General features: G+C 40.7%; 3 protein-coding genes and 2 pseudogenes across 7 annotated transcripts; 3 read left to right on the plus strand and 2 right to left on the minus strand.

The window, feature by feature from the left end:
* Nucleotides 1-3,038: 3,038 nt before the first annotated feature.
* Nucleotides 3,039-14,784, plus strand: LOC119722946 (metal regulatory transcription factor 1-like). Of its 4 annotated transcripts, none has more exons than XM_038193366.1 (7): nucleotides 3,039-3,817; nucleotides 8,090-8,221; nucleotides 9,505-9,572; nucleotides 10,283-10,431; nucleotides 11,742-11,864; nucleotides 12,539-12,659; nucleotides 13,174-14,784. In XM_038193366.1, the coding sequence occupies exons 1-7, from the start codon at nucleotides 3,075-3,077 to the stop codon at nucleotides 14,262-14,264; spliced, it is 2,427 nt and encodes an 808-aa protein (XP_038049294.1). In that variant the 5' UTR covers nucleotides 3,039-3,074; the 3' UTR covers nucleotides 14,265-14,784. The 4 variants fall into 4 exon arrangements, with proteins under 4 accessions (XP_038049294.1, XP_038049292.1, XP_038049295.1 ...); XM_038193364.1 differs by having other exon boundaries at nucleotides 3,040-3,817; nucleotides 13,168-14,784; XM_038193367.1 differs by having other exon boundaries at nucleotides 3,040-3,817; nucleotides 12,542-12,659.
* Nucleotides 14,785-26,612: 11,828 nt separating this feature from the next.
* Nucleotides 26,613-44,463, minus strand: LOC119722949 (annotated as a pseudogene).
* A 25-nt stretch (nucleotides 44,464-44,488) lies between these two features.
* On the plus strand, nucleotides 44,489-61,029 carry LOC119722947 (centrosomal protein of 57 kDa-like). Of its 2 annotated transcripts, none has more exons than XM_038193368.1 (9): nucleotides 44,489-44,586; nucleotides 46,793-46,971; nucleotides 47,546-47,725; nucleotides 48,218-48,459; nucleotides 49,471-49,548; nucleotides 50,510-50,704; nucleotides 51,775-51,998; nucleotides 56,928-57,072; nucleotides 58,408-61,029. In XM_038193368.1, the coding sequence occupies exons 2-9, from the start codon at nucleotides 46,833-46,835 to the stop codon at nucleotides 58,636-58,638; spliced, it is 1,434 nt and encodes a 477-aa protein (XP_038049296.1). In that variant the 5' UTR covers nucleotides 44,489-44,586; nucleotides 46,793-46,832; the 3' UTR covers nucleotides 58,639-61,029. The 2 variants fall into 2 exon arrangements, with proteins under 2 accessions (XP_038049296.1, XP_038049297.1); XM_038193369.1 differs by having other exon boundaries at nucleotides 44,549-44,672.
* Nucleotides 61,030-67,659: 6,630 nt separating this feature from the next.
* On the minus strand, nucleotides 67,660-74,856 carry LOC119722950 (beta-1,3-galactosyltransferase 1-like). Its single transcript, XM_038193370.1, has 2 exons — nucleotides 74,546-74,856; nucleotides 67,660-69,042 (listed from the first exon to the last, which is right to left on the minus strand). The coding sequence occupies exon 2, from the start codon at nucleotides 68,805-68,807 to the stop codon at nucleotides 67,818-67,820; it is 990 nt and encodes a 329-aa protein (XP_038049298.1). The 5' UTR covers nucleotides 68,808-69,042; nucleotides 74,546-74,856; the 3' UTR covers nucleotides 67,660-67,817.
* Nucleotides 74,857-93,806: 18,950 nt separating this feature from the next.
* On the plus strand, nucleotides 93,807-118,557 carry LOC119722951 (annotated as a pseudogene).
* The last annotated feature ends 15,314 nt before the right edge of the window (nucleotides 118,558-133,871 follow it).

Genomic DNA, 133,871 nt, shown 5'->3' on the forward strand with positions numbered 1-133,871 from the left:
TAGTTGTGTAACTGGGTATGAAGAAATTGTTTCGGTCTCATTAGCAGACAGCCATGTTTCGGTGACGCAAACGATGTCCGTAGGATTAAGTTCTATGAATGATTATAGTTCCTGTTGTTTTTTACGTATGCTGCGAGCGTTGAGAAGTAACCCGGAGCTAGAGTTCTTGGGGCGTGCATGCATGGAGGTTGGGCTCGGGTGTTGGGTCATGAGGATCAATTAACTTGTCATCAGCCGTGTTTCCGGTTACATCCTGGTGTCACCACATGGCGTGAGTTACGAAAACACGATTTATTCAATTAAACTGTTACGATTTTATCGAAACAACATGCAATATCACATTTCATATTAATATGAACAAATTGGAAAGGAAATGAGTATTTTTGAGAAGGCGTGGACGAATGATCGCGAAAACACGTACTGCACGTTTTGAATAACAACACCAAGTACACGATAAAATCCATTTCTAGCCAATTGAGGTATCGAATCAGGATACAGGAAGAAAGTTTCCTATCCAGGGTTTACTATTGGAAACGCGGTTGGAAATAAAGTAAGCACTGGGGACGAGGTTGCTTTAAACACGGTCTTCGTGAGAAAAAAAAAGGACAAAAAAACGTGACAAAGAAAAGGCACTTCGGAAAAAGGCCGCTGGTACGGTGTCCCCATCGTACGGCCGGCAACCGACGGACTGTCGAGTTGTCTGAGGGTGCACACCGGTAAATAGGCCTAAATCCATCAGCCGAGCTCATGAATAAAAGTTATATTCTCAAAATATTCTATATTAGAGAGTTCTGAGCGCCGTAAAATTGGGGAATGGAAGAGATATGGTAATGAACCTCTGGCCCGGACTTGGGGCTTCCAAAAGTTAATGGTCAACCCACCAAAAAATGAAAAGAAAACGAAAGATGACATGTTGATCATCATTTTTCTGTGCAGCTTGAATACCTGTGAGAGTTCTGAGTATTTTTAAAAGAATTTTGAAGTATGGGCATTTAGCACTAGTGTCTATGGAATTTATTTGCAGGGTAGCATCCCTGAGCACTGACGGTCGAGTCGGTACAGTGTCCGAGCGAATGTCAGACAAGTCGACCGTTGAGACAACTCGACTCGGGACAAGTCGACCGTTGAGACAACTCGACCGTTGAGACAAGTCGACCGTTGAGACAACTCGACTCGGGACAACTCGACCGTTGAGACAGCTCGACTTAATGGAAATGTATACACGTGGAGCGGAAAAAGTTGCAATAATCTGTGGCAGGACCGGTCCCGGGCGCGGCGCAGGCATGATACTTGATGCACAGAGGGCGCTCCGATCCGGTGGCCGTCGCGTTGGGACGGCGCGCCCCCCGCCCCGCCCGCGAGGACCGGGCCCGGCCCGCGGCACGCGGGCACGTTGACCGGCGCGGTAAGTGGGCGCACAGGCCCGGTGTCACGGTCTCACTTCTCCGGCGTGCTAGCTTCTCCGGGTGGATTTGGCGGACAGTTGAGCACGTTACAGTGCACGTCACATGAGCACGATTCATGCTCATGTGTCCCCTGTGCTTACTTTTCCTCGGGCTGTATTATAGCTCCATGGTATCACCAAGCCTATTAATAACACAGTGAGGGGAGGGACATCCAAGAATGTGTTATGTAACACTTAATTCCCGCATGGTCTTGCAAGCATTCTGATTTGTGTTCCAAGCGTCATGCATGTGTGTGTGTTCATGGAGGAATAAATAAGAACGAACTCCTTGGTCCGTGTTCCTTGCTCGTTCGTGGTCCATTTGTCTTTATTTTTGCAACCATGCGGCTTAAAATAAATGTGTATCTCAAGTCTGTTTTGGTTACTGGGAGTTGTACGCGCCACGAAAATTCTGGATTCGACTGGTACCCTGTAACCATGCATACAACTATCCTATGATACTACGTGCACCAGTACAACCCCGAAGTTAACTCAGCACACAAATAAAGTTGACGAAAATGTACACCACTGCGCAATTTTGTGCATGCGTGTTGAAGCGAAATTTCCCTTTCGGAGAAGCTAGCACGCCGGAGAAGTGAGACCGTGACACCGGCACAAAAGATACCACCGTGCACGGTACGGACAAGTTGACTGGGGATGCGCGCACAGGCCCGGAAAAAACGAACGATGTGCACGGACAATCACGCTGCGCTATATCGGCTCTGTTATATATGCAACAAAAAAAACTCATGTGTCATCACTTCCAAATGGCGATCAGCCGCCGTCAAAAATCCCCGGTACTATCCCCAAAAACTAGGCCCAAAAACATGCGAGGCGACTTGTCTCACTGAACGGTCGACTTGTCTTTCCATTTATCGCACATACGGTCGAGTTGTCTCAACGGTCGAGTTGTCTCAACGGTCGACTCGTCCCGAGTCGAGTTGTCTCAACGGTCGACTTGTCTGACCCCCGTCCGAGCTGCGCTTTACAATCTATATAAACATTGTTAGACTGGTTCCTGCCAATATCCCTATCCAAAAGTAAGTATCTCCAGATTACGCGAGCGAGCGGCAGGAACCAGCTCAATCACCACCAGCGTAATGACCGTTTTAGCCGATTTTTGGCTAACTTTGACAGATTTTTTGTTAAAAAACGAATTTGACAGAAAATTTGACAGAATGTATTTTCTTGGCAGATTTTTGGTAGAATTCTGCAAAAATGGTTATTTGATAGAAAAACATAGCAAATTTGAAAAAAGGGTAGATTTGTTTAAAAAAAGCTTCAATCTTTTAAAACAAACCCTTACAAAATAGGACAGGCTGCTTTGTCTAAGCTATGTGCTGAGGTTCACTAGGAATCAGACTTCGTCGTGACGCAACCTTGTTTTGACTTAAATTTACGCAATTTCATAATACCTTTATTATAGTTTATATGACTATAAACTGTTTATAATGTGATTTGAACCTTAATTCAAACATCTGCATGTGAGTTTAAGTGTTTATAGTGTATTTTGAGTAATTCATGGCATTTGGCAGATTTTTGATAAATCTGACAGATGTTTGAAGTGCATTTAGCAGAATTTTTCCATGACCTTACGGTCACCCAGACCACCAGCAAAATTCGTTGCAAAATGGCCGACAGCAGCACTAGCAAGATGGACGTTGCCGACATCGCGGTTGAAATGGGTGTAGATCGGTTCATAGAAGATGAGGTAGAATCAGACGGAGTTGGGATGAAACAAAATGAAGAATGCGAAGGCACAGGAAATTATGAATTTGATCAGACTTTTGTTTACATAGAACACATTGGTGAAACAAGTGGGAGTAGTCATGTCAGTGAAAATGACGTAACGATAGGCCTGACTGGTCAGGAAGATGTTGCTCCATCATCATGCCCATCTCTTGATCAATACTCAGTGAATACCACATCATCCCTTCCGAGTCGTGATGCTCTGCAACAACGTGATCGTGACAACAATCGGGGTGATGGATTCATACATCACACAATATCAGCCGATCAAATTCAGACACAGATCAGTCATGTTGGGCCAGGATATCCTTTTGATGTGCCTGATGACATAGCAGGGGCAACCCTGACTATGGAAAGAACCAATCCTAAAACTCAGAAAAAGGAAATACAGAGATATAACTGTGAATTTGAACGTTGTAATCGCACGTATAGTACGCCAGGAAACTTGAAAACCCATTTGAAAACTCACACAGGGGACTTCAGTTTCGTTTGCAAAGAAAAGGGATGCGGTAAAGCTTTCTTGACAAGTTACAGCTTAAAGATTCACGTCCGTGTGCACACAAAGGAGCGTCCATATTCCTGTGTCTCAGAGGGTTGTCAAAAGTCCTTTAACACGTTATACAGGTGAGTTAAACAACCTTTGCGTTAAGGCATAGGCCTACTCCTAGAACTATGAGGCTCCACGTAGTGGAGCCTCATACTAGAGTCAGAACCCCGCAAAATTGTTGTCAGCACAAAACACTAATTAAGTACAAAAACGTCCATCCCAACCAAGCTTTTTCCCACAGAACCGCTGCACAGTTTGCCCTAGCCCGACTGCGTCTGGCCGTACAGTACTATCGCAAGCTCTGTAGTACGGCCAGACGCCCGATGCTTCCACAGAGACTGAATTTTTTTGGCCGCCGATGTAGCGATTTTGCTACATCTTTCGATCGCGATTATCTTTTCATCCAGGACACAAATTTCCAAAGTTAAGGTTCGTAGTCGTAGAGCAACTCATACCTTTTCGAAAAAACGTTCTTTGGTCTCAATATTTTCATCCATCTGGCCACAAGACGAATTTCAGTCATCAGATTCCACAAATATCGTCCCCCATGCGATCCCCCATGCGATTTCAAAATGGCGGCCGCGCTGTAATGTATGCATTATGCGAACGCATTATGCGAAGTTTATGACGTTTGTCGGACACTCAGCGCGGCTGGCCATACAAACAAGAGGTCATGAACTAAATAATGCATATTCATTATCTTGCCCAAGCGCGCTCGCATAATGCATACATTAAAGCGCGGCCGCCATTTTGAAATCGCATGGGGGATCGCATGGGGGACGATATTTGTGGAATCTGATGACTGAAATTCATCTTGTGGCCAGATGGATGAAAATATTGAGACCAAAGAACGTTTTTTCGAAAAGGTATGAGTTGCTCTACTACTACAAACCTTAACTTTGGAAATTTGTGTCCTGGATGAAAAGATAAAAGCGATCGAAAGATGTAGCAAAATCGCTACATCGGCGGCCAAAAAAATTCAGTCTCTGTGGAAGCATCGGGCGTCTGGCCGTACTACAGAGCTTGCGATAGTACTGTACGGCCAGACGCAGTCGGGCTAAGTTTGCCCCTAAACTCCGTACAATACCTCATGACATACATACGTTATGTGCACCCAACAAACATCGGTGGATTCTGTCTGTTTTCGGCAAAAATGATGAAAAATATGCCCTTTCCGCACTGAGCCAACCTGAAACTTGAAACGTGCACGCGCGCAGAATGATCGCAGTCATTTTCGGTTCGATCGCTCGGAGTATTACTCCTAGAACTATGAGGCTCCACGTAGTGGAGCCTCATAGGTTCAGAACCCCGCAAAATTGTTATCAGCACAAAACACTAATTAAGTACAAAAACGTCCATCCCAACCAAGCTTTTTCCCACAGAACCGCTGCACAGTTTGCCCCTAAACTCCGTACAATACCTCATGACATACTCACGTTATGTGCACCAACAAACATCGGTGGATTCTGTCTGTTTTTTGGCAAAAATGATGAAAAATATGCCCTTTCCGCACTGAGCCAACCTGACACTTGAAACGTGCACGCGCGCAGAATGATCGCAGTCATTTTCGGGTTCGATCGCTCGGAGCGCGCCGCGGGGGGTACGTACTTGCACTTGTACGCATGCGCATACTATCGTTCCGCTCCTACACCATACCCCCCGCGGCACGCTCCGAGCGATTGAACCGAAAATGACTGCGATCATTCTGCGCGCGTGCTCGTTTCAAGTGTTAGGTTGGCTTAGTGCGGAAAGGGCATATTTTTTATCATTTTGGCCTAAAAACAGACAGAATCCACTGATGTTTGTTGGGTGCACATAACATGAGTATGTCATGAGGTATTGTACGGAGTTTAGGGGCAAACTGTGCAGCGGTTCTGTGGGAAAAAGCTTGGTTGGGATGGACGTTTTTGTACTTAATTAGTGTTTTTTGCTGACAACAATTTTGCGGGGTTCTGACTCTATGAGGCTCCACTACGTGGAGCCTCATAGTTCTAGGAGTAGCATAGGCCTACTGCCATGACTGCTATGGCCTACTCAGAGGACAATGGTTTTGTATCACTTGGAAATGTTAGATCATGTGGATAGGCTTGCATGAGTAAACATTTTGTGTAGTGGGAGAAATCGAAGATTTCAAAATCATGTTAAAAAATTGTTATTCAAAAAAAATTTGAACTGAATAACAGTTATCCGATTTCATCTTAAGTTCCCATTCAGCTCACACTATCATGACTATAGTCACAGTCATGTCAACACAAAGTAAAGAGTGATGTGTCACATGCAATGCCCTCCCCATGATTGAGTACTGGGTTTGCAGAGATTCAGTGACCATTCTGCCTTTACAAAAACACATCATACCTGTAATGTTGACAAAATGGGTAGGAATCCTCTGATAAGTTGAATGGGCAGCAGGCTATTCATATACGAAGAAGACAACTAGCAAGTAACTGCAGTTACAATCAGAGACAACGGAGCAAATGAGAGGATGTTCCAGTTGTTTTTTTTTAGCCTGTGTCAAGAAAAAGGGAAGACCTAATTTTTTTTAAGGTTGGTTTGTAATATCCGGTTTACAAAATCGAAAAACGGGGTAGTAAAATTCAAACCAAATTAAAAAAACTGGATTTACATCCCACCACTACTTTTGTACGTACTTTGTTACTAAATTCCAATAACAACTAACACCTTCTAAGGCCAAAAAAAAGAATAGTTCTGCTTCCGGTTACCCGACCGACCCTATTTTTAGGCTGCGACCCTAAAAATTTTATCGGCAATTCCCAAAAAAAATATTTAAAAAAATGATTGAATAAATAAAAATAAAAACCTTATGTCTTGTCTGTCTTCACAAAATACCTCTCAACAACCCTTTTGCATCAAAAAATGCTTGTATTTATTGTTTTCTTACTTACATTCGCTATTTTTTCAAAAGAAACCTTCGTTATTTTTACAAATTCGCTGCGCGATTCAACTACTTCGCAATTCGATGTCTATAATCACGTGCGTAATAAGCGCAATGCGGCGACGACTGGTTCCCGCCGCGCCGCGCAGGGGCCAATTATGAAAATGCGGTAACTAGTCTGTGCACACACATGTACAGTGTACATGTACAGTGCATCACACACTTTGGAGTTTTGGCCAGCTCCCCTTCTTGACTAGCGTTGTGCCTATGGTGCGAACGACCTGAATTTCCCACAATTTTTTTTACGAATTATCGAACGTAAAATATATTGACAATAATTAAGGTAGGTTTTATTCACTTTTTGTGGCCATTTTGTGTATAGCTTTTGTAGTGCAATGGAAATAGTTCAGGCTAAAACTTCGCATATAATTGAATACCCCATTCAATCTGCATAAAAAAAATTGACCAAAAAAAAATAATTCCGACCGACCGACCCTATTTTTGAAAGGCATGTAATCGGAAGCAGAACTATTCTTTTTTTTGGCCTAAGACACCTGCAATACAAAGGGCCTATTTTGGTAGAAGTACATGTAGGTGTTTGTATAGGTGCGGGCGTTGTTGAAAAAAACAGCTGATGAAACCATAATCTTGAATTTGTAACGTCCCAACTTGGTAGTCGGTCCCAACATTATGTTGGGCCTGTCCCAGCTTTGACCAAAGTAGTTTGTGTAAGTTGTGCAGGCCTATTACTTGGGTTGGGCTTTGCAACTGACAAGTACGTACATTTGTACTTGTACGTAGGAAAGAAGGTGCTGCCCATGGTGGGCCTGCCCAACTTGATGTATGTTTAGACCAACAACCAAGTTGGGGCGTAACATATTCAGTTGTATGTAACTTTTAAGTCATTGGTTGCCATGTGCTACCATTCAGTGTTAAGAAAATGGGCCTGGAATAGCCCCATTCAATAGCCACACATCATACACATGGGAGTAAACTCTGTGCTCAAGGCCATACCCACATGAGCTCAAAATGTCATTGTAAATGTTTTATTTGTATTTGTCCTAATTCTGACCTTATGCACAGCAGGCATCTTATGATCTTGGAGGGCACTGCATGTGTTTTGCTGGGATATGCATGACTGGACCTTTTGTTCATTCATTGTTGCTGAATTAAGATACCAAAAGATGTCCTCTCAGATGGCTGCTATGCAAAAGGTCTATTTTTGTGTCACTTGTGCAATTGTGCCACTTTGAAGAAAAAATAATTCCAGGACTAAATCTACAGCAGAGAAAAAGTGTTCTTGCACCCCATCCTCCAGCCTTGAAACTTATTTGATTCAAAACAAAGCTCTTGGTATTAATTCGGATCCCCATCAGATCAGTACAATGTATCATATTTGTTTTGAAATCAAGTAATTTCTGGGTACTCAATTCTATAAATTGTTTAACTTGTCCAGATTGAAAGCTCATCAAAGACTCCACTCAGGATCCACCTTTAATTGTGATTCAGAGGGTTGCACCAAGTTCTTCACGACATTGAGTGATCTCCGCAAACATATCAGGACACACACTGGTGAAAAACCATTCAAGTAAGTTGGACTATTATTGCAGAGTGTGTAAGGCTCCATTAATTTAACCCTAACGTACCTAAATCCATCAAAATCCACCCCCCTGTTTCGGGGGATTTCGGCGGATTCAGGATACCTCCATATTGAACAAACTGGGGGATTTTGATGGACTCAGGATTCGAAGCCTAGCGGAACTGGCGGATTTTGATGGATTCAGGATACCTCCATTTTGAGCTATTGGGGGACTTTGATGGATTCAGGATCTCAACAGTTTAACTCTTTTGCAATGTTTGTGGTCAAGTAAATACTGCTGGCACTAGCCCTGCCAAGTCTGTCACATACCGTACAAACGTGTACACACATGTACTGGGTGGACTTCCATGGAGGGTCACGTGCTGGAGGAAAGATACAAATAATGCGCGAAAACGTGACGAACGCAATGCCGTTTACGCGCAAAGAACACCATGTGCATCGCTAATAATTATGTGTGCGCATCGCGTAAATACTCGGTACACATTTCTTGCTTCGCGCGTGTTGAGCTAGGTCACGTGCTGGAGGAAAGATACATTTAGCTCCATTACTTTACGTTAATTTGTTGCGCGTCTATGACAGACAACCAAAATGGCGGAGATTTATCGTACAGTGACTGGGCGCGTGTGGACGCGCTGCCGATCTAGTCTTTTCATTCTACATGTATATCTATGGTTTACGGGCTGAAACATGCGCTAATGTCTTTCACACAAATTTTGTGCGCGAGACGTATTCACTTCGGTACTGATCCATGCGGGAGTCGCGAAATTGGTGTATTTTGATGGATCCTATGCAACAACACACATTACAATTTTCATGCGAGCATGGTATCCTGAATCCGTCAAAATCCACCAGAAATTTAGGTGATGGATTTTGAAGACTCTATGGAAAAACATGCTGTATTTTTTTTTATGCCACCATGGTATCCTGAATCCGCCAGAATCCATCAAGACTTTTGCTGGTGGATTCTGGCGGATTCAGGATACCTCCAGAATCTACACTGGGGGATTCTGATGGATTCAGGATACCAGCAATTTTTGCATGACAAAATTGGTGGATTTTGGCGGATTCAGGATACTTTCTAGTAAAAGAGCCCCAGGAGTTAGGGTTAACACAATGTTTTACTTTGTCATTCCACTTGGACAGGACAGGATTTTGCAGTCACAATGTGATCGCTGTTATTTTGTTTAGTGCACAGTTCAGGGAATGGTTAAATGAGAATGTCAAATTAAGGAAGCGTCCAAGCATGTTGACTTTGTATATTGTTGCTGTAGGTGTGAGAGTTGTGGAAAGGCTTTTGCTGCAAGTCATCACCTCAAGACGCATGTCCGAACACACACAGGTACGTCCATACATATAGCAGTTTGAAATTATGTCAGGATATCTGGAGAAGAGGTCCATGCTAGATTGATATAAACAAGTCATCATCATAATAATACTACCTGAGTCTTATATAGCGCGTGAATCTACCATCAATTAGGTACTCAAAGCGCTAATTAATATAAAATTATTTGCGCTAATTAATATGAAATTATTTTAAAGACAGGTAAATGAAGTATTTTAAAACATAAGATCATTTTATGAAGCATCTCATAAAGGGTTTACAAGGTGCTACGGCGCATTAAGCAGCCACTGTCAGAAACATTGGGGCAAACCCCTTCCCTTAGCGATAAGTGTTGATGGGTTCTTTTATATGCATTACACAATGCACGGAACCTAACGCACAGCTTTACGTCCCATCGGAATGACGAATCAAAAATAGTTAAGTGTCTTGCTTAAAGACACAAGTGTCAAGACTGGGACTCAAACCCACACTCTGCTGATCAGACACACCAGAACTAGAGTCCGGTGCTCTTAACTGCTCGGCCATGACACGCCACATGCCACCTGACAAAGTCAAAACAAAGTCACCTGACAAACACACCATCTCTATCCACACCTTCAGATTTTCACTTTACTTTCACTTCAATAATAGATACATTGGTTCATAATGCTTACACAAGTGTTGTATATACTGGTGTGGATAGTTACTGTCTGTGTTGTTTTCCACAGGAGAGAAGCCCTATTCATGTCAGGAGGATGGTTGTGATCGTTCCTTCAATACTCAATACAGCCTGAAGAGTCATAAGAAGGGACACGATAAACACTCATCATCAACCTCTGTGCCAATGTCAGACTCATCAAATCTGGACAAACCACAGGTAGACCGTCTCAACACTGTCATCCACTGGTGTCAATAGACCTAAGACCTAATGATGTAGTGAATTTGTTTACATTATGTGCTTTCCTATGGGAGCGAAGTCGGGACGCAAGACGAAGTAGGGACTGTCTACCACACAGGAACGCGCACATGTAAACAAAGCGTGGCGTCATTAGGTCTCAGGCCTGCTGGATCATGTCAGATGATTTTTGTTCATCTAATATGCTTGTATTGAGCCTTCTTTTGTTTTTAATTGAAACTGATTGGGGATCAACCTAAGGCCACCAAAAAAAGTTTCCGGTTTCTGGTCTGCCGCACATCGCCATAGCCATGCACGTCGGCAAAATAAAAAAAATAAAAAATTTCAATGCAAGATGATGTCTCAAAACCACCAAACTCACTGGTTGTTGGAATCCTGCTGCTGCGCAATTTTAACGTGTTTTTAGTTAGGGTTACCACCGAGTATAAGCTTTTTGTGGCTTTTCTGGGCTCCCATATATTTTGCACTAAATTTAGTCGGGCACCATTTGCAGACGGTGTTGTAATTTTGTAATTGTGCGTCTGGAAGCCAGACTGAGGGAGCGATGGTAAACGCTTTTTAATCAGCGCAATATGTAAGGGAGCAGACTAATGACCAGCCTGGCAGCTCTTACTTGTTGATGTTGATGTCGCCGTATGGTCGTACGTTACCGTTTTCTCTGTTTTTTGTCTTGATTATCCAAATTTACCAAAGAATGTTCGTGTACGTCGGTTGAGATTGTAGGTGGTTGCAGAATTCTCAAGCCTTATGGCCTCACTGAGGTCACCTCAAGCTGTACTCTGAAGGATATTTTTTAGAGTTTTAAGGGGATCGAATCGTCATCTGCAACATCAGCAGACATTTGAAGAAGAAAGTTTAGTGGAAAAACAAAAGAAAAAAAAGTGTCACCCCACCACTTTTGGGGTAAGCTCCATACCAGAAACCGGAGACTTTGTTTTTTGGCCTAAAAGGAAAAGTGGCAACTTATGAGCATTATGATGTCATCCTGGCAACCAGTTTTATGATGGCGTCTGCAAAGTGTAATACGGTAGAATTTTGCTACTGTGCACACAATGGGGTCCCAATACATGGGCATAACAGTCATTTACTAGAGCGATTTTTGGCTGTAAATGCCTGGTATGATTGTACATATCACTTGAGGGCAAAAAGGGGCAGTATGTCATGGCTGAATTGTCATTATAATAACGTTCATTATAGCAGAGTTTTGTTTGTAATTTCACATATATTTGATGTACAGTGTTTTGCCTTCCCGTTTACATTTGTCCATGCAGAGAGATGATGCTATGAGGCAAGGCATTGCAGCAAATTCAGCTTCCAGTAGTTTGGTCAATACAGGCTGCACTTGCACTTGTGGATCTAGAAATTCAAACGTGTCCGCAACAAAGACGACAGAGGTATGCATGTAATTTAATTAATTAAGTATTGTGTTTATTGTGATGTGGTTCATGGCGTTTTGGTAGAGTGAGGGTACTATTGCCACAAAAGTATACAAAGCCCATGAACCACATCACAGCTGTCATACGATTGCTTTGTTTTACAGATGCATAACCTATACAAAATAAGAGAATATGAACAGGTCCAAAAACACATGCTTTTTAGAACTTTGAATGACATGCTTGTTTAACCCTTGATGCCGGTATTATTCGGCCACGGACAGCTGCACATTGGGTGGAATGTGTACGTGCAGGAATTCAGCCGTTGTCTGTGAATGGATGTGCTATGTAGCAGGAATGTGGCAATAGCAGTCCCCCACTAGGCCCAGCTTGTCAGCTTTTATCGAGCTGTATCTAGAGTTGTCAGCCGGCGTTAACGGGTTAACATGATTTAATTAATAAAAGATTTTTGTTGAAAATTTGTGGGGAAAATTGTGAGTGGGAAATAAATCATAGTTATTGGCCCTTGTCTTTGTCTTTTTCTATGAATAAAGGCCACGCCCATCTGCAGTTGTATCCATTTAATAAAATGAGCTCAGATTCTTTCGCTTTCAAAGTATTACTGTGTCTTGAAGCATATTTTTGCCCAAAGATATAAGCCAAAGTTTGTTTTTTTCCGTTTCATTCCTTGCTAGCAGATGCCCATAACTGATATGGTAGCGACCCCTCCTGTCCAGCCGCTGAACACTGACAAGGTTGACATTGTGAATACTAGTGAGCTTCCAGTATCTGCACAGTCTGTCAACCAATCAACAGGTATGTAGTCCAGTAGACAAATCTGAAAACAGTACTGGAGTGCTTGATGGCACTTTTGTATTTATCCACCAGAAGATGAGGGATGTCCCTTTTAACTTCTTGAAATATTCTGTTAATAACCGGAACCCAAATTAGGATGGCCAGTAAAAGAGAATACTCAGCTCAGGAAGAAGCTGAGCTGTCTACAAATACTCCAATTCCTGTAAAATGATTCAAATTTGGAAGAAAACTGAGTCCTACGGGGATTCATGAATGCACCAAAGTCATGGATTAAATACATAAGTATCTTGCTGAATTTATCTTTGTACAGTATTGTATGGTATTTTAACCAGTAGTTCTGTAGTCCATACCACTGAGTAATGTGTGGCACTGTAATTCAACTAATAACTGAGCTGGCTTAATTGCACTTACTTCCATTTACATTTAACAAAGAACTAAAAAAAAAACTCTTCAGTTCCAAAACTTCACGCACACTTTAATTTAATTGTTGATCCCTTTTGTTTGACAGTTACAGAGCCCAAAGCACAACACGCTGGACAATCTGTGATCATTCACAGCATTCCATCTGGCCCAGCTGGTCAAAACCTGATCATTACAATCAATCAAGATTCCTCGGCACCTACACAGGTGGTCATTACACCGCAACACCAGGTACCTCAACAGATTTGTAATGCTACACAGGTTATGAGCATCAATCAAGCCAGCACCAGTCATAGGTCGTCAGGCCAGCAAACTGCTGAAACATGCGTACACCGTGCAGAAGCAGCCAAGTCACATGTTGATTGCAGCACGAAATCTTGTACATTAGAAGGCACAGGTAAAGCCACAGCATGTATCCCTGCAGTAGCGCCAGTAGGTTTAACCATCACTCAACCATGTCCACCTGCTGTAACAGCTAATTCATCAACCATAGTTCCTGTACCAGTTTTACTTACTATCGGTACACCTGATCACGCTGTCATGCATTCCCACTCTGGTGTTTCACAACAGACTCGGATCCAAGTCATAACAGATGAAAGTAAGTTACCCAAATCAGTACCAAGTTGCCAGTCAGAATGTAGGAGCTGCCTGCCTCCTGCAACTGCTGATCGAGTGGTTGCTAGGCAACATACAGGTGGATGCGGCGTCACTACTACAAGGCAACCTGTAGGACAGTCAACCATACAGACAGCGGTTGGTTCAACAAATCCAGTCAGTCAACCAATGCTGACAATTTCAGACACCTTCTCTCTGAATCCAACAGCTTCTACTCCAGCACCGTTAAATGAACAGACAACCGCATGGAGCACTAATTCCTATCCACATGCTTCCTCTAATTCTTCAGCTGTGTCATCCACAAAGTCATATACATGTGAGAATCAACAAGCAAGACGGACAGAAGATATGATTAAATCTTGGTTAAATGATAAGAATACCAGTATGTCACAGGCCAATGCTGATGTTGAATCCAATGCTAACAGCTCCAATGAAGTAGAGCGTCGGCCTTGTCTTCTGTGTAACTGCACATGTCCATGTGAATGTAAAGAACAACTAACCAAAGGGGATTTCCAAGATGGCATGTCGGTCATTTCATCATTTAGTCTGAGTAATTTCCCAGATTTTTAATTCATGTGTTCAAGGATGAACACGTGAACAATCTGCAATTGCTCATTTCTCCTCTACTCAATTGTATACAACTTATTCATACACAAGTTTGAGTGATGACATTGTGAGTTGCTGATTTGTCACACTTTCACAGGACTAACATACATGTATGATCTGCTGCTAGTGCTACCAAGATTTGAAACCAGCTGAACATAGGTGGAGTTCTGGAGGTGAAGTAGTTCACATGTCTACTGAGTAGTTTATGACGTCTTCTGAAAGACTATCAGATAATTAGGATGTTTAAAGCTATAGTCCATCATTGGTAATTAGTGCATTTTGTTCGTTTGAAGCAACAAAAGTGTTCAAAATCTCATGAAGGATACTGAACAACTTACTTGATGAAGTTTTCAGCTCAGCTTCAGCTTCATATTACGAGAAAACCAGCATTCGAGGATCTCAATTTAAAATCAAAAGTTGCTAAATCATGTTTCGAATTGTTTTGAATTGCAGCTATACGCGATTTTGCGCACTGATCCGACAAATTATAGCAACCGCGCGCGCCTGTGCGTCGTTCCAATGCTTGTGCGCGCTGCGCCGAATAACAAAACGAACAACAAATTTAAATTTTCCTACGGTGCTTCTTTCGTTGATTTCTTCAAAATGAGAGCTTACCAGAAAGGATAATTTCACAGGGAGTTTAGTCCCCTTACTATCTTTCAACCAGTATGTTTTTCAACAATAATTACGCCGGTTACTTTTTTGGATAGCTGCAAATGATGGACTCTGGCTTTAATGTAGTTAAGGTTTCTAAATGTAATGTATCGCTAGGCCAAAAAGAATTTGTGTGTTTACGGTGACACCCTAAAAACAATCCAGGTAGGTAGGAAGAAGAATTTGATTTTGTAACTTTTTTTATGTTTGTAAGTCTTTTATACTTAGTTTGTTTAGTTAAAAATACCTTGAACAATATTCTCTTTAAGTTACCCGTTTAATTTTTTCAGGTAGAGTAGATCATTTGCAGCTATCCAAAAAGTAACTGACCAAATTATTGTTAAAAAGCTTACTTGGTTTAACCCTAAAGGGGTGGGGGGGGGGGGGGGTGAAATCTGCCCCCACTCAATTTTTTCTGCAATAGCCTCGAAAAACAAAAATGTTATCGCGACCCATGTAGTGTACACAGAGCAGAATTACCATTCGTGCATACTGGTATGAATAATTACTTAGCCATAATTCCAAAATCTTTGACCTATAGTCATGAAATTTCTTGGGTATGTTCATGATAAGTTGCTCTTTGTATGAACCGATTTTTATAATTTTTTGTCACTCGATGGCCGAGATCTTGGGGGGGGGGGCGGAATCCGCCCCTTTCCCCTTGACACGACGCACATGCATGAGGTTGCTAGTTTTCGTTGGTTCAGTGCATGACATCGCGTAGCTGCAATCGGCTGAATGAGGACGTGTTGCAGATGCTGATATCGGGCACACTTCAAAATATGACTCTGAATTGAAATCAAGATCCTAGAATATTGTTTTCTCAGAATATAAGGCATTCAAAAGAGCAAAAAACTTAATCAGGTTAGTTGTTAATTACCTGTCTTTAGATTTGAGCAATTTTTTTGCTTCAAACAAAACAAATGCACAAACGTCAAATGATCTACTCTTCCTTGAACCAACAACACACACACAGACATTGTATAGGGAAAACATTTTTATATTTAAAGAGGTGGTGGAATGCTTGAAGACATTTCCGTCATTTTTCGGGTATATGTAGCTTAAGGTGTGATGAAATAAAAATGACTATTGTGTCTGTCATGAAATGAGTACAAAAGGTACTTTTGAGAGCTGTTTTTCAGGTCCTGTTTCGACCCGAACGTGCAATTTGTGTAAAAATCGTCATTGGGGGCAGCAAACAAAACAAAGTTTAAAATCGTGACGTAATAAACAGGACTCCCGATGCAGCGTAGTATAAACGAGTCCTGTTTATTACATCACGATTTACTATGTTTTGTTTGCTGCCCCCAATGACGACTTTTACGCAAATTGCATGTTCGGGTCGAAACAGGACCTGAAAAACAGCTCTCAAAAGTACCTTTTGTACTCATTTCATGACAGACAATAGTCATTTTTATTTCATCACACCTTAGGCTACATATACCACAAAAATGACGGAAATGTCTTCGAGCATTCCACAACCTCTTTAAAACATACTTATTTATATGTGGCCAAATATGGCAATTTAAAGTTTGAGGTCGGCAATTTGGCCTAAAATAATTCAGGTAGGTCGGGTTACTATAAACACACAAATGGTTTGTTGTACTAAATACCTATGACAGTTTACCCATGGGTGGCCTTGAACCAGCGTTTGAACACTGGTCAGCGCTATTTAAAGGGAATATACAACATTTGCAAACATCGAAAAATAAACTACCACGTTTTTACGAAATACCTTACTAGGATGTTGGTAAATGACAGTCTAAAGCATCCTGTAAAATTATGGCACCTGGTGTGAAGTCATTTTCAAGAACATGGTATTTTTTGTATACATTTCCAACAGTGGTCGGCCGACCACCGTTGCAAAAACCTAACTATTTTTCAACTTCTGCTCCAAATTTACCATTTTTGTTCAGTCCAAATATTTTGTTTGCTATTGGTTACATGTTCATGAACCGGTGCAGACCAGCTAGACTGGTTCCCTTACCTTACAATTTTCTATAAATTGATCCATTTTATCTTTAGTGGAGTCAGGGAATCAGACTACCTAGACATTTTTTTTGTTCTTGGTTTTTCCAGCATTTTCGAACACAAAACTTCAAACGTGTCAGTATAACAGTATTTGATCTATTATACTAACCCCTCAAATAGTTCATTTCTGAAAATTACAGCAAAAGCCAATAATGTACATTCCCTTTAAGACTGGTCTTAAACAGCGTGCATGACCCTGGGCTCTGTGCCACATACAAGCAGTATACATACATGTACATGGACCATGCACACCGGCTACAACTGGGTGTTTGAAAAGCACTTGTGTGATCTGCACCGTGCGTATGACGCGCACTATAAAAGTTGCCTGAATGTGGATTAAAATGGTTGAACAAAATTATTGGAAGTTTGTCAACTCTTCAACTTTTATGGCTTTTGAACAGAGAGGTATTTACAAATGTATGAATGGGGATAATATTGTGATGGGGCAGTTGTAAACGTGATGTTTAAAGCCAGGGCTTGGTTGCTGATAATGGCCTTCACCCTCAGATCAGGCCATTATAGGCAGTCGGGCCCCTAACTGGTTTACACCGTATGTTTATAATTGTCCCTCCCACTATTATCCCCATGGTATAGCTATATTAGAAGTCAGAGATCATTTACCTGTACACCTGAATGTGCGGCAGCTTTTGAATATTTGTTTCACATGAATGCTATGCATTTTAAAAGGAATATATGTTTCTTATGAAACTTTGTACATATGTAACATTTCCTGATATGAAAACATGAAAATATAGCTTCAAAGAAAGTATACCATTTGAAATATTTCTAAAAAATATAACACGATCTTCTAATAAGAGTAAATGTAAACAGGTTGAAATAACGAGTGTACAAACTAAATACACAGACGTGTATCTGGATAAATGCATCAACAAATTGGTTAAATTATTTGATTTCGCAACATTCATTGGTTAAGTTAAATATTTATGTATCTTTGGAAAACAGAAATGAACATGTTAAATATGCATGTGACCAAATCTTTAATGTGCTTTGAATACAGAAAAATGTTTGTGTTGAACGTTGAAAAGTGAAATGTGTGTGTAAAGAATTGCAACTGTAGCAACTTTGACTTCCTTAGGCAGACATAGGCATCAAGTGCATTGGAATATTTGAATGATTCAATTCAACTGCAGCATTTAATATCTCTAATGATTCACATTAAAATGAAGGTTCTAGAATCTCATGTGAATTGATGAGAAATGTATTGAAACAGTCATGCTTCTCATAAGAGATGCCATGACCCTTTCCATGTAGCAGTTAAAACAAATTTATTAGACTGTAGTAGTGCTTCCTTGATAAAGTTTGGTGGTTTCCAGATTGTACACACTTTGCCTGAACTGCCTTATTCATTGATTCCAGAATAAATGTCAGTCCATTAACAGTGTAACAGAAGCATTGCTTACTTTGTTTAAGGCGTGTTAGGAGTAAGTACAGTAGCCAATTAAATGGATCAATTCATTCAATTACTTTTGGATTTTGATGTGTAACACAGAAAATGTTCATGAAAACATAGTATCTGCTTCAAGCAATGTAAGGCAAGAAATTAGATGTACTTTGTTCTGTAGTAGAAGTGTCAATCCTGTACATGTTTCGGCCTGAAATGTGGCAGTTTAAAAAATACTTCCTAAAAGTTTGCACAAGGAACAGACAAACATCACCTTGTAACTGAATCATGGTGTACATATATTAAATGGAACTGCATAACATAAGTTAAACAAGACATGAATATTCGTTCTTTGTATGATTGCAGTTGCATTCACTAAAAGTTATCTCGCAGACTGCGTGTCAATTATTGCTGTTATACAACCGTTGCTTCTTTCCTTCGATACTGTGTGGCAAGGATTGAGTGATACCATGCAATAGATCACTTTTTCTTAAAAATGCTAAATTTCTAAATGTTCAAACCTTCACAAAGAAGGATATAGGACCATAATAAAATATCATATAAAAGTATGCAGTTGCAAAGAAAAACACTTGTCTTTATTTCTAACTTGTCCATATTTGCCCAAACAATGCATGGCAGTGCTGATCCATTTTAAAGTTAAATGTGAAGTTTTTCATAACCAAATTATGCAAAGATTCCACTTTCACCCTTACTTCCTTAAGGAGCGTTAATTATAGCCCTTTGTTTTTATTTTCCGTGTTTTTCCTGTGCATTGATACAAATACGAGTTATCTTTATTATTCCTAGTAAAACTAACCTGCCGAGGTGATCCATGAAGCATTCTATTTTTCCCCCGAGGCAAAGCCGAGGGAAAATAGAATGCTCCATGGATCACTGAGGGAGGCTATTTTTACTTCCACCTGGTTCCATACCCAGGTGGTATGTCCAGGTGTGCCATACCCTGCGAAAGCGCGCGTTCCGCACGTGCCTCGCGTATTTTCTTGGTGTCGAGACAAGACAGTTGTTTGAGTTTGCGGTCCATGCACAATTACGTGTCAGAAAGCTCTAAAATAAGTGTTTTTAGAGGCTCCATCCTTTTAGATTCGACATCCACATGTTTATATGCAAGTTGAGAATCATTACTTTGTTGTTATCTAGATCAAAGTCGCACATTTGCTGTGTCAAGAGACATCATGCGGGATGAATGCTATGTTTCTTAAGCCTTGTAAGTGTTAACTTGATTGCTGGAACAACTAACGTTGGCTCTTATTTATGTATACAGCCTTTGAGTAAAAGATTGTTGACTACTCCGTCTTGTATTTACCTTCACATTCTTTATGGGCTTACATGTATGGATTATTTTCACAGTTTAAGAACACGTGACAGATCTTTAGATGACGTTCTGATTATGACAGGAAGCCTGGAAGTGCACAAGTCTGTGAGTTGACTCGATTTAGATGACTGGACATGGTAAACATTCATGTAATCACTTTATTTTATGAAGTAGCCTTTGGGACTATACATGTACATTTTATTGAGATTTTGTGTAACATACCTTTCATTTTTCTGTGAAATGTGTTACATTGGGTTTTCATAAATGAGTCATTTTCACATGTGTGTTTATAATCTCTAAGGATGAGACTGTTTAATGTTCAGGGCCTTTTAAATATATTGACAAGAAGTTGAAGTTTTCATCATTTTGCCTCATTAACATGGAAGACTGATGTAAGTTTCTGTAATCTCTGTTTTACAGTTTTACCGCCAAGGCAAGAGCAAAGTAGTTCTTGGAATAAAGACAAGAGTGCAACTTCCAACTCTACGGTCTCCACGTTTACTTCCTGCCGCGTGGTTGGTTACTGGATAGGGGGGGGGGGGGGGGGGGGGGCGGCTTGCATGCTCTGAGACCAGTATAGTAAAAACAGTCAATATCTGTTTTATAACACCTCACCCACAGTTTCTGCTTGATTTTAAGTGATAAATGATTAGTTTATTAAATCTAAATACATTCAAAATGTATTTCAAATTTGAAAATGAAAACAGGTGAAAGTTTACTTGCACTTTTCCACTCTACCCCTTCACAAAATTTTTTGAACCCAGCTCTGTAGTGCTAGCGCTTGTGATCAATACACGCAATGCGCACACTCACACCCGTATGCATTTGCACAATACCAGTTCTCATCGCGTGTAGTATGTTTGGTTGCTACGAGTATAGTACTTTTTGCCGTGCACAGCAAGATAGCAAAAATAGCGAATACCATGTGACTCGCTCTCGGCCAATCATTATACAGAATCTGTGGGTGAGGTGTTATAAAAGGGATTATTTCCCTGCAACTTGGCAGGGATGTCATATTCTTAACAGCAATTTCTAGGAGTTACAGCTTCAGTGAACTTTTTCTGGTTACGTTATTGCTGGGAATGATTTATTTCACTGCTATTAATATTCATAAGCCTGGAGGTTAAGGAGGGGTGGTGTATTCATTGTTAATAAAAAAATACATACAACAATCAATTTGATATTTTTTTCCCAGAAAATTGTGTGCAAGTAAAATAGTGTATTTGTACACACACTTCAATTTTATTTCAAACTTGACCATCATCATCACACAATGCATCTCCAGACAGCAAAACCAAGAACAAAGGCCAGTCAGAGTTTGTGAAGAATAACTACTATACTTGATTTTTAATATACATGTACATATGCGACCAAGATGTCAGTATAAAAAAAACAATTTGTGACATCAGTTAGCTGAGCTAGCCTGGCTCATTATGTATTTGCCATAAGCAAAGAAGGTGGTATATTAACTCCACTTGGTGGATGTGTGCAAAGTCTAAAGGGAGCTAAAACCGCAAAAACAGTGTTAAAGCTCTGTCAAAATAAAGCTAGCACAAATTAATAATAACCAGTAATCTAATACCAACAATGTCTTTTGTTTTTTATCATTATCAGTCATGTGGTGTTAAAAGGATTTGGTTTGAAAATCACCGGAGAATGTTTCAACAGTAAGATTAACACAACGTAACGTGTTTTACAAGTTTGTGGTTCAAGATACAACTATAAAATGGAAGACTGACAGATGAACCTTTTATTAGAAAGTATTTGTATAAGAAAGGATTGCAGATTTGAGGACTAATGAGCAATTGAATTAATACGAAAATAATTGAAATCCCGAAACAGATATAAAAATTGGTAAAGCCGAGGCTCAAAAGCCCACTCTATAACCACGTACAATTTAAAAAAAATTTGTCATTACTGCTCCTGCACTGAATTAATGTTTTCAATTTTATAAACAAAATATTAACATAAGTTCTGGTAGGGGCCTAAGTCCGCCATCTTTGTTCTTGATGTTCTTCATCCACTCCCCACTCCCCAATAAGTGGGGAGTGAGAATTCTGTTCGCGAACGCCGTTCACGTGTTGGTTCCCTTCATTCGGAACCCTGTTCTCATGTTCATTCAACATGGGTTTGGAATATGCCCACTGTGTGCCTTGTTTGCACTGGTTGCAGTGTGTGTGCTGTGAATTGTTTTCATCTGAATGTGCACAAACCCATAAATCTTCGCTTGGGTACCGGGCATACCACGGCAATGAATTCAAGATTCCTCCCTAGTATCTTGCTTTGTAAATGTGGGAGGTTGCTTGTGCACTGAGTCTAGAGTGAATTTGTTAGCTAAGTTGGCTTCAATTTGCTTTTAATATAGACGCCATGCAAATGCAAAATATTGCTACTAATACAGGGCAATCAACAACAGGCTATGATGGTTCAAACAAATTAGTGTGGCAAGTGGTCTGCACCTCCTGACTGATTTATGCTCCTCTTATCAATGTCTGGAAGACGATGGAGGAGCAAGATGCCACTTTATCTCACTTCACTTTTGTTCATTTACACCTTGTCTTCCCTGCTTTACACTTTTATTGTCATACCTGTATGTAATAGATGAACATGGTTTGACACGATACACATTTAGTATCCTCTTGGGTTTCTGGATAAAATCCACAGAGCTATATTAAATTACTAGAGCACTGACTCGATGTACAAAGTAATGCCTGCTGGGCGCATCCATTTTTGTGCACAAACCTATGGAAAGTCAAAATTTTGTACGGCTTTTGTACGGCTATTTGCATATCCGCGTTTGTATTCTATACAGGTGTGTCATCAAAGCCGATACGCCCCAAAACCGAAACGCACGATCAGCAAATGAGCGTTTCATTTTGCTCTGCGTAAACAAAGTTAAGGTGCGCGTGTATCCGCTGCTGATGATTTTTGCCATGACGTTTTTTTAACCGTCATGATGTGCTTAAGTTGTTTACACGTGTTGTATTTGGGCATTGCATTTAGAGTAAACCTTTAGAAATTCACTCCATCTAATTTCATTGTGTTCTACAAAACACGCACATCAATTAATGTCTACGTGCAGGACGGCTTCAAAGTATCTCCATGCGTAAGAAGGAGGAGTTAGTGCTCTAGTAATTCAATATGGCCAAGTGAGAGGACTCAAAGAATCGAACGTCTGCAAGCAAAAGACCAATAAACTATGCCCCACCCTAAGTTGTTTTGACCAATCACAGCTGTGAGGCATTGGAGAGCTACACTTGTTCACTTGGGCTTCATAGATTGGTTTGATGACAAGACATGGTCTCTTTTCCTCAGTGCACAAGTAATTCCTCGGTGGAGATAGAGAGACATGACAGATATTAGAATACCATTTATGCCATGCACCCATTTGGCCAGATGGACATGCTACAGAACTGTAGGAACCCCTCCTTGCCGGCTGACGGCTAGCTGCAGCATGGAATGCTGAGGCAGCTGCTACTGTGCAGTGAGGCATTAGTCCCCGGCGGCAAGGGGTTAATATTCAAATGAAAACTGGTGTACAAAAACAGTGTGTAACAAAAAGTGGAGTTCTAGTGAGTAGCCACGGCCACCATCTCTCCTGTTCCTGCCTGGAGTCCTCAATTCAATACATGTAATTTAAACCATAACCAATGTCATGAAGTGATCATTGTCACCATAGCACCTGTTAATTTCAAGTGTGTATAAACTATTTTTATTTAAATTTATGACATATACATTTGTTTGTATCAAAAGTCATAAATATAATACCAATATGAAATTTAAGGGTATACAACTTTTATTTCTCAAAAGTTATGGAATCTATCCAATTGATTTCAAATACAGAAGGGAACAGCTATTGTCTTTTCCCTTCATATATTTACATATACACACATTATGTTGCAGGTCATTCGCTGACACTATTTTAGCATTAGACTATTTGGGGGTAAAATTCTGAAAGATGATGGTTACTTTCCAACTGTAAGCCCAGTGTAAACATCCCATAAAACTACTCTCTCGGTTACTATTTTTAAGTCTAATCATTTCTTACACCGGCCAACTTCTGCCCAGTGCCTGTGAGCAGGTCAATTTTCCCAAGACAATAAGCTGTACATCCAGGAACTACCTGAAGGTCATGCTGTACAGGGTGAGTCAAAAAGAAAGTGACCTGGATTAAGGTTTTTTCTTCTTTAAAAGCAATCAAACTTGATACATCAATTATATCTTAAAAGAGCATGTTCTTCCACTCATCAGAAATAAATGAATTTTACTGAAATTCATCCACGCTATCAGATGTTATGCAATGTTTTATGAAAATAACCTATTTTTATAGCTTTCCATGGAATGCCATTGGAAGCTGTTGAGCCGAGTGAGAAAATACAGGTTACACACAGACATTCAAATACAAATGAAATTTGAATCAATCGTATCAAATCATTTTGAATTACGACTGAAACATTTTTGCTATGATTTTGTGTTTTGAATATGAAGAACTAGTTAAGTATTTTTTCTTTTCTGAAATACAGTATTGATGGCGATTTTTGTCTGTTTTCCTTTGCAAGTTTTCGTTCATTCATGGACATGTATGCAAAAACGTCCATGTTTCATAATAATTAATGGGTATTCATCAGTTCGTAGAGCGGTAACTGATCAGTTTGGACAGCTGAATTTTGATATCTTTTTTTAAAATAGACATAACTTGGGAAAAGAGTACGCAAATTATGTAACATTTTCACAGTGACTAGTCAATAACATGTACTTTATTGTATCATAGTTTTATGAAATACAGGGTGTTTCAAAAAAAAGGAAACCGAGCTTATTTTGTTGATCACTCGGATATGACAAATTATTGAGGAAAATGGTAACCACCATCTGTTACATAACCATGTCTTCTTTTTCTTGACACCACGGACTCCATTTTACCGCCACGGATGACTGAGCACCAAGTGATGTAGCTGACAAGCCAGAAATGGCCTTGTACCACATGCACAATAAGACCAACTGACAGTTATCAGAGAGAGAGAGACGTTATCAGGAATGCGTTCACAGCAATGAGAACCAGGGCAGAGATTTGCGTTGACAGGAATGGGGGCATGTTGAAGGACAGTGGGGTTAACGGGGACAGTGATAAACCTTGATATGTTTTAGCAACTGAATAAATGACTTTGATAATGTACGTCCTGGATTTTGTTATTTTCGACATGCTCAAAACTGTCAATTAGTCTTATTGTGCATGTGGTACAAGGCCATTTCTGGCATGTCAGTTACATCACTTGGTGCTCAGTCATCCGTGGCGGTAAAATGGAGTTCGTGGTGTCAAGAAAAAGAAGACATGGTTATGTAACAGATGGTGGTTACCATTTTCCTCAATAATTAGTCATACCCGAGAAATCAACAAAAGAAGCTCGGTTTCCTTTTTTTTTAACACCCTGTAGAGCAAGGTACATATTTTGTAAATAATTGTTTCTAATTTGGTCACTTTCTTGTTGACTCACCATGTACAGGCACACTGTGCTATGCAAGCAGTTGGTTGCCTGCAGTTCTATCATTTCTGTTACCTTACTACATTAGTTTATATGTACATTGTGAATATCTTTGAATATTTGTATGATACACTGTACTTCATAGCAATGCATTAATCACTGTTAAATAACTGACATACAGGACCTTTAATTTCAATTCAATTGGTGGAACTCACATCACGTGCCATTCATTTTTGCTCTAATTCAGGCCGGGGCTCAGAAAGTCCCAATTGCCCATGGGCAGTGGGTTTAACTATTCAACAGTTAGGATCCTTCTTGTTCCATGGCGCAGTATTTGTGTGCAAATGCATGCTGGTGTGCGCGTATTGTTTGCAAGAGCCAGTAGCTACAAAGTTGGGTTCAAACATTTCCTGAAGGGGTGGTTTGGAAGAGAGAAATACATTTCCCACCAATTTTGTATTGAAATAAAAGTTCATTTTAACTGTAAATCAAATGACCAGGATGTCAGTTATATAAAACAAATATTGAGTGGCTTAAGATTGTGAAATGGGAGGAATATTATCACTTGGTAAAATCTGAATTTTTCCATTTCACTCTGCTTCGCCTCGTGAAATAGGAAAGTCAAGATTTTATCTTGCAATAATATTCCTCCCATTCCACTCTGAGCCACTCAATATTTGTATATTGGTGAATAACACTCCATGAGGTCGTAATGACGAAGAAGGATAAAGCTAGGTGGCTGATATGGATAACGCATGTGATTGCTTGATAACTGTAAACATGGTCTCAGTAAAATAAACAATTCTGAATCTAAAGTCCCAGTGAAGGTTTGCGGTAACACCATGTACAATGGAACTAGAACCTAAAGTCAAAGTGCAGACTGGTAAGATTTTATACACTGGAATTTTATTTAAATTTATTTTGCAAATCTAGTGTGAAGAGAGCTTTAGATATGGAATTGTGCTGTCTGAGGTTTCTGTATACATTGATTCTTGACCTCATCACAGAGCCATCATGTGACAGTGCAGCATGTACATGTGTACAACTATTCTTATAGGATATTGAGGATTCTCACAAAGGAATCACTTCGCTTGCAATAAGTGTGTTCAGTATTCCAACTGCACATGTGCACATCAAGAGTTGCCGATTATTCTTTCAGGATAAAACTTTCATGGTATGCATGCAGAAGCATAGTTGGGTACCAGCAAAATTGAAGAGATCATCATGTTCTGAAGAATAACATTTTGCAATAAACCTTTGGACAGCGAAGTGTTTTAAGGTGTCTTGCGTGTCAAGACTTTTGTGCCAACGAAAGTTCTATCTCTTTTGAATTGAACAAAAAAATTGCACAGAATGCAGATTTGGTTACCGCGTCCCCCATAGTCATGTGTGCATTTATCTGCAGCATTTATCCTGAAAAAAAAAAATCATTGAATCTTGCTTTGCACCACACTTTTTTGGAATACCGAACTCGCTTATTGTTCACTGTACATTTGGATGTTCATAGCAACTAGTCAATATCTTTGATAGAGCTACTAGGTTCATCCGTCGCCTCGTTACTACCTTCCTGACTGCATTCCTCAACGTTCTTCGTCTCTTTGTCAGGTTTGTCTTCTTGGCTTGCGCTAGTTGTCTCCACGCTACTGGGCTCAGCCTCTTTTTCTTCAACTTTTTGTTGACAAGATGTTTCTGGTGTGTTAGATTCTGTGATACAGAATTTGGGGAAAATGTGCCATGCTGTTAGCTACATGTGCATATATGTTAACAGCATACAAGTAATAGTATGTTCTCTTGCCTACTGTTGCCTGTACCACCCTAAAGCACCCTGCTTGTTACTCCTTATACTGCCCAGCACTCTATGGTCTTATGGATTCATCAAGGAGTAAATACAGTGTAGTGAACGTAATACAAGCGCTAATGGGTTTAGGAGGCAATCATATTTCTCTGACAGCGTGGCCTCAACATTTGTGAGATCATCAACATATAGAACCAGGATGGGGAGGGGGGGGGGGGGGTCATCAAGAGTGACTTAGGTCCATTTCTGCCCAAAGCAGACATGTGGATTTTGGGGTTTTAGTTCTCACTTGATTCCATGGGCTTCCCTGAATGTCATTCCCTAAAACAGTAATACCTCCCTCGAACTATCCGAACTGGAAATAAGGATTGCATGGGCTATCCTAGCCAAATGCCAACTCATAATGGTTATACTGGCACAAAAAGACAAGGACTGAAATCCTGCCTTTGTCAATGTTCTATTAAATTAATCTATCCAACTAAAATAAGTTTGCTGTGCAAATTTTCTATGAAAATATTGATTAATAAAAATTGAAAGAGACTTTACCTGTCCTGGCCTTTTCAAGTAGAGCATTCCGTTCACCTTGTAAAGCACGACATAACTTCTCTAAACGTACACATTTGTTGCGACTTTCTACCGCCTCACGCTCATGGTGTGTTTTCTACAAAGTGTAAACAAATTTTGCTTCAGTTCTCTTACTTCCAGTTTTTCTTTATTTAAGAATCAGATCATAAAATATTGGAAGCTGCAATTCTGATTGATGACAGTGTTTGTTTTTATCAATATTTATCATGTCACCAATATCTGACGAAACAAGGTATTGATGTGGAATGTGTGCGAAACAGCAAACATATGAAATTGACCGACAAGTTCTATTGTAATAATAATGTGTATTTATAAAGTGCGCATATCCACCAGTATTGGTGCTCAAGGCGCTACATCATTATTACCCTGCTCATTGGGCCCATGAAACATTCCAAATACCATCTCAGCTCCCTGGGGAGTATACAGCTCGATGCGGCCATTTCAGCGCAAAAGCAGCTTAAATCAATCACAATAACCATCTCTTCCCTCAGAGGTACCAATTTACTCCTGGGTGGAGAGAAGCAATGAGTGACATAGTGCCTTGCCCAAGGGCACACGTACCATAGCCCCAGACTGGACTTGAACCCACAACCTGCAGAATAACCCGCAGACCACAAATTCAATGGTTCAGACCACGAGGCCATGGCACTCCCAACCACAGCTTTTTGCACATCAGTTGAAAATTTACATCCACTAAAAGGACTGCCATGCAAAAACAATTAACAACAAAACCGTTCAGGGTGACAGTAAAGAAAGATCAAAGGTTGCAATTGTTGGGAGAGACCGCAGAGCATCTTGATTATAGATGTTGCTCTATGAATTGCATACAGTTCACCTGTCTGAAAGCAAGGTCTCTTTTGGGTTGACTGTGGCCTGAGTCTGGAACACCTGTCTGACATGGTGTTAGTTGTGTTCAACTCACATGTCACAGTACATGGGTTGAAACCCTGATGGGGACATGGCGCTTGTGTTCTTGGGCAGGACACTTTACTACATTTGCCTCTCTCCACCCAGGAGTATCAATGGGTACCTGTGAAGGTAGAGCCTAGAATGCGCTGATATCAAGCTGCTGCAAAAAAAGGTGACTTGATGAACAGGGTAATAATTGTGAAGCGCTTCGAGACCGTTGATATAACGCGCTATATAAGCACATTACTATCATTAATATAATTAGTTATTGGCACACTATGATGTACTCATGCTTGGCTCATACAAGTAGGCAATTGAAAGTGTCAATTGATAGACATTGTACACATACCTGTTCTGCCATTGCAAGCAATGATTGGTTGGTATTTTCCCAGCGAATACGCCACATGTTGGTTTCACTCTCCAGTTTCTTTATCTTCTTTGTCATCTACAAAAAAAAATATACGACCATTAAAATGTTATGTAGAGTAGATCATTTGTCATTGTGAATTTTTTTCCGTTTGAAGCCAACAAAAGTGCTCAAAATATGACCGACCGGACCGATCACGACCCGGACACCGACCCCGAACCGACTGACTGACCGACTGACAACACTGACTGACTGAACTCAATGAGTGCGTTCAATTACTTCCCCCAGCTTACTCACGCCTGGCTCCTCGCATAGTGGACAGTACTTGTGCAGTGGAGCTAAATAAACGAACGGTTTCGGGTAAAGTTTCGTGACAAGAGCTGGGAAAACATGGGCGGTCGCCAGGATTTTTTCTAGAGGGGGGGGCAAAACATGTTTTCCAAAAAAGTCCTGGTTTTCTCAAAACATATTCTCGATTTATCAGTTTTAGAGGGGGGTAGGGATATTTTCCCCCCTTTAAATAAAACACTAATACGACTTCGCCTCTTTTCTCTTTTTTTTTTCTCTTTTTTTTTTGCTTTTCCCGGGGGTGGGGGGGGGGCGGGAGAATGTTGCAACCTGACGCCACTTATTTTTTCATATATCATCACAATGAAGCTCATTTATTGCAAAAAATGATGAAAAGAACATGAATCTGGGACTGAGAAATATTTCCAATTTTGTTAGGAAAAAAGGTTTGAAAATTTTGTCCCAGGCTGCATTTTCCCGAACAATTAACTGTCTAGAGCACAGTCCACGCCAGTGAAAATATGCGGAACGCCGCGGTGACATTAATTCGTAGCCGTAGCTCCGTAATAGAGCTACATAGGGTTTGTAGCTCTATGCTCCATGGAAGCCCGTTTTCGGACATGGCCTGAGCTGAGGCGTCCGCCTGGACATTTCCTGGCCTTATGGGGACTTACCCAAGTAACCAGCTTGGCGAGTCGGTTAGTTGGACCAGGCTTAAGTAAGGCGCGAGAAGTCACGTGAGATTAAATAGAACGCTGTCGCGCTTGCACTAGTAAGTGCGGGGGAAGTAATCGAACGCACTGAAAGTTACTCTTGTAATAAAGTAGACTTGCTTAAGTCAAACCTTGGTTCCAAAGTTTGAAATTTGTTACCTTGTTAAGCCAATCAATGGGTTACATCCGGCCCAATGTGTAAGCAACATACAAAAGATTTGCATAAATAAATTGAACAGAATGTTGTGCACTCTCATGCCTTGTCTTGTTTTCTTGAGTTTTTGGTACACCTCTGAACTGATGTCAATAGTGGTGAATTCGAGGGACGCAGTTATGCTGAACTACACTTCATGAAACCCTGGAGTGTTTTTTAGCCTCTATATAGAATGTTGTATTATCATGGAAGCGAGTGACATTCAGCACACGCCTCCATACCATACATGTGCACAACTCACTGCTCACTGCATTGCCAATCCATTGTCTGATAATAAAGATGCAGTGATTATGATGTTCGGCAACATTCTGTCTTTATTCGTACTTAGTGTGAATTTCAAATCATTTCATACATGTATTTAAACCCATATTGTGTTTAGAATCTTAACATGTGAAGTTCAGCCAAATTCTATGAGTTTTAAGTTTATTTTTGTTTACACTTTCATTTTAGAACCAATACTTTTCTCAGCTGATGTGGTTTACCTGTCCATTTCATGCTTCAATGTCTGGAACACGTTCATTACTCTTTGTCAATGTGCCTGAAATTCCTCAAACTTCTCTGTGTACACAGTCAGCTTCAAAGACAAAGAAACACCACAATTTCAATAAGTGCACATAGAGCAATTAACACTCAGCATCCACATCAAAGAAAAACATCTTGGCACTTGTTTCGCTGCTGCTTGAATAGACAGCAGTCCAAAATGCAGACCAACAGACATACAGACAGCCTACAGATAGACAGACATGACACACAACCTGGGCTTTAATTCAGACTCTGGTTTAGAAAGAATGTCACACTCCTCTCATTATCAGCAACCTCTGCCAGTAACTAGGGGACAAAGAAGAAATAAACAAAAGAAAGAACTAACAAGGGCAGGTATTCATGCATAATGATTCGCTATGACTAGTATCAGATCTTAGTGATCACATCAAAATGAGTACTAGGGGGCATACTGTCCTAATTGTGTAGACAGTTGATAATAAATGGATAATAAAGAAAAATACAAAATACTTTGTAATATAATATTTGAGCAAAATGACTTTCATGTGGTGGGTTGGAGGGGCTTGGCTTCCATGTTCAAGCATCCCCCCTCCCCTAACCAATGGTTACAAAGAGAGGATCAGCAGACTCTTTGCTGCAGTGTGCAAGGCATGCATGTAAAGATGCTAAGGGTTTATGCACATTCAGATGAAAAAATCAAACTCGTGTTTTTGTCGGTGCACATGCCATGTGTCCTGCACATGGAGCTCTCGTAAGCGACTACAAAGCGCCATCTATTAGTCCATGCACAGGGTCCATAGTATTGACAGAAAGGGGGTGGCATCCATGAAATGTTTGGGGTTCATAAACCAAACGATGCTAGCTGAACAGAGTGAAATGCAATGCAGCACTCACCATAGCTTTTCACGCTGGTGTTGATCCTTCTCTTCAATAAGTGTGATGTTGGCCTGCTGTATTTTGGCATCATACAGCTGGGATTCCAACTCTTTGTGCTTGAATAAATTCTCTATATGCTGATAAAAGAACCCAACACATTCACCAAGCCATTGACTCATTTTGTAGATTACATGTATATATATTGAAACAATCTACAACATCGATAAACAAATAAGGGGAGTTCCAGCCGTAAAAAATATAAAAGTTAAAAGGCTGCTCTGTTCCCTCAGCTAAAAGCAAGAGTGCTCGGAATGGGAAAACTGCGTCAACGAGGGCAATTTTGTACGGTGCTAGTCTATGTAATACACCACTTGTGCAGCTTCAGCAATAAATTGTGTTAAAAAAGACTGCGTCTTGATTGACCTCGAGATTCTGACCATTCAGCGGGCACTTTCTATATCGGGTCTATAGTTACATACCTGTTGTCGCATCATAGACATGTATAAATATCACCTAGACACAACATTATTCTTTTATGTTGTGAATTGAGCTGCGGTCACGTGTTCTTGAACAATATGTTACGCAATACGCCAAGCTTAGAGCCAATGTTGTGTCTAGGTTTTATACATCTCTACGCGCTATGTTCAAACGTGTTGTATAACAAAAACACTGCATCTGAATGGACCAATCAACGACTTAGTTCAGATTTCTGAATGAAATGACGTCATGATTTAGTAAAGTCGACTCTGATTAGCTGGTGCGCAGGGTTGCATACATTTCCATGCTTAGATATATCAGATGTTGGTCCGGAGGGACAGGGCTCCGTGGACAATGGGTGATACTCGGACTAGTACGGCTTTTGCACTCCCCTAAAAATCAAAGCTGCTTGAGAAATGTGTGATATGCATTCACTATGCGATGTAGGAGAATGACACAAAACAGTTGTTTGATTGTAGAGCCGAACCTTGATGTCATCACAATAGGCTTGTAGCAGATGCTCTACATGGCTTTATTTACCTTCCTGACTATTAGCAGGGCTTTTTTTTACTGCTGAAATTCACCTTGTTTAACTTTCGATGTTGAAGATTGTTCAAATATACATAATCTTCGACATTATATTTGCCACATTAAAGTGACTGGTTGTTAACACTTTGTGTTTCGTTGGTCAAAATGTACAGCTACAATATAAACATTTTAGAGTAAAAGACAATGAAGGTCTTGAGTCACATCTTTTTTAGTAGTGTACAAGAGAAGCCACTACCAACCAAACACAAGAATGTATGAGTGTTGGTAGTCAGCCTTCACCTCTTCCCTGCGTTCATACTGCTCCACCAGACTCTTCAGTTTGGTTGCAAGATCCAAGTTTTCTTCCTTCAGTTTGAGGTTGCGTGTGTGGTTTTCCTGCATTTGACCTGTGATGTCATTTATTGTTTGCTGTGGAGGAACACAACAAAGCGTTCAAAATGCAATATCTATTCTCTACTGAGAAGGAATATAATGAATTCATACAAAATTCTGAATGTAAAGACAAATTCAAAAGAAATGTCCACATTACAGTCTCAATAAGAAGAACTAAGGTAAAAGGTAAAGGTCCCCATAGCCATTATTGGCCGTAGGGTAGTGGGATGTTAGAGGACGTATGTGACTTGCGCGCGGCATATGAGAGGCGGGGCCCAGTCCCCTCCTCTTGCTGTCTTACATTCCCTGAACAAATCAGGTAACCATTTTACTGTTGGGTCGTCAGAGAGAGTTTTCCAGTTTTTGGTCCGAAGAACTATACAGTCCTAAACGCAATAGTTTGCATACATACAGCACAAACTATGCAAGGCTACATTTATTTTGTATATGTACATTTGTACAAGCCTGTATTGTCTTCATGTGAGTGCCAGGCATATGCCAGCAGTGGGTTCAAGACTCCAATCAAACTATCTCTAAAGTTGTAATCATTGAAAGGGTACTTGTGCCTAGTGTCCAGCAATTCAATTCTGTCTCGCACTGTCAGTAATGTGTCTACAGAGCATTGAGTGCATGAACAAACTACAGCTAGATAATGAAAGCACAGTACATGTATCACTTCCACTTTATTTACTAAACTTAGAACCTTTAATGTGCAGCAGATTAGCCACTGTTGTTGATGATAGAGGAAGATTACAAATTAAGTTAACAAGCCACAAATCACCACTTACTTGAAATTTCGCTGAAACTTCTTTTCTTTTCTCTTCCTCTTCCTTGCTCCTCTGAAAACTCTCTTCCTGCAAAATTAACGAATATTGAATCCCAAAGTTCAAATACAAACCCACCAGGTTTTTGGAAATTTGAATTTTTTTGGGGGGTGGGGACGGACTATTTTGACATCGGTGGCGCCATTTACACCCTCATTGTACGGCGCTTTGTGACGTCTTTCTTACATGGAAAGCTTGTTTTAATTAATTAATATTATTTTTATTATTACACCCCTATTATACTACTCGAAAATAGGCCTAAAAATAGGGGGGGGGGAGGGCTCAAGCCCCCCCCCCCCCCCCCGGTGCGCCACTGAAGCCCACGTTCTAAAATGTTAGCTCAATTTTTGCATAACCTCCAATTGCTTTGTCAGTTTGTCAGTGACAATCACTCCAAAAACGCAAGGCAATGAGGTCCCACATCTGATTAGGATCTGCAAGACAGCAATCAGCTACAAGGAAGCAAATATAGGTAGGGTTGCCATTGGTGGGGTGGGTAGGAGGCAATGGATTTTACATATCTTTCATGTGTTTGTCTTTTTGAGACCTCTTTTTAATTTCCTTGTTGCTTTCTATTCAACCAGTTGCAGTGCAATGACCCCTCTCAATACTGGCTACTTCTTGCATCAACTATTTCAGGGAATTGAACTGGCTTTCACTTTCTACTCTTAGGAAGTATGAAGTGATCAACAAATAACTCGTAACAGTCCCATCCTTGATCAGGCCATAGTGACAGTACACACCCACCTTAATTGTCTTGTTATGACGTTGTAATCCCTGCACAAACTTTCTAATTTGCTCTTAGCCAGCACTGCCCGGCCGTGTTCACTCTGAAGATGGTCTCGTTCCCTCTGCAATGTAGAATGCTGCTTCTGCTGGACCTTGACATCTCTCTGTAATGCCTTGTGCTCAACCATCTGAAAAATGACATACAATTGTTCAGGTATTTAAAAGACAATAAAGTGGTTGTTCAACTTCAAAATACGTGAAAACCTAGAATTTACTGAAAGCATTGTATACATAGCAATGCCAGTCATTCACTGAAATGAGATTTCATCATTACATGAGGCTTTCCACGATGTTTTCAGTCTATTTTCAGTCTGGTGGGTAGTCTGACCTATATAGTACAATACCGGCCTAACTTCACAACAGACACAAACAGACTGAATACGCATTTATGGAAAGGTAGCGTAAATGGGCAAGCTAGTTCCCGGGAAGGAATCGCCGCCAACTATGAGCAATTATCAATATATTAACCCTAACTCCCAAGGATGTAACCTCAATCCTGCAAAATCCTCCCACTCCCTCCATGTTTAAATTGCATACAGCCTCAATCCTCCAAAATCATCCGTTATTTCTTGAATGTGGTCCTTGCTGGGCTGACCACTGCCTCAATCCTGCAATCACTGTCAATATGTTGAGGCAGAGCCTGTGACATCCTGCAGCAGTGCGGAGGATTTCAAGTATAATATACACTGAAATGTATGCACGGCTGAGCATAAACAACACAAGGTCCACCAAAGACCTTGACACAGTACATCCTCCAAAATCAACCATACATTTTTGCCATATATGCTCAATCCTGCACAATACAGGTTAGGGTTATTAAACTGACATTAAAGTACATTAGCTGCATTAAAACCCAGGCTGTTCCTATATGAATTGGGTAGGCCATCACGATAAAAGCAGTCACTTTAATTCTTGAATTGATACCCAGTTCAATGAAATTTAAGACACGATGCACAACAAATCACATAAATAACTGCACTATTGACAGGTTGATGTGTTGCTGGTATTTAGGATGTTTTCTTACCAGTTCAGCATACTTTTTACTCAGACATAGCATTTTCTCCTCAGGAGTGTGCAGGCCACTGAGTGTTTGCATGATGGCTCGATTCATGTGGTCGGCATCTTTAACTGAATGTACACATGATATACAAACAATTCATGACAAAATATAAAAAGTGTACATGAACATGTAGATCCAACAATAGATTTCAACATACACCTGGAAACAGAAATCAATGTAAACCAAATTTCATAAGAAAAAAACATCGCTTGGGCCACTGAACACACATCAACACTATACTATGAAGCGGAAAAAGTGTATGTGTGTGTTTTCAACAGTTGTGTGCATGGGCAGGCGTCTTGCCAAAGCAGGCCACTCTCCCTCCAAGCTGACTACAGGTGGTGAATGGGCCTTACCTTTCAAGTATTAGCGAAACCAAGCCTTCTTTATTCAATTCATCACTACACTGACCTTTGACCTATGTACCCCAAATCAATACCAACCTTCTATTGTAATTGTAACTCTTTGTGTTTCATGAAACATATGGTACAAGTTATGGTCTGTTCTCACAATAATGACCTTAAAATCTGACCTCAAACAACAAACAACTTTCACAAGTTTCTAATGGAAATAATTCTAGGTTGTCACTGAAAAAAGTAACTATACACCCCAAAACTCAGGACCTAAATTAACAAGTGTAAAACCATTACCACAATAACCTTGATCTTACCATCCCAAAGAGATGGCAAGTCAAGATATCATATGTAAAACAGAATAATTATTACTATTCACATGATATACACTTGTAACTATTTGACGCTCACCTTTTTTCCCTTTTTGACTTCTTTTTCACGACCTTTTTCCTTTGTTTCCACGGCCATTTCATCCATTTTTTCTACGATTGCCACTTCTGCCTGAGTCTGTGAATCATCAGTACTTTTATGACCACTGGATTCTTCCATCATGCCTAGGTATTAGGGGATGTATTGTCCTGGATATTCTCAAAACGTTGAGTCCCAAATCAAAACAGTCAACAGTCGTCAATAGTATCTCCTGTGATTGAGAACAATGTAAAACAAAAAGGAAAGGAACATAAAATACCATGGTACATATTTTTTTTCCATTACAAAATTACAAAGTTGGGGCAGTTGACACAGTTGGACATAACAAGTACAGAGTAAATCAGCAAAAAAGTGCAAAACACATCAGAGGCGCCTATTTTAAGCGAGTAATAATACTAATAATAAAAATGACATTTCTCATGCGCAAAATGAATAAAAAAAATTCTAATGGGCATAACAATACTAATTACATTATAATTAAAACCGTATGATTAAAACTTAAAACTACAAATACTATATTTATAAAGTAATACCATTATACAATCATAATTTACTGGACAAAAATCAAAACCTTGAACCATAACAATTTTCACCGAGTGCACAATTACATGTACTCATAAAAAGCCTTCTGAAATGAAAAGGTTTTCACTTCACTTTTAAAACTCCCCAGTGTTTCTGGTTCCAAAGCTGAGGACCAGCTACCATAAATGCTCTCTCCCCGAGTTTATTAGAAGTACAAGGGGGGACCTGTAATTTCAGCTGGCAAGATGATCTAAGAGAATATGAAGACTCCTTAAACTAAATACAATGTACATGTACAAGATAACAAATGAAAGTGGGTGAGATCTTATGGACAGATTTAAAGCAAAAAAGCAAACAAGAGAATCTTAACCCAGATGCGATATTTAACTGGCAGCCAGTGTAAATTCTGGAGGTCTGGAGTAATATGACAGTATTTTGATTCACAACACACTAGTCTCGCTGCTGGGTTCTGCACTCTCTGAAGTTTCATTAACCCTTACTCTCTGAGGGTAGTTTACTGCATGTCAGTTGGTTATGCCAATGCCCTCCAGCTGCAGTTTATTGGAGGATACTCTGATGTAGCAGTGAAGGCTCCAATTGGCAGGAGTTGGAGGCCCTGGAGGGTGCCTGATACTGACCAGCTGGGGGCACTCACTTTGTTATCAGAGGACTCTCATTGTTCTCTGTGGCATGTATTGGAGTGCCTGTCCAGTTACCCTTGAAATGACATGGCAGATATTGGAGGGCCATGCAAAAAACATAGGAGATTTTCTTGAGGCACATATTGGCATGCGTTGGAGGGTCTAGTAGGGTAAGGGTTAACCCTCACCGTGCCAGACGCAACACGGGGAATCAGGTGGAAAAGTCTAGTGCACTTTGATGCATTCAGCTATAACAGCCAGTTCTGAAACAATGAGAGCTAGTCCCATTGAACAATGCCACAGTTGCATCCTGCTGCATTCGTCGACCACAGACTCTGAGGCAATTTTGCCTTGAGACTATTGACCTGATGGATCTTGCTGTACTGGGCAAGCTTGTCATTTTGACAAGTGTTGCATGTTGCTGAGTTTGGCAGGGTTCTAGCAAAAATACCATGAAGGGTTAGGGTTAAATTGCACTGTGCTACACCACACATTAGACTATTACAATAATCAATACGGCTTGTAACGAGTGAGTGAACCAACACTTCAGTATTCCAAAGAGTAAGATATTTCCTAATATTGCAAATGTTATACATCTGATAAAAACAAGCATTACAAGTTTTGTTTACATGCACATTCATCTTAACATTTTCATCGAACCGAAAACCAAGATTCTTTACACAAAGAGACAGGAGTGATGCTATTACTTCAATATTCATCTTGTAGAGTTGTTTCTTTGTACCAATGACCAAAAAGAAGATAATAAAAAAGTGGTACTGTATTCCTAGTACTTTGGGCACATAGTAAGAGTCTTTTGGGCCATTTTAAACCACAATGGATCTGTTCGGCTTAGTGACGAGTAATGTAACCGTTTACCGGAGAGCAGGTTTGCTACACTAAACAGCAGCTTTGCTGCCAGCGCACTGTACACTGTGTTGATTTGCAGGGTCGCTACTGGAAAAATCAGGTGAGAAAGTAGCGCATTTTCTCCAAAAACACTGTTCATTTTTTTTCTAAACAGGGACAATATAATTTAGAGAAAAGTCGCCTAAAAACAATCTTTTTGGTGGAAACACTTTTTAACATTTCGTTTTTATTCCTTGAAAGAATCATCAAAGGTCTAATCTTTACTTCAGAGTCGTTTGACAAAATTGCTCAGTTCAACATGACTGTTTTTGGCCTAATTTATGAACATGACGAAAGAGAAAATGTTTTATCTGAAACGTTTTTTCTGCTGTGTCAAGAGTTGGGTGCCTGGCTCAACAAGTAAGCCATAGCGTTGTTCGTAACTAGGAACTTGACTGGCTCAGTGTGGCATGATGACTTACTGTGTGTGGGTCAACACACGTCCGTTGGGCGATTGTAATATATTGTGCTTTCCTAGCTAGCTAACTCTGTGTTATTGTATATGTTGTAGACAGGGCCTTGCAGCGAAGGGCTATTGCTACGCGCACCTAGTTCTAGTGTATGAGCTCCGAGCATGTGTTCAGACAGCGTTGTGTACAATACAAAGGGTTTGCTTTCCAGTGATTTGTGCGTGCTGCTGTCTTTGAAGGAACTGAGACACGTTCCAACGCCGGGGGCGCTAACCGCTCCGTCATGGCCTATGCAGTCCTAGCCCGACTGCATCTGGCCGTACAGTACTATCGCAAGCTCTGTAGTACGGCCAGACAACCAATGCTCCCCTAAATGCTTAACTCTGATGTGGCAATTTTGCTACTGATTTTGATCGAGATTTTCTTCTCATCCAGGACAGAAATTTTCAAAGTTAAGGTTCCTAATCATAGAGGGTGCGCTTGGGCAAGATTATGAATATGCATTGCAGTTCATGACGTTTGTCGGGCGCGCGGGTGGCTGGACATACAAACAAGAGGTCATGAACTGAACAATGCACTTACACTTACGATTTAATGGAAATAAGTATTAGGCTTTATAAGCCTTTATGACCCCATATCTCTTCCAGTACTCGTCGAGCTCATGTTTGAAAGAATTTGTGGTCTTGGCATTCACAACATAACTTGGTAGATCGTTCCAAGTGTTGACTACTCTCTGGGAGAAAAAGTCTTGCCTGCATCTCAGAGCTTTGTTCATCCCACTCTTAAAGATCTTCATGTTGTGTCCTCTTGTTTCTCTTGTGTTGGAGATTTTGAAGAATCTTGTTGGTTCTGTTTTGTCAAATCCGTTGAAAATCATGAACACTTCTATAAGGTCGCCTCTTGTTCTCCTTTGTTCTAGGCTGTACAAGTCGAGTGCCTCTAGCCTGTCTGGATAGCTAAGATGTCTTACAGCAGGAACCAGTTTGGTTGCTCTTCTTTGCACTTTCTCCAATGTGTGAATATCTTTCCGCAGCCCTGGGTTCCATGCTTGGACGCAGTATTAAAGATGAGGCCTTATGTATGTTTTGTACAATACAGCAAAACTATCCTTGGTTATGTGCTTGAAAGTTCTTTTGATAACATCCTTGAGGAACTCCGCTTGCAACGTCTGCATGACTTGATCCAGCATTCCTTACTGCTACTACCTGAGATCTGTCAACTAGAAATCCCTCAATCCACTTGGCTATCTTTCCTTCAATTCCATATGTAGACAGTTTTCCTAGCAGTCGTCTATGTAGGACTGAGCCGAAGGCTTTTTGGTAGTCCAAGAAGATGATGTCTACTCCGCTGCCCTCATCTAAGTCATGGGTAACCGTTTCTAGTGTTTCAAGCAGGTTTGTCAAACAAGATTTACCCTGGGTGAATTCGTGCTGCCTGTCAGATAATATCTCATGTTGTTGTACGAACTCAGGAAATGCATATTCATAATCTTGCCCAAGCGCGCCCGCATAATGCATACATTACAATGCGGTCGTCATTTTGAAATAGCATGGAGGAACATTTTCGAGACGATATTTGTGGCAGCTGAAAACTGATCGTCGTCGTTTGGCCAGATGGATGAAGATTTTTGGATAAAAGAACAGGTTTTTTTCGAAACGGTATGAGTTCCTCAATGTCTAGGAAACCTTAACTTTGGAAATTTCTGTCCTGGACGAGAAGACAATCTTGATCAAAATCGGTAGCAAAATCGCTACATCAGAGTTCTGTGAAGTGCCCGGATGCAATACGCGACTGCGGATGAAGAGCGCACACAAGAGGGCGCCCTTCACTGCAGAGGGCTTCAAAGATTTTGGAATGACAGGCAACAGCCGCAGTGCGCTTTGCCAAAGTTGACGCACGCTCAGTAGATGATCTCTTGTCTGGTTCCCTGACCCCTTTGGCCTCTTGACTATTATTAGGGTGGCCGGTCAGGTCTGGTAACAGTCTGGTAAATATCAGAGATGCCATGCTTGCTCAAAACCGTCTGCATTCTTTGACAACTTGATTTTTTGGATAACTAGACCTCTGAAGGTACCGAATTTAACGATTTGTGCTATTTAGCAGTCATACTATAGCTGGTTGATTTTCTGCTCACAAAATAATTTAGATCTTTAATTAATTTTCGGCTCCCCTAGCAACGGGACGCTCACAGGCCGTATGTGGCTCTGAGACTGATATACGGAGGTAGTCCAGTATTTCTGTCACATTTATCATGTGTTTATGGGAATAAGTCCAAACCAACTACCCTGTTGGCGGCTACGCGGATACGGAGTGGGAGTGCAGTAGAGCATGACGCATAGGACATAATACATGTAGCGCTGAGTAGGTTTATTGAGGGCAATCAACCGTGACTACGTAGCTAGCCAGGTACGAGGTGGTTAAAGTGGCGGGTATTCTGCAATTGTGCCGAATTGAGAAAAGTCTGCTGATTATAAAGGTGATTTTTGAGCAATAAAAAACATTTTTGACTCTAATTTGATCAAAACAAAACAGGGGCCCTACGGCTACACTTCACGATCGCCAAACTTTAAAACGTCAACATGAACATGTAGCTCTACTGAGTGGAGCGTTGAACTACGGTACCCTCCGTACAAACGCTCCACCGATTTGGCATACTTTGGTGACAGGTACACGGTCGTCATAACAGTATGCATTTTGTGCATGCCCTCGCGAAGAGAAAAGCCCCCAAAAAACTGATAAAGAGAATACAAATGAGAAAGACAGTAACCCTGGATAGATCCACACATTCATGACATTCCATAAGACCCCTTAAATTGTTCCAAACACCCGGTAATTTTGAAAAAAGAACAAAATAGTCTGAACTTACCGCTCATCTGTAATGTATGCATTATGGGGGCGCGCTTGGGCAAGATTATGAATATGCATTTCCTGAGTTCGTACAACAACATGAGATATTATCTGACAGGCAGCATGAATTCACCCAGGGTAAATCATGTTTGACAAACCTGCTTGAAACACTAGAAACGGTTATGCAAATTGCTTGTCGAGCGCGCGAGGGCGCGAGTTGCAAATGCGACGGCTGTTTCCTGTGCCGTAGATCCTGAATAGAGATCGGTGCACGTGGCCCCCTGACGATAAATGCATGGTACAGGAAACAGCCGTCGCATTTGCAACTCGCGCCCTCGCGCGCTCGACAAGCAATTTGCATAAACGCGACGTCACAGCTTGAGGTCATCTCTTGTCCCATTCAAAATGGCTGCCATCACCAGACGTTTCACGAGTGCATATGGGCTCCAGAAAGATTGAAGAATATCTCGGAAAATGGAACATCATTAGACCTAAGCATCCCAGAAGTGATAGGTGAGACATCATAGAATACAACCATAAGAAAGAAAGAAATTGAGAATGTAAGAAACGGACCGCAGATTTTATGAAACTTCGTCCTCAGTAGCGCGCGGTACCACGGTGTGTGGCCAGAGGTTCAGCGCAGCATACCGACGGCCACACTAGTGGGGCTGTTGTGCCCATTCTTGAAAATCACGCATTCTCGAGAATGGGCGCCCATTCTTAAGAATGAGCGCCCATTCTTAAGAACGAGCACGCGTTCTTAAGAATGAGCGCTCATTCTTAAGATTGGGTGGGAATATCACGTGCACAATTTATGAATTTTGCCCAATCTTAACAAACATTGCACGACATAATTATGTTAAATGAATTGTATAGCGGTTAAAAGGGAAACAATTCATATAAAGAGGAAAGAAAATGTTCTGTGCTTCTGTACTCGTATAACTACGATAATTTGAATCAAATTAAACTTGTTATTATTGCTTTTTTCTGCCACTATGGGAAGTTTTGTAATAACGGAGGACTGGGAACTAGTCTGGGAAGTGCTTTGTTTAGGCTAGACAAGTTACAAGTCCCTGCATGTATCATGTGCGTGCCACGAAAAAAAAACGATGTCCAGAAGCTGCCAAAATTGTTCTTTTGACTAGATAGAATCCAGCTCTGCGACGTTATGGTGGGGTGTGAACAATAAATTGGTGGCAGTTTAAATGGGTAATAGCATTAGCACTATGGGATGTCGCAGTATTCATTCTCATTCTTCACATTCTTCATTCTTACGTCCCCCCCCCCCCCCCCCCCCCCCCGCTTTTATTATCCCAAAAATCAGAATTCTTTGCACTATGCCACTAGTATTATTATGTCTCTTGTTTTTTCCCGGTCCCCCCCCCCTATCAATACGCCTTTACTTATCATATCCACTCTACTTTTCAGCGCCTTGCGTTGCAACAGTATAATTATTGAGAATCAGTGAACGAGGATTCAGCTAGACTTGCCAAGCGCAGCCGGTGCTCGTCATCGACAAGACCGTTATCTTGTCGCGCATTCTCAAGAATGTGCGCTCAATCTGGAAGAGTTATTTTTTGCCAAGATTGAGCAAGGATCCAGTTGCACATTCTCAAGAATGTGCATGCCCATTCTCGAGAATGCGTGATTTTTAAGAATGGGCACAACAGGGCTACGCTCCACTCAGCAGCTCAGTAGAGCTGTCACGCCCCAACTATCGCATCGGTCCCAACTATAGTTGGGACTGTCCCAACTATAGTGCGGCAGTTGGGTCGGCCCAACTATAGTTAGGACTGGAGTTGCGCCGGATGCTTCATGCTTGATAGATCTTGTTGGATTAAATGTTCCGCGGCGCTGGCACCGTGTATTCGTCGTGCATGCATGCCGCAAGGCTGGCCGGTCACGTGGTACTGCCTAGTTACAGCTGCTGGGTTTTATTATCCAGCAACATTTTGCAAAATTCAAAGATTGCCATGGCCGGCCAACTATAGATGGGCCCCACCCATAGCTAATGTCAAAGGTCCCAAGTCGGACATGTAAGCAGAGCTGTAGAGAATGTTTTATAGTCGTACATCAATGTAAACTATAGTTGGGACTGCCAAATAAAAATATTGCGGTGGCCCAACTACAGATGGTCCCCACCCATAGATCATTTCATTAATCCCCAGTAAAGTCAGATGTGTATTAGAGTTGTAGGGAATGTTTTATAATCGTACAACAATGTACACTTTAGTGGGACCGCAAAATAAAAAGATTGGGGTGGCCCAACTATAGATTCGCCCCATCAATAGCTAATTTCAGTGGTCCCCAGTAAAGTCAGACGTGTATCAGAGCTGTAGGGAACGTTTTATGGTTGTACATCAATGTAAACTATAGTTGGGACACCGCAAAATAAAAAGATCGGAGTGGCCCAACTATAGATGGGCCAGCGCAACAATGGAACTTACAGTTGGGACCGTCCCAACTATAGTTGGGACAGGCCCAACTATAGTTGGGCCAGCCCAACTGTGGAACTATAGTTGGGACAGGCCCAACTATAGTTGGGACAGGCCCAACTATAGTTGGGACCGATGCGATAGTTGGGGCGTGACAGAGCTACATGAACATGATGAACGAACTAAAGTTGGTTGGAAAAGTAAGAATTGAGAAAATATTTGAATACAATCTTTCCTACATGTGAAAATAAGGTTGTACTAGCTTCTAATACTCACGTCCAAAAGAATATTACTGAAATGCAAATGAACACATTTTTGACATTTTTTACCTTCGATACTTCACGTACTTTGCCTTCGGCGCCTATATCTATATCTGCACGCGGTATACGCAGTATGCGCTCATAAACAGTGGAGTCTGGGGGGCAAGACGACTGTTATGGTACCATGCTATCCTTCAGTGACATAGAGGGCGCTACCGTAAATTTTGTGCCGAGTTCAAAAAAGATCGCACTTCGCAGTTCATGGTAAAGTTGAGGAATTTGTATCAAAAATATATTTAATTGGCTGTGTAATTTTTTAAGTACAGAGGTACTGTGAGTGTGACAGACTGGTAGGTAGACTTACGATGGGAAAGAATGTTGCAACCCTACGTAGGATAGGAGCTGGAGTTACCCAGCATTTTCTCATTGGTTGTCATTTTTTATTTAGCTTAGGCCGAAAAAAAAAAGTCTCCGGTTTCTGGTATGGAGCTTGCCCCAAAAGTGGTGCGGCGACGCGGCTTTTTTTTTTTTTTTTTACTTGTTTTTTTTTTTTTTTTTGGCTTTAAATGTCGGCTGATGACTGCAAATGGTGCCTGACTAAACTTAGTGCAAATATATGGGAGTCCAAAGAGGCCACATAAAGCTTATTCTCGATCATAACCCCCATCTAAAAACACGTTAAAATTGTGCAGCAGCAGGATTCCAGTCAAACCAGTGAGTTTGGCGGTTTTGAGACATCATCTTGTATTGAAAAAAAAACTTTTTCATTTTGCCGACGCGCATGGCTACGGCGACGCGCGCGCATACCAGAAACCGGAGACTTTTTTTTTTGGCCTTAGCCTTAGGCTTAGGGACAATTAACCAACACCAATGACAAAATTTAGGGCTGGGACTGGGTAACTCCAGCTAAACCCGACGTTACCTTCAGCAGTTCAGTGGTTGTGTACGACTTAGCCAATTTACTGGACTACCTCTGTAAATAATGTTTATTTACAAGTAAACAAAACTGTATGTGTGTGAGTTTGTCTCTGCATTCAATAGGGGACGTTGGTTGAACAATAGAGGACAATAGGGTCCCAAATTCCCGAGAGTTCTCCAATTTGGCGATCATGTACAAAACATATGGGAGGTCTTCCTTAAAAGTACAAACAAAAGGGAGACAAGGGTGTCCACGATTGCAGGCAAATACACACACATGTCTGTGTGTGGGTAGGCCTGTTTACATGTTTTATGGCACACTGTAGGCCCTAGCCACAGTGCCTACTAACTACTGTGCCTATTGGGTAAACCAGGCCTGGTCAGGTTGCAACATTCTTTCCAACGTGGTAACCAAAACCACATTTTTCGATTTTGTTCAAACGAAGATGGAAATTTTGTTCGCGCAAAAATTGGAACATACAAGATAAAGAATGAGAAAACAAGAACATGTGTGATCGACTAAAAACTGGACAATAATGAGCAACACTAGAAATACTTAAATAACGAGCAACACTAGAAATAATTAAATATGGCCTATGTCATATCATCATGTTCAAGAACCATGAACATGGCATCAGTAACAAACGCTACGCGTAACTGTGTAGTAAAACCCTTCGACTTCGTCAAAATTTCAACATGGACGTCATTTGTCCAATAATATTAAGTATTTCCACGTGAAGAATACAGTGAATATTGGAATCAACGTAATAATCGGCATTCCAAATAAGTTTGAATTTTTGGAGAGAGAAATATGGAGGCGGGTCCGAACGTTTGTAACTTTTCATGATCACCTGGGTTGCTGCGCTGGTACCCCGACTAGCTGTACGCGCAAAATGATAGGAGCACGCCGAGTACCTGTTAGCTCTGCAAGTGAAATTATGATTTTCGTACGTGGTTTACAGTTGGTCCCGTGCAATTCAGTGTGCCTTGCGCATTTACAGTACATTGCAGTGATTAACCTATTCTCAAGAAGGTTTCCTCTGATTACCTGATGGGCCCTTTGATTACATCATATCAGCCATGTTAGTTTGCTAGAGTAATCAAAGATGACCTCCAACAAACCAAAAGAAAACCATATTAACCAATCATAAAAAGCCTCCACGCCACTGTGAATATAATGTTAACTAAAACTTTACAAGAAAAGCAACACCGACCAAATATCCACTTCCTTGTTAGGCCGGCTATATTCGACCAGACAAAGGGGAATTGGCACTGCCTAGTGTATTTATATTCCCCCATGGTGTTAATGAGAGTGTGAGATCTTAATCAAATATCAGACAAACTATCTTAAAATTGGCCCTGAAAATTACAGGATAACTAGTCGTCGAGAGGTAAAAAATTTGATATAGGTTTTCCTGTTTACCAACCAGGTAAAACAAGTTTTCAGGAAATTTTGCATGCATCGCTGTGTCGCTCTATAAAACAGAAAGTCAATCATTCTAGTATTAGAACCGGACAGATGATACCTCATGAATTTTTAATTTTGCACCAGATTTGAAGTTTCCTGAAGATCTGACATCAGCTAATAAAAGATGGCTTCGGCACGAATGCCGCAGGAGTCTACTTCTTCATATCAAGACTATCCAGCTAATCTGTCTTTGCTGAGTGATCAGTATCCAGTAGTGAAAACTCCAACGAGAGTGAATACTGCACCAGAAAGCAACAACAGAGGTAAGACCATGCCCCTCCACAAGACTTCCCTTCCCACAAAAACATACAATTCTGCTTCAATAATTAAGGCACAGAAAGGTAAATCTCTGAGTCAACTTATTCGGTATTTTCTTTGTTATGCAACAAATAAGAGTTTGAAATGAAAGTATTCAAAAATGGTGCTACTTATTGTTTTTCTCGGATAACCACCATAGGTATAATTTATTTTAGATTGGAAGGAGACCTGAAAATATCAAAAACAAGACCAAGACTATAAACGGTCATTCTGTAGGTGTCCAAATCTGGGCAATTTCAGTTACCGTGTGGTATCTACTATCAGTGTGACAGTTCAGGATCACTTTTTATACAAACCGATGTACACCCATTCATGTTCGGAGTTTCCATGTCCAAGTGATATCATTTCAAAGTAAAATGTCTCTTCAAGTTAAAACCAAATAAAATCTTGAAAACAAAGTTTGGTTACAATTAAATTAATATTTATGAAATATTGTGATTGTGAACTGTCAATGATCCGGAGCTGTCGCACTGATTGCACATGCATGTAAATAATAACGTTTTTGTTTAACCATCACAGCTGTGATATCAGCTTTATTAGGTCTTCAGGAAAAGATTCGTAGGCTTGAACAGGAACGCACTGAGGCTGAAGGTAACTTGAAATCACTGGCCAGTGAGACAGCTCAATACCGTGACTTGGTCAAGAGACAGCACACCGTCAAGCAAACTCCACATGTACCCAGCTCAAAGCAAACTCAAGGTAACATTGGATTTAACTCGCAAAAAACTAGTATTGCCCTTAATTTGCCTAGAAAATATATATCTTTTCATACCTGGTTTACCTGGGTTTCGTTGCTTCCCATTGATACCCTAATCTGCAACCGCAACTTTTAATCAATGTGGTTACAGATTGGATTTAGTTATAAAAGCAGACTTCCTTGGTCCTGACTAAGTACATTCCTGTCAGGAAAGAAATTTAAAAAGAACTGGGAAAATATGTCATTGCGAACATTTCTTCATACCAAGAAAGCACCAATTTCAAATTTGTTTGTACAAGTTCCCTCAGTGCTTATTGTCAAATTTCCAATGAGAATAGAGCTGGGGTTTGCTGTAACTTGGCCTTGGTGAAAACCCAGCTACTAATAGTACTATACATGTAGTAACATTAGGACTATTCTCATCGGAAATTTGACAGTTAGATTTGCCTCAAATGGCTTTTTACTTCAATGTTTTTCTTTCATTTATCCTCAAGAGTTACAAGGTCAACTTGCCTCTGCAGAGAGTCGTAGTCAGTTGTTGGAAAAGCAACTGGAGTATATGAGGAACATGGTACGTAGCGCTGAACAGGAAAGAGACAGTGCATTTAGACAACAAGAGCTTCAAAGTATGCAGCGGACGCAGAAAGCAAGTGAGCAAGTCCGAGCTGAGGAAGAGAAAATACGTGATTTGGAAAGAGAACACGCCAAATTAAAGGCCACACAAGCACTTGCGGAGGTATGTGTTTTGTAGCCAAAATGTGTTTGCAAGCTGGGAAAATCTTGCCTGCTGTAATGTGGTCTGTGACATTTTGTATGCTCACTCAATGGTTAGGCCAAAAGAAAAAATACTTCTGCTTCCGGTTACCCGACCGACCCTATTTTTAAGGCTGCGACCCTTAAAATTTTATCGACAATTCAAAACAAAACAAAAAAACAGATTGAAAAAATAAAAATAAAATCTTGTTGTCTTTTCTGTCTTCACAAAATACCTCTCAACAACCCTTTTGCGTCAAAAATGCTGGTATTTATTTGTTTTCTTACTTACATTTGCTATTTTTTTTTCAAAAGAAGCCTTCGTTATTTTTACAAATTCGCTTCGCGATATAACTACTTCGCAAATCGATGTCACGGTGACTATAATCACGTGCGTAAACCTAGCTCAAAGCAGCGAAGACTGGTTCCCGCCCCGCCGCGCAGGGGCCAATTTAGAAGACATGATGAAAATGCGGTAACCAGTCTGTGCATGGCTATGTGATCGATAGTGCATGTTAATTCACAGAATTGATATAGCTTGTCTATGTATGTATTTTCTGTGTTCAAGAGTTCATTTTGAGATCGCACTACTCGATGACAGGATAAAGGCAACTTATTTAATTGCTGCAACTATGTTTTATAGTGCTTTGTTTGGTAGAACTAAAATAAATAGGGAAAGGTACCATTAGTCGATGACTCACAGGTGAGGGTTCACTTAACGACAAAAAAATTCAACCACCCATTTGGCAAGTTGCGACTTAAACATCATTTAAGTTTCGTTGGACAGGTTGCATTTACAACAAAGGTTGAGTATTGTAGAGAATTGAATGATCACCTGATATAAATATCTTTATTATGTTCATACACGCTGTCTTCCATAGTGATTTATTTGTTGTTTTGTTTTGTTTTCCATTTTACCAAGGCTTCCCTGTCCATTTCCCAGTGCTTTCAGAGACTAACTTCTTTGTTCATGTGTAATGCTTTTGTTTTACAGAGTAAAATTCAAGACTTAGAGCACAAGGTTACAGAAGAGAAACACCAACGTGAAAGGCTGCAGTCCAGGGAAGTTCGGGTAATTACAGTCAGTGTGACAGTTCCCGATCATTAATTGTACTGTAACCAAACTTTTTTTTTTTTTTTTTACCAATTTGAAGGTCTATCATTGTGCAATTGTCGGGGAAAAGAAATTTTGGAAATCGCTCAAACATTACCTGCGATCCAGTTCGGCGAAATGTTCGCTTGTTTTTAAACTGGCCTTTGAAAGGAAGTGCATAAAGACAACATTCTGGTGTCCTGTGGAACGTAGCCAACATTTATCGTTTTTTCTTCACTGTCTTAGGTTTTCTTGTTGGGAAATTATCTTGAGTATCACTGAGTAAGAATGATTTTATTATTTGAATTAAATGAATTGCTGTATTCGCCAAAAGATTTTTATCCCCGCGTGCGACAGTTGCAGATCACCCATGCACACGATGCAGTTTTGTGTGCAGTTTACATGATGAAGGCGTGACACACAGCGCGCGCACTGAGTGCGCTGTGATTGGATGAATTTGTGCATGTAACAAGTAGCGCATGTGATCCGGAACTGTTGAAAGTGATTCGCAACTGTCGGGCTCAGTACTGTACAAAAGCCATGTCTGTGTGAACATATTTGGTTTTAACTTGAAGAGGAGTATTTTACTACGAAATGATGTCACTCGGACACGGAAACTCTGAACATGGACAGATGTACAGTGGTTTGGATAAAAAAGCGATCTGGAATTGTCGCACTGACTGTATTCTAATCAATGTTTGGGGCCTTTGCTGTTGTTTTACACCTGGAAATATTATAGACAAAGCTGTGTCATGACTGTAATATATAAATCCTAGTTTATCACTGCAAACCATACACTTTCCACCAGGATGTGTTCTGCACATACATCTAACTTCTATTCTGAAAGCTTGAGAAATTCCAAAAGAACAAACCAACTAAAGGTTAGACTTATTACATGCTTTCCAGAAACATGCATATTCTTTTTTTGATATTTGTCCAGCTTCAATCCTGGAATGAATCCAATAAGGTGTTGTCAGGCAAAGACACTGCACATAAGATGAAGAGAGCCAAGAAGAAGAAAGTGCCAGCCACCTGTGCACCTGTGTCCTCCAAGATACCTTGCCATAGCAAACAGCCCTGCACTTCAAGACATCTACGACTCAAAATGGAAAACGTTCCATTTGTTGCTGGCACGGTACGTGATTTAAAAATGGGAATCGTACGTAGCATATTATTACGTGTCCAACAAGCATTAGTGGAATCTGAACTAATGTAGTGCTGTGTATCCCATATGCAACATGGCCGAAAAAAAGTTTTGGAGACAGATGCACTACAATTTTCATGTTCCACCATTGAGCATGAGTTAGATAATGAGTCAGTCAAAAAAATAATCAGTCAAAATCAATCAAGTGACTGTTTTTAACAGTTAAGAGCTCACAGTCTACATAAAGCAGGATTGACTGGATATGCTATGCTTAGACTGTAGGTGATTGATAAGCCAGCTGTGCCTACCACTTGCCTGCTTATGTCTGTTAACTGAATTTGACTAGTCACAGTGCTTGCTTGAAATATGACCTGACTATTAGCGACTAGCCTGTGTATCTTTATACACAGACTATTCCCTCCCCCAATAACTTTGCATCATTCAAAATACGCAGTGGATGGACCGGGAACCAGTCTTGGTCCTCCCCCAACTCTCTGAAGGAGACTTGTGCACGGAGCCCATATAGCTCCATGGTTAAATAAAAAACTGAGGGGGGGGCTGAAGACCACATGACACTGGGGGCGCTGTTCATGATACAGGATGTATCAGCGCATTTCAAGCTTTTTGTACTTTTTCTCCCTTTCTCAGTACTTTTGAATACATTTCGGCGGTTGGAAAGTTTGAAAAATACCTCAAAAGATGCCTTTTTCTCTAAATACGAAATAATGGGGGGGGGGGGGAGTTTGATCCAATAGCCCAGACCCCCTCCCTGGTAAAAAAAGTGTTGCGGCATATATAGGACATAAAACAAAGTTTTTTACAAACATTTGTGTACACCTTTTCCCCATACTGATACATTATCGGTTGATTTTTGATACATTATCGGTTAATACGTCTATGCCCCCTCGGGCCTGTGAGCAACCAGAAAAAGTTCCTATTTCCCTCGCCGAAGAAATGGGACCCTCTTTCTGGTCACTCACAGTCCCTTGGGACGCATAGACGTGCACTAGTGTCCTCATTGCCAGTCTATATGTGCATAATATTTACCTTCAATTTTTCAGGCTATTACTCCCAGCCACAACGTCAACGTGAACATGCAGAATTTGATTGCTCTGATGAAGACTCATCATTCTGCTTGGTGTGGAAAGGCATCAATAAGGAATCAACCCAACAAAGTGAAATCAAAGACGAAGAAATCACGAGCATTAGCATCAGGCAACAGCAGTGACAGTGATCTCTCCGACTTGTTGCTGGGATTGCAAGATGAGTTTGGGCAGCTTGCATTGTGAGTATTGCTCATAAAATTGTAGTAATGGACTGTTCTGGATTTGGCTATAAATTGGCCCATTTTATATATGGGCAACATCATGTACGTCTGCCCTATGCCACAGTGCATGTTGTAGCTGCCTGCCTCATGTGTAAGTCAGGGGTAAGATTTGTCCAGATTTTTCCGGATTTCCGGACTTAAGTCAAACGTCTGCGGAATTTTTTACGGATTCCAGATTTCCAACGTTTTCTGTTTTCGTAATGTCGCCCGAAATCTTCTGGCAAAATATAGGCCCTAATTTAAGATAATGGATGGACTGGTGACAAGTCTAATAAGTAATGCGGTCAAGAACCTGAAAGACATAAATGCAGTGTGCACAGTGGAGTACTTGAGGACCAGACTAAAAATAATTTTCAATGCGTTTGCACCTTGTTTGTATATCACGTGTGGATGTGTGTGTGCATTGTGCATGCACTGTGCAGTGACGATCGTGAGCTAGTAATTCGTAAACACATTGGTGTCAATATTGCCGGGATGAGACCCATCAGCAGTGCGAGATTTTGATCAAGGAATTTAAGAGTGTGGTTGGAAGAACTGGTGATAAAGTGTCATTGTGGATGGAAATCAGTTTGAGCTGCAGTAGTGCTTTGAAAAATAGCCACCACCAACACAAACATGTTTTGGAAGCCTGGGAGTTTATAAGTAAGATTAGTAACTTAGCACCGTTAATATTTTTTGAGATTCGTTTCTTTCTCTCTGCAAACATGCAAAAGTAATAACATCACACACAGAAAAAGACATTATATTCAATGACCAGACACATAGCTGCCAACTATTACAAATTTTTTGTAATTATTACAAATTTTTTGATAGCCCTAACAGTCCTGAATCCTCCAATTTCAATACGATTTTGTACACCCCCTAGGGAGTTAGGGTTAAATAACGAAAATCTGATTGCCACTAAAAAATTATGAATTTCCCATTTTCTACCTAACGAAAGAAAAAACTTCAGTATCGTATTTGCTCAAAAACTTCTGCCGATATGTAGGCCCTAATTTACGATGAGACATGTTTTCCCTCAATCCCCCCCCCCCCATTTAATTTCTTTACTGAAGTGACAAAATTTGCATATATTACAGAAATTACGGTACATAAAATGTACATGCCCTATATACGGACATAAGTGCATGTACATATAAATTATACATGTACATCTAACATCAGTTGACATGTATACATACATGTATTATTATACATTTACATGTATACATGTCAACACCCTTTCTGAAAAGTTTTTAAAGAAGGGAAAGATTCCCCTAGGATTGAAAAATTGGTTCTTCTCCCCTTCCAATCAGACATTCCAATCAGCTTTCCAGTTTTATTTTACAAAGAATTAAGGATGCACCTTAGCACGGGATAACATTCTGGGATTTTGTAAGTTTTCGAACAGAAAAACTTAAAACTCAGAAGCCATGAAGTTTTACAATCTAATACCGTGGTGAAACAATTAAGAAATGATCACAAATGGTCATGAATGACCACAGGGATCAAGTAATGAATAGTAGCATTTAATGTTTTTGAATGATACTACAGTCGACTCTCATTAAAACGAGCACGGTTTAGACGAGATTTTGGTTAAGACGAGCATATTTTGTCAGTCCCGACGATTTGGGGAAACAATTTGTCAATCAACGAACCTATTCAGTTTTAATTGGCACCGTGATGAGGCTTGTCAACTTCAGCGCTGCAGTTTTTATACCAGAGCGCACAATTGTTTGCATTTTCACGTGTTGCATGAGGGGGCTAAAAGTGGACAACAAGCGTCTGCGGTTCCCGAGCTATCAGAAGGATTCTTTATGATGGTTCTCGTGCCGCCTGTACAAACAAGGCAGACAATAGGCCTTTGCGACTCCCGTGCCATCACAGGGTTTCTTTATGGTGCCGCCCGAAGGAAGAGGGCTGACAACGGGCGGTTGTTCCAGCCGGAACGCACGATCGCGGTTGTCACACAGTCACTTTTGGTGACTCCACAGGACAAATAGAATTTAGGAAGTTTGCCATACACTCCCATGAAATGAATGAAAACCAACTAGACACTTCTCAATATTCTATATACAATATACAATATGCAATTCTATTTACACAAAATCCCCAAATTTCACAAAATAGAAATTCACAAATCCAAATAATTTCTACAACTTGACTTGTTCAAATCCAGGTACAGATTTCCGATAAATTCTCAATATACAAACTTCTTCAAATTTGGTATTTCTCAACGCTTCAATAAATTAATAATCTCAAAAACAAATCACTTCCAAATTCAACTACGAGAATTTCCAATATCTATCAATTCTCAACTATTTCTCAATTTGCAAACTTCGGGTCTTAAACCATTGATCAATTACCAATCTCCAAAAACAAAATTATCTTGAAATGTGTTCAATAACCTTAAATTTCAAGTTTCACTGAGTTTCAGTATCTATATTTCTCAAACTTACGAAACTCACTTAAAATTCCAGAAAATTTACTGTCTTCAAAAATCACTTCCAAAATACAGTCTCAAAACTTCTACTGATTTCAAGATTTTCCAAATTCACCTACAATAACAATTTCAAATTCTGCAGTGTATCAATCCAATAAACTTCAACTCCAATATCTATATGTGAATTAAATTTCTGTTTTCAACTTCCAAATTTCAAGTCTAAATTTTCAATCGGTTTTCAATTCGGGTAAATCTCTTTCACATCAAAATTTTAATTTGACGTTTTTACAATCCACTGAAAATCTTCAATGCCAACCAGCCTTAATCAGTATTAAATTTAACCTCAATCCACTATCATAAACCTCAAACTGAATCTTCTGAAAACCTTCAACTTAAGTTACATATGCCATAAACCTTCTCCTGTTCTTAGCAAGTTTTACTTTTTCTACAAGTATTTTCAATATCTCCGGACCTCTAGATCAGGAAATCTTAATATTTACAGAATTTTTCCCGACACTTGATACATTATCAGTCCTAAATGTTCCGGGGACATCACAGTTGATAGGGGTAGGTGATGAAGTTGGCGATGCTAAGCTTGGTGATCACTGTAGTGCCACACCCCGATTCCCGTCCAACAGATCAGGTGGTACTGGTAGGGCAAGTACAGGTAGATCTCGGCACAACAGAGATGATGTAAAAGTGGATCAACTTCAAACCCTGGAATACGTGCCATCTACAGAATTAATATTATACCAAAATCCAGTTCACTAAATTGAAACCTTACATTTTTAGTCTTAAAGAAAAACAGAATTATTTTATCTTCATGTTTTCACAAAGCACCTTAATCTTACACTGTCTTGATGAACAATTTTGAGATTTAATACAATCACATAAAAGATCAATCAACTTGAAAATGGTGACAAATAATAAAATCAAAATTTGTGTAAACTTACGGTTAGGAGTTTCTTCATTCGTATATACTGAGAGAATCTGCTTGTCACACAAGGCTGTTGAAATATTCAGCACTTTTTAGGCAATGAACACACTGGATAGGTTTGGCAAAGCATAATTCTGCTCAAGAGTCCTGCAAAATATTGACTCTTCTGCTATCGGTCTCTGGTCTCAACTGACTAGGCCGCACCCCAAGAAACACTGACAAAAATTCCAAGCTCCACTAACCATGGCACTCAACAATAGTCACATTACAGCAACACACATACAATCAACCATACACCACATATCTGTCCTTATAGGGTACATTCACTCAACTGAGAAAAAGAAAAGCATGTGAGAGCAAAACCTGATTAAATATTCATTAGGCCTAAACTATTAGACAATCAGGGTATTTGGGGAATTAAACACACACAGAATGGTTCTTAAAGGAACTTTATTCATTTAAAGGAACAACTTGTACAAACTTACTGGTAAAATAAGAAAATTGCATATCAAACTAGGGAAATTACAGATCAAATGTTACAGCGGTAGGCCTTCCATGTTTATTATGTTTGAAAATAAAATCCCTGGAAACAATAAAATACCCCCCCCCCCCCCCGAACAAAAATGCACTTACCAAAAGTAGATGAATCAATTTCAGAAAGAAAAGTCCGAAAAATATTGAAATACCCTCCCAAAACCTCAGCTTAGTTTTGGAAAAAAAATAATGCGTGTTAAAAAAAAAACAAATCCCTGGCAAGTTTTAAAATACCCTCCCCCAAAAACGTATCCCAAAAGAATTAAAAATACGCAGTTTATTAATTTTTTTGGGAAAGTTCAAAACAAGAAAAACAGAAGAAGTCCCCCCCCCCCCCAACTTGACTCGAGATACGTAAAAATCCCATTTTTAAAAATGAAGTATTCTCCCACCCATGCTCTTAATCCTAATTAATTGTTGAACAAAAGTCACCCGCATTTCCCGCTAAAATTATTTAACATAACCGGGGCATTAACAATTCAACTCAAACCCATGCCCTCTACTGCCCACATTGAAAATAAATCGCTGGTATCCCCGTCTTCACGTAAACACTGAATGCAACTGTTCTGTTGGTCATCAACTAAAATGTTAATGTACTTACGTGAGTGCCTTCACGATCATGACAGGTAGGTGACATCGCATTGATACGGTACGCAGGTGGTGACGATTCCGCTTGCCCCGTTGTTGGGTTGAAAGTCAGTTTATTGGGGTTTTTTTTTTATTCTTTTCAATTACCATACAAGTTTTACTGTTACATACTGTCATGACTTCATTTTTTATACATCATAATTTCATGGAGAACATGATTTAACTTTTTAAAGGCAAATGGATTACAATTTCAACAAGAGCATGTGGCCTGTGCACGAAAAATGCTCCTAGCTTAAGACGAGGTTTCGGATATTACAAGGTATTGTCGGAAGTCCCATAGACCTCGTATTAACGAAAGTCGACTGTATTAATGTTTGACGCTATGAAACCATTACTCATGTTTCAGCGAGCATCAAGAACTCACCAAACACATCCAGGAGACCACTGAACTCAAGCTGCAAGACCAACTAGAACAGGAGCTAGAGCAAGTTTTCTCCAGAATGGAAGCTAAGGGTGAACAGATAAACAAACTGAAGAAACATAAGCAAAAGGTACAAACACCTTGTCCTAAAGACCTTATGTATCGCAGGCATCTCAGACGGTGTTCTTAATTTGAATTTAGTAACAAATGTTGGGGAGTGACGCGTAGTGGTTAGGGTTTGTGACTCACGATCAGAAGGTCAGGGGTTCAAATCCAGCTGCTGGTCATATGTTGTGTCCTAGGGCAAGTCACTTCATCCCCACTTGCCTCTCTCCACCCACTCCAGGAGTATGGTACCGGCATTAGCTGGGGAGTAATCTGCAATGGACTAGCATTCCATCTAGAGGGAATAGATATATTCTCAGTCATTTCATTCTACTGAACCGGAGATAAACGCAAAACGCCGGCCTGATTGGCCACATTGATTGGCCTCGTGACAGACTTGACTTTTTACTTTACTTAGTAACAACGAATGCATACAACCTTTACTCATACTTTTCAAGGCAATATAAACCGATGTCATCTAACTCCACCTAAAGCATAGCATCTATTGGCACACACTTAATGAACAAAACATTTTGTTTGCTCTTCTCTGATGTAATGTAATAAAGCGCTGTGTAGTCAGTGCTTTGAAAGTCTCTGATAACTGCCCACTTGATTAGTTTAATCAGGGAGTCTGTTACCTCAGTTCTAATCAGATGTCTTAGCTCTTGATCACTGGGCATCCAGGCTTGGTTGGCTGCTACAGATCTGATGAACTGTAGTGTAGTAGCAGAGGGAGGGGGGATGAGGTTGGCGAAAATCAAAGCTTGCCCAGACCTTGAAATTTGAAAAGTGGTTTGTTGTGGGGGGGGGGGGGGGAGAGTATTATTAGTTATCCCACAAGCGTGAGTTAAACACGGAATAATGTAGTCATCTGTGTTCCGTATGCCACAAGCATAAGTTGGTGAATTAATTCACTGTAATCTTCAATGTAGATGGTCGATGTTTGCTTATCATTTTCCCATTTTGTCGCACAGTACACTCATTGCCATCATACATCCAGTGTTGTACACTGGTGCTCTCCTATTCTCCCTCTTGATATTATCTTATAGTGCAGGTGCAGATCCAGTGTTGGCTCAAGGGGAGTGGGTAGCTTGGTGGGGGGGGGGGGGGGGTTAGCAGGCATGTGCTCCTTTTGTTCTGCATGATTTTCCTATTTTTGCGCCCAAGGGGGGTGTTAGACCCCCTAACCCCACCCCTCCTCCACCCACCACCCCCAATTTTCAAACTGTTCAATAGTTGAATAAAAACCATACAGTGATCAGCTATATTGGGAGAGGAACACAAAATAAATGAGTCCATACTTGTATCATTTCTGGGTGAACTTCTGTAAACGATAACTTAATTTTCCATTAAATTACAGATAGTGAAGAAGATGACAAACAATGTCACCAAATCCAAAATGAATGGACAAGTTGGGACTTCAAATGAAGGGGAAGTGAAAGTCATCACGACCGTCAGGACCAGAGGTACCGGAATAAAGACAAAGCCCATTCAGGTCATTAGTCCTGAGAGTAAAAGTAACAAACATATGCTTCATGACATGAAGACACTACAGACATCATTATGCAAAGATGATGTGAGTTGGGACTGACTGACTATAAATGTTGCCATCCACCAGGAGTGCCTGGGTGTCTCCATCCGTGTACATAGCAGTTATTGTGAATGTGGAAAATTATTTAATAATTGTTTTTACAAAATGACACTCTTCATGGAATCCCAGACCTTGGCGTTTCAGAGTTATGCTGAACTGTAGAACCCAAATATATTTCAATTCCAGATGGGCAAACTATATGTATTTTCCGTTGTACCCACTTTCAGTCATTCTAACAGACTGTACACCAGTCCTTCAGTATACTATGTCTCCAAACAAGTGTCCATCTCAGTATTTTCGAAATAACAGAAACACCACAAATTAAATTTTGAAAAGTTTTCCAAAATGATTTCAATCCCCAACCACAGCCCTTTTTCACAAAATGAAGGATTTTACTCAGCTTACATAACACAGTACATTTGCACTGAAAAAAAGGCAAGGAATTTGGTCACAGTGACCCAAAATATTGTACGGATCAATGGACCATTGTGCAGTGAGACATGAGGGAAATTAAATAGAACTCACAGGGGTTTAGGCCAAGGATTAGGAGTATCTGTACAGTTAAATATTTTCAAAATTTATTTTATGGTTTTGTTTGTTATTTGAAAACTATTTAGACGGACACATTTTTGGGGGACATACTGTAGTTACTCCTAACTGTTGCAAACACCCTACTCTCTGGAACACCTAGTGTAAATTAATAAGTGTCAGTAATATGTGCATGTATATAGATATTTATATATTTTATTATTGAGTTTAATCCAACACCGACATAAAAACGATATTGTTTGACAACACTGGGTGCTGTCCAAGAGATGACCAGCTGGCTTGGTACGGACTTGAACACATGATGTGTGGCGAGTCCCTCCACCACTAGCTTGCCAGGTAAGCTGGCCTAGTCACATTCAGTATAGCAGCAAGTACCACAATTAATGATGTTACATCCAGAAAAATTGTGCATATTGGATTCAAATTAAAAGCATTGATTGATGCACCTGCTACTACATTGGATTACACTTGGCCAGCCAATCCCACTAGCTCAGTGATTGAGTGGTTAAGATGTCTGCACTTGGTTGTGGGTTCACGCCCCACTAAGCAAGCTTTTGTGCATTGTTTTCTCACATGATTCTTGGCCATCACTTAATATACATAGCTTCCGAAGTTAAGTCAGTGAAGGGTAAAACCTGGCACGAAAATGTATCTCCCTGAAGCAAAATTCCATCAAAAATTATATAATTCGATCGCAGAAATGATTTTGAATTCAAACTAAGAATTGTTGTACATGTATGGTAAATTCTTTAATTGTTTTGGTTTTTAGAAAGTATTTCATTATGTGTGGATATTACATGTAGGGAGCTGAACTTGCAGTCTTCCTGACCTGTAGCATGTAGTATTTTGTTTGTGATCAATGTTAGTTGTTTGCATTGTTTATTGGATTAGAAACAGACAATACATACTAGTCAATATACACATGGATGTTTTCAGGTACTAGATAAATTACCTAGATTACATGTAGTAGATGATCTGCTAGAGCCTCCATCTGTTCTCATCTATGCAATCTTTGAAATTCAACAATGGACAGTATACATTTCTCTGCAATCTTTGAAATTCAACAATGGACAGTATACATTTCTCTGTGTAAGTTCAGACTTGTTTTGTATAACTGTTAACATGCAATTCAGAAACAAGATTACATATATCTATGCATTGCTATTTAATGTCAACTGAATATAATTATATTAGAAACAGACTCCTCTACATTATATTCATAATTATCAGACCTAGGAATCACTGATTGTCATGATGGTTCCAGAAAAAAAATGAAGTTTTAACTACCAAACTTGTCCTGGCAGTACTTCAAGGAATTTGTTCATGGTATACTCTATTCCACTTCAATATAAATGTGAATTTGGTGAGGTCACCACAAAATATTGAAAATTGATATCAAACTGTAAATCAAATTAGCCAAAATGAATGCTGGTTAATAGATGACAATCTTGCTGGTATACATGTATACCATTTTTGTTAGGCGCAAAACAATGTTTTCAATAAGAGGGATGAGTGATTTTACGTTAAAAAAAACATATACATGTACGTGTCTTTTTTTAGGAGGGGATCTGAAATCAGGGAAATAAAGTTGTATACAGCAATATCAATGAATGTACCTCGAATCGCTATCTTCTCAGTTGACATGAAATTGACAACAAAAAATTTACATCAACTTTAATCTCATTTTTATTTATTTGTATGTTTTCATCAGTTCCTTTTATTCTATTTAGTCTGCCCTAAAAATTTCCATTTACGCTTTGAATTTTCTCGGAAAAATTGACCTCCTAGCTCACTTTTCTAGTTTTATCGAAATAAAACCTTGCCCTTTGCGTTCACTGTAAACGGTCTCGATATTCGACTCTCCCTCCCTCAGGCCTACATCCCCGCCCACAAGAAGATCAATAAATCGGCATCCGTTGTGCCGCTGTACTGGTTGGCTCGATGAGAAGAATCACAAAAACAATCTGCGGTTGGTATCTTAGACGTGTATACAAGCATTACATTGTGGACTCCCGAACAAAAGATGACCACTTAAACCAGTTTTCAGATACAGGGTGAGTTAAAAAACAAACGAAACCCATATATCTGGACCATTGTTTTAGTAAGTTCTGCATGTGGCACTTTCCAAGTCTAGGATATGAAAGCCCAATTCACAAGCTTTCTTTTAGTACAAGAGGTATATAAATCACTATGTACTTTTCAAGTTTTTCAAGGAATTTTAAACACAACCGCCGTTTGAAAGTTCTGTCCACGGATCACAAAAAAGGTAAGTATTCTTTCAGCAAATACAAATCACATAGGGACGTGCGTGAGTCGTTTTCGTGTTGCTGAACGCACACCTTTTTTTGACCCGTGGACAGAAGTTTAAAACGGTGGCTGTGTTTAAAATTCCGTAACTTGAAAAGTACTTGAGTGATTTGAATTACTCTTGTACTAAAAGAAAGCTTATGAAATTGGGCTTTCATATCCTAGATTTTGATAGTGCTACATGCAGAACTTCACTAAGTCAATAGTCCCGACAATTGGGGGGGGGGTACTCACCCTGTATAGTGGACCAGCCAACGTGGAATACATGAATTGGACGACAGTTTTGGTAGCAGCAGGCAACCATGTCAGATCAGTCAAAGAATGCAGGAGAAAATGTAGGTGCATGCCACCCTTAATTTTGACCCAAATATACCTAATTTGCATAAATCTCTAATCCCTGCCGTATTGTATATTTATTCCCATATTTCGGTATATTCTGTATATATTTTTTTTAAAGTTTGTTTTGATGATTCTACTTACACACCCTTTTTAAGCATATAAGTGGCTGAATAATTATGAGGACATAGTAACATCCCGAATGGCTACTAGTACTACCTTCAAATTGCGCGCATTTACCTCGTGTCCAGAAATCATCGTGTACTCTTGCCAAACCTCAGCACCGATGAGCTTCAAATTCACCAAGTTGCTTACTGGCACAGTGACCCTATGAAAACTTTATGGAAAATCATGTGTACAATGAAACATTGTGATATTTAGCCCAGAAAAAGAAAACGGGAGAGAAAACGAGCTGGCTGTCCGTAAACTGGGCTTAAATAAGGCGAAGGGTCGCCTTTCTCGCCTTACGTGGGAAACTTAATAAAAGTAATAATAATGGGAATTTCTATAGCGCCGAATCCATTTTAAAGATGCTCCCTGGCGCTTTCAAACTATTCATATAAATAAAAGGATAAATGTGATTATGTAAAACTCAAAAATAGATAACATAACACTGTACTGTAATTAAAAAGTCTGAACCACATGTGGACACCCCCGGACAGAGCAGAAAACAGAGCAGAAAACAAACCCCTCCCCACAAACTAGACCAAATCAAGCAATTTATATATATAAAGTAGGAATATTAATTAAATTGAAATTAAAAATGTGAATTTTTAAAACTAAACACTGTAGGCCCCTCTAGTAATTCAAATTCAAATTCATCTCTAAAATTCTAACTTTATCAGATAAAAACTGACAGTTTGCAATGTTTTTACAATTCAGATTAGACATTTTTAAACAAACAGGCCTAACCTAGCATATCAGCATGCAGATTTGAGTTGTTTTTTTTTTTTTAAACAATAAGCTTTTTGTCCGGATCAAGTAATAATAATGTGTCAAATATGTAGCTCAAACTCAGTGGCCATAAAACACTTTCCTGAGGTTGGGAAAATGATATCAATGATAGTCAAGGTTCTTTATGCTAGGTTCACACATTCCCGATTTTTAGCCAAATCGCTGCGAATACTTAGCAATTCTTGAGTAAATCGGGGAATGGTTCTTGGCTGCCTCGGGATGATTCTGTTAGTTCGGTGAAAGATCGTTAAAGATCGTTAAAGATCCCCGAAAATTTTGGACATAGGCCTATTCAATTTTGTCGGGCTGATTCGGGAACCAATTTCAATTCTTGGTTTATGCTTGTTGTATTCGTAACTAATTCTAGTATTCTTACAGCATTTTTACACGTTTCGTAGAGTTATTTTTGGTGGTAACATACGAAAGCCCAATAGTGCCATCGAATGTATAAATTGCTCTTTTGCAAGTATAATTTTTATGTTTGTTGAATCTTGTTTTTTGGATGTATATTTTAGCGAGTCTTCTTTTTTGGACGTATATATTTGGCGAGTCTTGTTTTTTTACTCATATGCTTAGCACGTCTTGGTTTTTTTATGTATATGCTTAGCAAGTCTTGTTTTTTTGCAAGTATATGTTTGCCGAATCTTGTTTTTTTGCAAGTATAGCCTATGTTTCCCGAATCTTATTTTTTGCAAGTACATGTATATGTTTTGCGAATCTTGTTTTTTGCAAGTATATGTTTGGCAAATCTTGTTTTTTTTGCTAGTATAAATTTAGCAAGTCTTGTTTTTTGGATGTATATGTTTCCTGAGTCTTTTTTTTTTGCAAGTACATGTTTCCCGAGTCTGTGGGGGTGAGGGCGCTGTTGTTTGCGATGAAAGTAGCCATGCCGATAGCAGAAAGTGAAAGAGTAAAGCATCAAAGCTACAATGAACGGCGTACGTGAATCTTCTCTCGGCTTAAAAAACTAATATCATTGAAAAGAGGAACAGAAAAAGACTCTTCTATTTGAAAATCGTTACCTGCAGATCTGGAAGAGTCCACCATGTCCAATGCGCCCTCATGCGTTGTATCCTGCACCGACGCCAGCGCGGTGCAGGATATACTCTGGCTACTTGCAACAAGCAAGACTCGGGAAACATATTTGCAAAAAGCAAGAGTTGCCAAACATATACTCGCACAAAACAAGATTCGTCAAATATATACATTCAAAAAACAAGACTTTCTTAACAAATACATAAAAAAAAACAAGACTCGCCAAATATATACATCCAAAAAGCAAGACTTGCTAAACATAATCCAAAAACAAGATTCACCAAAAATTATACTTGCAAAAGAGCAATTTATACATTCGATGGCACTAACGGGCTTTAGTAGTAACAGTCCAGAATCATGCCGAATCATTACAAATGTAAAAATAACAGCGATCCTGTTGAAACCCCTCAGCCGGGGTCAAATATCATCCGGAAACCATAACCTTAAACTTACCACTGTGACCTTGACCTTTGACCTTTTGACCCCCAAACCAATCCCAACTTGCCTGTATCCAAGGGCAATCCCATTCTAAAGTTAGAAACCCAAATCACATTTCTAACTGAAGTTATCATGCGGGAACCATTTACCTATAACTCACCACTGTGACCCAAACCAATCCCTACCAAAGTTTGACACAAAAATCTCATTTCTAAGTCAACTTATCATCCGAGAACAATATTTAACTCACCACGGTGACCATGACCTTTGACCTTCTGACCTAAAACCAATCCCAACTTGCCTACTCCCAAGGGCAACCCCCTACCGAAGGTTTCTAACTTAAGTTACCATCCGGAAACTGAGCTGCCCGCACGGACGCCCGCCCATTCTGACGTCCGGACATTCTGACCATACCCCATTTGTGGGGCGTCCGGACGGACGGACGCCTCTCGGCTGAGGGGTTAAAAGAAATGTACGAATATTATATTAAGAATAACTTACGAATACACCAGGATTTTGTTTAGAATGGATCACGAATAACCAAGTTAAACAGAATTTAGTACGAATTGAGCCAGAATAGTGGAGATCTACGATGCTCAGCAAACTGGAACGGACGATGAGCGCTTGTCTGGATCGGTTTATATACCGGTATCGCCTGGATTCGGCCTCGTTCTGGGTGATTCTGGCTTGTTCTGACTGAAATTGGCTTAGTTCGGGATTGTTTGGGAACTTGTTTGCATTACGTTTAGCTTATTCAGTCTTTGTTCTTATTGGCATTCGTATTCATGAAATCGGCATAATTCTGGGTCATTCTGGATGATTCTTGAGTTATTCGTACATTAATCTTGACATAAGCTCGCTGACTATTTACAAACTGAGCTGAAACTTTGCTGAAACGAGCAATATAAATGAGCAGGTCGAAATGAGTAAAACTTGAGGAGCCAAAAAAACGCAAGAAATTAGCAAATGATTGAACTGAAATGGAATAGAATGCTCTGGTAGCGAAAATGAAACGCGTGTTCAGAGCGATTCTCAAATTCAGACGAAAACGAATGACCGATTTTCAGAAGTGAATGAACAATTGCCGGGAATTGGCCGGGAAAACCGATATATTATAATATTAGGCGACCCATAATATATATATCATGATCAAAGGTGACAAGAACAGTAAGGTACTAACCTTGTAAACTCTGATCCAATCCTGGTCAAGATTTCTCGCAATGATCAAAATACTCTGCTCAGACTTGTTTCTACGGCACCGCCATTCGTCGTCTTTTGATACTTCTAAACTTGTTTATACATGTATATATATATTTTTTATACATTAACTAATTGTATACACTCATTCACCTATCTAAAAATAAAAAGGTATAATTGCAATTTAGTTAACGGTCCCATCAACAACAGTGGAAATATGTCGCGAGATAAAATAAAATGAAATTAAAAAAATAAACAAATTAAACAACAACTACAAAAAGAGAGATAAGACATTTTCAATTCAAGAAAGTATGCGAAGAATCTGTTTTCTTAGATATCCGCCTTAAAATATTGACTATGCTCAAATCACGAAAAAAAAAACAAATCCAACAAACCGCGCGACATTACGAACACATTCTCGTAAACTTAATTTTGATGATGCGGTTTGCGGTTTTTGCCGAAGTCATCATTGAGCGTGTTAGGCCGTCCGAAAAGGTTTGAGCACGAAATCCCCGTGCTGGGGGTCTTGTGTAGAATTGGGTACCAACTTTTACCGCGCAGTGTCAGTAATGGCATGGAGCAAGGTTAATGTTCATTGGCCAAGCCTGCGTGCATATGCAAATGCATCCATATACAAAAGACACCCCCACATTTTCTTGGGCAAATGAGACCCATTTTCTCATTCGTAATTTAATCAAGTCTGCCCTCAGATGGAAGCCTAAATACCAGGGAGTTGACCCTTGGCTTTATCAAGTTGCACAATTCCACCGTTTTTTTCTAAACCAGACGGTCTCTTTTTTCAAAAAAAGTTGTGGGGCACTTTTGATGCAAATGAGCTCGCGTAGAAATTCTGTAAACCCTCATAAATCGCGATTTAGCGCGTACGTGACCACAGCCATTGTTGCTGTGTCTAGTGGGGTTATTTTTATCCATGTCTATGACTCGCTTTGCGTGAATGACCGAAGACCCGATATAGAAAGCGCCCGCCGATTGATGGAAATCTCAGGAGCGGTTGCCTCACGTATCATGACCATAGACTATGTATACTGCGCTAGGGGTTTTGTCCACCCCTAGCGCCGAAGTCTTTGTAGTAGACCATGGTTTTGTGTAGAATTATTAGGGTACCAACTTTTACGGCAATGTGTCAGTAACGGATGCCTCCATAGTCGCCGTCCGTCGCATTCCATTTTCCTCCTTTTGGTGTACAAAATTATTGTCTTCTAACAATAGTACGCATTCAACACTAATTTCCTATCGATTTGTCCATCGATCAAGGTGACCGTAAGGTCATGCCAAAATTCAACTGCTTAATGCACTTCCTAAATCTGTCAGATTAATCAAAAATCTGCCAAATTCCCCAGAATCACTCGAAACACACTATAAACACTTAAAATCACATGCAGATGTTGTAGTATTGCCTTAATTAAGGTTCAAATTACATTAGAAACAATCTGTAGACACATAAATATGTTATGAAGTTGCGTAAATTTCAGGCAAAATCGCGGTTCCATGCAAGTGAACCTCAGCAGCTAGACCAGGCAAACTGTCCCATTATGCAAGGGTTTGCTCGAATAGATCAAATTTGCTATGTTTTTTTCTGTTAAATAACCATTTTTTAGAATTCTGCCAGAAATCTGCCAAAAAAACCATTCTGTCAATTTTTCTGTCAAACTCGTTTTTTACGAAAAATTCTGTCAAATTTAGCCGAAATTTGGCTAAAACGGTCACCATGCCATCGATCCATGACGTCACCTCATCACAGACACACCTCCACTCCTCCCATGATCCTCCACCAGAAAACGAGGTCAAATACGCAATATATACTACTAACGGCGTTGGCAAACACGGTTGAAATTGTGGCCAATTAAACCAAAGTTAATTGTTTGCTGCCCGCATAGATGGACACCTACAAGGGCGGATCCAGAACACAATTTTTTTTGGGGGGGGGCAAAAAAAAATTTTGGTCCCCCAAAAAAGTGGGTCAAAAAAATTACGGCGTGTGGTTCGGGGCCCGCTTAAGGGCCCCGAAATTTTTTTGGATTCTAGATGCTCTGCGGTGCGATCTGAGGCAATTTCTGACCACTTTAACCAATGTTTTTTTGAGGAAAAGATGGTGGTGTACTCATTGCCTGCCTTTATTGCGATGTCACATAAAAAAAAAAATGGTTTCGATTTTTGGGGGGCCATGGCCCCCTTTGGCCCCCCCCCCCTGGATCCGCCCTTGGACACCTAATGTTTTAAACTAAATTTAATAATGTCACTGACAGGCCACTGTTAGCTCTTACAAATTCATTTTTAACGCAAGAACAAAGCCAAACGAATGTAAAATAAAACTTTCAAGATGTAACTCAGTCCGTTTCATTTTAGCATTTAGTTTGGCGTTGATGGTCGCTCCATAACTTACGCATACGTGATGAAGAGAAATTGTGCATGGTGATCATCCGATGTGAATCGCAGTACGAATACTCAGTGTTTGACCAACATGTAAACTGACTGTTATCCTTTGGCATAGTATTCAATGATTTCAAGCATTCACCTACAAAAACGTCCTCGATGTGCAGGTATTGAAGTTTCAAAGACGTTTGGTAAATCTTCCCGGCTAAATCCCCAGTGACCACGTATCCTGCTCCAGAGAGGTATGGCGGGTACATGCGTCCAGGATACAATTCCTTCGACATATACCACCTGCTTTTTGGGTCCCGAATAGGGAAGATATTTTTGTGGAGACGCCCCACCGCATAATTTGTTGACAGTGTTGTTGCGTCGGTCAGGTGTTTGACGAGGTTGTCATAGCTGACGTACATGTCGTCATCTGTCTTCATAACGTAGGAGGCGTGGCGGCAGTGTGTACTGACCCACTTCATACCCATAATGGTCTTGAGTGTCAGGTTCTTGTAGGTGTCTTGAAAATCTTCCTGGAGGAGATCGTGGTGTTTGCTGGACTCCTTCTCCACCTGCTGCTGAAGAGCAGCGTCCTTGTTTTGAGCCAACAGGAACAGTGTGACGATCTGTTTTCCTCTGACGTCTCGTGGGCTTCCCCAGGTCTCGCGAATCGCCTGTCGCTGTTCGGTGTGCGCGTGAATTGTTGCGATGAACACCAGCAAGAACACTTCCCTGGGGGAACCTGCAGTATCGTAGCAAGCTTGAGGTTCATTTATGAGGAGTTTATACTCGTGGGAGTTAACAATTGTGTCCTTCACACTGTCTGTGCAATTACATTTTATCGGCTGATGAGCCGTGGTAAGACATCGATGCCATGCAAAGTTATAGCGACTGGGAAGGACGAACACCAGGAGAATGACATTGCTTATAACTACTACCGCTAAAATCAGGAAGCTCTTTCTAAGAGTCATTGCAACACTGTGATGCCCAGTTCTGTCAATAAGACTCAAACAGATAACTTTAGCAGTGGTGCAGTCACATATACTGGATTCGCGTTAGTTTGGGGAGAATCAAACGGCCAGTTGCCCACCCCACCAATTCTTTGAAAGGCCAATTAATTATTGTCCTTCACATTGACACAAAGTCACCGGTAGACAGCTTCTTCGTCAATGTTTGATTGGGTGCTGGCTTGTCCTTCCAACGTACCTTTTAAATGAATCGTGGAAGTAAAATAGGAGTTAAAACAATTGAAACTTTAATATGTTGCCATGGATTTTTTTTGTGCGATATTTAATTAGAAAGGACATTATTTTCGTTAAAGATGCATGCCCCGTGCCCTTCAGTTTTTTTCACGAAACCTTACTGGTATGTTTTGTTTTAACAAAGAAAATACTTTATTCTGATTTTAGGCGTCTGTATCCCTTTGAAAAAGGAATTTCACTTTGCGTATAATCAGTGAACCTGTCCCGCGAGAGCCGATTTAGCGTCTGTCAGCCAATAATTCGATTTTTGTGAAGAAATAATTCAGTAAGTAAACGTCAGTGAATTGTTTACGTTCGATGTCTTATTCAAAAGTGAAAAACAATATATTGCTATCGGTAAACAGCAATTGGAAAAACAAATCTATTTTTCTAGGTCACACTCGAAAATATCATAGGGAACGCATCTTTGACAAGAAATATTAAATTGAAACCAGACTTATGTTTGTGGACAAACACAATCATGGCTGTTTCGGTAATTTGATGTTGTATTTTTATGTCATGTTATAGACTGATCGGACATAAATCAGTAGAAAGTTGCAATGTGATCATTGTCAATAGTTTCGTGGATATAGGCTTGTAAAATCACCTTTAATGTGACGCCACTTTCATGCGATAACGTCATCTTTACATCACTTCAATTTTTCATCTATACTCATCCCTGGTTAGGTACATACCAAGATACAACCAAATCGGACCTATAGTTCTGCAGATATAGGACATAGAAAAATGCACTTTTAATGTGACGTCAAGTGACACGTAATGACGTCATCATGACGTCACTTCAGTTTCCATCCATAATTCCCTGTCGACGTACATACCAAGTTTCAACCCAATGGGCCTTATACTGCGTTCCAATCGCGTCGTGTTTATCGTGTTCACGAGTTCACTATAAGTCGCATTACAGGGTGCCCCAATAGACATTGCGCATGAAGAAATCGCTGATTTTCTCAACAGTTGATCAGACTAGCTAATCAAATTTTATAGCATTTTCAAGCCTATGGTCTTGTTTATAATTGGTGAAAAAATCAAGAAAATTCAACTATGCAAACCAGAGATATCATTGATTTGGTAAGGCTATGTATTTTTCGACCTGCAATCTAATTTCCTCACTTAGTATTTGCTTGTGCATGAATTGGTATGTGTTATGTTACGCAGTGCTTGAAATATTGCGTGGCCTTTATGTAAAAAAACTCAATTTGTAAATAAATAACAGAACAAACAACATAGCTAGAGGGTGTTTATTTGATTGTTCATCGAAGATTATTCAAAAGCAGGCCTGGATTACCCAGTAGGCACTGTGCAATTCGGGGGCCTACGAAAATACCGCAGTGTGCCATAAAACACATAAATAGGCGTGTACCCACACACACAATCGTGTATGCTTGCTTGCAATTAATCGGGGACCCATCCCCCCCCCCCCCCCCCTTGCCCCTCTTTAGTTTGCTCATTTTAAGAAGACCTCCATTATGTTTGTACACGATCGCCAAATTGGGGACCCCACTTTTTGAGAATTGATTGACGCCCTTGTTGCCAGCAGGCTTAGAGCTAGGACCTATACCAGTCCTGTCTTGACTTTGTACATTAATAGCATCAACATGGATTAGGTGCTGGTGTCATATGAAAATCCGACTCCTGTGAAAATCCTACTCCTTTTCCCTATTATTGGATAATCCCTCGCACGTGACAGGTCATTCTTCCATTATGATTCTAAAAATAGCATGTTATCCTACTTACGCATGCGCAATACTACCAATGAGTCCATATTTCATGGAGTCGGATATTCACGCTACACCGGGTAGGGCTTACGGAACACTGGTGTCTAGGGCCTATACGAAAACTTAATCCGGGCATGTTCAAAATCACGTGGTAACTGCTCTAATTGCAAATTACTCGAGCGTCAATGTTGTATAGACCCTTTTTACGTTCTTTCAAGTTAACATGCTTAACTACAGGATTCTAATTGTGCAGGAGGAAAATAATATAGCCTTACAAAATCAACGATATCTCTGCTTTCCATGGATGGATTTTTTTCTTCATATTTTTACCAATTATAAACAAGACCATAGGCTTTAAAATAATATAAAATGCGATGAGCTTAGTCTGACCAACTGTTGAGAAAATCAGCGATTCTTAATGCACAATGTTTATTGGGACCCTCTATAGCGTTCTTGTGAGCGTTTGCCCAAAGAAAGAAAGAAACGCGACGATCACAGTATAAGACTTGATGACAAGTCGTTAGATAGTCGTATTTGTTCGTGAACTTCAGTCGAACTCCGGCTGGTATAAGACTTGTACGTAATCGGCCTGGTTGCGACGAATCTAAGTCAGCCTCATTTGGTCCAGACTATGCGCATTGCAGCGATATTTTGCGTGCATGGAGCCAGTCGGTACCGTACGCAATGTGCCATATTTTGACACATTTAAATGAGACAAATCCAGGGGTTAAGATCGCGCAAGACATGATAGGAAACAACATGGCGCAGCAAGATCCCGTACCCATGGGAACGAGGTTGAGGCTGACTATGTCTGTGCCGTGGATGTCTATGCGTGGACGGGACACACAGCGTGCGCATAATTCGCGCGGCCTACACACGACTTCCTGAATGCTATTGGCCACTGTCTTTGCGTGAGCGTCAGGCGTCGCCGGCGCGCGAATACAGCAGTTCAAATTCAATCCCGTCTCTAGTGTTTACTTTATTTCCAACCTCGTTTGCATTAGCAGGTAGTGGTGGGGGCGCACTGCTCGACACCCTGGGGACGAGGTTGACTTGCGATGGTCTCCGAGACTAATCCCCGCCTCCAATAACTTCGGATACATTCGAAATTCGTAGTGGATGGATCGGGAACATTGATCTCCATATGTCTGTGTATATGGAGATCAATGATCAGGAACCAATCCAGGTCACCCCAACTCTCATTTTCTGGTTGTTGGTGGGGTACTTGTGCACGGAGCCCTATCACGGCTGATAATAAAGAGAGAAAGAAACGCAACGATCATAGAAAGAAACGTGACGATCACAGTATTATCAGCGTGCTCCCGCTGATATGAAGAAAGAAATAAACACGACGATCACAGTATCAGGGAAAGAAAGAACTTGAAACCAGAGTTGTAACGAGTCACTGATTTTTGTGACTCGAGTCGAGGGGTGTCGGACGCTTCGCCCCATTTCCACGTCGCCCCATGTCACTTCGCCCCTAACCACTTCGCCCCATCTACACTTCGCCCCATCCCCACATCGCCCCATCTCCGCTTCGCCCCATCCCCGCTTCGCCCCATCCCCGCTTCGCCCCATCCCCACTTCGCCCCATCCCCACTTTGCCCCATCCCCACTTCGCCCCATCCCCACTTCGCCCCATGTAGTATGAAAAAGGTGAAGGCTAGGGGTGCAGACCAAATAAACTGCCAAAGACCCCAGATAATAAATGCTCCCAATTCTAGAAACTTAGGAAAAATACAAACTCTCTGATGAGGTGCTCGAGACACAGATGAGAGAAATGATGGCTCTATCCCATTCAGAGACGCCTCTCCTATTGGCTTGTGAATAAAATCATCATAGCCGCTGGATTCAAAAGAATCCGTAGATGGGTCAGTGAGTTAAAAGGAACTCACTGCCTTGAGGAAAATGTTCCGTCAAAATTTGTCTGATATGTGACGTGGCTTACAACTTCATTTAGATGAGATTGGTTCCTCCAAGAGTGAAATTAGGATGTCAAAGGTATTGTCGTTCTCAGATAAGTGGGAGACGGGTTGGTATATAGCCGGGTTGGGAACAAAGTTGGATCTTTTACTTCAAGCTTTTTTCTCGGTAGTGGAGAGCCTAGCTTGAGAGGTTGGTTATGATTTGTTCATTTTAGTGATGGGCTAATTCTTTCCGTTGGTTAGCAATTAGTGAATCTGTTGAAATTGTTTTTTTAAGCCAATAAAATAGATGAGATTTTTTTTTTACATGTAACGGCTGGGGCGAAGTGGGGATGGGGCGAAGTGGGGATGGGGCGAAGTGGGAATGGGGCGAAGTGGGAATGGGGCAGAGCGGAGATGGGGCGATGTGGGAATGGGGCGAAGTGGGGATGGGGCGAAGTGGTTAGGGGCGAAGTGACATGGGGCGACGTGGAAATGGGGCGAAGTGTCCGACATTCGAGTCGAGTCGAGTCATTTTAAAGAAGTGACTCGAGTCGAGTCGAGTCATTAGGTCAACAAGGTCGAGTCGAGTCGAGTCGAGTCACAGAGTATGGTAGAGTCGAGTCGAGTCGAGTCAAGTACTTAGCTCGAGTCGATTCGAGTCACAAATATTTGAACACTAAATTACAATAAAAAGCAACAAACACAAGAGAGAAAGAATACAAGGCACCAGTCTATTACGGAAATCCAAAAACATAAAGTATGCTGTATGGTACCCAACCAACAGTTTCCATTGCTAGCTCACGTCACAGATAAGAAGATGTGAAACTTCGGTCTTATAACTGGTTTGGCTTCGGGTCTAGATTTTGTTGTTCGCTGATCGCTGACAACGTTAAAACCTAATTGCATTATACAAAACTGTTTCTGATTATTTAAAGGTGGGCCCGTCCGTATCCATTTTTTGGTGTGAAATCGGGACATGAATTTAGCCAGCATTCCACCAAGAACTTCAAAATCGCGCGAAACCAATGATGAAACCACGGATTGAGAAATGCGTTTTAAGTCTGGTTCCGGGTTTAGCATTACATGCTATAGAACCACAAGGTGGGAGTCCGCGACGCGGTGTATGTTTGTTGTTTCATTATGGAGGAAGGAAACAGACTGCCGCTGTATATAAACGTACATTATTCGCGAACATTAACGTGACGTGAACAAAAACTGGCAACGCGAACGGCGCAGCGTAAGTCATTGCAAATATTTTTCGCAAGTAAGTTTTGCTTTTATTTTGGGACTCGAGTCTTATTAGCCTTCCTCGAGTCGAGTCGAGTCATTCTGATGAGGGACTCGAGTCGAGTCGAGTCATTTGCTCGCAGTAACATTTCAGCGGTTGTTGCCACACCAGTTCGAATCCTTCAAATATCACATTTTTAGTTTGTTCTGTTTTAACTTTGTTTCCATGTCATTCATTTGATTCTATTGAAATTTCCTGATAACAACAAACTGTATTAAAAGACGGGGGACATAATCACACACGTCTGTGCATCGAGGAACCCTGGACTCACGCTTTCATGTACTGGCTTAACTACTCAAGATACATTTGGAGTGTCTTGATTTTATATCCAATTCCCTGTGTGCCCCACTTTAATTAAAGTAGCTGTATATTTTCGTCGACATAAAAAATGAACTTTAGAAGTTTATTACTTCATTAGTTAAGTATCTAGCTAAACAGTACGCCTCTAGCTCTCTATGATGTCTGTACTGTAAGTAGGCCTATAGGCCCGTTATGTATAGCTTTTTCAACTCGGAAAAAAAAGGAATATATTATTACCGTGTTCCTCAAATTGGCATGGGTAGGTCCCTCCTTAATAACAATTAATTGTCGGTCCCGATCCAACGTTTGCAGTGCTGATCGGATGGTGGATAGGTATCAAATGCTGAGAACGCCATACAAGGCGGAAGTAGCCGTGTGATTGTCAAAGTCAGATTGGATTCTAGCCAACTACAAAACATAACTCATTGAGGGCGCACTCATGACTTTGAATACAGAATCGAACAATGATGCCGTGGGGCGAATTGAGTGGAGACTATATATACACAGTGAGGCCAAGCGACTTAAAGGGGCACTAGCTCCTGAAATCCCCGAAAATTTCATCTTTTGGATTGGTTACTTAGCCTATTTCAAACATCTGGTTGAAAGGAAACCAACCTTATGTCTTACCGTTCCCGAAAAAAGACGGAAAAAACGGTTGTTTACATCGGACACAACCGAGTACGAATACGTTTTTCGTGTCGTTCTCGGTGTACGATATACACGTTGTGTGTCTCGGTGACCAGCGGAACAGCGGTGACCAATCACCAATTCAAAAAATATGGTTTCTTCAACGTCCGCAAAAGGCGAACACTTTGCGAATGAAATCACAACTAGCATCAAAACAGCTCGAATTTATGGGGTCGCAAAAGTGGACCCCGAAATTCGTTTTCGCACGCATAATACGGGAATAACACAAAACGCCCAGTTTTTAAAGGATAGTTGGGTGGATGTTTATATCCAACCTCGTCCCCAGGATGTCGAGCAGTACGCGCCCACCACTACCTGCTCTCTTACCCTGGTATTGGATCATTTGCATGTGCAAGATTTTGAACACGTGTGCAAATGAGGAGTAGTCTGGTGCCTACCTGTGCGTTACATTTGCGTTTGTTTTTGTATGCGGTGTCTGGGGTAAAAACATAATCAATTCGTCGCAGCGCGAGCATGGCGCGAGTTACGAAAACGCAATTTTATTTTAATTAAACTGTTACGATCTTAACGAGACAACATGCGGTATCACATTTCATATTAATACTAACAAATTGGAAATGAAATTAATATTTTCGAGAAGGCGTGGACGAATGATCGCTAAAACACGTACTGCACGTTGTGAATAACAACACCAAGCTATTACACGATATAAATCCATTTCAAGCCAATTGCGGTATCGAATCAGGATACAGGAAGAAAGTTTCCTATCCAGGGCTTACAATTGGAAACGAGGTTGGAAATAAAGTAAGCACTGGGGACGAGGTTGGTTTATATCCTACTTTTAACTGTTCTTTCCGATTACCATCATCTCGTTCAAAGCGCGTTTTGTGTAGCCCAATTGGGCTGTTCTAGGACCCAGTGTCCCTTTAATTGTCATTGGGGCCTGTTGAATTCCGATCCATCTGCTACATAATTCGTAAATCGCCAACGAAATTTGGCAGATATTATTTTGGCACATGATGGTGAATTGACCAGTGACAGTCCAAGGGCTCTCGATCATGTATATGTATTAGGTATAGTAATTAAAGCAAATTACTATACCTCATACATATATATTCATGATCAAGAGCCGAAGGCTCACTGGTCCATTCACCATCACGTGCCAGAGGCCGTTTTTGCTGTTTAAAGCGCGTGCCGGCGCGAGTATTCACCATTGATCTCCATATATGGAGATCAATGGTATTCACGTACAGGGCATAGATATTCTATATGTAACCAGGTCGGGTTTTCGTACACACTTTTACCCGACAGGTTCCCTACTCCATCATGCATCACATGTCATAACCTTCTAGCTAGCCCCTTCCCCTATATTGACAATATGTCCTGGACCCTCGCACAATCTCCGCAGGAAACGTTATGTCCGCGCACGTTGCTAAACGCAAATACAACTCAGGTGAGACTGATGGCGAGTCCAAATATGCTCGCGTGTAGCAGAGCGTCTGATTCTTTATTTGACTTAACAGTTGTTTGGAGTTATTGGAGTTTAAATTATCGAGATTTCACTGTATACAGTAATTATTACGAAACAGTCAACTCCACCCATCTAGCGGGTGCCGCGCAAAACGCAAATACAACTTAGGTGAGACTGATGGCGAGTCCAAATAGGCTCACGTGCAGCAGAGCGTCTGATTCTTTATTTGACTTAACAGTTGTTTGGAGTTATTGGAGTTTAAATTATCGAGATTTCACTGTATACAGTAATTATTACGAAACAGTCAACTCCACCCATCTAGCGGGTGCCGCGCGAAGCGCGGCATCCCGCTAGTAACTTCTATACTACAATCACGAAAATGATTGGTGGGCGCTGCCATTTTCAAGACCGGTCTCCCGTCCCCATCGCGCCCGTTGGCTGCGGGGGATGCGGAACGGGGCCCGGCTATTTCCACCCTATTTCCCATAATTCCCTTCCCCATTGAGCCGGCCGCGCCGGCCATCATGCGTACGGGCCGGATAATTGACGTACCACGTCGTATACGTTCGTTTATGAGCATGCAGCGTACGGGCCGGATAATTGACGTGCCACGTATACGTTCGTTATGAGCATGCAGCGCATGCAACAGCACAGCGTTGTTGACATGGTTGATGTATCTGTTCCTCCTTGCTCCAGTTTTCTCTTTGAACGGTAAGTCTCATTTATGATATGTATTTTTGTTTGAGAAAAGTGGTATTCTTTCGAACGCCACTGGCATTGAGAAGCATTGTTGTTTGTGAAAAGTGTGAGTTTGTAAGTGTCCAATGATGGCGTAGTCTGGTTGTAGTACGGGGAGAGTTGTACGGGGAGGGTTGTACGGGGGGAGGCCTCGGCCCGAGTTTGGCCGTGTGTTTACATGTACTTAGCTAGGCTTAATGTGGCCAATTTACTGCATGCTGCATGACCTCTGCAACTACAGGCCTCACTTGGAACATGTACCCGAACATGTTTGTAGAACTTTGTCAACTTTTGATTTCACAATTGGGCTTTGTTGGTAGTTTATTTTTGGATTTTGCTTTAGTTTGTTTTAGTCCTAAGCCTAGGCCTACTACTACTACTCATTACTAGCTACAAAAAAACTGCTGCATTTGTATATAAGCCATGAAATGTACATTCATTCCATACAAATGATGCAAACTAAAATCTTTCACAAAAATACAACATATAAGACATGTTTCGTTGTTTGGCATGTTTGGTTAGTACTTCAGTAGTGCATTCCGCATAAATGGGGTATTGCAAGTTTTCTGCACCTTAGTCGTTATTCTTTTCTTTCTAACTCCTTTACACAGGACTCCCGATGACACCAATGACCAGCTCCCCCGATGACACCCACATCACATGACCAGCTCCAATCATGCTCCAAACATGCTCCAGTGCATGCTTCAACCAGTTCCTAAAGCAATAATCTCAACTCAAGACGAAGACACCTATTCTTTCAAGTTCAACTGCAAGATTCCTGCTTTTTCTCTTTACCCATTCAAAACACATTTTCCTTCTAGCCATAATTTTATTTTTAGAAGTCATGAAATAGTGCCAAAAAAAATCACTCTTTTCTGCTGTTTGATGTCCATCCTTTTTTTAAAATTATATCCTTGGCTTAGTTGTACCCAAGAATAATGATGGAATGATTACCCGATAATTACTGGCCAAGCAGACTGTGTCGATCCTGGCAAACTTATTTGATAACAAAACAATGTCTTTGATTACCAAATTACATAATCACTCTTAAAATTTCACAACAAAATATTCATGATCGCATACCCCTCCGTTTCTCATGAGTTTTCACCAACACTCATTAAAAAAATGTTGTCCTGTAACTTACAATGCCACTGTCATTATTTATGATTACAGCGTTTAACACAAAAAAACTGCAATTGCACAATAACCTTTGGCCGTCTTGCTTGAAAGTCTTTCATGGAATGTTTGTGCCTATGGTAAACAAGCCTGGACCGACGTCCCTTGCGAAAATTGCTCCTAAAACTGACTACAATTATATCCCCTGAGTTTTGTCGAAGTACTACCCTGTACAGTAATGAATGCAAATACATTATTACAAAAAAAATGTGTGTATACCTGATTTCATTTTCACAGTTTTGTAATAAATACATTTTACATGTGGTGCTTGACATAATTATGAAGTGCTCCAATATGTCCTTTCTTTTAGTTTTACTCTCTTCTGCAAATAAACGTGTTACGATACTTTGCTGTACAACCCCATCACCATAATAAAAACACCAACTGCTATAATGACATTAACTTCTACTTAATACATAAGAAACACCCCCTTCACCATAAGAAATATAAATTGTTGCCCACTTCCCCGGAAATATAAGTGACCATTCACAGGTGTAACATAAATAGGCATGGGCGTCGCGGGGGGGGGGGGGCTCCGGAAAAGCCAAAAAAAAAGTCATAGTGGTGTAAATTTAATGGGTTGGGGGGGGAGCAAAATGTCTCTGCCCCCCTCTAAAACTGATAAATCGAGAATGTGTTGAGAAAAACAGGCATTTTGTGGGCAAAAATATGTTTTGCCCCCCTCTAGAAAAAATTCTGGCGACGCCCACACAATACCCAACCCCACCCCCACTGGCTGCCCCCTCCTCTCCTCTGTAGTGAGAACGATGGATACGACGTTGTATAGGCCAAGATCAAACCGCGTTTCATCTAAATTACCTAATTGTACAGTTGGTGTATACGTCCTTAATGGTTTGGCACCTTGAAAATTCAGTGTTCAAATTGACTGGACAATATTCCTGCACAACATTATTTATGAGCTTTATATAATGAGACACCGCATGAGACAATCGGTCGGCAATGAATACTTAATTTCATTCAGCTGTTGACAGCAAGACCTTCCTAATCGGCGCGCAATTTAAAACATTTAAACGGTATGAATCCCAGCACAAACATAAACCTCCACAACATCAGCGATTTCAATATCACCATCTCCCCTCTATAACAAAAACCATTTCTCCCCATCCCTGGAAATGTTTCTCCCCATCCCCGGAAATATTGGTGACATGTCGACGGGTTTCACGGAAATTGGGCGTTCCAACTAGCACCCTTCACCCTAGCTAGCCCCTTCCCCTATATTGACAATATGTCCTGGACCCTCGCACAATCTCCGCAGGAAACGTTATGTACGCGCACGTTGAACGCAAATACAAATTAGGCGAGACTGATGGCGAGTCCAAATAGGCTCGCGCCTCGCGTGCAGCAGAGGGTATGATTCTTTATTTGACTTAACAGTTGTTTGGAGTTATTAGAGTTTAAATTATCGAGATTTCATTGTGTACAGTAATTATTACGAAACAGTCAACTCTACCCATCTAGCGGGTGCCGCGCGAAGCGCGGCATCCCGCTAGTTAGTAAATTACTTGCATGTCACTTTGTCAGCCATGAGCGTTGCGTTACGATCGATCATCTTTTTGCCTAGCGCCCTCTTGCGGCCAACTAAACTTTTTAGCACAGCGCGCGCCACCAAGAATTTTGCCCGCTACTTTTGAAACTATGCAAAGGGCGTAGCGAGCAGGCGAGTTCTAACATTTCACCGCGCTCTGTTTAAGTTAGATAGCTGTCATTCCGGGCATATTTTGTATAGTTTTCCTGTAGGGCTAGGTCCTAAATATCGTTGATTCCGTTCCAACTCTACTTTGAGTTGACATCTTCCAGCTCCTGCTCCCGCTTTGCGACCAGCACACTCCACTTTTATTACTGAAAAGTTTGCGTGCGGCTCCCCGTAGTAGCAGCAATATAATTTTATATCCGGCGTTGCCGGCACTGCAGTTTTCTGCATTATTTTCTTCAATTTTGCTGCTGATTCTTCGATTTTAACATCGAGCACGGAGAGGAAGGCATGAACATAGATCATCCCAAGTGGTGAGTAAATCCCTTGTGTGTTATTTAACTTTTATGCCTAAATTTTTATGCCATAATCTTTTTATGCAACATTTGTTCACTTACTGATGTTTATAAAAGTATTCTTTGATTTAGAAATAAGGAAAACAGTGTTTCCCCAAATTACTTTGAATTTAATGTCGTTAATAGTGTACTTTGATCTGAAAGTTTTCACATAATTCATTAGTGGTTTATTGTTTGTGATTTCAGATCATTGGATAGATCTAGACAGCTTCCATTTCCTATTGACTGTCGTTCTTTTTATATACCCAAGTTCTTTTTATACCAAAGTTCTTTATACACTAGATTTGCAAATACATTGTCTCATATATTCGAGATCAATTTAATTGTGTTGTAAATAAAATATTTTGATATTAAAAGTGCCACATTGAAACTAATTCATGTCGCTCACCCCGGTTACATATATTTATGGTACAGGGTAAATTGTATACGCGTTTATATATATACGTAGACCATTGAGCTGTAGTGACAGTCTACTACGCATGCGCTTTACGACGCAATCGAGGAACTGTCGCACGGGTGTAGTACACACGCGTGAACATCGCCCTAGCGCTAACGCTACATTAAAAGATTTTAGCGTTTTCAGTCTGCGTTTTACGGAAACGTATTACCGCCACACATTTTTTTTTTCACGTACGTACGTGATAGTTTCACGTACGTACGTGATAAGTTTCACGTACGTACATGATTAGTTTCACGTACCTACATGATAAGTTTCATGTACGTACATGATAGGTTTCACGTACGTACATGATAGTTGACATGCCGCGACTAACTGAAACTAAACGCTAGTCTGGTTCCCAGACCAAAAGATTCTGGCTATTCCCGATGAATCTTAGGTCGGGTAGCCTCCGGTAATACATTGTATTACAATTTACGTCACGTGACTAAAACTTGAGGAATTCCTCCTTTTTCCCGAAAGTTTCCGAAGTTTGCCGAATTCGTTTCGTCGACAATCGGATAGCGCCCGAGTATTTCCGAATATAATATAGGTTTAATTAACTGCTAATTGCTTATTAATTTTTTTTTTAAATGAGTCGATAATTAATATTCATTGCTTTCATTTAGAAATCTTGAAATTCAACGACGATTTTGTGCATCAAATATAATCGGATCGTATGGGCGAACTTTTTGCTGCGTCATGTACAATTTTGAATTTGACGACCATTACTGAGATTTTCCAAAACTCTGTCTTCATTCGGCTCCGCCTGCTAACAGTGCTATTTGGGTGCCTAATTTTGAAGATTCCAGATCAACATTAGTCAATGTTATCTTACAAAAACATCAAACTGTATTATCATAACTGTATGATATTACGAAGCAAGTGATTAATTAATGTTTGATCAAAACATTAAAAAGCTAAACGTGATAAAGCGAAATCGGAAACGAAGCCGAGCTTTGAAAAAGGGCCATAATGTCGTCATGTTTATTTTTAGCCACGGAGGCTGCCTGACCTAAGATTCATCAGGAATAGTCAGAATCTTTTGGTCTGGGAACCAGACTAACTAAACGCACGCAGTAAAACACGTGATATACTGATAGTTTTCACGTACGTACTTGAAACTTATCGCGTACGTACGTGAAACTTATCGCGTACGTACGTGAAACTTATCACGTACGTACGTGAAACTTATCATGTACGTACGTGAAACCTATAACACATCACGTACGTACGTAAAACTTATCACGTATGTACGTGAAACTATCACGTACGTACGTGAAAAAAACAATGTGTGGCGGTAATACGTTTACGTAGCGTTTAATGATGCCGAAGTTAACTGGAGAATATTGTGGACAATAATGATGCCTCCCGTGCTAAATCTTATTTGTCCACAATTCGGTATAGACTCTTTTAGGAGTAGGGCCTAAGTTATTGCGAACTAAAAGAACTTTAATTCTGACATTGAGCAAGTAACTATAGTGCAGTGCCCGTTGGAAATGATCGCGACACACGATTTCGTCAATAGCACTCTTTTTTTTTCAAAAGTCAGTTAATATATGATCGGGATTCACCTACAATAAATTTCACAGGGTGTACGGTACTCGTCTATAATCCAAGACTTAGTAAGCTTGTCGATAGTTAGTCGGTATTTACTTTTCGGATAAATGCAAATGATATATGCCTTTACGAGACGTTTCGATGCACGGTACTTCATCACGGAAAATTATGAGAAAAAAAGACATGTGGAGAGGACCAAGAGTGGGTAAAACAAACGGCAATAAGTTTTGATGTGCTTGATGTTTCCCCTTAAATTCCGTTCGTGTCATTACTGATCTCTTTGCGGCTGGCTTTGTAAAAAAAATTATGAGAAAACGAAACTGTAGAAAGGACCAAGTGTGGCTTAAATAAACGGAAATAAGTTTTCATGTGTTTGTTGTTTCCCCTTAAATTCCGTTCGTGTCATTACTGACCTCTTGGCGGCTGGCTTTGTATGAGAAAACAAAACTGTAGAAAGGGCAAAGTGTGGGTTAAATAAACGGAAATAAGTTTTCATGTGTTTGATGTTTCCCCTTAAATTCCGTTCGTGTCATTACTGACCTCTTGGCGGCTGGCTTTGTATGACAAAACAAAACGTAGAAAGGGCCAAGTGCATGGGTAAAATAAACGGAAATAAATTTGGATGTGTTTGATGTTTCCTCTTAAATTCCGTTCCTGTCATGTAACTAATTCCGTATGTCATGTAACTCCCATCTTTGCTGCTTTTTTTTTTTTTTTTTAAGTATTATCGATACATGTCACATGCCTCCCCTCAACCTTGAAGTGGCATCATCATCATTAAATTATGTCAACACATACCAGGAAACCAAGTGAAAAAATATTTGTATGTGCCAACTTGCACAGAGGAGGATGGACCAACTTCATGAATCGAACTGTGTTCATAAGCCGCTGCCGTATGAAATTTTTGACTCCTATGGGATCTGGTCTCCTTTCCTTATAATGGACTCCAACCTCCAACCTTCACACATGACCTGTCACTGTCCTAATTAACTTCATTTAGGCATGTGCAATACAACCAATGCAACTCTACTACACTCATCTGAAATACATTAGTGGCGTTGATGTCGTATTATACATGCCCATTATGTTTACATTGCAAGATGTTCTGAAACTCTATCGGTCCGTTATTTAGTTTTTCTTGCTATTTTAAAACATTTGTCATCCTAATTCACAGATTCAAATACATGTATTCAAACTCGGCCAGCAAACTCGACTTGGTGCATTTACAATGTTTAGTGTCGTCCTTTATCATTCAATTTCAATTTTAGTTCAAGCAAATTAACACCATGGGTACAAATTTTCGTCAAGGAGTTTTCGATTTCGTCTCGTCCACGCCGAACTATGTAATTCATAAAAACAAATTTGTCTGATGCCAAACAATTTAATCATAATTTTGGTCAATTTCGCATTTCTTCATTGTGATATCTTCAGTAGGAGGCATATAGGTCGCTGATACCAATAATCTTCCATTTTCTTCTTTCCCTGTTTCTTCATCAATTAATTGTTGTTTCTTGATATTATTTTCTTAAAAATACGTTAGACTCAATTCTTGCCACACACAAAATAAATGTTACATGGGATTTTGTTTTTCTTCATTTTAAAACGTATTCTTTTCGTTTGTAAATTTAAATTTAATTTTTGTTTCCTGGTTCTTAGTAATATTTACAGTTTTATTTTGGTAACTGTTCTCTGAGTTTGATACACCAACTTGGTCGGATAGCAGCATGTGAACAAATATGCCGAATTGTGCTCGAGGACACAAGGAAAAGGCTTAAGCACAAACAAGACAAAATATTGAAATGATTGATATAAGACGATTTCGATCTCTGATGCTGTCATTCAGCAATAGCCGAGACGAATTATATTCGATTGACGAGTATTCTTGACCAGATTGACCGAACTTGGAAACCGAATGATAAAAAACTAGATTGATTTGCTAAAAGCATATGAAATTCGGTGACAGCCCCATTGTCCGAAGGTTAGTTTGTCCGAAGGTTTGTTAGTCCGAAGGGTCGTTATGTTCCAAGGTTCGGTAGTCCGAAGGTTCAGTATATTATAGTCCGAAGGTTCAGTAGTCCGAACGTTCGATAGTCCGAAGGTTCGATAGTCCGAAGGGCCCATTAGTCTGAAAATAGAATAAGGTTAAATAATCTGAAGGCTCGATAGTCCGAAAATAGACGATAATGTTCGATAGTCTGAATCAACAACAAGGTTCGATAGTCCGAATCGACTACAAGGTCCGATAGTCCGAATTGACAGTATTGAGCATAACAATCAATCTGGACTATCGAACCTAGTGTGCTTTCGGAATAAATGACCCTTCGGACTATCGAACCTTGTTTTGTTTCGGACTATTGAACCTTAAGTTCGGACTCGTTAACCTTATTCTAAATTCGGACTACCGAACCATCGGACAAATGAACCTTCGGATTATCAAACCGGACTAACGAACCTTCGGACTGTCGCATCAAAAAAAATAATGTTCGGATTAACGAACCTATTTCATTTTCCGGCTAATGAACCCCTTCTTTTTGGGAAATTTTTATACGTCACGGGTCACAACAAAATGCTGCGGAGGTTTTAATACCACAGAATCGCGTTCCTTAGGTCTAGGTTTAAGACTTTGGCAGCAGAACCTTACGATATTAACAACCCACGAAAATGAGTTATTGACTTGCAAGACACATAGTGAATCAAAAGCGGGCTTATTTCGAATAGATCCTCTCCGCGACTTATTGAATTAACCGATTTTTCGAATAGGTTTTTTTTATCATGAACTAAGCCCATAAAACGTTTGAAGTGTTGTAAATATGAAAGCTTAGCACAGCGCGGTACCCCGCCGTCTATCCTGCACAATCAATGTATCTCCAACTCTGCACTTTATTGTAGCTCGGTTTCATTTTAGGTACAGGAATATAGGCTACATGGCTCGGGCTTCAGTCAGGTGAAGGGTTTTGGTCTACATTAGAGTCCGGGCCACATTAAGGGCTCGGCTTTCCGGGTGCCGCACCTCAGCAAAGAATAATACATCCAATGGGGTCAGGTGACTGCTAGCTACCAATCAACAATCTTCATGTTGTTTTTCTCCACGATTACGCCACAATTTCGTAAAGTTGGCTCCAATTGGCTGGCGCAGGGGTGTTACATTATTATATGAACAAGTATATCATCAGTCTGTGAGGAGTGGGTTCCAGCGAACGGATGATAATCAGACTCGTGCTTGCCTCGAATCAATCAGAATTTGTTCAATTTATTTGCTGGCCAAAACACCGAGGAAGAGAAAAAAGAATATCGCAGCCAAGATTGTCCATGCAGTAATAAACAAGCCGTCTTTGATGGAGAGCAGGTGGGTTTTAAATTACGCGTACAAGCTCATTATACCAGTCCACATTAAGTTTCGTCATGTTTTTGTTGTGGCTTGTCTCAATGGGCCAGCCTACCGTCCTCTTTGCGCTTATCTCACTGACTAGCTGACTGACTCACTCCCCGACGGACTCACACTCTCAGAACAATTACATAAGTTGTGTAAAATGTAACCATGTTTTATATGAACTATACGTCGTTGCAATGTGTAAAAAGTTACATAATGCGTGTTGGGTAAAAGTTTTCTTGACAGTCCATCAAAACACGATCTGTTTCATTTCAATTTTATTTAATCCCTTCCCGAACTGTGCAGCATATCACAGCATATAGCTCATGATAAGTTGGAGAAACCATGATGTCTGTGACAACAGCTTTTTTTGGTCTTTTAAAGATAACATTTTCCTCGTCTCCAATCCATAGCAGTTCTTGGACACTTTGCAAGATAAGATACAACAGTACAGGATGCATATAACCCATGGCCCACAGCTCGGCCACGGCGAGTATGCAAGCATGAATGTATACGTGTACATGTACATTCATGGTCAACTACATACATACATACATACATACAGGTCAACTCGTACGCGAACCAACTCGTACACAGGACAACTCGTAGGTGGACAAATTCGTACGTGGACAAATTCGTACGGGGTCCAACTCGTACACAGAATTAAACTCGTGTACAAAGTTATATGTGGTCGACGATTCTTGACTATTTACTGGGAACGGTGTATCGTTCAATTCTTTGAATTGGTTAATTTGGCCCGCATACGAGTTGGCTGGCGTACGAGTTGGCCCGCGTACATGTACGAGTTGTCTCGCTACGAGTTGGTTCACGTACGAGTTGTATAATACGCGCAGTGACCGAGTTAAACACTACTATTATTAAGAATATCCTGGGGGTTTTATCGTAGAAAGTGTCCAGGCATTTCTGAGGCTTGGGGACGGTATAACAATCACAAAGCTTTAGAAAATGTTACCTTCAAAGACCGAATTAGCTGCGGCACAGTGGCGTAGCCACGGGGGGCGTGGGGGCGACAGCCCCCCCCCCATGAAACCGTGTGCCCCCCCCAGTCGCCCCCCCCCCACTGAGATTTTGAGTTTCTAAAAAAATTATCATTGATCTACATGACGCCCCCCCCCCATGAAATGTTCCAGCCCCCCCCCCCCCCCCTGAAAAATTCCTGACTACGCCACTGCTGCGGCATGTCCCCTCGTGCACGGTGTACTCCATCCTCACCTATGCTGTGCTGTGCTAGCTGCATCACGTCACCGCGTGTACGTTTTTACCTTGTTTTTAGTACGTTTTACCTAATTGCAGTACGTTTTTACATAATTAAGGTAAACTGACTGTTTACTGATTCAATATGTATTTTTCAATTAACTTGTTTTTTAGGTCCTTTTTTTCCGGCGAATTTTACCGAAGTTGTATATTATTTTACATGACAATTTTTACGTAATTATTTTTTGCATATCTTTGCCGGGCAGTGCTATTGTAACGCATTACCTAATACAAATTACCCAAATGACGAACGCCAATGAATGAGCGTTTTGATTTAATTGAATAAATAATTTTGCGGCTCGGGATACAGCTTTAAGCTTGCCTTGTCTTGTTTTGGTATCCGTTGTTTTTAAATGACCATCCATTTACCTTCGGATTTTTATTTCATCCTAATGACACGGCCTACTGCCTATTAGTGACCAGTTTGCCTGATTGGTTATACTGGTTGGACTGTTGGCCTAATGTGACGCATATGTAACTTGCATTTAACTTAACTTTAAGAGAGTATAATAGTGGATGTAGTCTGTTTCTTTTATTCACATTTTCATTAGCTGGATGAAGCCCGGTTCATACTCCACGCGAATGCGAATGCGAAGCGAATTTGACGTCATGAAACGTTCGCTGCGAAATTCAACCGAGTTGAAATGTGCTCAACTTTTACGAATTCGCAGCGCAAATACTTGACACGACGTCACAAATTGCATATTTCTTAAAACAATCTAAATTTATTCTACTCTATAACGGTGAATACAAAAACTGTCCCAGAAGTGTAGTGACTCGAATCGTTGGGCCGAATACATAAAAACTAGAAATTGCTTTTTCTAGGCTTTCAGTTTGCTTACATTTTCATCCATAGAAATAAGCAATTGCTAACAAGCAAAGGTTGTTTCTTGCAAGCAAAATGCTTCCTAGATTAGCAACTGCTTAAAAAGTACATATAAAAACATGCTTTTGCTTTTTGTCATTAAGCATTTACTTGCAGTGTTTCAAGTTCCCCAGATGGTAGCTTGAGCTCTTGCTTATCAGACAAGATCAAGCGTTATCATCATGTTCATAGCTAACTTCTTCAATATTTGTTTGTCGTCCATGTTTTTCTCGGCAGGCTGCGTTTCGGTTACGCAATATGCTACGTATACCGTCTAATAGTAATAGAGAGAAGCATGTGTTATAAAGATAAGACTTGGGTAAGGTTTGGGTGAGGACTGGGTGGAATTTGGGGCGGAATATCGGGGAAAAGGGAGAGGTTTCGTTGTCTTAGTTTGGAGCGACGAATCTTTCTTCCCCATATCTTAACCTAGTAGACTGGAGCCAGAACAAAGCAGTGATGCAATTGCAAATAGGTTACTATGTAACGTTATAATGACATATAGTTGTCTCAAGGCTCGGTACTTCCCTGGCACCGCATTTACATTGCTAGCACATGTACCCAGTTCAAAATAACCTGGGTCCATTTTTTGTTATTATAAATTGATAAACAATATCAAAACTTTACAAATTTAGTAAATTATTATTAGCTTTATGCCATTTATCATTAAAATCATTTACGCCCAGTATCATTAAAATCATTTACGCCCGGTATATACTAATACTACATGAGTATAAACGCAAATACGTTTTACGATTTGTGAATGAATGTATTGTCTTTCACCTCGCTTTCTTCTTGGAGAACCAAGACAATACTGTCACCAAAGTATGCACAGTTTCTATTTGCTAATAATGTGTGTTTCCACGTACTATTCATCTGGCGATGATTGCCGACCGAGGACCGATTTCTCTTCTAAACTACAAAATTATATTCAAATATTGGACCGAGCAAGCACAGACTATACACCGTCTGGGACTCTCCAAAGCTAAGCATGTGTCAAAGTGTGCGTCTGTATTTTCGACATTCCTGCCTATTCTTTTCCCCTCATGATAGTCGGGTGGCTTAGACCCAATTTTTGACAAGATCGTGGCCGACTAGTCCAAAGCACCAAACTTATATTTAGAAGGGGTGACACCTGAAATTCTTTTGGGAAGGATGCCTAATTTGCATACATCGTTAATCCCTACCGTGTAATACATTTATTTGAGTACATTTTTAATTTTTTTATTTTTTGAAAAATATATTTTGGGGATTCCACTTACACATCCTTACTTCAATAACATTTTCGAAAGCATTTAAGACTAACTGGACAATTATGAGGACATAGTAACGATCCAAAATGGCTACTATTATACTCTAAAGTTGCGCTCATTAACCTTGTCTCCAGATATCATCAAGTAGTCTTGCCAAATGATGAGCTTCAAATTCACCAAGTTGCTTGCTGGCACAGTTACTCGATTAAAACTTCATGGAAAATCATGTGAACAATGATAACATTGTGATATTCAGCCCAGAAAACAAAACGGGGAGCTTGATCAAGTCCCCCACGTCAGGTTTCGCGTAATTTTTAGCCCGATTTACGGACACCTCATTTTCCCCCCTTTTTGTTTTTGTAAACTAAATATCAAGATGATATAATTTTTCACATGATTTCCTATTTATTTTTGTTAGGATAACTGTGTCATTTAGTAACTTAGTGAATTTGAAGCTCATCAATACTGAGGTTTGGCAAGACTACTTGATGATATCTGAGGGGAAAGGAAGATATTTATTTTGCGGTCCGAACTATAGTTTACGTTGCTGTACCACAACTATAAAACATTCCCTACAGCTTTGATACACGTCTGACTTTACTTGGGACCATTCAAATTAGCTATGGGTGGGGCCCATCTATGGTCACTTCAATCTTTTTATTTTGCAGTCCGAACTATAGTTTACGTTGCTGTACAACTATATCAAACATTCCCAACAGCTCTGAGCTCTGTTCATGTTGGCCGATTCATCCAGCGCCACGCGGCGAGCGTCTTAACTACAGTTGGGCCGACCCAACTGTCGCACTACAGTTCGGACGTGTCCAGACAGTCCCAACTATAGTTGGGATCGATGCCATAGTTGGGGCGTAACAAAGGCAGTCGGATTGATTTTAATGCCCAAAGTGCCTTGGACAAAAAATCGTGTACAAATGCTATGGGCACAATGACTGAAAAAAAAAAAAAAAAAAAATAATAAAAAAATCTTAACGGAACAAAGGCTGTTTCGGCCGCTTGCCGAAACAGCCAATAAAAGTGTGCGCTAGGCGTCACGTACAAAGTAATTTATGTTCGCAATATCATCAAGTTGTGGCCGCTTATCGCATGTAAAACGCCGTACTAACGGACTTCCACCTCATGGTTTTGTTGCACACAAACTACTATCCCGGAACCAGACTTTGAACGCATTACCCATGTTTGGTTTGATAGTCGGCTTCGGGCGATTTCTCAAGCCCTTGATGGAACTCTGGCTAAATTTATGTCCTGCTTTCAAAAAAAAATAATTAGATACATTTCCATATTATTAGAAACAATTTCATACGTTACAATTTGGTTTTGACATTGTCAGCGTAAAAATTAAAAAATTGAGATGTCGTGAAAACAAAATTGCGATGCCGTGAATAACGGTCGTTTCTGGGCCACTAGAATGACGCTACCACCGCACCGCATTCGCACTATTTCGCAGAAATGAAACGATGAAAACTGCATACGGGCAAACGGAATGATAACAAAATAACACAATGGAATAATAAATAGCTGCACTGAAAGATAAAACTGCCGAATTAAATGCCAAACTTACAAAATGGTAACTACAAAACAGCCGAAGAAAATGACAAAACAGCCGAGTTGAATGACCATGCAATGACTCAAAACACAAATAGACCAGCGAAGGCAGCAATGGCGTTCCGCATGAAAGAACTTCTTAACTAACATAACATCATACATGATTGCCTTTATGATACATCTACATCAGTATGAACCGTTTGCGCGTGCATTTAACATTAATCTGTTTCTAGACAGAATTGGCTATTCAAAGTTGCTCTCTTTTTATTTTCAAATGAAGGGTCATGCAAGTGCTCAATGAAAAGCAGTTAATATTAATTTTGCGCTTGTGTTTATTCTTGTATATACACTCAAGGAAAAAGAAACGCACCACGTACAAATTCTCATATTTTTAGGAAGTAGGACCGGCATTGTAAAAATGGTGCATGTTCTAGATTTTGAGCATTTTAGAGATAAACGACAATGTGTATTTATCGTGTTCCGGTTGAGTGATTTGGGTGAGTGCCAAAAACTTTGTTTTTGCATTTTATGCTAATGGTACACATGAGTGACTTCCAGATATGCGTTTGACCATTCATGTCCTGAACACAACCCTTGCTATTAAAAGACACCAAACTGACGCCAAAAACACTTGTATCCATGATGCCACGACTGTCACAACCTGAGAGAGACCGAGCCATTGGCATGCTCCAAGCCGGAAGGAACCGACGGGCAGTGGCCAGGCTGTTCGGGGTCCACCACTCAACGATTGTGCGTCTTGAACAGCGCTACAACACTACCGGTACCTCCGCAGATCGTCTCCGAGCTGGCAGGCCGCGGGTCACGACCGCTGCGCAAGACCGTGCCAACCGGCTGTCCCACCTCCGTGACAGGTTCCGGCACACTACACGCACTGCCGCTGAGACCATGGGGACACACCACAGGCAAGTAAGTGCAAGAACCATTAGGAATCGTCTCCAGGCTGACGGGATCAGACCATATCGACCGTACGTGGGCTCAGTGATGACACGCCGACATCGCCAAGCTCGGGTCGGCGCGAGTTGGGGGAACTTGGGGGTCGTGCTGTGTTCCAGCAGGACGACGCCCGTCCCCATGTGGCTCGTGTGTGCGCCGACTTCCTGGAGGAGAACGATGTCGAGGTGTTGCCATGGCCAGCTCTCAATCCAGATTTGAACCCCATCGAGAATGTGTGGGACTTGCTCAGTTGTACAAGTACGTTATCGCGTGGAGTGACTGGAGCAAATGTTCTTTTTTCCTATCTGGAACGTAGTGGCGGCCGTGGCGCCCTTCCCCATGAGCAGCTACTTTTCATATTTTTTCAGCTCAGTGTCCGACCTTTCCCATCTACCATCTTTGCTACGATGGACCACGGATGCTCATACCCCCCCAAGTCCATGCCTCCAGGTGCTCCCATTTAAAATCTTCTTCTTCTTTTTTGAACAAAAATGTGTATTTAATGCCTTCAGTACCCCCTTCAAAATATTTATGCACCCCCAGCGCCAGTAGTGGTGATAGCGCCCTCTGTGCCGCCCTCTGTGCCTCTGTACCCCCCCCCCCCCTTTCCCCCAAGCAGTGCCGGCGAGTGGGGAGATGAGAGATGACCACAATCCTAAAATTGCCCGACCGTGGAAATTCGAAAAGCGGGGGGGGGGGGGGGGGACACCACATTACACTACGGGGCGTTTCAGATGGGGGCGCGCTTACGTCAAAACGGCGCATTTTAAAAGCTTTTGTACTTTGTTTCTATATAGTTCAGTGCCGTTTGATACATTTTGGTTGTTAGGATGTTCGGAAAATACCTCGAATTTAGCATTTTTTTCTCATCACGATTAGCCAAATTAAAGAAATTGAACGATACACTGTTCCACGTGGTACATAGTCAAGAATAGTCGACCACATATAATTTCGTGTACGAGTTTAATTCTGTGTACGAGTTGGACCCCGTACGAATTTGTCCACGTACGAGTTGTCCGGTGTACGAGTTGGTCGCGTACGAGTTGGTTCGCGTACGAGTTGACCTGTATGTATGTATGTATGTAGTTGACCAGGAATGTACACGTATACATTCATGCTTGCATACTCGCCGTGGCCGAGCTGTGGGCCATGGGTTATGCATCCTGTACTGTTGTATCTTATCTTGCAAAGTGTCCAAGAATTGCTATGGATTGGGGACGGTATCACAATCACAAAGAGCTTGAGGAAAATGTTATCTTCAAAGACCGACAGTATTATGTTGTCACAGACGTCATGGTTTCTCGAACTTATCATGAGCTATACGCTGTGTTATGCTATACAGTTCGGGAAGGGAATAAACAAAATCAAAATGAAACAGGTCGTGTTTTGATGGGCTTCCGTAGTTGTTACGGTTTAGAAAACACGATTTTACATGATAATATAGTTATTGTTTCACCTGAAAGTTATGTAAATTTTACTTGTCTTTTACCTAATAAATGTGTAAATATATTTACACAAACATCAAGTAAACTTTTACACAACTGTCAAGAAAACTTTTACCCAACACGTATTATATATTAAACTTTTTACACAATTGCAAGCGAGTTCGTATAGTACATATTAAACATCGTAAAATTTTTCACAACTTGTGTAATTTTTTTCTGAGAGTGTATAGTCTATACTTTTAGTCGGGAATTTGCATTTTATCGCTTAATATCGTTTCTTTCAGCAAGTGTAATGCTGACATTCAGGGGTGGAGCCATGGTAGCTCTTGTTTGACAACAAATTTTGTTTTCTAAATTTGTTTTCTGAATAAAACATTATCTTCTAATTGTCCACTTTTATTGGGAACAAAAATTTTTGGGGTGGGTGGGGTGGAGAGGCAGGAGGGTTTGGGTTTTTTTTTTTAAAAGGGGGAAAGGATGAAGTATCGTGCGTTATTTCCACCGTGTATATTAAAACTAAAGGTATGTTTGGCTTGCCTTTAAATTTATGTCCTAAAAAAACATGCGCCGGCTGTAATTTTATAAAACACTGTAGACTGTTTTGTCCGTAAAGTCCGTAAAATATTTGGTATATACATGTATATTGCTTTTCTTTATCAACTTTACAGGTTGACATACCATTAGCTGAGTTCGAAAGACACCATGCGACTTCTTTGCATCGTAGTTTTGCTGTTGAATGTGGCAAAGTCACAGTTAAGTATTATATTTCCTTCTATTGTCGAGAGAATAAATGACCATTATATGTTGAAGTTGCAGTAACGGTAAACGTTTTCAAAAATGTTCCCGGTCAAAGTGGATCTTATGAACGGGACTTATTGGGCTCCTCGATTTTATCGAAATCGACAAAATTGGCACTTCCTTTGCCGACATGATCGACGAATCGGTGAGTCCTTTTTCCTCGATGGTGGCATGATTTGTTGACAAGATCGACGAATGGGGATGTCTTCGTCTGTTGTGGTGACACGATATCGACGAATGGGGATGTCTTCGTCTGTCGTGGTCGGTGGCGTAGCCAAGGGGGGGGGGGCGTGGGGGACCGCCCCCCCCCCCCCCCATGAAACCTTGTCCCCCCCCCCCCCAGTCGCCCACCACTGAGATTTTGAGTTTCTAAAAAAATTATCATTGATCTAAATCTAAATAGTCGCGAATGATCCACATGATGACCACTGAGAAACGACCCTTCGACTGGCGACCGCGGACCAGTAAGCCGACAACCGGCGTGACATAGCGCATAATGGTAATCTAAAATGCGTATTAACACCCACTGCACTGCTCGCTCCGTCACACAGTTTCAGTCAGCGATATCAAGCGAATCGGCAACGCACAAACTTTTTCCTCCATTCATATAAGCTAAATAATAATAATAGACCAATTAAAATTCCTTGAAATCAGTGGCGTAGCCACGGTGGGGCGTGGAACCTTATCGCCCCCCCCCCCCCCCCACTGAGATTTTGAGTTTCTAAATAAATTATCATTGATCTACATGACGCCATGGGCGTCAATCCTGGGGGGACAGGGGGACTGGTCCCCCCCCCCCCACACACACTTTTTGAAGGGTGGGGGACATGATATCAAATGTACCCCCCCCCCCAGATTTTTGAACTCGTGTCTCATTTACAGGGCCCTATTATGTACTACATGTATCTTTTGCTTAGAAAATATTGGTTAAAGTGGTCAGAAATTGCCTCAGATAGCACCACAGAGCATTTAGAATCCAAATTTTTCGGGGCCCTTAAGTGGGCCCCGAACCCCACGCCTATAGCTCAGAATTCTGGTAGCTGATTCAATGACTCCAACCTCGAAAACAATGTTCAAACAATTTTCTTATGCCTTTAGCTGAGAAAACCTAGAAAATTATGTTTAAATTATTATCTTTTGTGCTAAGATAATTATTGGTTAAAGTGGTAAGAAATTGCCTCAGATCACACCACAGAGCATCGAGAATCCAATTTTTTTCGGGGCCCTTAAGCGGGCCCCGAAGCCCACGCCTATAGCTCAGAATACCGATAGCTGATTCAATGACTCCAACCTCGAAAACGATGTTCAAATAATTATCTTTTGCTAAGAAAATATTACTTAAAGCATGGAGGAAAGTGGTAAGAAATTGCTTCAGATCACATCACAGAACATTTAGAATCCAATTTTTTTTTCGGGGCCCTGAAGCGGGCCCAGAACCCCCACGCCGTAAGGGCTTCGCGCTTTGCGCTTGCATCAGTTCTGATCAAGGTATGTCCCCCCCCCCACACTTTTGAGAAGCGATTGACGCCCCTACATGACGCCCCCCATGAAATGTTCCAGCCCCCCCCCCCCCAGCGCCCCCCCCCCCCCCCTCCCCCGAAAAATTCCTGGGTACGCCACTGGTCGTGGTGACACGATATCAACGAAAGGGGATGTCCTCGTCTATCGTGGTGACACGATATCGACAATGTGGGTGTCCTTGTTTGTCTTGATGACACGATCGACAGTGGGGGAGTCCTCGTTAACTGATGGTAAAATGATTCTGCCGACAAAGACGGAGAGAAACAGGTGCATCCTCGTCTGTTGATACTGAAACGATTTGGCCAGTTAGCCCGAGGTTGCAGCAAAGGCGTTTATAAGCGGGTGTCCTACTTATTTTATGATGCTGACATGTCACAGTCATCGGTGCAGTGGCCGGGGGGAGCTAGGCACCAGCATGATTGTTATGAATGGGGTACCAACGGTATAGACCCACCAACATTTCCCCCAAATGTCCAGGACACCGAAAGTGCTGCAAAGTCGAAGGGGTGGGGGCTGGACCCTCTTTTTTACGCTAGAGGGCACTCTTTTTTTCTTATAAACTTTATTCACATTTCATAAAGTCGTGCGGGTTAAGGGCAGTCACAAATAGTCATCTACATTCCTCTTCGTTTTAATATATAACTCAAACAAATACTTGAACACTTCCTTGCCAAGCGGGAAATTTCATATTTTTTTTGGGGGGGGGGGGGCACGTGGGGGCACTGGGATTTGTGGAGACCCAGCGCAACCCCCCCCCCCTCCTTTTTCCTTTTATAACCTAAGGCTTTGGAGGATTTTTTTTAAAGGGAAATAAAGTCCAAATTTGTAACGTTCAAATTCACTTTTTTTTCTCATTTAATATTTTCTTGTCATATTTTTATAAAAGTTAAGTCCAAAACGCCATAGCGTACACCCATATGCGGATGTCGTTTGGGGAAAAAAAACCCTGGCTACGCCACTGCATCGGTGTCATATATACAGAGGAAATTTAGTGCTTGATCACTGTCTCGTCCAAATTCTCTATAAACGAACTGTGTATAATTCGTCATGATAGGCGGTCACGATGCTGAAGCCACTTGACCATTAGCTTGGATCAAGTCTTGTCAAATTTTGTGGTTCATGTGCACAGAAATTGCACAATATAATACATTGCCCTAATTTATTCAACTATACATGTTTTATACATAAAGGACGCCTGCACTCGAGTCTGTTTTGGTCGTATTTCTATTACAGTAACCGCGTTCCCCGTGCTCTTCAATAAATGTATTTTTTGATCAATGAATTATCGACTTATATTCCAAACGAAAACCTATTCTATTCCTTTTTTGGATGACTACATCCCCTTGAAAAAAAGCTTTTGTTTTGAAACAAAACCGCTTTGTGAGAAGTGTGGCCCTCAGTCCGTACATTATCTAGATACTGATTGGCGGGCGGGAACCAGCCTACCCCGCGAGAACGGATTTTATTCTGGCTATCATGGGCCGTTTTTTCGGTCGATGGATCTTTCAAAATTGAATAACTGTTTAATTTCTAGATATAGAAAATAGAAAATTAAAAAAAAAGGAAATTATTTTGGGTTGAAACTCGAATGTGCCATGGGAACGCAATTCTTATAGGATGCTGTTGGCGGCTTATTTCTGTGCTACCTCGCTTCGGATAATTGTCAGAGGCCGTAACTCGGAGAACACCTCCGCGTGCGCACGATGCGTGGGTGATGGATGTAAAAATACAGGATTTTCCCGTAAAAAAATGCAGTTATTCACCCCATACACATTGCACGGTTTTTATACGTCAAACTCCTGTTGTACTTACTGTAAAATAGCAGGATGTGATCATATGTCTATATTTCACGCCAAATAAATTCCTCAATTCAACAATAATTGTACTCACGCCTTTTTATCACCAATTTTGTCTTTTGGTAGATGAAATGTTATAAAATGTCTCACTGCTGTTTTGTCTGTTTTTGTTGCAGATCTACTGTCTGTTCTTACAAGAAGACTGTGAGTTATACGTATAGCTGTGGGTTCTGGGGGTGGCAACAATGCGTATCGTACGGGTACGTGGAGCTTTTTATGCCACGACGAAGCGTACTGTATCCGCCTTGTCCGTCCGACAAACTTGACCCTTTTACACATTTTTTACCCTTACGACCTTCTTTCACGTACCCAACGGCGGATCCAGGGGGCCAACGGAGGTCTTGCCCCCTACCCTGCCCCCCCCCCCCAAAAAAAAACCCACAACGAACACATATTTTTCAGTGACAAAAAAGGCAGCCACTGCGCTCACCACCATCTTTTGCTAAAAATAATGGTTATTTATGAAATTGTTCAGAAATTGCCTCAGATTGCACCACTAGTGTTTAAAATCAAAAAAATCTGTGGCCCTTTGGCGGGTCCCGAAACCCACGCCGTAGATTTTTGAATCGACTTTTTTGGGGAACAACTTGGGTGTTTTTTTTGGCACCCAAAAATTGTGTTCTGGATCCGGCCGCCCTTTCCTTGCACGCACCCGACGAATTATATATTTTCCCTGCAATTTCCATTTTCAAAATCAGGAACTCAAGATTTTTACCTTTATTTACACACCACTATTTGAAGATGTTTTACCTTTATTTACACACCACTATATGCAGACACGTAACAAGTTACAGATGTTGTTCCGGATGGGACGGAACTGTTGCAACTGGCTGTACAACTCGTAAGTTGGTTGGAATTACTCACTGAACTGACTGTTCAGCGTTTAATCATGTGAGGGTCTCTAAGCGCCCACGTTGAAAATAAGACATTAAAGGGATATTACGTCCTGGAATGCGCCAAATTGGGCTACAAGACGAAATGATGTTCTTTGGAAAGAGCATGTAAAAGTATGAAACAAACGTCCACAGAACTTTCCTTTAAAAACTGGGCATTTTTGTGTTGCGAGAACCATGCGAGAACGAATTTCGGGGTCAAAATTTTGACTCAAAAATCGAGCTGTTCATTGTTATAGTTGTGAATCCTGCCGCGCAATGCTTCGCTTTCTGCGGTCGTTCGAGAAACAATATTTTGTGTATTGGTGATGAATGTGTCACGCACACAACGTGTACATTGAATGGACACGGCTGGAAATACGTATGCATATGCCACAAACTCGCCACGTTCGATCGTCTTTTTTCGTGAACGGCATGACATTAGATAAGTGTCCTTTGAACCAGACCTTTAAAATAGGATAAGTTAACAATCCAAAACATAATAATTTCGGGGATTTCAGGCCGTTATGCCCCGATAAAAACTCATTTTTTTTCTCTTTACATTTTCAGCCATTTGTTCGTGGTCGTGTCCCAGTGGTGGTCGTTGCACTAGTCCAAATTACTGCAGTAACTGTAACCGTGGCTACTATTCTCCAAGATGTAATAGTAAGTGCAAGAAATTAAAGATGTATTGCTTGTAATGACGATAGGAAATGACTATTTTAATAACACCGTGAAACGAGAGGGGAAAATCAGATTTGAGTTAGCACAGCAGGATACCAATGAGTCTGTCTGGTAATGCACATCTATAATAATGCCATTGGTAAACATTAAATAAAACAACGATGCAAAAATATGAAAAAGCCTGCTTGATTGTTGCGCCTGGTATACTATCAGTTGCAAGAAAATTGAAATTTGTACCGCACTAAGATGTTTCGGACCGAACCATCGCTTTGAAAAAAGTGCGAACGCTCGGTACGCCAGATGTATGTATGTTATTTGTCCCCAAGTCAAATACGGCATGATGCAAAGGTGTACATTTCATATCTTTACAGTTGGTATATACGTGCGTTTTTCAAAATTCCCGAACGGATTTTAAAAACAATATATTCCTGTAACAAATAAAATAGCTTTGCATTTGCAGGCATTTTTAAAGTTTTAAATTGGTTATTAATATAGCGCTTTTCAGTTCAGAAAGCTTTGAGCGAAATTCTATAAAATATCCATATTTAGTGACGTTTTAGCTACACACATGTATTTTGAATGTTTGAATCACGCGTTTTGTATTCGCCTGGTCCGGCTACGATAATCGCGGCCGGGTTGCGACACTCCCGCGTGATCATGTAGGTATACATGCAGCCAGACCGGTACGGGCCGGCTACTCTACAATTCCCACTTCTATCTTAATCTCTACTATTTTGCATCTTTTCCTCTCACTGGATCGCAACCCCGTGGTTTTCCAAGTCTTGTTTCACGTGTCATTCATGCCTTGTTGTACCGTCAATCTGAACAGCTGTTGAAATTGTTATTCATTTCTGGGGCTGTAAGCTGCACTATCGTAAAGCGCATGCGTATTAGGTCCCCTGGCCTCAGGCTCGCCCCATCAGTTGAAATTAACTAATTGGCTACTTATCGTCGGCCGATTTTTTTCGTGCGATATCTCATTGGAAAGCTCATAACTAATGTTTCGCCACACACAAAAAGCATGTACATGTACATACCTTCAATGTATTTTTGTTTGAATAGAATGCGCTTCCATTGCACACTGTCTGGCTGTACATTGTACTTCATCCAGTAACCGAGTATGTGATAGCTGTGATGGAGACTATGGAGTCCTTCTTGGTTCAGCTTACATCAGATCATCTAGCGGGACTAGGTGCATAAGTAAGTTCTTTCTTCTTTGGTCTCATGGAGACAAGAAACTATCCGTTAAGTTCAAACTAAATGCAGCCATGCGGATTCCGGCCCTTTTAATATTATTGTCATTTACCTTCAACGCTCACATTCGTGAATGAGTGCGCATGAATGGGTTCCCCCATATAGGTCTACACGGAAAATATTAACATTTTCGGTAACCGCGTCGTAAATTGAAATTTGCGCGAAATGTGATTTTAAGGAGATGAAACCGGAGGATTCTTCAGTGGCGTATCGAGCAGGGGCACTTAAAGGGGCCGAAATGCCCCCCCCCCCCCCCCCCCCCGGTGTACTTGGTGGCGTCATAAAACAAAACAAGTATTTTTTTAAACGGTTGTAAGACAATTGAGATGATTAAACAGTGTATGCTTAATTTTGCCCCTCCTGGCACTCCTGGTACTCCCCTCCTGGCCCTGTAGCAAGCTTTAAGAAGCCAATGAAACGAAATCTCTGACAATAAGCCCAGATCCCGACTGATGGGTTGCAATATTTTGATTCATTATTCTATATTTCAACCAACTCACTATTCAAAGTCTACTTCCCCTATACTACTGATTTTGGTTGTATTCCTGTCACAGAGCGCTGTTCATGGAGGTCAGACAGCAATGCCTGCTACCCAGGATCCTGTACAACTGGTACCCAATGCACGTGCACCAGCGGATTCTATGGAACCGATTGCAGAACAAGTAAGGGCGCATCTACCTCCCTAGAAAAGAAAATACTTTAGAGAAAAAGACTAGAATGTAGCTACTTGTAATTGGATATTGCTGAACAAGCATGATAATTAATGAAGGACACTCAATAATATTGCCTTCCCTGCTGGTTCTTAACGTTGGATGAAAACATATAGGTACAGTTGGTCAGGTTTGCATCTGGGTTACTGTTTAACAAAAAGTGGACCATCTTATGAATAGTTCATGAAAATGTTGGTATTTATAAGTCTCAAATTTGAAAGTAATGATATTTTGTATTGATATTCCACCAAATGGTTGGAGCATTTTGGCACGTTTGCAGATTGGAGTATACCTGTGTATACACAGCTTTATAACAAAATATGACCCACAATAAATAGTTTTTTGTGAAGTCCTTATCAACCTGTGCCGTTGCCCTTATTGGAAGTCGTTCTTCCTTTTTTCGAGTTGTTGCTCATTATGTCAATCCAGGGACTCCAGTCCAATTAGGCCGTTTGGAGGAGAGTACGGGGGCAGTCGTCAATTATGCGGTCGGCCGTCTGTGTCTCTCCGCATTCACATAGGGGGAGGGTACCAGCTCCAACCGATGCATACAGGATGCAAATCGGCCGACTCCCGTCATCAGGCGGTTCATGCTAACTCAGAGGCGTCAATCGCTTCTCAAAAGTGGAGGGGACATACCTTGATCATAAGTGATGCGAGCGCGAAGCCCTTACGGCGTGGGGTTCGGGGCCTGCTTAAGGGCCCCGAAAAAATTGATTCTAGATGCTCTGTGGTGTAATCTGAAGCAATTTCTTACCACTTTCCTCCATGCTTTAACTAATATGTTCTTGGCAAAAAAATAATTATTTGAACACCGTTTTCTAGGTTGGAGTCATTAAAGCACCTATCGGTATGCTGAGTTATAGGCGTGGGGTTCGGGGCCCACTTAAGGGCCCCGAAAAAAATTGGATTCTCGATTCTCTGTGGTGTGATCTGAGGCAATTTCTTACCACTTTAACCAATAATTATCTTAGCAAAAGATACTAATTTAAACATAATTTTCGAGGTTTTCTCAGCTAAAGGCATAAGATAATTATTTGAACATCGTTTTCGAGGTTGGAGTCATTGAATCAGCTATACCAGAATTCTGAGCTACAGGCATGGGGTTCGGGGCCCGCTTAAGAGCCCCGAAAATTTTGGATTCTAAGTGCTCTGTGATGCTATCTGAGGCAATTTCTGACCACTTTAACCAATATTTTCTAAGCAAAAGATTGTAGTACATGATAGGGCCCTGTAAATGAGACACGAGTTCAAAAATCTGGGGGGGGGGGACATTTGATATTGTGTTGTGTCCCCCATCCTTCAAAAAGTGGGAGGGGGGACATGTCCCCCTGTCCCCCCCCCCCCCCCCCCCGAAAAAATGCCTGTATTTCTCAACACATTCTCGATTTATCAGTTTTATCAACCCATCAAATTTACACACCACTATGTCTTCGCGCCTCTTTTTTCTCTCTCTCTTTTTTTTTTTTTTTTTTTGCTTTTCCGGGGGGGGGGGGGGGGCAAGTGCCCCCTTGCACCCCCCTCGCGACGTCCATGATCTGTACAATTTTCTGTAATATAGTGTTAATGATAGTCGGATTTGAACAGCGCCCCTATTTAAAGTGTGGTACGAGCGGGAAGCTTCCCTGTTGTTGAGGTGGAACGCTGCCGAGACAGTCTTTGTGCTGCTGAGGAGAAGTCTCCACTTACTCAGGTAGAACGACAGTGTACCTCCCATTGAAAGTCGTTCATAAAGATGTACACTTAGGTATACATAATCACCCACGAAGGTATTATTTTTTCACATCCAATGAAGAATCGATCGCAACATTGTTGCTCACTTATTATGCAGCAAGAACCCGTAGGCCTATAGCATGGAACCGGGAGAGAATGGTGCAATGACATTGCCCACACACATCCCCAATAATTGACATGATGAGGCGCTTTGCACAATTGATATGAGGCAATGTGATTTCATCTTTGTCTCCGTTTCCTTCCACCTCATTCCAGTGTCTGCAAGTCAATCGCCTGTCATATCGGCGCAACGAGCAAGCCTCATCAAGGAAAACATGACACTGGAAACCATCACAGCTGTGGGCAGTTCTGGTGAAACAGTGTACACCAATGTTACTGACTTCACAAGTATCCGGCTCACTTGGACTACCTGGTATCAACCCGACGGGCTTCCAGAGATAACTACTGCCGGACACCCGTACATCCATAGCGTACACATGGGTGTAGTGTCTGCTAGAGCAACTGCTTCCGTGCAAAGTAAGTGAAATGTGGCAGAAAATAGTGCATATCAACTATCAGTACAATGCGATTTTTATTTTTTTCATTAAACGTGCGCCACGGGCTGTACTGCAAAGTTTTTTTCGCAAAATATTAACAATGTTGTCAGACAAGAGATATTTTCTATCGAGTTTCAAGTTAACTGCAATGACAACGTGCACCACACCTCAAGTATAAAAGAACCATGATAATTCCCAAGACTCGCTGCATGTTCGTCGCTGTAGAGGGGAAGAGCTTCCCTACGCATCGCTCTGACAACGGCTCCTGCAGGTTTTGACGTCACAGCTGACTACGGCCAAAACGAACGGCTTTTAACGTGCCATCGGCATACACAGTCCTATAATCCTATATTAGGTTAAATAATATATACGTATCCTTTATCAGTGGTAGGAGGCGGATCTTACTGGATTGGAGACCAATCCTGCGTGTCGACTGGTATCCCGCCTCCTGATCCTGACATTCACCATCCCGTCACCCCTGGAAACTTTTCCCGCTTATCAACTGGTCTGAATCCTGTCTCTGGAAACGTTACCTGTAACATTTCATTCACAATAAAGGCAAGCGACTGGACACCAGCTACCGGCGATGTGTATGTATAAACTGCACTTTATTTAAAAAAAAAAAAAAAAAACTACTTTCAAGTGACGAGAACAGTTTGTTCAAAAGATGGAATGCTTTGAATACCAATACAATGTTCATGTACGAGATTAGGAAGTACACAATGAGCGCCACAAACAACAACATGCAACACACTAAGCTATGCAGAAAAACCCGAGTTGTTCACACAAACAAAAAACGGGTTTGCACTGCATTGAGCATGCATTTTAATGATATTCTAAACAAGTATCTTCTATTTTACTTCTTTCTTCTATTTTACTATCGTTCGTGACAATAAATAAAATGGAAAATAGGAATGTTTTGTATTCTTTTGAACGCAATATTCTTCTCACAGATTGATTTGTTACATGTACTCTACGAGTGGTGGTTACTTACGACTGTATGATAGGGACCATGGTCACACCAATACGCGTTCTTACACCGGACGCACCATGTCTACATCTTTATCCTTTACCTTTTCGCTGGATGGACCGTACCACTGTGTGGGAACCACTGAATGTCGTACAAGCATGCTGAATGTAGGGAGCCATGTTATTACCAAGGTAATTCGTTACCCCATCACCAAATTACCCAACAACTTAATGTGCACAATAATTGTGAGAGTACAGATTATATATTTCAACAGGCTTCGGGCGGGTATTAATAGTCGACTAGTCTTAGAGTTTCCTTTTGTAAAAACGAAAAAGGCCGCAAAAAAAGTAAACGAAAAAGGCCGTAAAAAGTTTGGTGGATTTAAAGTATTCTAAATTCTGTCGCATGGACCCTTTAACATTCGTGTTGTTACCACTGTTACACAATGTAAATCAGTGAAATTAATGACTGTCTGTATGTTTTCCCTGCAAATATTCCAAAAGCCTACGCTAACAGTAACATGGCAAGGGTGGTCTGACGATCACGTTGGTATCAAGCAATACAACCTTCAAGTGCTTCAGCTTTCGGGTACCAGCGGCGACGAGATGACTGAAGAATTGGACAGTCCTGCAGTGTATGATGGCGTGTCTTCATCTGGTCATGTCATCATACTCCCTCATGTCGGTATGTTGGAAGGAATTGCCGTCCACTATTTCTGTTTTTTTTTCATTCGGGGAGACACACTAATTGCTGCCACCCCTAAATTTGGACCACCGGACCGAAAACAAAGAACTAAATATATATTAAAGAAGAATTAATTGTTTTCTCTCAGTATTTATGTTGAGATTTCTTTCCCAAAGAAATAACCTTCTTATATCATAATGGTCATTTCAGCAAGTTGACGAAACATATCAATAATTATACACCCAAGTATCATGGTCTGCACATGATGGTCTGCACATGTTTGTTTCAAGGATTTTGATGACTGCCTTCATAAACATGTTGACGGTATGGATATATTCCACTTTCAATATCAGGTGTTTATTCCGTCGTACTTTCTGTCGTTGACAATATCGGCAACGTGCGGCGCAGCAGACGCATCGTCTTCTTCGATGATGACTATGATGACGTCTCAGTCCAGCGTGACAACCCAATGCGCGTTGTATCAGCGAGTGCAGAGACGGACTACACGTGGCTAACTGATACTCCAGACCAGGCTGGTGGATCCATTGATGTGCTTTTGAGCTGGCAAGACCATTTTATCAACGCAGATCACGCTAACCAAGGACTACTGAAACCCATCGGTCCGTATACATACGGTATTATCGATATCGGTAAGACCATCGGTTGTGTCAGTAGCTTCCACCTTCAAAAATGACCAACATTTAACGTGTACACCCCACTGATTGGGTATGAGTACATTCGCACTTTAGTTAGCAGGAATTGGTGGGTTTGAATCCCATCCGTACCCGTCGAGCAAGCAATTCAAGGACAGCACAGTGCACGCAGTGCTCATAGTAGATTAATTTAGTGAATGTTCTAATTTCTACATCCATGACCTAACATAAAAACGTAAATGAAAAACACTACGCACATTTTACTCAACTTTATCCAACATAAATTTTGTCAAAATGGTGACATTTTGTTTTTGTAGACTATGACCAGATTTTTGGCCGACGTGCCCTCGCTGCGGTTCCCAATGCCCTCGGATTGACAGAGTTCCGTGTCTTTTACGACATCGACCACATCAGCGGTGGCAGAGCCATTGTCAATGTGACCAACGACAACTCAAGCGAATGGCGTAATGAAGCAACAAACACTCAGGCGACACATGACCTGACCTTAGTAGACGGCGATTCTATTCGATTCTGGGTGGAGGCAAGAGACATAGCTGGTCATTTTGGGAGGGACAGCGTGTTGATTCATGTCGATTCATCTCCACCAGTTATTGAAGACATAAGGATGTCAGTTGGGCTATATAACACGAGGTAAGAATGGCCTGTTTGATTTTCCCCTTTGCTTGTTGCATAGATAACCTTCAGAGCGAGAATGCCGTGATATAGTCGTTTTGGCCGAGCATGGTACAGTGAGCACCATGTCGCGCGCACTCGCTTTGTTGTTGGGCGCGATCGGTGCATTTGCCCGATCGTCAATATTGCGCCGCGCTATCGGTGGAGTCATGCTGCCACATCGCGCCGTCGATCTCATTTTCGTTCTAATTCACGGCTCTTGAGGGTGGTTTTGAAGGGAAAACAAGTAAAAGTCTGAGATTTCCTACAGGAACGATCGACCGATCGTGCAAGTGCATTTCTACGCGATCGGGTGATAGCTACGGAAGTGTATTTTACGGAAGTGTATTTAGGACATGACCCCTCCAAAAATTTCCGGCCCTCTATTTCGCCCGGGCGGATTACTATTTCGCCCGGACGGATTACTAATTCGCCTGGGCGAATTATTATTTCGCCCGGGCGGATTACTAGTTCGCCAGGGCAGATTACTAATTCGCCCGGGCAGATTACTAATTCGCCCGGGCGGATTACTAATTCGCCCGGGCGAATTACTATTTCGCCTGGACGGATTACTAATTCGCCAGGGCGAATTAGTAGTCTGCCAGGCCGGGAGAATTAGTAATCTGCCCGGGCGAATTAGTAATCCACCCAGGCGGAATAGTAATCCGCCCGGGCGAAATACTAATCCGCCCGGGCGAAATAGTAATCCGCCCGGGCGAAATAGTACTCCGCCCGGCGAAATAGTAATCCGCCCGGGCGAAAAAGTTATCCACCCGGGCGAAATAGTAATCCGCCCGGGCGAAGTAGTGGGCCTAAAAAATATTTTTGGTCATGTCCTAAATACGCTTCCGTACTAAGATGTGCCAAATGAAAAACGGTTTGGACTTAATATCTGGAGTTAATCCTTTCTTTCATTGGGCAGTTTCGAGCTTCGGACTTTTGACAAGCACAGCGGTATAAAAACCATTGAGTGGCGGGTGATTGACAACGCTACAGAAGCTTTAGAATTTGGTACCGAAACTGTACATACAACCAAGGTGAATATAATCGATACAGATTTTCAGTATTTAATAACATTGTTAGCCTCATTACTTTGTGATTCCATTTGTGTCGAGTCCTCACGAACACATATATGTATCTCATTCAAGCGTGTGTATGAATGAGTATGCTTAACATATCTTTACAGTTTTCGGATTCAGTTATTTAACGCACATGGCCAGGGTTGTCCTTATTGAGTATAGTACCTGTCGTTATCTTTCACCGACGTATAAACACTGTATACTCAGTGTGTTACCTCCCAAGTGAAAGTTGGAAAAACAGTTACTCGGGTGGGACTCGAGCCCACGACCTCCTGCTTTCTAGTGCAATGTCTTACCACTCGACCACCGAGCTAACGGGAACCAGCCAACCGATCCCGTTAGCTCGGTGGTCGAGTGGTAAGACATCAGCACTAGAAAGCAGAAGGTCGTGGGTTCGAGTCCCACCTGAGTGATTTTTTTCCAACTTTCACCGGGAGGTAACACACTGAGTATACAGTGTTTATACGTCGGTGAAGGGCAAAACCTAGTTTGATTTACATGTCCTTATTCAAGTTAGTCTTTAATTCAGCGATCTACGTTTACCCAAGCTCCTATTATAAATAATCAGTAAAGATGTCTCACGCATTAGTGCCGGTGTCACATGAAAATCCGACTCCTATAAAAATCGGACCCCTTTTCCCTATTATTGGTTAATCCCTCTCACGTGACCGGCCACTTTCCTAATTACCATACTTACGCATGCGCGTTCTTACCAATGAGTCCGAATTTCATAGAAACGTAAATTCACGCTACACCGGGCTAGCTGCAGTGTCGAATTTTTCGAGACAATTGAAATATCTCTCAACTTAGCTTTTGTTATATATATCTATGAAAGCCCGTTAGTGCCATCGCTATTTCATTTCGAGATGAGTAAACTTTTTTTGCTTGAGCAATTAGTTGGTTTTTTTTTCAAAACAGGTTTTTCCAGAGCAGTTTTTTTTTCCCGAACAGTTTATTTTCGAGAGCAGTTTTTTTTTTGGGGGGGGAGTACATGTAGTTTTTTTTCGAGTTTTTTTTGGAAAGGGCGTAATCATACATGTCGCCACTATATATTAAGTTACATGGAATGTAGTTTGGCCGCCACCATGAATTTCAGTTTTCCTCAGACTTGTGTTTTCTTTAAAAAAAAAAAAAAAAAAAGTTGTTTTATAGCTGAGAAAAGGAAGAACCGGTTTGTGCAAACAAATCCAGGGAATAATCTGTTGATATTTAAAATGTTGTTGGAAAATTCAAAAATCATTCCAAGAAAGTTGCCGCCGTGAATCAGAGTTTATTACAAATCTAACGGGGAAGGAAATACGATTTGCTATCAGCATCAACCAGGCCATTCGTCATTCTTTACCTTTTATGGGATGTGAATCAAATTGGAGGACGAGAGGCTCTGCGAGCTGATGTATATTTTAGGAAAACATGTTTCTCGCAACCAGCTTGTAGGGAAGATTTTCGTTTATGTAAGGGGCAATTCAGAATTTTCAATGTTTTAAAATTTCGATCTTTTTTCCAAATTGTGGGTCGGTGGGTCAAGCTAAATAATTGAAAATCGAAATTCACTTTCCATGGAAAAAAGATAAAAAAACAAAGAAAGATAGATCTTTTGACTTGCCTGAACTACGCGCAAACGTTCCGATATCGCGATGCGTGTTTCTTTTCCAACTTCGTCCCCTGTATGTACTGTCAGTAGCGTAGCCAGGATTTTTTCAGTGGGGGGGGGGGGGGGGGGGGGGGGGGGGGGGGGGGGGCTGGAACATTTCATGGGGGGGAGGCGTCATGTAGATCAATGATAATTTTTTTAGAAACTCAAAATCTCAGTGGGGGAGGCGACTGGGGGGGCGACAAGGTTTCATGAGGGGGGGGGGGCTGTCGCCCCCCACGGCCGCCCCCCCCCCCCCCATGGCTACGCCACTGCGGGTCATACAGTTAAAGCTTATGTAAACTTGTATGAAAAGTCAAAGAAAAGTAACTCCCATGATCTTATTTGACACCAAGTTTGTGTTAACTTGCCGATAACGCCCTAAAAAATTATCCAGACAAATATGTTTATTTTGTAACATTTTATGTTCGTCTGTCGGTCTTCTTTGCTGTTATGTTTACTTTTAGGTACATTCAATGGTACTATGTTTAATTAACCTGTTCATTTGTTTAATTAAACTAATAACGCACATAATTATAGTTGCCAAATATGGCACTAACAAGTTTGAGGTCGGCAATTTCGTCTTTAAAAATATGGGTACGTCGGGTTACCGTACACACAATTGTCCTGGAAACAACAGTACCAAAGTACAGAAAGTCGTACGCAAGAGCTCCCCAGCAAGTATAGCTGACGCCATTATGATTCCAAAATTCTCACTGTGTCACACAGTGAAATATCTAAAACGTCGTCTTGTATTGTGAACGTTGTATTATTCTTGCACACTTTTTGCAAGTCGACATAGATTTCCTTGAACCACTGCCCCTGCTTTGCACAACAAGTGCACATGAATGAACGATTCGACTTTTATTCAAAGAAATTTCTATGTACAGTCACAAGACTCTATTCAGTAAAGTCCCCGTCAAACTAAACTAAAACAATCCACGTGCATAACGCACGGCTACACATCGTACAGTGTGGCAGGGACACCAACAAGTAACACAACAACTAAACATGTTAAAAAAAATTGATAAATTTTCTGATTGAATTTCGTTAAAAGATAGTTGTTGGTGAGGTATCACATATTTTATCACATAAAAGAGGAAGACCGACAACTTCACGCCGTCACTGAACTAGACACCGTACATGGTGTTCAAGTACATGTACATGCAAGTGCATGTACATGTACATGTTCAGTTTTTTATTAATCGAAATTAGGGGTGGGTGGGTGGGTCAAAATAATTTGGAAAAAAAGTCGAAATTTAAAACATTGAAAATTCTGAATGGCCCCTAAGACTCATTCACCGATATGGATACCAGTGTAGGTACATAATTGAACTGCCTAGAGCCTATTTGTTATTTTTTTCTCTGTAGTATAATACGCATATAGGGAGTCAAATCCGGTTCCACTGCCGGTTGCGGTGGTGGTGGGTTAATCTTGTCAACACATACCTCGCCAGCGGGCCCATTAGTTTAGTGATACCAAGAAAAGCTGCTCTTGAAAAAAATAATAACTGCTCTTGAAAATATAGCCCTAAATGGCTACTCTCGAAAAAGAAAGCTGGTCTTGACTAAAAAAATATAACTGCTCTTAAAAAAGAATAACTGCTCTTGAAATTATAAATACACGTAGCTGCTCTTAAAAATTAAATAACTGCTCTGGGAAAAAAAGTGGTTGCACTAACGGGCTTTCGTATATATCCCTAAGGGACCGAACGTTTACAATCATGATTTATATGTAAGCCCTCAAATGCGAGGAATATATAATCAAGCACACCTTGCGGGCGAAACGTTGAAGTCTCATCTACTCAAGATAGCCAATGATACGGACGCCCGTTGGGGCCAGGTACGTCTTTCTCTTTCGCAGCGGTGTGTTTCTCTTTCATGGTACCTAGCCTCTCTTCCATAACATGTGTTTCTCTTTTTCATTGTAGCTAGCCTCGCTTTCATAACTTGCGTCTCTCTCTTTCATGGTAGCTTTATATATAGCTATATTCACTCACCGCCGCGACGTAATAACGCGAGTTATTATGTCGCTGCGGGGAGTCGCGGCGTCCGCGAGTTATTATGTCGCGGCCGCTAGTTAATTACACTTAGAGAGAAAACACCCCTGTAAAAAATGGACTGACCCCTTGAAAGAGAGAGAGACACACATTATGAAAGAGAGGCTAGTTACCATGAAAGAGAAACGCCACACCGTGAAAGAGAAACGCACCGCTGTGAAAGAGAAAGATGTACCTGGCCCTAACGGGCTTCCGTACAATTATGTGAAAGATGCACTGTCAAGTGACGATACGGTAAACTGCAAGGTAATTTTACATATCCTCTATAGAAACGGTTGTTTGTAGTTTAAAGTAATCTTGACATTTTCTTTCCCGCTTTAGGACACTGGGATGTGTGACCCTACCATCTGTGTGTGTACCCCTATCGGTCATTGTTACCCTGTAGTGTATCACATCAAACCAGTACTACCTACCGAGTACCACAGCCAAGATTTCATTGTCGTTGTAATGGTAAAACAACGCTGGTCTTATGACCAAGGAGACAATCAAGGTAATAAACCTTTTGAACGGAAAAGGAGTTAATTTATTTATTTTGGTTTTAATATTATTAGAAATACCACTTTGTCTCTGAAAACAATGTGTGCCTGACATTGCACATCGCAGCATCAAGTAAACCAGTTTTCAGCTGCACGTAGGCCTAGGTCTACTGCTTAGGCCTATGCATTTTTGTGGACAAAAAGCAAAAAGTCAACTTTGCGAGAATATTATATAAGCATACATTGTAGGCATGTTTTAAATTTATTTAACTTGCTAGACAATGGTGACATCACAGAACGTCGGTCAAGTCGCCGAGTCTCTTGTGTCAATTACTAACGACACTTCCTCAATTGATGGTAATGCTGTGGTGCATACGGCAGACATGCTGGAAGGTATCGTGAACACTCGAGACACATCTCTGGAGGTGAGTATACAAAGCTCAAATACTGTAAAGGTGTGGCTGTGTGTAATGTGGGTGGGTGTTCACGAGTTAATCACGAGTCGATCACGAGTTAATGCGAACGACAGGTTGGGAAGCCTCCCCCGCTTCCCCCCCCCCCCCGCCCCCCCCCCCCCCCCCCCCCCCCCCCCCCCCCCGGGCGAAGTGGATGAGGTGAAGCATCGTTTGTTTATAAACGATAACATCGGACAGGTTAAAATAATCAGTGACTTGTTCGAATTACGGTTGTCTTGGAGAGGCAAGCCATTTAAAAAAAAACACTTCACACGGCATAATTCTAACTAAGAACACGAATGATTTAGTCTGGATTTTTAAACAAAATAAAGACCTCGGTCTGTTTACCGTTTCCTGAATTCCTTGGTGTACGGTTGTAATATTTAGCAGAAAAGGTGATTTGTTACTGACTAGCTCCTAGCTTCCTTGTCATTTCTTTTACTGTGTCATTTTCATCACAATGTTCATTTGGCCAATCTCTGTATTGTTTTGCTTGTATATTGTTTTCCATAATGAAACCAATCTTGTATGGGCGGAGGCCTTCAAATAACGATTTCTTTTTATTTGCCCAGGTGACAACTAATGTTGTCAATGTTGTAAACAACTTGCTTCAAGTTAACGGCGAGGAACTGGTTGCCGAATCATGCTCTCGAATCGTCAAATCCCTCGACATGCAAATATCGAACGTTCTCGCGTCAGGAAGAAACATCACGGCAATAACAAGTAACCTTGCAGTGACAGGCATGTCCTTCCTTCCCCAGCTCCTTGGTCAACGGCGTTGGGTTTGCAAACATCGTAGGGGAAAATGGAACACAAACAAACATGTACATGTCTGTGACTGACATCCCTGTTGAACAGGTTACAGCCTCAGTTGGTCTTCCTGCACAGATAGTCAATAAATCTGCGTCCGAAGGTGAAAACAATATGTCTTAAAGTATTGCATTGAAACAAATATAAACCTAAATGAAAAGGCAACAGCTTACACGACACATATAAGAAAAACGTACATATTTCAATAATGGGTTAAACGTACATATTTCAATACTGCAAATATGCATTGTCGTTATCAAGGAGTGTCCTTTTTTTACTATGATGCTCGTATCCACGCTGCCAACCTACTTTATAAATTGACAATGTGTCCGCGAATAATATCGAACCGTGTTTATCATTGTTGGCGTGAGGAAATGATTCAAGATTCTTTGAAATTGCAAAGGTGGTGCGCTATTAAGAAGAATCTAACTAAACATTTGTGTCAATGCCTGACATTTTTAAATGTATCTCTTTTTAATTATCTATAACTTCAACTAGGTGCCCCTATCGCCATTAGTTTCATCATGTATCAGAACAGCAAGTTGTTCCGCTCCCAGCTGACCAGCAGCGAATCTACTTCTTACTCGCCTAGTGTCATCAATAGCCGTGTTATTGCAGCCACTGTTGAAGAAGCACATATCACAGACTTACCAGCAGACACGCCTGTAGTCACGGCGTTCCTACAAGACCAAGTGAGTCATAAGTATTCATTATGGAGAAACTAAGATTGTTCGATTTATAACATATTGAACAAATATTAATGCGGGTAAATTTTTATACATTTACGTCTACCATTCGTCTTTTCACAAATTCGGTTGTGTTTTGTACTTGACGCTTATACAACGAAGGGATAACAGTTCAAGTGTTCATGCAATGAATTTTTTCAGGAAAACATTTTGTGCAACCTTACTTTCTCCTTTTTGGTTAATTTATTCAAAAGTGCACTTCTTTAAACATTTACAATGTTCCATGCTGTTCCGGACAAAGACAAAGCGGCGAAAAAGCGAGGCGACTGGAGCGGGAGACCACACGTGCGAGTGGCGAAGCCACGAGGGTCTTTTCCAAGAATTCTTCGTCAAGAATTTCTTATGTTTTTCTTTATAATCTCGATATTTGCTACCCCAAAAGGGTAGCAAAATTCTAACCAATCATCAGCCTTTTAGTGCGTGCGTTGCTACTACCCGGACGCGTCGACGCACCCGGATGCTTGCAGAAAATTTAAAAACAAAAAATGCGAGTCTAGTTTTCCACGAGATCGTGACCGCGTGATTGTTCTCACATTATCTTATTTTAATTTTACTTATAAAATTATTTCAAGAAATTATTTGAGTGTATGAACTTATTTTTCATCTGAACTTAAAGGGAATATACATCATTTGCTTTTGCTGTAATTTTCAGAAATGGATGGTTGGGGGTTGGAAATATATAGCAAATATAGTTACACTGACTTTTTTGAGGTTTTGGGTTCGAAAATGCTATAAAAACCAAGAAAAACAATCATTTTCCTGTAGTCTGGTTCCCTGACTCCATTTAAGAAGAAACAGAGCAGTTTACATATATTGGGGAATTGTAAGGTCAGGGAACCAGTCTAGCTGGCTTGTACCCGTTCATAGGTGTGTAATCGATTGCAAACAAGTGCGATGGTCAACTGGGGCCAGTATTTGAAAGAAAGCCAGTTTTTTCCAACGCTGATCGGCCGATCAGCGTTGGAAATTGATACAAAAATACCACTTTTCTTGAAAATGACAGTATACCAGGTGCCATGATTTTACAGGATGCTTTACACTGTCATTCACTAACAGTCCAGCAAGGTATTTCAAAATGATTTGGTAGTTTTATTTTTTGATGTTTGCAAATGTTGTATTTTCCCTTTAACCGTTATTTGCTCTTACGTTTTCCTTACTCACCCTTCTTTCACAAATGGAAGCGACTAGGCAAAATCCGCGTTGTGATTGGTTAACTTTTCAGCACTCTTCTTATTTGCATAACAACAATGAATAATTCAACAAAATCAAGTTCGAAAAGGCCCGTGGCTTTGCCACTCGTGCATGCTGACTTAATCTTTACTCCAGTCGCTTTTGGACTTTCGCAGCTCGGCCGCTCTAAGCCACGATGGCCTTGGCGAAAGGCTAATATCCACTAGGACAGACCGAATGTTTAACAAAAATTTTAACATTGTAAGGCATATATGTACAAAGAGAATTCCGCTAAAGCTGTGGTACTCTTCTCTATTGCAAAGTAATCATCTGCAAAGACGATCCTTCTGGCCACTCACATGGACTCAAGACAACTTAGCAGAACGTACTTAATGTTGGCCATCGCCAGACATGTAGGCCTAGCTGAAATGTATAACACCAAAATAAGCTAAAGCATTCATCTATCAAAATATGGCAGAGGCAGAATGACAACGTTGATGATGAGAAATCCGCGGAGTGTGTGTTCTGGGATTTCAGTCTCCGAGATGGTATTGGAGAGTGGTCGACTGAAGGCTGCAGATTGAGTTCCCTAGTGCATGGAAGAACAATCTGCCATTGCAGTCACACTTCCATTTCGCAGTTCTTCAGGTGAGAACAATTCAATGTTGCTTCTAAAATCTAGCAGTTTGGTTTGAAATGATTTCAAAAATTTATTCAATCAAACAAGGTTTCATTTTAAGGTGGGAGACATGAATGTTAAAATAATTGTGAATGATTACGTTATTAAAGCAATCCTGTTTAAAGATAATCACGCATTTACTAGTTATATGCAAGTTGTGTGTAAAACTTACTAGTGATAAATTAATTAATTTTTTTTTTGTAAATCCCATCGGCAGAGCTTTGTTCACCTATTATAAATTTGTATTCAATTGGGTACGTTTACATGCTGTAATTGGTTTATTTATTCAGAACTACAAAGTCCCAGAATATACTTTGGATGTCTTCAACAAGATTGGGTTTGCTGTTTCTATTGTGGCTTTGGTGATTACGATAACAGTATACACTACCATGAGGTGAGGTACAACTCGCACTTTGCAATATTTGAAAATGCATTAATTATTAGGATATCATTATCAATCTTAGTTGTTCATTTTACCTGTCTTCTGGCGCACGTTTAACTCCTATTTCTAAAGCGATAATCGATAACCAAGTGTCAGGTATAGGTTTTTTAAAAAAATCTATTTCAAATTTCCATAGTAATATTCTTGGATGTTTTTGGAGATTAGAAAAGAAATACCTCTGCATGTTTGTTGATTGGAGAACAAAAGACCCCATCATACGATATATTCTACTGCATGCATTACAATAGATCCTTGAGAGCCTTGGAAGCAAGCCGCATCCTAATCAGTTTCTGCTGTTCCTTACTGCTTCTGAACATTGTCTTCGTCGCTGGTATTCATCAGACATCCTCCCGTAGCGGTTGCATAATGTCAGCTATCTTGTTGCACTACTTCGCCGTTACTTCCATAGCTTGGATTGGCGTTGAAGCAGCTAGTCTATACCTCCACCTTGTCAACAGTAACGTGAAACACTTTATGATCAAGACATCTATTGCCGCATGGGGTAGGTGTATTAAGTTGCATTGCGGGTTTTTTTGCGAGGTTCTTTGGGTGTTTGATGTTACTTTTGGTATGGTGTTATTTGAGTGTTACGTTTTATTTATTTAGTGTTATTTAAACATGAGTTTACCAAGTCATCTTTTGCTACTTAGGGGCCTATTCTTAATCATTTTATGTCATAAAATATATTAATTGAGAATGATGTCTTGGTATGGAATTGTATGCATTTTGTCAAGTATTTATGTGAAATATGACTCTTAAGTCATTTTAATGCTCTCAATTGTGTTTCAAATTAACAGGATTTCCAGTGCTCGTGGTTATAATCGCACTGGCAGCAGATCATACAGTGTATGACAATGATGACAGGTAATACCATTCCCAAAGTTTAATTATAGGACCTATTTTCACGGCGCTGCACAGCAAAAAAAAACCTACTGAGCATATTCATTAACTAAGCAAAATCAGCAGCGAACCAGTCGATGGTAAATATAAATAACATGGTATGTTGGTTGGTAACATGTTTTCTTTATTTTTCATTGCTAAACAGGTGTATGACATTTACCATAAAATTCACCCAATTATATATACATTTTTACCTTAGTTGCAGCAAAGAGTAAACTTTCATTAGTTGCAGCAAAGTAAAATTTCATTATCGTGTGAATTGTGTGTGTGTGTTTGTTCCCCCCAGCTGCTTCTTAAAGCCAGGAGCTGCCTTTTATGCAGGCCAGCTTCCCATCGTTTGCCTCATTTTCCTGTTCAACACCATCATCTTTGTGATGGTTGTTCGCAAGTTAGCTCATCAAATCGAGGGAACCTTGTCAGAGGATGGCAAGCGCATTGTGATCATGAAGCGTCTGAAGAGTATGGTGTCACTCACAATTCTCTTCACTCTGGCCTGGAGTTTCTGTCTGATGTCTGTCTTCCATCCTACCAACCTCATCTTCCGAGTATTGCTGTGTGTCTCCAACGCCTTGTTGGCCACCTGTGTCTTCTCTCTGTTCGTGGTTCAGCAGAATGAGGTCAGGGAATACTTTATTCTCCTTCGTAGACGAGCAGGCCTAATGTCTGGCTATAAGACAGGCGAAGCAGCGGTTAGCTTCAAGAAGAGTGCAGCGAAATGTAGCGATGAATCTGACCGTTATCAATGCTATGAAAACATGGACGATGGCCCCTACGAGAGCTATTCTGGTTCTACTTCCGCTCCTGTTTATGAGGAGTTAGCAGTCGGTGGTAATGATTAACTGATTAACTGGATCAGCGATATTCTAGATCTGATCATTTTTTACACAAAGTGGTAGATTCGCCATGGCAAAATTAAAGTTAATTGACAACATGCAGATCGCTTTTCGATCGCTTATAGTCTTTAAATACATGTAAGTGTGATTTAGATTTAGATTTAGTCTTAAAAAAAAACATACGTTTAATGGGAATGTATTTTTGCAGTCATAGTATATAGGCCTATACTGAGTTGAATGGTAACAATTAATGCTACTTTTTATATTGAGCTGACAATTTAAGATAAGTCTGAAATTGAAAACAAGTAGAGTTCAGGGTGAAATGAGTTAAATTGTTCTCCTGAAAGAAAATTAGATTTGTTACATGCATGAATTTTAAGATAATTTTACTTTATTTTAAACTATTAGCCTGAATCTAAATTTGTATGCCTTCTCCTTTCATATTTTACTTGTTTATGTTCGGCTTTTTAGTTATATTTTTTTTATTGACTAATTTTATGATACATATTATAGTTAACTTAATGTCGATTGTATATGGAATCCAACCTGGTTGCAAAAAGAAAACTTGACCTAAAAAATACATCGAATTAATATGTTTAGGTTTACCATGAAAAAGTATGTAAATAATCACGTAAAAACTAAGCATAGAACAATGTAAAATAATAAAGGATTCAGTATAAATTAGATAGAAATTTACGATTTTCTTTACCCTATAACTTTGTAAAACTGAATTTCAATTGAGACTCCAAACTTTGTTAAGCATAAACAAGTTAATCACAATTATATAAGTATCTGAAAATAATGTACATAATGATTAATCGATAGGTGCATTTATATATTAGAGTATAATGTATGCATAGTAAGAAAAAAATACAAATGATATGCAGTCGGACATGTTTAATGCAAGCATCTTCCCATGGCAATTGCTAAATTCCCCAATGCATCTAATATAGTAGAGGAACGTCGGGTTATTAGCACCGAAGCCTGAAAAAAAACTTGTACAGAAGTCTACAAAAACAAACTTCTTTCACTATAATGTCCCTTTTTAACAGACATCAGTGAGACCAGTGCTGACTCTTGATATGTACTCAAAACTTTTGGTGCGTCCAGCTTATACCTTAAGGCCCTGTCACACTGTCACGTCCATGCATGGCGTTCATATTGCGTTGTTGAAATTCTTGAAAAATGTAACAAAACACCGTGAAGACGCAGGATTTATGGCGCCAGTGGCTTGCAAGGCGTCTCTGTGAAGTCCACCGAAAGACTGAGACGTCCGTGTGGCATTCTATAGCGTCCTTGCGGTGTTCTCTATGAGTTCCATTCAAGACCAATTAGAGGTCTGCTCGGCGTCCTCTGCGTCCTCGCTGCTTCCTCATGGTGTCCAATAAGTTCGTTTGACGTTCGTGGAGTCCTTATTGCGCACTTGATGCGACCTTATAACGTACATGTGACGTCAGCAGCCAGAGGAGCGGCGTGTATACTCGGGCCAAAACGGGCGATAGTCATCATGAGTCTTCACATTTTTAACGGCATAGACGCAGGAGACGCAGAGGAGACGCGCAGTCCTGATGCATTCACACCCGTGGGGTTCTCACGACGTCACTCCCGTCGGCCTGCGTTTTGCCAGTTCTGGTCAAAACGCCGAGGCGCGGCGTTTGTTTTGTGCATGTCCAAAACGAACGTGGCAGTTTGGCGTTCAGCGAAGTTCTTGGAGTCCCTCTGAAGTCCTCACCTAGTATCAATGAGTCCCCACGCCGTCATCTGCGTTCCCAACGCGTTTTAGTCAATGTTCTTGGTCGCGGTACGAACTCCATGCCAGAACGTGACAGTGTGACAGACCATTCACGGCCTATCATCAAATATAACTATGAAAAGAAAAACTTCACCCCCTTTTATTGGATTTTTTAAAAAGAATGTAAGCTAACGATAGGACCTATTTATCTGAGGCTGCCATGTTTTTGTAATACAACAAAGGTTTGCCGAAGACCGATAGAAGGCGCTGCTGAATGGTCAGAATCTAGAAGACGCAGTGGTGTTTTGCATAATTAATCGCAACAATGCTGTGCAAGCGACTATTCCAGATTAAGGGCCTACAGAGCTGTTCATTAATTTTTCATTCATATCTTTATTCAATATGAGAGAAGGTCTATATAATAGACAGCATTCCATATAATACAATATGAATATCTTCAATGGCCAATTCATGACGTCCATAAATGGGTAAATTCTTACCATGGAACGTATTTTGTGCATAACAATGAAATATCCTTTTTTATTAAAATTGTTTAAAATTAAATAAAATGTTTCGTCTTTTTCCTGACAACTATAGCTAAATGTTATTTCAGGCACATTTAAGGGTTTTTTGTTACCCAAACTTTGCTCATTGAAATATTTGTGCATAAAGTTGGTTCATTGTGGTACTGAAAATACAATGAATCATCAAGAAAAGAGGAACTTTGCAACCGCGAAAACTCCGAAATTCTGGGAAGTTTTGAAGAGGTAGCTCTTACACTGAAGTTTTTGCTTGAAATGACATCACAGTTTAAGTCATGAAAATGGATGTTCAAAACCAAAAGACACAAAACTACCCCTAAAATGGCAATACAAAGTTGAAAAGAAAAGTAATATAAATGAAACACAAAGGTGTATTATTTTTCAAAAGTGCATTAAACTCTATATAAAATGGGCCATTTGCCTTCTTATTATAAAGCAAGACGTAAAGGAAAATATACAAAATGTTTAATGTAGGTTATAAGAATATTTCGATGGATAAAATACATCAGCATGTTCTTTGGAGAATGTTTGTTTCTGCACTTCGCTATTGAGTGCGCCCTGACAACATTTCTTGGCAAATTGCCAAAAGTTTTGATAGTATTGTTTTTCCTGAAGACTAATCAGCTTATTCTTTTGTTTTAGTTTGTGTCTTTGGGTAAATCCAAGTAGCGATCATATTAGTCCATGGGACGAGAGGCCGAAAAAATTCTCGATTTAATAGTTTTTGAGGGGGCAGTGACATTAAATGTACACCACTATGACTTCGTCCCTCTTTTTTATATTTTTTTCATTTTTTTCCTTCTTTTTTTGCTTTTTTTTTTTTTTTGCTTTTCCGGGGGGGGGGGGGCAAGCGCCCCCTTGGCCCCCCCCCCCCTCGCGACGCCCATGATAAGAGACAGCGCCCTCTACTGACACAGTCAGAAACCTTTTTGCACGCAATGAGTGCTTTCCAAATAATACTTCTTTCAAGTTTCATATTACATGCATATTCTAGATTTTTGATATTTCTCCTCAGGATGCCAAACCCTTTTCATTACAGTTTATCTAACTTGAAATGATCAAGTTTTAAGATCGAATGTTATGTATTAGCTACATAAAAAATTGATTGGTATAGTTAACTCGTACCCCAGATGAGAATCTCAGGGTAACATCTTTCAGTTAATTTTTTTGTTGGGGAGAGATTTGTCGGAAAAAAATGGCCATAAATGATTTTTTTTAACAGACTTTCCCCCTTTTCAATAGCAGTGACGCAAATTTTAAAAGGGATTATATACATGTACATGTGTTAGATAAGTTGAAGCGTCTTATTACAAAACCACACTTTTAAAAAAAAAATGACTCATAAAAATAAAGACGGCAATAACTGCAAATTGTGTTTTGGTATTTTATTTATATTCCTGGCACAACGTGTTTTTATTAATCACCAAAAGAAATACAAATAGTGATTAATTTAATATAATCTAATTTTTTTCATTTATTTATTTATTGATTTATTCATGTATATTTATTTATTCATTGGGGGGGGGGCAAATTAAACCTGCACACTTTTCACCCACACAAAAAGAATGGTATTTAGGTGACATAGGCCTAAGTTTGTTCAATCTGTACTGAATGAGCATTACTCGTTTATTTTCCACTGACAAAACGAGCTATATGAGCACCTGTATACATGACAGGCCGACTACATAATTGTTGTATAACATGTCAAAAGTCTCGTCAAATTGAAGGACACACTTTCTGTTTGCAAACTTTTTAAAAGAAACCGTTAATTTATATTCCCCTATTTGGAAGCTTTAAGTGGCAGCATTACAACTGCAATTTGTTTCAGGTGAAACCGTCTTAGGCCAAAAAAAAAGTCTCCGGTCTCTGGTATGGAGCTTGTCCCAAAAGTGGTGCGGCGACGCGGCTTTTTTTTTTTTACCTGTTTTTTTTTGCTTCAAATGTCGACGGATGACTGCAAAATGGTGCCCGACTAAACTTAGTGCAAATATATGGGAGTCCAGAGAGGCCACATAAAGCTTATTCTCGATCATAACCCCATCTAAAAACACGTTAAAATTGTGCAGCAGCAGGATTCCAGTCAAACCAGTGAGTTTGGTGGTTTTGAGACATCATCTTTCATTGAAAAAAAAAATCTTTCATTTTGCCGACGCGCATGGCTACGGCGACGCGCGCGCATACCAGAAACCGAAGACTTATTTTTGGCCTTACCGTTTTTATTATTTTGAAAATTGTTTTAAGAACCGATTCATGTTTTGCCGTTGCTCCATCCATTCCGTAATCCACCAATAAACCCCAACGGCCCACCCGCTTCCTTTTTTGAGGCTGCATCAAATTTGTGTTACTTTTTTTAAATTTCAGGCATAACATTTTTTTTAAAGATGTTTCAGACGTTCAGATGCTCCACCAGATGCCACGCACTTCTATTATTGTTGACAGCATGTTACCCTGAGAAAAGAGTTCATCAAATTATTCTGATCTGGGGTTTAACCATACCAAAATTATAACATTCGATCTTAAATTTAAAACTTGATCATTTCATGTTGGACAAAACTGTAACGAAGATATTTTGGCATCCCGATGAGAAATAACAAAAATCTAGAATATAATATGAAAGAAGATCATCTAGCAAGCAATCATTGGCCGAGTTCGGGCCGGTCTTGTTCTTGACACGGGTATATCATTCTTGCAAAGCCCGACGGATAGGTGGTGTGAGATCCTGATCCTGTCCAGTGTTCGTGGGTCGTGTTCCCGCCGTTCGAGCGCGAGAACAATAAAAAATACTCCTGTCAAGAACGGACGACCGAACTCGGACGGCCATTGCGTGAGGAACTTGTTTCTGACTATTTAAATAGAGGGCGCCGTTTCTTTTCTTTTTTTCTCATGAGAATTTTCGGAGTTTTTATCCCAGATTTTCTCATTCCCAAACAAACTGTGGACCGGGGAACAAAGTCTTTTCGATAGGTTACACCATAATCTACATGCATGGGCGTCGCGAGGGGGGGGGGGGGGGGGGGGGGGGCAAGGGGGGCACTTGCCCCCTCCTGGAAAACGAGGGGAAAAAAGGAAAAAGGAAAACAAAAAGAGGTGAGAAGCCATATTGCTGTTAATTTGATGGGGGAGGGGTAGGGCAAATGCTCCCCTGCTCACGCTCGGAAAAATGATAAATTGAGAAAAGTGAAAGGAAGTTAAGGAATTTTGGGGGGAAATTTGCTTTGCCCCCCCCCCCCCCCCCGGAAAAAAATCCTGGCGACGCTTATGTCTACATGTCTGTGAAGTTTTATAAAATTCGGCGAACCAGACCGCGTGGCGAGCGAAAAAAAAAGGCCTCGTCCCACGGACAATATCCTATTGTATGCCGGTGTGACGCAGTGGCGTAACTTTTACCTGGGTAGATTTGTCCCCCTCCAGGTAAAAATGTCCCCCTGTCCAACGGTGAAAGTGTCCCCCTGGTACATGTGTCCCCATCATAGACATAAAGATCCTTCTTTAGGTTCTTTATGTTTATGGTCCCCATGCAGTATGTACTGAGAGCAGCAGCGTGTCACGCGCGTAAGTACATGCTGCAAGATATATGGCAGTGATTATCACACATTGATCTTAATAGACTAATGGGATCATGTTATCACGTGTTCATAATGCGTCTCCCCCACAATGGAAATTCATCCAATAGGAAATTTCGTTACGCGCTATGATGGGAACACAGACCAATCCAAGTAGGCGTTGTATCAATGAGACCAGGGCCATCGCCATGCATCGCCGCTGTATTGACCTATTGCGGTAGAATCGCGATAGATTTTACCGTACTCCGAATCGAAACATTGTGTTCACATAATTATCATCTAATAGTAACTATTTTTATATTCATGAAAGGCAGACTAAAAGTCCAAAATGTATACCTTGTAGAGTGAATTCATAAAAACAATAAAGAGAACTGGCCTTCCGGGTTTCAAAAGAGAGGGACCAAAAAAAACCCTGGGGGGACAGAATTACCGGGAGGGGGACAGATTTAACGGGCCGGGGAGAACACTTTTACCTAGGTAATTCTGTCCCCCCGGACACTTTTACCGGGGGACAGAATTACCTTCCACTCCGGCAAAACACATATCCCAAGAATGAAATCCAGGGGCGTAACTGGGGTGAAACATCGGGGGGGGGCACCTGGGGGTGCGCACATTTTTTCAAGTAGGCACTGAAAGCAATTGAGATGTGACTTGCCTTTTTCGTTTTGGGACTGATAAAATCTGCTGCATATCATATGGACGTAAATGCTATAGCTGTTATACTGAAACACAACCACCGGGAGTTACGCTCCTGTTGTTAACAATTCTTACCAATAAAACTTAAAACAACTGGATTTTTCTATTGTTGTGCTTTCCGGACAGGAGTCCGTTTTTTAGGGCAGGCATGAGAATGAACATTTCACATGAAAAGAAAACCAGGAAACTTGTGCAGGAAAAGATGTAAAATCGGGCAAAAAAGCCCCAAAACAGGGTCAAAATAAATATAAACGCGGGAATATGGGCAACAAAAAACCCAGGAATTCCTGTTTACAGGAAGATGCTCATGCCTGTAGGGAGTTAGGGACTTCGCTATACGGAAGCGTGTATGACCATCTGCGTTACTGCGTTACTGAGATAAAATATTTTGGAAACATGGAATTCCCTGAAAGGCTATCGTGGAAACGTGGAATACTGTGATAGCCTATCACAGAAATGTGAAATTCCGTGATAGGTTATCGTGGTAACGTGGAATACTGTGATAGCCTATCACAGAAATGTGGAATTCCGTGATAGGCTGTCATGGAAATGTGGAATACTGTGATAGCTCATCACGGAAACGTGGAATATCGTTATAGCCTATCACAGAAACATAAAATTCGGTGATAGGCTATCGTGAAAGCATGTAATTCCGTGATGAGCTGTCGTGGAAACGTGGAATCTTGTGATAGGCTAACGATATCATTGCATTTCGCTTTGTCACGATAAAACATCACGGAATGCCATGTTGCTGAGATACCCTATCGCTGCATTCCACGTTTTCTTGATAGGCTATCACAGTATTCCGCGTTTCCACGATAGCATATCACGGAATTCCACATATTCATGATAGCCTATCACGGAATGCCACGTTTCCACGATAACCTACCACGGATTTCCACGTTTCCATGATAGGCTTTCATGGAATTCAGCGTTTTCATGATGGGCTATCGCTGCATTCCAAGTTGTAACGATATTTTTATGATGGGACTCTATGTTTCCAAGATATTTTGTCTCAGTAACGCAGTAACTCGGATGGTTATATACGCTTCCGTAATACAGCCTGCACTCCAGCGTTAATATAATATGTCGAATTCCCGATGAGCATATGCGCTGCAGTTACTCAAGCTATCTCTAACTAACGTTATATATTAGTTTCGTATGACTGAAACAGTGGATTTTTTTCTCAATATATTGGAGCAGGGCCATCAGCAACTATAATAGCATGCACACTCCCAAAAATGAATGTATTTTAAATGAAATTATGAGCAGCTGCAAAAATCAGCTTGGGCTATAAATTCATGAAAAACATACTCACGGGGAAGAAATGTCTTGCCAATATGCAGGGTGCTCAGTAGTATGACATCCACTGTTTCAAAACTTGCAACTACAATACTACTAACGGCGCGCTCGATGTGTTCGTGAAATTCACATGTGCATGCATTCGACATTATACAACCATGCGTAATTATTGCGGCGTTTGCCCAACAGTTTTGGCACGAGAAAGTGTAAATACATTGGCGTACGCATACTTGCTTTTAGATATGAACACCAGTCCAAACGCTCATTTCGACAGCGTGGTATATAATTGTGTATTAATTTCAAGATTTCGAATGGGGGGGGGGGGGGCACGGACATCCACTGGGGGCACGTGCCCCCTCCCTCCCCCCCCCCCCCCCCAGGTTACGCCACTGCGCGATAAGTACACTTTCTAATTAAAAGAAAGAAAGAAATTTTGGTATAACTCGGGTTTTAGTATAGGCATATAGGGTACCATATACGACGCCTATAGGTGACTCAATTTAACTTGTCCACATATTTCAGGCTACTCTGTTTTTCTTACTCACTAGCTGACTGATAATCATTAGCCAATCACATTTGTATAAAATAAATGTCAAATACATCGGTCTCAATTTCATTGGTTAATACAATAACGCCACGCATATCGACCAATCAGTGCCTTACACATCGTATCGTAGTGGGTTCAGTGATGAAAGTACAGTCAACCACACAGGTATCGCTTAACTGCATCTACACTACGAAATAGACGCTTACTTAAATCGACAATCACAGGCTTCACCGGACAGTTTTGATCGTATTCTAAAACCTCCAGCATCCACCAACAAACTGTATCAATTCGCATCGATTCAGAACTTCAAATGCACAAGATAGTGATCGGTGCTACGAAGTATCAAATGAGATTTTTCCAGAAGTTTAGACGATATGGCATTTTATAAGGGGCATTTGGTTTTCTGTCGACTCATCGTTTTATTAGGTTCAGCTATAACTGTATAGTTGGAATATTACGTCACTGTCACCAGCGCCTGTCAACGTTTCATGCTGCCGAAAATCGCGCCCTGAGAGATTTGGCATATTCACAAATAATATTATTGTAATGTCTCGCGTTATCTGCGGACGGGAATGCTGCATTGATGAACGTTGCAAGTCGTTTAACTTTAATGACTTGCAATAGAATGTGCAAGTTGAACCTTGCTGCAAGACGCGAACAACCAAAACAGTTTATGAAATGAAATGTACAGTAGTGTGTATTTTGATGTTGATGAGGGCACACCTCTCTACTCACTGACTAATAGCTCTTTGAATCGAAGTTGCGAGATGCTCTTATCGTACATCGTAACTAGGCGGAGTACCAGATAGGCTTTGGCGATCTCTCTGGTGAGTTCTTGTTAGGAAATGATAACTCGGTCACACTGTGTGACATCTTATGATTCACAAGAAACAGGGGAGCTCAGAGTTGATTTAGGAGATTGAGAGAATAACATGGCATGGGCGAAGTACGCAGATTTTCAAATATCGCCGAGGGAGTACAATCTGACTATTGGCAAATACGATATCAGCAGCACTGCTGGCGACTCTCTTGGCCATCAAAGGGGACATCTCTTTACAACCAAGGACTGTGGCAATGATATTGCACCTCATCAGAATTGTGCACAACACTGCAAGGGAGACTGGTGGTTCGGGAAATGCTTGTTATCTGACTTAAATGGAATGTATTAGCCTACCCAGCTGAAGTGCGACCTGGAGACCTGGGAGTTTATTGGTACCAATTGAAACATCACTTTCCTTGAAGAACTGCAGGATGAAACTATGCGTGAAGTGGACCGTAATTATGAAAGATGTACTGTTCTTGTACTTCAAAACTTCGAATTTGTAAAGTTATTCAATGACTAAACGAGGGCCTATTTGTTTTCAGTCGATGAGTCTTTCCAAAATGAATAATATTTTGTATTGCGTGTGAATAGCTATTCTTAAAAGGATCTTTCTTTCTAGATTTTATAGAATTTATTTTTTAGAATTCGCGTTTTCAAAATAGAAACCCTCGCTCAATGTAAGCACCCTGTAACATTGATGTTCAGGTTTTAAATTCGTTTAAAACGTGTTTACAGCTAAATGCATTGAGGAATGTGTTTAAATGCTAAACGCTTATAACTCCTTTTTAACGTCACGAAACTAAACGTGCTTAGCGTTTCAACACAATGTTGACATATTTGCATTGAACGCGTTTAGGAAAGTGTTTGTTATCGCCACAAAGCTATAAACATATTTAGTTTTGGAGACATGTTTATTAATACAGAGAATGTCAGAGCTCATTACGCAGCACTGGCCAATCAGAACAAAAGTCATGTTGAATTGTGCATTTTGTCCAAAAACGCGCTTTCTTGACCGAAATGTGTAATTATCCAAACGAATCCATGATGGAATTTCGATTTTTGCAAATAATTGAAAACTCGCGATAAACCTCTTTTCGTATTTAAATATTAAAATTATTCATGGTGAACCCGTGACTTCATCATGGTGGGAATAGCTGCATATAAAGCTAAACCACCACAAGTTCAAGTGAGCCTAGTGTAAATCAGGTTAGGCATATCGTAGCATTGGTACATTCTACTTTAAGTAAAGTGAAATAAGTTAAATCCCAATAATATAAAAGTCTGGCTCCCACCTCTGTAAATGATTCTGTAAATATGCAGTTACTTTCTGGAAACCTATCCTAACGTATACAACAGAAGTCGATTAAATGTTAAAGCTAAAAATGTCAAAATTTAAACATTTAAATAAAAAATCTAAACATGTCGTGGGCTAAACATGTGAAAAAAAGTGGGTACATATGTGTTTAGAAATGTGATTATATACTCTAAACGCCATTTTTACAGTGTAGATTCACTGTTAGCCCTGTGTGTATTCTCTTGGCTTACGCTGAGACGTAATGATATAGTGATCTGAATGAACACAACATGATTCTTGCGTCAGTCAAAACAATATTTAGGTGTTGGGCTTTAGCCCAAAACCTATTGTTATTGTATGGGTTCAATGTTATTATTATTCTCCAAGACACAATTCGTTTCCAGAACTGTTATATGAACTTCATTTGTCAATACATGAATGCACAATCCACTGAAGATGTGCTTTTTTGTAATTACGTCATTATGACGTCATCACGGGTCACGTGACATCACTTGAAAGTTTAATAGATTTAATGTTTGAAATTCCATATAAAATCAACCATGACAGACCAGAACTTGAATTTTGTGGGAATCGACATGATAATACATGCTCTTCATTTTATCTTGTGCGCGTATTATCTTTATTTTATCTTTATCACGTGACCCTTCCTTCCGGTCGAAACCGGAAGTGCCTAATAATTTGAAAGTGGAAAAAGATATGAATTCGCTTTTAACGATGTAGGTGTCTGCCTGGATTGGCCTTTCAAAAAAAATAATGGGTGACGCCATGAAGAGTTGGAGCGCCCTCTAGCGGCAGGTTAAAAATGTCAAAAACGCATTTTCACTTGATGTCTGTGGCGAAGTTTGCAGTATTCGCTTCAAAATTAATGTACATGATGACCTTAATGCAGACAAGACCTATGCGCGAAAAAAAATTGATTACGTCATCAGATCGGAAGTTACAATAAAAAGACCTTTAAACCTTCAAAAATTGCTAAAAAATCAACCGTGATAAATATAATCAAGATTTGGCTATATATAGCACAGTTAAAATAGCTCTTGAACTTTCTGGTAATAACGTCACAATGACGTCATCAAGTATCATATTACAAGCAATCAAAGATTTCAAGGTTTAATCTTTGAAAATCAATATAAAATCAACTGCTACAGATTTGATTTTGTTTTTTATGGCAATCAATACAATATTGCAGGGTCTTCATTTTTGGAATTAAGTGCAAAATCACGTGACCCTTTCTTCCGGTCGAAACCGGAAGTGCCTTATTATTTAAAATTGGCAGAAGATGCGAACTTGCTTTCAATGATGTGTCTGCCTAGGCAGTACTGTACAACAATTTTACAGGTGACGTCATCAAATGTTAGAGCGCCCTCTGGCGGCATGTTGAAAAATTCAAACATGGATTTCAACATGCATGGGTGAGTTGATGTGTGTGGCAAAGTTTGCGGTAATCCATGGCCCAACACCGTGTGGTTGTTCCTACAACCTCTAGTTAGAGTTAAAGTTGATAATAAGTGTAGTACAGGATTTCAAAAACTGTCCATCTGTATTTAGCAAATATGCAACTGGTACCTTCTGTTCTGATAAAAAGAAAATCCTTATTAAAGGGCTCAAACGCGAGTTGACGATTCCATTTTGAAACTGAGAAATCCTGTGCTCGATGAACACTGATGTAAAAGTCATAATAAAAAAACTTTCCTGAAAGTTTTGGAAAGTTATCTGCTAAATTCGGGGACAATAAACCTTGAAAGCGACGCCCGTGGACACATGTAAGCGGGTATTCCACTCAGCCGCTGTTCTACGATGTCGCGTAGTGCAAAAAATTGATCTATATATACACCCTCTTCCTTTCCTGAACTCCCACTTGCTCTTGCCTCAGCTTGGTGTCGATAGCTGTCTCGATCCTCTTAAGCAGCACTCTACAGAATACTTTGCTGGTTTTACAGTCCTATCGCTGATTCCTTGGGTTTTCCCCAAAATATTTTTAATGGGGTTTTCCTCCCACCACTAAAACTGTAATTTCTTCTCATTGTCTCCTCTCTACAGGTTTCCTCAGGCTTGCGAGCCACAGTGCCTAGGACACTTTTGAGGAATCCTTGGTTTCATTACCAGAAATAATCAAATAATAATAATAATAATAATAATAGTAAGGTGATCCCTCGCCAGTTGTTACAGTTTTAAAGGTTGCTTTCTCATGCAAGGCATATCCGAGGGCCTTAACAACAAGAAACGTTATTGACTAATAGATACTAGGCCTTTGCTGACGGCTTGTCGCCCAGAGAGCGATTCACCTCCCTACTGAAGCTGGCCTGTTTTCTGATAGTAGGTATGTGGGCAGGAAGAGCAGTTCCATATTCAGACCGTGGATGGTAAAAAGGACCTTTGATGGCTGACTCTGTTTTGATCTTGGTACCTCAACTGGAAGGATGTGGTCGGACCGACTGCCAAAGCTTTGAATCTGGAGTGTAACTGCTCGGCTGTATCAGCTGGCAGAGGAGTTCTGGAGCCTCCTGATCAACAGTACGATGGAATAGGGTTGTTGCGTATACTGTCCTGTGGCGACTCAATGGATGGATACGATGGTCTAGGTAGAAAGTCCGATGATACGCTTAGCTCTGTTCTGAATTGAATCACGTTTAGCAAGGGCAGTACTCGCATACTCCATCTTTGAGCGTATTGTAGATAGTGGCTCTCTGGGCAGGCAAGATATAAGGAGAAACTCTTCTCAGAAGTCCTAACCGCTGACCAGCAGACTGCACCACTAGACAGGTTGTTGCTCAGGATAAGGCCCAGGAGATCCACTCTATCAGCAGAAGTGTAGTGCTGAAAAAGCTGAGGGGAGGATGAGTACATGCTGCATCTATACGATTTGAGATGGTGATAGTTTTACACTTGGCAGCTCCAAACAGAACGTTCCTTATAGTAATTAGCCCATGTCTCAATCTTGTCCAGAGACATAGCCGCAGGGTTCCTGTCATGTTTGGATCAGGTGAAGGAAATTATGGTAACATCATCTGCATACAGGATAGACTGGTTTGTAAGGTCTGATGATATGTCATCCAGGCATGCAGTGACTGGGTATGTATAGTTACCTGCGGTGTGTGCGTTTGTCCCCTTTCTTATGGCAGGGTATGACATTTGCACACTTCCATTGGGCTGGCATGCATGTGTCCGTTGTCAAAGCACAGCTGGAAGAGTCTGGCCAATGGTGTGGCAAGCTCAGGGGTCGTCTGGGCCAGAAGCCTTGCTGATATCCAGCTTCATTAGGAGTTTGACAATTATATTGACCAGTCTTTGGGGATGATGTTTTTAATCCAGATGGTTTTGAAAAGATCTGTCATAAGTTGTGTTGCTGTGGTGATGTCGGATGGAGTCTATGTCACAGGCCTTCCCTCCATTCCTTTGACAGAATTTTCTGATTTCTTCGTGAAACACACAGCCTGGCATACCATCGCACATAATTACCTTTGTTCAACCACGTCCTCCGAAACCCCACAAACTAAATCGAGACACGTATAGAGGATATATACACGAAACTTTACAATCTTTGCATACACAATAGTCAGGCTTATTGTTGTGCATGGTTATGTCAATAATGTATACATATTGATCAATGCCTGTACATTTCGCTTGCTATAATATGGCTCATAGCTCAGCATCCTCTCGGGTCTGACGCCCCCCCCCCCTCCCTCACCAACGCTCCCTTTGTAAAAAAAAAAAAAAAAAATTCTAGATACCCTGATGTTGAAGCTGGAGGGTTGCCGGGACAAGGCCTGGAAGATGTGCCAGACTGCTGGAGGACGAGGAGTCAGTTGCTCCAGACCTTCTTCTCGGTGGATGGGGTTCATCGAAGACGATGGTATAGGAACGATTATTTATATCTATAAACACAGTTACCTAGGTTTGACTAGAAAAAAGTAAACTTGCACCCAGCTGACTACATGCAGCAAGGGTCAGCTGGGTGCAAATTGGACTATTTTCTAGTCCAATTAAAGTAGACTTTTTGTGTACGCAGGTAAGTGATGGATGATCGGTCTTCATTACTAACACATTGTCGTAAAGGTTGGTATCTAGAAATTTCTATACAGAACCCCCTACACCTGGGGTTTGTGTAGAAAAAATATCAGACGGTTATTTTTTTTACTCCCCATCACGCTCAGTTAAATTCGGCAGCGACCGCAAGCCCCATTAAAAAAAAATAAGTTAAGACAGGATCAAGGTATCAACTTTTACGACAACGTGCTAGTAATGCCGGACAATTCCGGCAGAACACACATTTTTGGGGGGCCGGGGTGTATTTTTGTTCCCTAATAACCAAAAATTCCGCCAAATTTTAACATGAAAAGCTAGAAGGGTTCCAATGTATTGCTTTTGCTGAGTTTTGTGGGTGGTGTACTCAGTGTAAATATTCAAGAATAAAACTCGTTTGGCCCGACCCACAAAGAGTGCCGGTAACGTCATCATAACAGCGATTATAACAGCGATATCCGACTGGCGCGATTAGAACGACAGAGGACGCAATTAATTCGCGTTTGATTGTGCACAGTGAGGATTTCTACGCAAAGTCATTAGCATGAAAAGTGACCCCACAACGTTTTTTGGAAAAAAGGGACCGTTTGGCTTAAAAATGGGGGAATTGTGTAAAAAATTTAAATAGCCGAGGATCTACTCCCTAGTTTTTTTTGCTTCCATCTGAGGGCAGAATTGATGATGAAATTACGGTTGAAAATGTGTCCTATTTGCCTGAGAAAGTGTAGGGCTGCCATGGCTGCGCACAGGCTTGGTTCTTGGCCGACCGAGTTGTTGTTTGGCCTGGTTGGTTTGTCTCTCCGTATGATAGACCGGGAGCTAGGTTGAATTGAATTAACAATTTGAGCACAAAAGGTTTGATGGTACCAATCGATTGCCCGTCAGCGGGTAGTTCCGAAATGGTCATTCTTAAGTTGCACTAGGTCGGATGGGGGTCAGGGGACCGTGGTCAAGTGTCCAAAATTTCGAGTTCGTTTTTGGACTTGTTGAAATTGAAATTGACCCCCTGATACCAAAAATGCTACTTAAGAACGGAAAAAAGTCGGATAAAGTTACTTAAGAATGATTAAAAGATTGTATTTATATGTTTCATATAATACTGTATACAAAATGTACACGTATATATCCTGGTCAATAGTGGAGCTCCTTAGGCCCATTATTTTTGCCCAAACCGTGACCAAATGTGTGATAAGAGCATGAAACACTGCGTGCAGATCCAAAACGGTCTGAGAATCATTTTAAGAGGTGGACCCACCTTGAAACCTGCCGATTTGGGGCGGAGCTTTATTTTTTTTTAAACTGAGGGGGTAACAGGGATAAAAACTGAGAGGAAGTGTATTATACTTTCACTTTCCTTCTTTTCCATGCCTTGAAATAAATTTGGACATGACATAAAACATTCTAGCATTTTAAAAGTCATATTTTCCGCCCAATTTGTGTGCGTGGCCTAAATTTGTAAAGGGGTGGCGTATACGAGTGGTTTGATCCAATTGTGACAAATATCGTGCATTTTCGTGGCAAAACCATTAAAATTGGCAGGCGGTTTGAACTTAAAATGGGCTTAACATATGTTTACGAGAGGGACCCACTTTGGAATTTGCCTACTGTGGGGGCAGAGCACTCCAGAAAAAAAACTGTATCTGCAGCATTCAATGTTCTTTCAAATAGGCGTAGTATATGAAATATAGCATTCTAGCGTTAATCCACTAGGTACTGTCACCCATTTGGTGGGCATGGCTTAAATTCTAGGCGATTTATGGAAGCACCTTGATTCAAACGAGGCTTAACTCCTCATTTTGGTGGTAAAAACACAAATGCTGCATTCGTTAACTATATTTTTACAAAACACTGTAAGGACCATGAGTAAAGGTATAGTATTTTGCCCCTTTTGTGGTGCTACATTTTAAAGTACATGGTTGGGGAAGAATAGTATGCATGCTGACTCAAAGTAATTTAAACTACTTCAATTAAATATTCC

The sequence above is a fragment of the Patiria miniata genome, unplaced genomic scaffold (assembly GCF_015706575.1).
Source record: "Patiria miniata isolate m_02_andy unplaced genomic scaffold, ASM1570657v1 HiC_scaffold_16, whole genome shotgun sequence".
NCBI classification, from domain to species: domain Eukaryota; kingdom Metazoa; phylum Echinodermata; class Asteroidea; order Valvatida; family Asterinidae; genus Patiria; species Patiria miniata.

What these genes read in the sequence shown, in the direction of transcription:
- LOC119722946 (XM_038193364.1), top strand. Translation starts at nt 3,075, where the DNA reads ATGGCCGACAGCAGCACTAGCAAGATGGACGTTGCCGACATCGCGGTT. An exon ending in ACTGGTGAAAAACCATTCAA is followed by an intron (nt 8,222 to 9,504) that starts GTAAGTTGGACT and finishes TTGTTGCTGTAG; the next exon opens with GTGTGAGAGTTGTGGAAAGG. An exon ending in GTCTGTCAACCAATCAACAG is followed by an intron (nt 12,660 to 13,167) that starts GTATGTAGTCCA and finishes TTTGTTTGACAG; the next exon opens with TTACAGAGCCCAAAGCACAA.
- LOC119722947 (XM_038193368.1), top strand. Translation starts at nt 46,833, where the DNA reads ATGGCTTCGGCACGAATGCCGCAGGAGTCTACTTCTTCATATCAAGAC. An exon ending in TTCCATTTGTTGCTGGCACG is followed by an intron (nt 50,705 to 51,774) that starts GTACGTGATTTA and finishes TCAATTTTTCAG; the next exon opens with GCTATTACTCCCAGCCACAA. An exon ending in TGAAGAAACATAAGCAAAAG is followed by an intron (nt 57,073 to 58,407) that starts GTACAAACACCT and finishes ATTAAATTACAG; the next exon opens with ATAGTGAAGAAGATGACAAA.
- LOC119722950 (XM_038193370.1), bottom strand. Translation starts at nt 68,807, where the DNA reads ATGACTCTTAGAAAGAGCTTCCTGATTTTAGCGGTAGTAGTTATAAGC.